The 144,179-nt window shown below is 40.1% G+C and overlaps 1 protein-coding gene across 1 annotated transcript; it reads left to right on the top strand.

The window, feature by feature from the left end:
* The first annotated feature begins 30,961 nt into the window (after positions 1-30,961).
* On the top strand, positions 30,962-81,958 carry STMN2 (stathmin 2). The gene is made up of 5 exons (XM_057737204.1): positions 30,962-31,349; positions 58,111-58,206; positions 61,904-62,076; positions 72,675-72,866; positions 80,596-81,958. The coding sequence occupies exons 1-5, from the start codon at positions 31,331-31,333 to the stop codon at positions 80,653-80,655; spliced, it is 540 nt and encodes a 179-aa protein (XP_057593187.1). The 5' UTR covers positions 30,962-31,330; the 3' UTR covers positions 80,656-81,958.
* The last annotated feature ends 62,221 nt before the right edge of the window (positions 81,959-144,179 follow it).

Raw genomic sequence — 144,179 nt, 5'->3', positions numbered from 1 at the left:
TTCTTTCCACCTTGTGTGAATTTCTAGGAATTCCCCAAAAGAAGGCAGATCTTCTGCTAACTCAGATGATGTCTTTGTGTGAGTTAAAGACACCCTTCCTGCCAGTATGTACAGAATCACAAATAAAGCACAGCTCTGTGGGTCGCAAGCAGGCTGGATTTCATGCCCTGCTCTTTCAGTCAGTGCCCTCATCCATACATAATAATTGTATGCAGTGGCCTTGGAGGAGGGACTGTAGAGGAATTTGAGTAGCGGGTATCATGGTGCTAGGTCTCTCATGTATAATCTGCCCCATGTCCTGGCCATGGACCCCCCTGAGACTTTAATGCAGCTCCTTCTAAGGCTTTCCACAGTCACCCATGTGATGGCATTGGTCTGCCATGAGCCTGAGCTGATGCTTGGGCAGATTTCAAAGCTGGCAGATCTGAGCAGAGAGAAAGATGGCAAAGGAGATGCAGAAAGTGAACTGAAAATTAAATGATAGAAGATGGTAATAATGATGTCAAGAAGAAATACATATGTAAACAGAAAAAAATCCAAGTTCAAGGATAATGGGACTTTGAAAAAGAAAGGAGTCTTGCATTAGAAAGACCCAAAATAGAATAAAGAAAGTTAGTTTATGTATCAACAGAGTGAGAGATTCACATGAAGTAGACTACCAAAGGTTCAGAGAAGAAAAAAGAGAAAGAGAGAGAGAGAGATCTGGGGAAAAAAGTCCTTTTTCTGAAGATTATTTTGCTTTTTTTATAAAGTAGAAATTTTCTTCAGACTTTCATAGCTCTAAACAGTATGGTTTTATATCAAAACCAAGTTAGATATAATGTATTTCAATACTCATTAACTAAAATGACTTTATGTCTAACTCTGCACATGGTATTAAGCACTATATATTTTTCCAAAATAATAAACTCCTTATCAAGTGCCTACCATATGCTAGGCCATGACTTTTATAAACATTGCCTCAATTAATCCTTCCAGCCCTGAAAAATAATAATTAATATGCAGATTTTAGATATAAGGAAATTAAGTTGTCCGGATACAAGATCAAGCTCCACGGGGCTCCATTCCATGGCAGTCTTTGTTAATCATGCTTCCCAGGAGCTGTACAACCTGGTCTTGTGAAGTAACTTGCCCAAGTTCACCTCTCTAACTAGAAGAGGAAGCCCTGGTCCTCCCACTCTTTGTACTGCACTAAAAAGTAAATTTTCAGGAATTTCCCTAGTGGCGCAGTGGTTTAGAATCTGCCTGCCAACGCAAGGGACAGGGGTTCGAGCTCTGGTCCGGGAAGATCCCACATGCTGTGCAGCAACTAAGTCCATGCACCACAACTACTAAGCCTGTGCTCTAGAGCCCACGAGCTACAACTACTCAGCCCATGTGCCACATCTACTGAAGCCGACTCGCGTAGAGGCCATGCTCTGCAATGAGAAGCCACCGCAATAAGAAGCCCCCACACCACAATAAAGAGTATCCCCCCACTCGCCACAGCTAGAGGTAGCGTGCGCACAGCAATAGAGACCCAATTTAAAAAAGTAAAATTGCTTCATTGCTTCAAAATTTTAGGAAATTTTACAATTGTGACTTGAGCAGTAGTTTATGGAGTTGCATAGTTCTTGCATATTTATTGAGCCCTCCCTATGTACCTAGCACAATATTTGGTGTTCTGAGTGATATTTTCATTTAACCGTCACAGCTTTCGAATGTAGACACTAGCATTACCCTCCCTTAACACACAAGGGTACTGAGGTGGCAGGGTAACAATCCTGCCCACGATATTCAGGCAGGAATTGATGGATTCAAGATCAAACCCAGGTATCCCTGACGCATTGTGCAAAGGTAATCTGGGGCTTTATGGGGGACACCTCACACTCCTCAGGTTGATTTCCCTACAATGGTTCATCTGAAGCTAACTTCACATTTATCTCTTTCCATATAAACTGTCATGCTACTTTACAATGATTTATCACCATCCCTCAGATTTTATAGTCACCTCCATACAAACCTGTGGTTGATTAATTAACTAAAATTGGAAGACATTTTGATGATGAAAAGCACTAAGTATTCCTATGAATAATAATTAGTGTAGAACTCCAACTAAATCACGTATGCCAGTATTGGGAATCAATCAGAGAGGGAGCGTGAGACCTCAGACGTCCAGAATTAGATAATAAGACGGATTAGTCAGGGCAACACAGTGACTAGAGCAGATATTAGCAGCAAAAAACCAAACAACTTATTAGACACCTCGTTTGTGCCAGGCACCATTCGGGACCCTAGAGACACAGTACTGAACAAGACAGACACAATCTCTGCCCTCATGGGTCTTACAGTCCAGAATATGGCAGACTTCAGAGGCGGCCCCTCTGAAGTGCGGTGGAGCAAGGACCACGAGAAAGCAAGTACATGGCCAAGGTGGCTGTGATTCAGGCCCTGCCCTCCAGTCCCTGGGAGGGTTGAGATGGCCTGAGGCGAGGCTGCAGTATTAGAAGAGAACCAGGATAAATGGGGCGATGACTAGGATTTGGCTACTGAAACAAGGCATGATCCGCCCAAGGAAGTAGGTAAGAGCTTGGTTACTGGAGATCAATCAGAGCCTGCCCATCAGGAACGTGAAAGTTGGTCCTCAGGCCAAGAATTTTATAACACCCCCTCCCCATCGCCCCAGTGCCAGAACCTACTGGAAACAGACATGACCCCAGAGGCTAAGGTACACGTGAGCCTCTGTTTTATGGAGCAGCCACTGCTGCTCTGGGAATGGCAGCGCTGTAAAAGGAGGATGCCACGTGCCAGGTCAGCCGCCTCCCTTTCCCAGGCCGAGTTTTCTCTCTCAGATGGCTCATGGCTCACAACATCTATGTAGCTGTAATGAGAGATCACATCACCAACTAGTTCCCAAACCAGAAGCTGCCCAAATGACAGGCTCACATAGAGCTTTCCTCCCTCCCTACCAGAGATTTTTTTTTTTTTTTCCTGAGCATAAATTAGAAAAATATCTCACAAGCTTTCTTGACCAGTAATTCCACTCGGGAGCATTTACAGCCTTCTTTCCCAGAAGCTGGACTCCCATCTTGAAACTAAGCAGGATCCTGTGGGGCTCTGGGTACAAAAGTCTTTCTGTCCTCCTTCCGTCATCCTCCTCCCCTCTACCCCCTTCTCCCCCACCTTCAAACCGTTGCTAATTAGGGATGGGAGGGGATGCAGAGACAGAGAGAACCAGCCAAGAAACAATAGTGCAGCCTTAGGGAAGGATCCTGGTTCCCCGTCAAGGGATACACACAACAATATTTTGAGCTGTTTTGCAGATACTGAAATCCCCACCAGGTGGGAGAAGTTAATGAGTAGTGACCTGCCCCCAAGCATGTAGACCCCAGACCAGGTGGAACCAGAAGCTTGATGATGCTGACGCCCACTTACCTCCCCACCAACCAATCAGAAGAAGGTCCATGAGCTGATCACGCCCTCTCTGAACCATTACTATAAAATGCCTCACGACTCCCCCCAGGTCAGGACACACAGTTTGAGGGCATTAGCCAGCTGTAGTTCCCTTTGCCTGGCAAAGCAATAGAGCTATTCTTTTCTACTTCACCCAACACTCTGTCTCCAAGATTTAATTCAGTGGTGGGGTACAGAGGCCGGATTTGGTTTCGGTCTTTGCTCTAAGTGATGAACTTGCTTAAAAATGTGAAGCAGTCATGGCCAAACAGACCTTACCATTTCTATGTGTGGAGTGTTGGAAGACCACCAGGGTTCTTCCCAAGAGAAGGCGTCCACTTGCAGCAAGGAGGCCTCCCTCAGCACTGCCCAGCCATATGGTGAATACCAGGCCCCAGCAGCCAGAGGGCCACACCAGGCAGGTGCTCAGTGGGTCCCAGTCTGGAGTCCTGACCCCTCCCCACGGAGACTCTAGAACCAGCCCCCAGCTCCCTTCCCCTTCAGACCCAGGAGTCCAGCCTCCTGCCACCACCTCTCGCCCCACCTTCCTTCAAGATCTAGAAGTCCAGATCCCCTGTCCCCTGCACCCTCAGAACTAGGTGTCTGAGCCCTCAGTACCTCCCCACCTTGAAGCAGAACAGACCTCTCTGCTCCCCCTTCCCTGGGACCAGACTGCCCGCCCCAGGCTCCTCCTCCTGCAGGAGCCAGGACTGAGGGGAGAGGGGGTGGGAGTGGAGGAGGCGGCAGCAGGACCCTGCCCTGAACCAGGAGCTCAGGCCCACTGCCCGCTTTTCTTCCAGACCTGACTTTCCACCCCAGTCTCCTCTTCCCTCACAGCCAAATGTCCTGGACCGAAGCTTTCCACCCCCAGTCTCCTTCCTTGGAAGGCAGGACTCCAGGTCCCTCAGCCTCTGTCAGGATTCATGGCCTCCAAGCACACAGCTCCATCTTCATTCAGAGAAGCAGGAATTCCAGCCGGCAGCTCCAGCTCCGCGAATCCAGATTTCTGTCCCCCCACCCCACCCCGCCACTGTCGGTGCTACCTCCACAACTGCACAGTCCAGGCATCCAGGCTAGCTGCAACAAGCTCCCCAGAAGCGGGAGCCGTGTCCACCGCGGCGGCGGGGGCATGGGGGAAAGGCAGTGTTAGAATCCCCTGCGTCGGGTGCCCAGGGCACCCCAACCCCGCCTGGCTAGCACCAGGAGCAGGACCAGCAGCAACAGCAGCGAGGCTACGATGCGGTGATCATCAGGCCCTTGATCCTCGATGCCTGCGCCCCTTCGCCTCTATTTGATTCTCTTGGAGTCTTGCGTGGAGGAGGGGCAGAGACTGCAAGTGGGAGGGGAGGGCGCCTGTGGGATGCTCACTGTATAATTCCCCAACCCAAAGTCCCCAGCCCTAACATTGCTGTGCTTGGCTCCTCCTGGCCTTTGAGTGTGTGTGTAGTTGCGGGGGGAGGGGTCCATTGTGCACCTGCCTCAGCCTGTCCTATTTGGAAGACTTAATGCACTAGCATTTTCATGTCAGCACACCTGGTCAACAGGTGCACCCTCCTGAACCCCTAGGACCTTTGGGTCCTTCTTACCTGGTCTGTAGTTGAGCATTCCTGAATGCCCTGGTCACCTCTGGGCCCATGGCCACTGCATGCTGTACTTCTGACTCCTAAATACATCCTGACTCCCAAATACAGTTCTTAAAACACAGGAGAGGAGAGGAGAGGAGAGGAGAGGAGAGGAGAGGAGAGGAGAGGAGAGGAGAGGAGAGGAGAGGAGAGGAAAGGAAAGGAAAGGAAAGGAAAGGAAAGGAAAGGAAAGGAAAGGAAAGGAAAGGAAAGGAAAGGAAAGAAGAGAAAAGAGAAGAGAAGCAGTCCTGACAAAGGTGCACACCCAGATGTGTGCTGTCTTGCTTTGCATGGGGCCTCCCCTAAGACCTCAGTTCTCTGACTTGAATTCTTATCAGGGAGTCAATTTCTTCAGAGGCTCCATTTCATTCTCTTCCAATTCTGTGATTAGTCTTTCCTACTGCAGAGGAAACAGCCTTTCTTTGCTTTGGCCTCACTCTCATTAGTTTTCCAGGTATAACAAGGGAGTCATTTTCCTTCACTGATGCTATGTATATGCCTATAGGCTATAACCCCTGATAGTGAAAGGCATAGATTGCATTTATTTGATCCAACCAGTTAGAACTGTTATCTTTTGCAGAGAGATGCAATATTTTTCCTAAGGATAGGATTTTAAAACAGGATGTTTCAGCTGTCATTTACCCCATTATTTAGTTAGTTAGTTAGTTAGTTAGTTAGTTAGTTAGTTAGTTAGTTATTGGCTGTGTTGGATCTTTATTGCAGTGCATGGGCTTCTCATTGCAGAACGCGGGCTCTAGGCATGCGGGCTTTAGTAGATGCAGCACATGGGCTCAGTAGTAGTTGTGGCTTGAAGGCTTTGTTGCTCCATGGTATGTGAGATCTTCCCAGACCAGGGATCCAACCCGTGTCCCCTGCATTGGCAGGTGAATTCTTAACCGCTGTGCTACTAGGGAAGTCCCTACTGCATTTTCTTTAAAGACCTTTCTTCTCAAGAGAGTAAGTACAAGCTCTAAACTCATTTGCATCTAAGCCTGGACCTATACATTGCCAAAGTGGTCAAATATTTTACAATAAGTATTTGTAAATATTCCCATCTAAGATATATATTAAAAGTCTAAGCAACTCTTCTGTGAGCATATGGTAAATATTCAAGAGTCAAATAATCTACATAACTCAGCCAGTAACTTACAAAATTTTTTCCTATTTCAAATTATGTCATGCTTGAAACAGAGCAGTTATGGTGCCCATTTAGCAGTGACATCTCATGTTAGACACATGGAGTGTCTACAATCAGAGTGAGTATAGCTCAGATCTCCTGATCCTGAGTGCGATATTCCTCGCCCAAGTGTCCCGTGCTCAAAACCTGTTATCTGTTTTATTTTTCAATATGTTTCTATCCTCTGAGGAAACTATGTTATATTCTGAATTTTTAAAAAAACCTTTTCTATGGAAGTTTTACTCAAAAAAGAAAAGCTGACTTTCAAGTGACAGCTGAGTTGTCACTTTTTATAACATACTTACAGGAAAGGCACAATTTATAGTCTGTCTTAGTCTGTTCAGGATGCTATAACAGAACACCACAGACTGGGTGGCTTATAAACAACAGAAATTTGTGTCTCACAGTTCTGGAGGCTGGGAAGTCCCAGATCAAGGCACCAACATGATCACATTCTGATGAAGTTTCTCGTCCTAGTTCTTACACAGCGCCTTCTCACTGCAGCCTCACTAGGTGGAAGGAGAGCGGGATCTCTATGAAGCCTTTTATAAGAGCACTGATTCCAGGACTTCCCTGGTGGTTCAGTGGTTAAGAATCTGCCTGCCAATGCAGGGGACATGGCTTCAATCCCTGGTCCGGGAAGATCCCACATGCCAAAGAGCAATTAAGCCCTTGCACCACAACCACTGAACCTATGAGCCACAACTACTGAAGCTCGAGCCCCTAGAGCCCACAATCCGCAACAAGAGAAGCCACCACAATGAGAAGTCCGCGTACCGCAGCAAAGAGTAGTCCCCGCTCTCCACTACTAGAGAAAGCCCGCACGTAGCAATGAAGACCCAAGCAGCCAATAGAAATAAATTTATTTAAAAAAAAAAGAGCCCTGATTCCATTCATAAGAGCTCTGCCTCGTGACTTAATCACCTCCCAAAGGCCCCATCTCACAGTATAATGGCCTTTGGGGGCTAGGATTTAACATACGAGTTGGGTGGGGGAGACACATTCCGACCACAGCGTAGTGCTTTGCCGTTTTTTTGCCAGGCTTTTTAATGCCTCTCATATGTGGACCTCCATGTTACCATAAAAGAATTTCAGAGACGTCCAGATTTAGAGACATAGGTAAAATGCAGATTGGTACAAGAAGTTACTTATATTAAAAGGAAGAGCGTGGCAGTGAGGTAAACTGCTGCTATTCTTAGCGTGGCTGCGAAAATGGAGGCTATCTCTGGGTAAAACTGGTCCTGAAAACATGGAATCCTTTACAAGAATGTTCAGTTGGTTACCTCTTTTCTAAGTTGGAAATTTGATACATTTGGTCTTTCGCCTCACCTAGTCTTCCTGAAGTCCTTCAAATTGGGGAGACTCAGCACCAAGGGCTCCTTCTTTTGAATTCTTCGCCAGAAGAATACAAATCTCTCAGGCAGAGCTGGTGAAGCATCGGACAGTGTGTGTACAGAGGCCGTGGAATATCATGGGAGAAACAGCAACCCACTTTACTTCTTTCTATATTACATTGTGAAGGATAGAGAAGGGAACTTATCTGTTAAATGATCATAGTAACAAAATATCTACCAAGTAATTATGAAGAGCAGGTGCTACTGGTCTATGATTTTTACTCTAAATTATCACACTGAATCCTCACCCCTTGAGATAGGTACTATTATCCCAATTCTGTAGATGACTAAACTAGACACAAAGTGGTTAGGAAGGTAGCTCAAAGTCACAGTTAGTATGTGACATTGCCTGGATTTGAACCAAGTCAGTATAGCACCAGAGGCCAGATTCCTAACCACTAGACCATCCTGCTCCTCAATGTATAAGGCAACACACACAGACACCCACACATACTGTGACGTCCACACGCCAGTCACTGCAGTAAGGATTTTATGTGTTAGCTCACTGTGTCGCCATAATAGGTGAAGCATAATTTCATGATTTCCTTGTTCTGTGTCTGCATCTAAATTTCCTAATTTCAGAAATACATGTTTGCTAGTAGATGAGATGGATTATATAAACAGGGTAAATAATCAGGAATTTTTAAAGAGCTAAAAGTGAAATTGCCCAAGGAATAAAAACAGTTGAGTATATACACCTCACAATGAAGGAAATTTCATATATCCAAAGTCACTAGTTGAGAGTAATTCAAGACACTGGAAAGATGAAGCTATGCAGGCAGTTTCTAACAGGAGATTAAGGAATAAATAGACAATACTGCAAAAGGCTTTGTCATAAACGTCAGAGAAAATAAATTTATAAATAATTTCATTTCTGTGCTCTAAAGTGTGAATATTTGGAAGAAGATTGCTGAATTTCTATTAAAAATCTGAGATAAACTCAGATGATGAGTGATCATAAACAGAAGCTTCAACTCTGCAATTCTGAACAGCAATCATAAAAATATATATTATTCTCCCTTTCTCTCTCTCTCTCTCTCTCACACATACACACACATTTTCTACTCTGTGCACAAGTGAGTCAGTCCGCTAAGAGAGAGAGAAATGAAGGAGCCGAGAAAGAGCAGAGATACCACGTGGACCCAAGGAAGGCAGACAGAGATCGAGGCTACAAGTGGATCTGTATAACTTTCCACTTCCAGTCCAGCTCTCTATGTGGTCTGACTTCACTTCCTCTCGTTGGGTCACTGTATCTTTTTAATGTATTTCCATTTTTGCTTAAATTAATTTGAGTGGGTTTTGGTAAGTGGCAATCAAATGATCACTGATTACAACAGAATATATTACGAAATAAAGAAAACTTGAGAGAAACCCCTTGACCCACGTTCTAATTCATGTACTTCAGGAGAAACCAGGAAAGTAACTTTAGATGCAAGTTGATCTTATGAAGCTCTACGCAAGAATGATTCTACTTCAAGAGCCACTGAATGTGCTTTAGTAGTTTGAGATTTACGCCTGTGCACTTCCTTATGGCTTTTTGGAATATTTTTCTGTAAGCAGTGCTATTGTAAGGCTGGAAGCTGTATCTTGGTGGAGCGTAAGGACCAAAGAGCTTCCTTTGTTAATAAGACTCTTTGCGAAGAAGCAACTTCAGGATTGGCCCAAAGAGAGGATTCTAAGAAAGACTGCAATACCTGGATATTGTTGATGCAAGAGTAATCAGCATTAATGTAAATTTTAGAGAACTCAGATCTTCTGGGAAACACTTCTGGACTAGGAAAGACATAAAATACCTTTCACTTCTTCCAGAGCTGCTAATGTTTTTTGGTCTCAATAATTACTGATAATGCAAAAAGAAGTGTGAGCCTACCTCCAAGCACTTCCGTGCGGGTATTCTGTTTGTCTGTGTGGACTATTTTTTGCCTCACAAACCATGATTGGCTTATAAGGAGCTCTTCTCAAGAAATATGAATCAATCAAAAGTGGATTAAAAGCTACATTTTCCTCAGTTTTATGCTAAGTGCAACTGTGTGACTTCCAAACCCCGTCAGTGTAGTGTAGCTGAGTCTCCTGTCTCTTTTGAAGATTGCTCCTTGTGAAAGGTTTGGGATGCAAAGTTTGAATGCACATGCTTGCCATGGCTGCAAAATGACTGGTTTCTTTTATGAATCTACAATAAAAATTATATTTTCCCATCACACACACACACACACACACACACACACACATTCTGATACACACAATTCTTCCATGCTGAAAGCCATCTTAGCCAGGCTGCAGAACTTTTTCTTTCTACCTCACCATCAATGAAGACTTCCCTTCCTCCATGCCTTCCACACACTAACCTGTTCTCACATCCCCACCACATCCCCATACACCTCTTCCAGATCCTCTTCCTAGAGCCTCCACTCCTGCTTCCGGGTTCCCTTCTCAACCTTTTCTCCTAAAGCAATGATTCCAGGCCTGCTGGAGACCTCTTCCCAAACTGAAAAATAAATTAGTAACCTGATGAAGGGTCTCCATTCATACCTTTGTGTATTCAGGAAAGGAGGGAGGAGAGATAAATTACTGACATCCCAAGTTAGATTTCTGAATGTATCCTCCAGTGGAAGCAATAATAGAAATAACAATTACATCTTTAATGGGATTAGAAGTATTCTTTGGTTTCTTTCACTCATTTATCTGACAAAATATTTTTTTATTGTCTGCTGTATTCCAGGCACCATTCATGAGTCTGGAGATGTAACCACAAAAAAAAAAAAGATAAAGTTATGGACCTTTCTATGGATTGGTCTTAATACACAATCACGACAAATAACATCAATGCCACAGGAAATTGTGTATAGCACCAAGTTCCTGGTAACCAGCTTACAGCATGCAACAACCCATCAGTCAGTTAAGGAATTTCTATACATGCCAATAACTGTGCATATATAAATATTAATTTCTCTGTTAAACACTTAATACCCCATTTACTCATTCATACACACATAGCTAAATAAGTATCGATGGTTAGAATTCACATAGCATACCATGGAAACTGGTGCCAAGACCTCAAAGCCCTCGTCATGATCTCTTCTCATTGTTCTCCAAGATATGACATCAAATTTCTAACATATATTTTAAATCTAAAATAAAGTTCTAAATCCAAAATATTTTTTTAGGTTTCTATACAGGTAAAGTATAGTTACTAAGGACATGTGTTCTGGAATCAGATAGATCTGGTTATAAATCTTAGTAGTTTTGTTACTTCGCACAAATTATTAAACTCTCCTAGCCCTCAAAGTCCACATCTGTAAAACGAGGATAATAGTATCTATCATACAGGATTGAAGTAAGGATTAGATCAAATTAAGGAATGTATAGATTAAGCCCATCATGCCTAGTACAAGGTAAGTACGCAAAAGAGTCTATGTATTACTAGGATGTGGTTATACTTCATCTATTTGACGAGCTCAGCATCAAAAAGACTTAGTTGTCTTGGAAGCCCTTGAGAAAAAGTAGGCTTCTGTGTCCTCTTCTGATGAGAATACATTGGAAGGTGATAGTACCCAAATCCTATTTTGTGGCTAGGTGGTCAATTTCATTTTTCTTTCCACCTCCAATTCTCATGATCTATGTCCCATGGTATGTGTTCAAATATTCCCCTCTACTGTACTTTAAGGAAACAAATACAGTAATTCCATGAATATAAATACAACCTCAACCTGGGAGGTCAATCAAACTGCAAAGGAGCAGCTGAAAGCGATTTTTTAAAAATTAAATCTCTAAATCCATATGACCAAATCCAAGGGGCAGATGTAGATCCAAATGATGTATGAATTGCCAGATAACCACACCCCATAAATAATTTCCTTGCAGGACTTGGAAATGACATTGATTGAGAAATGACATGCTATTTCTCACATAAGGCTATTAGTTAAGACACCTCTTTAACATTCCTTTCTTCTCCTCTCTCCCCAGGGCTGCATTTCAATCTACAGTGCTAGTCTGGAATTGACATTTGTTCTGAAGGAGAAATTCATTTACCTGCAGCCCTTCCTGAACAGTTTCTTGAGTGAGGAAACAGGCACATATGCCTTTGACCCAGGAATCCATCCTTCAGTTACTTTCCTCAGCATCTGACAGATGCAGGAAAGTTTTTCCAATCACTCAAACACCAAGCAGGAAGGAATAAAATTGATCTTTAATTGACCTTCTTAGTGGAAAATTAGAACTACCCTTTCCCAATAATGAAAGTCCTTCTTAAACCTTTAAAAAGGGAGGGGGCAGTCAATTAAAAGCTATACACCTCCTGCAGAAAGCAGTCCAGGTGACCACATGGTTACAAAGTATTCCATCTAATCCAGTGTTGCCAGGCCCTGGGGATGACCATTCACCAAAGGGAAGAAACCTCTCCCTAAGTGGGAACACACTCAGATACAGAGAGAATTCAAAGGTGCTGTTTTCATAAAGTACCCTGGCCTTAAATATGAAATGCAGAGTTCCTTCTTCACCAGAACCCAAAGAATTTATCAGCCCTGTGTTCCACCTTTCATACCAGTAATTTTCTCTCCTTATTTGCATATTGTTCTTAATCTACTCAGCTTCATTTGTCAGTCTTCTAGGGCTCCTTTGAAAATAAGACTTAGAACAAACAAGACCAATAATAATCAGGGAGTAGACATAAAATAAATACAATTGTTTTGCCTTCATAGTTTCTTTACATCTTGTTTTTGAAGAATCCACATCCACGTATAAATCTTTGCAAATGTTTTATACTGAAAAATACACTGAAATAGTCTTTTTGCATATCCATCTCTCTCATTAACCTATAAGCTCCCTAATTACCAATTTCTTGCCTTATACATCTTTGTAGTAATGTGTAGGAGGATGTCTTGGACATTTTCCTTCTATTTTTTAATCTATTTGTGCTTAAATAAGACCTGGCATAAAATATCTGTAGCCAAATTCAAGGATGAGTTTGAGTTGACATTATTTGAAATGAAGGCAGATTGTTAAATAGAACAGCTGGCTCTGATACTAGAAATATTTGCATAAACTTTTGACCTTTAATAGTATATTATTTTATATGACAAAGGTGACATTGTAAATTAGTGAGGAAAAGATAGACATTTTTTAATAGAATAAAAGGTAACCATTTAGAAAAAGATAAAATTAGATTTGCATTTCACACTGACACCAAATAGATCAGAGATCTAAAATATAAAAATTAAATTTTTAAAATTATATCATGGAGAAATAAAATAAGGGTGAATTTCTTTATAACCGGGGAGTTGGAAAAATATTAAATTTAAAATTCAGAAGCAATAAAAGAAATAATGTTTGACCACACTAAAATAAAAGACTTGTATTGCAAACATACCATAAACAAACACAAAGAATAAACTAAGAAAGGATACACAACTTATATCACAGACAAAGTGATGACAGTTTCACAGTACAAAGATATCCTAAAAATTGAGGCAAAACAATGACAACCAGATAGAAACATGGGCAAAAGATGTGAACAAACAGTACACAGAAGAAGAATGAAACATATGAGAAGATGATCAACTTAACTCTTACATTAAAATTGTATTAAGTTATCACTTCTCACCAATAATATTGGCAAAAATTCAAAAATCTAACAATATACCATTTTATTGTGATGTAGCGACCCCATGACAGTGGGAATATAGAAAGAGATAATGCTGATAAAAGAGGATTTGGCCGTAACTAGAATTACTTATGCCTTTTCTTTTTGACTCAGCAATTCCACTTTTAAGTATCTGTCAAGAAATGGCAAAATTATGAATTATTTTATATAAAGTTATTTAATTATTTTATATTACAAGGTTATTAATTGCAGAATATTTTTAATACCAAAACCTAAAAGCAACTCAAATGTTCATCAGCAGGGATTGATTAAATAAATTATTGTAAATTAAATATCACATAGTGTTGAAAAGGACTGAAAAATCATACACTGATACAAAATGATCTCCAGGATATATTATTAAGTGGAAAATTAAAATGCAGAATAGCATAGATCATTGTTATGTTTTATATAAGAAAAGAATTTGCATTTATTTGGCAAAGTGCGTTTGGAGCAAGAATTTTTTGTACTAAACTTGTACTGATTACAACTTGGGGTTTTTTTAATATTTATTTATTTGATTGTGCTGAGTCTTAGTTGCAGCAGGCAGGCGCCTTAGTTGTGGCATGCAAACTCATAGTTGTGGTATACATGTGGGATCTAGTTCCCTGTGCAGGAATCGAACCTGGGCCCCCTGCATTGGGGGCATGGACCCTTAACCACTGTGCCATCAGGGAAGTCCCAGTCACAACTTGTTTTTAAAAATAGGTAGCTATAAAAAAAGAGAGAGAGAAGAGGATGGAAGAGATTGGAATTGAAAGCAAGACCCCTAAAACACGAAAAGTGAAAACATAAACCTAATTGTATATCAAGTTAGAGACTTAAGCAAACACAAAAAAAAAATTGTTTTTTGGCATAGCTTTTCAACTTTATGTATTTGGTGAAATATGATATATTTTATGGACAAATAGAGTTGAAAAGAAATCTTAATAGTAGTCTACTTACTGGTAATAATATTGGTAATTTTTGTTTTGAAATTAGATATATGCAAATATGTAATTAAATTTAAAATATTACGTACTAAAATACTTCATGTAAGAGAAAAATAATAGAAGTATAAAATCAAAAAGCTTGTTGAATATTCTAATGTTAAATCTAAATTAGGAAAATCATTTTAAACTCCTGATACTTTTTTCCCTTTGGAAAATACAAATTTCCTAGCTCTGAAGTACTAAAGAAGCCTAGAAGCAATGATACCAAATAGCACTGAGCACAGCTAGCACCTAGATTATGTTTCTAAATGCCATTTCCTATAAAAATGTCTCAGGGGCTTCAGAAGAATAGCTGAAGAATCTGGAAATATACAAGACGAACATTTTGTTGTATCAAGAAGCAAGGAAATTGTGTCAAAGGGTCATTTCCCAAAGTCAAGGAGCCAACATGAAGGGGTGGCTACTGGCCAAATTCGAGATGATTTGAACGTCAAATGTAATAATGAACATAACTGTTTAAAACATATTGAATATCAATATATTTTAAATGAGTAAATAATAATTAAAAAGTGAAAAAACTGAAACCTAGTTAATATATAACATTCTTTAAATCCTTGCTTCAAAAACTTTCAATTAAAATGGTAAAATGAAGTGCCCACCTCACCTTCATTCTACTAACTATATTTCAGGGATTCAAATCATTCCCCTTGATGAGAGAAAGTTCTTCTTTACAGAATAATGTGGATGACATTACAGAATTGTAATATAGAAAGCATAGAACTCTTAAAATCACATCTTATAACCCCAAATGAAATAATTGGTTCAAACATCATCAATACATGAAATCATTAGATGACAGGGACCTTTGCAAGGAGGGATCAGGCTGTCATCCCCCAAAACACACTGATTATTCTGAGCACCACAAAAATTCAGACAATCTATGCACCCTAATGTGTTATGACATAGGCACACAGCACTAGCCACAAGGAATTCTTACAGGAAACTTTGAGGGAATTGTAACGAAGCGAAGGGGGCATTCTTGGCTTAACTAAGATGAAGACACCAAAAGCAGATGTTCCATTTTTCGTTTCTTGAGGAAGCTCCATATTGTTTTCCAACTCGCATTGACTGTACCAATTTACATTCCCACCAAGAGTGTGTGAGGGTTCCCTTTTCTCCACATCCACATCCTCACCAACATTTGTTATGTGTGGTCTTTTTGATGATAGCCATTCTGACAGGTGTGAGGTACCTCTCCTTGTGGTTTTAAATTGCATTTCTCTGATGATTAACAATGTTGAGCATCTTTTCATGTGCCTGTTGGCCATCTGTATGTCTTCTTTGGGAGAGTGTCTCTTCAGGTCTTCTGCCCATTTTTTAATTGGGTTGTTTGTTTTTTTGATATTGAGTGGTAAAAAGTAAATAAATGTCAGTAATATCAGGCTAGCAAATAGTTTTTCTTTTAAGTAGGACTTTAGTTTTTTTAATATTGGACATATAAATACAGAAAAATTTCAAAAGGATAAGTTTGGATAGTATTCCTAAGAAAAGTAAATCCTGCTAAGGTTCTGATATATGACAGTTCTCAATTACCTATTTCCCAGTTTTCTCTGTAACTGTGAATGACTAGAAGTTAGTTCATTGTTGTTTTTTGTTTTTTTCCCCAAAATTGAAGCTAATATAGACTATATGGTACTTGTACAGAGATACTGTTATGTCAGTGGTGGGTGTGTTTTATGTGTTTATCAAGGGAATGGATGCGATTTTATTGGAATGACAGATTCAGTGAGGATATCAATTGTCCTGGACATGCTGACAAAGCTAATAATTTTTAAATTTTAAACACCTAAGTAATTGTGTGTGTATTTGTGTGTGCTTAAATGCATATATATATGAAGTTATTTTAATTAGCAAAGAAAAGAACCTTATAAATCAGAGCTCAGAAAAAGGTTGCTCTTTGGGTGTAATTTTGGGAGTTTTGTTATGCTCTTAAATCATTTTTTAAATTTTTATTTCTATTTTCAATTGTGGTAAAAGACAGAATTTAAATCATTTTTAATAAAAGCTCTTTTCTGAAAATATGGTTACTGATCTCGGTTAGTACTTGCTATTATGTTTATTTTAAATATTTTGTCTTTCCTAAACCAAGTAATAATTTCCAAACTTTAGGCATCTATGATTCGTGCTAATATACTGAGATAATAAGCAGTTTCCTCTGACAAATCTCTCTGATACTGTATTTCCCAAGTATCGCCCCTAATTCAAACTGATAAATCTCTTAAGAAATCTTTTTTTCACTCAAACAATCCTTGCTGCTCCTCAAATAGGCCATCAGGTTTACTGCTTCCCTTACAACAAATGGATACTGGATATAACTGAAATATATTCTTCATATATTAATTATCTCAAACGTCATGAATGCTAACTCAAATAAATGAACCAGAGACTCTCTCTCGGGATCTAGAATCAGAAAAGTCCTTTTCCTTTCTTAAGCACACATTACAACAACTCCTGAGTTCAGGCACCCCAACTATGTAAACCCTTCTCTTTTTGTTGGTAAAAGAAACAGATGTGCTTTATGGTGCTTGAATCCCAAACTTGGCCCTTGTCATAAGCCCGTTGCTTTCCTTGGCTTGTTTCTTGATCCTGTAGCTATGACTCATCCATCATGTTTACTTGTGGGCATGGCAGTGGCTTTACTAGTTAAAGTCTCAACAGAGAGTGCTCTGGCCTGGCCTTCTCCACTATAAATTTCTAATAGATTGCAAAGCCTCATTACTCCAAATTAACACCCAGCACATCGCAACCAGTTTTATTACCACCTGCAAAATTCTACCTTGTCTGATTCTCATATAATAGTTAGACGCTGCTCGAGTCTAAATCCAGCTCCCTTACTTTTCCTTCCTGGTAAAGATGAATTTCATGACTACTTAACCATTGTCCAATACTTTATTATACACTTGAAAGTTGCTAAGAGAATACATCTTAAATGTTCTCACCACCATAGAACCAAACTAAAATGACGAACACTTATGTCAGAGACACAATGGAGACGGTCAACACAGGCACATAAAAGAATCTTAACCTAACTTTACAGGAACTTACAGCTCTTCTCAGAAACCATCAGAGGACACCAACTAATCCCCAAACACCAAATCTGTTCACACCATCTCGGAACTTCTTTTTTCCCAGCAACGTTGATCCAAATAGGGAAGAAAACCACTAGGGAACAAATCAGCTGAAAAAGCCAAATGACTTCCACATTTACCTCACAAAAACCCTGCATCTGTGAGCAACTTGGAACTCATTGGTACCATAGCCTTGAGTTTCCTGGCTTGCAGGTTGAAAGCCTTGCAATGAACTCATCTTTCTGTAACCAAAAGTGGGGTCTCGCTGTTTGCCACTCAAAAGGCAACAAAGAGGCTAGGTTGCTGGAAAATTTGCTATATTTTGGATGCTGGCAATGGAGGGGGTGGACTTCTGCACAAAGGCTGACTCCGCCCCCCCATGACAATCAGTGGGCAAGAGCTTTTATAGATGGAGGGAGGGGGCTACATGCAAAAACAGCACAGCCAGATGTGACAGTCATCTTGAAGTTGGTCATGTGGTGGTCTGATCAGCGTCATCTTGGTTGTTTTAAGTACAGTTAATCTTCAGTTCCAGGGTCAGTTAGTTTCCATTTCCTTCAGGCCAATTCTTGGAATTGTGGCAGCTTATGTCATGGCTACAGTCTGGTCATCAAGTAGTTAACTTCTTCCACCTGGTGGGGATTCAGTATCTACAAGACAGCTCACAGGATATGGCTCAGAATATTATCTATAGCCCTTGAGAAGACACTAAAGGTGCTTGACTTTGCTTAACGGCTAAGCTATTATTATTCAGTCTTGTTGGACTGTTTTCCTTTGTTTCTGCATTTTCTCACTTCTCTGATTAAACTTATTCTTCAGCTGAAGTTTTTCCACAGACAAAAGAAGCCGGAGGACATGGGGGCAGGGGGAGGGTGGTGGCAAGGACCTTATGCAGAGTTTGGTTTTTGACACCACAGAAAAGAAATGGTAATTAAATTATATGATGTGATGGAGGTGTTCCCCAACACTATGGTGGCAGCCATTTTTGTAATATATAAGTGTATCAAATCAACATATTGTATGCTTTAAGCTTGTACAATGTTATATGTCAATTATATCTCAACAAAGCTGGGGGAAAATAAGAAATCAAAATTAGCAGTTGTCCATAATGCCCCATCCTGACTCAATTAATGTTGTCTTAGAAGCCCCAACATATTATTTGTTGATGACACATATCTTTAAAAAAATCAATATGTATTTTGTGCTGGGCATTCTCTTTACAGAACCTGTTTACTTAACATTTTATGTTAGCATCTTTGCTGGTAATAGATATGACTTAGAAGTTGTGCATGACTGCAGCTTTGTTGAGTTCCCCAGAAGCAACATCTAAGACTGAGATTGGTTTGTGTAGAGCATTTATTAGGGTGTATGCTTGGGTTCAACACCTTTGAAAGGGAAGGAGAGGAAGCAGGATTGGACAGAGGGTAATGTTGTGCTGTGATACAATCTCAACCAAGGCCTCGTGTGACCCTATGGAGACTCTAAAGCTGGGATGGCCTTTCAGAATTGTCCTTCAGTACAGCAAGAAGGTCGGGCATTTCACTCTCAGTCAGTCAGTCACTGGATGTAGATTGCCCCTGAGGAGAGAGCATAAACTTGGGCAAAACAGCTGGAGAGAAAAATTTCCAAGAAAAGCTGACAGCTGGGAGACCAAGTCCATCAGTCCTGTAGGCGTCATGTCAGTTTCCACTATAGGCATGGTATGAAAACAAAGAGGTTTCTAACTTCCTGAGATGCCCCACCATGAAGAAGAATCAAATAACTTTTTAGAGGCAGTCCAATGTACAAAGGAAATCCTAGGTGCGATCAAAGCCTGCACTGCTGAAGCTGAAGGGGGTTACTCCATCCGGAAACCACTATGCCCGAAAGTACCCTTTATCAATTTTGTTACTCTTAATGTTAAAAGAAAGTTTCCCCTATGGTTTTGTGAATCCACACTTAAATAAGAAGTACTTATTCAATTATAACAATGTGTCCCTATCGGAAAGAAAAGACATCTCAGCATTGTCTCAACACAGCAAGGAATCTGGACATTCCCAAGACATTTACTCACTGGCACCCAAGTGAATGTCCAGCACTTCAGTGCACGTGCTACATAAATCACCCATGGTGACAAAGGCAAACTGGTCCAAAGTGTTCAAAAATATTAGCAGGGAAATTTCCCCTGAAAGACTTAATAGGTGATAAGCATAATTTGAGCATTTACAAATGAATTTCATTTAGTTGCCCAAATCACAAAGCTTTCAGTAAGTTTTAGCAATAATTTTAAAGTTTTCTGGTTAGACTGAAGTTTTCCTTACTGAAAGTCTAACATTTTAACTTTTGACAGAGAGGAAGTTGGTATTTTCTTCTTCACTTCACAGGTGAAATGCTCAAGAAGCTGTAAGAGTTTTCCTTTAAAGCAAAACAGTGATTTACCTATAAGCCTCAATGCTCTAGAGAGGTAAAATGAATTAATGATATTTTTAATTTTTTACATTTTTATTTTTTTAAAATCCAAATTTATATTAAAGTCACAAGAACAGTTAAATTAATTCCTGTATATGCTTTACCTACCTTCACTAATTGTTAACATTTCACACATTTGCTTTACATCTCTCCCTTCTTTCTCTCTCTATATATTATATATTTATATAAATAATGAAATAATTATTATTACTAATGCTGAACCACTTGAAAGTTAGTTGCAGATAACATGACCCTTTATTCCTAAATATTTCTATCTCCTAAGAATAGCCACATTCTCTTACATAACCACAATAGTCACCGAATTCAGAAAACCCAACATATTCATATAATATGACAATATAGTATATCAATTACCTCCTAATGTCCTTTCTATAATTTTTTTCTTGATCCAGAATTCAATCCAAGATCACCCATTGCAGTTAGCTGTAATGTCTCTTTAGTTTATCTAGAGCAGTTTCTCACCTGTCTTTGCTTTGATGACATTGATATAAGAACACAGGCTAGTTGTTTTATACACTCTCCATCAACATGGAATTTTTGATGTTTTGTCATAACCAGTTTTTTCATGTTTGTCAGGAGTACCAAGTAGCCAATATTGTGTCCTTAGTGCACCACATCAAGACGCACATGACATTATTTTATCATTGTACTAGTGATGTACTACTTCAATCACTTAGTTCAGATGGTTTCCACAAGGTTTCTCCAGGTAAAATTATCAACATACCCTTTGTAATTAGTAAGTAATCTGTGGGGCAATACTCTGAGTTTAATTATCTGGTCCCCATCAAACTTTCACCTAGTGGTGTTAACATTTATTAATGATTCTTACTGAAGTCAATTATCACTATGGTAGTTGCGGAATGGTGATTTTTTTCTCAACTCTGTCTTTCCTTCTACATTTATTATATAACATTCTATGATTAAGAAGAGCTTTGTACTCAATAGGTTCTCATATATTACTGCTATATTTGTGTTGATGATAAGACTGTCCCATCAAGAGCCCTTCAAACTGGCTCCTGTGTCATTTTTACAATATCCATTCTCTTTTTAGAACTCCCTTACTTTTTGATACATTGAAGTGCTTCAGACTCATCTTGAATTTTTTCTGTCCCAGACCTGGAGTCAACCATATCTCTAAGCTCTTCAGAAGTCTTTACATGGTTTGTTTAAGTCTACCTAAAGTGTGTGTTCTCTACAATTATATCAATAAACTTATTTCCTGTCAATACGTACCCTTAGGGAATCTTTCTTCCTATGTATCTAGATCACATTCCCATGCTGACTACATGAAAATGTGAGCTGTGCTTTGACGAGCTCATCCTGCCCTAGTTCCTTCTAGTGGAGAATGATATTTCAAAACCAAAATTGGGGTGCTAGCTGTGTTCAGGGTAGAATTTCAGGTAGCAATTCCAGGGTAGAATTGCTTCCAAGCTCATTCAGTGGATAGCACCAAGAAATATAGACTTTTACTATAAATATAGTATTTTGTAAATCATGAATTAGGAAATGTATATATATTTTAATACTATGAATTCTTATATCCCTAATTCCAATCTAACACCCCAATTCCTTGTGTATATCTCCCTTCTCCCACAGAGACAAGCCTACTCCCAACAATAAGATTATTTTCACTCAGTTGTTCAATACTACTGCGTATACAAAATGGTTCCAGAATTTTCACACTCCTACTATACTGACCAGAAAGAACAAGTGTTCAAAGTTCAAGGTCTGAGGGTTTTTTTTGGTTTTATCTTTTTTTTTTTTTTTTTGGCAGTTTTGTTGCTTTTAAATTGAGAGTATGTAATTGAAGCACTATATTTTAAAGTTACGAACTAATAGTATTTAAAATCAGAACAGTTAACATGTTCAGAAGAGTTCAATCCTCCTTATGCTAAAGTTCTACAGTAGTCTTAATTATGATATAATCTGTATCACAAAAATCCCATAAACTCTCATTTTTGCTAACCAACATTACCCTTATTACATTCTGATCTTGTCAGCTGTTTTTGACACCTAATATCCTATGCAGAGTCATACCAAATAGATGCAGACTGCATTTCCTAAAGAGATACCAGTGAACACACGTCTAGTAGAATTTTATTGTTACACAATGAGTAGGCTGAGTTCTATAGGGAAAGACATCAAGGAAAATGAGTCTTAGAACTATATTGAAAAGGACCTTCCCAAGTGTTTCTAACCACTAATGCTGCTCTTAACTCTGGAACACACAATCCACAGATTCATACTTCCCAGTGCAAGTGTACTAAGGGTCTTGTACAATCTGAATACCCATTTTCATTGAAGATCTAATCATGGGCTCCCTAAAAGGCCTCCAGAAGCAGGAAACTTGCAGAAATGAACAGACAATTGCCACAGCTCCCAACACGACCAATTATGGAATTTCTTACTTGGCCCAGACCCTTCTAAAAAGTGTTAATCCAAACACCTCTAACACACATGCCTCAGTGGAACGCTAGGCCTCCCACAATTACTACTATTAGTTATACATCCAGACCTCAAAGTCACCCTTGGGATGTAAAGGGACAGGTGACTAATAATGCAAGTTGTAATTCAACTATTTTGTCATAAACTGATTCAGAACCATTCCATGACTTGTTTAAATCTAGTGAGAGTGTTTGTTCTTTGCAATTAGACCAATTACAATCAGGCAGCAACTGATGGGAACTGATTATCTTCATGTTCTCTTGATATACACCCAAGGGATTACTTTTCCTATATAATTAGATGGACACCCTACACTAATGACATCAAAAATGACTTTGACAAAATCACACTGCCATACAAATAAATCCCTCTTCTTCTCATATTTTTGAGAGGGCGCTTCACATGACAACTTATCAGAAATGATTCAAGACAGCAGAAATCACGAGGATTTCTTCCTCAGACTGAAATACATGATCCGTGAAAGTGGAATCATTAATTTGGGTGGAAGAGGGGACACAGGCAAATAGTTTTTAAGGTTGACCTAACTTATCCATGGGACTTACACTCCTGGTTGGTTCTAGGCCAATTAAAAACTAGGTACAAATAGTGGGATTCCAAATATTTCTTTTGACATTTACGATTCATCTTGCCTTTTCTACTGAATGACATTCAGGTGCTTAAAAATTACTACAGTGCCACTATGCCAAGCTGACACTCAGCCAATGCTACTGCATCCGAAAGACTGAAGCCATTATGGCTCATTCGGGTGACTTTGACCAAAAGAAGGACAAAGTTATTCTAACAGAGAAATGGCGCGGTCTCACCTTAATGAAGGAGGAGAGTTCGGCAGAAGTCAAGCCAAGAGTTCAGCCATAGCCATACCCAGAAATAGGACACATCACTTTCATTCACAGGATTTCTTGGAAAATTCATAAATAACTAAAGTTGCCTTCCCTGATAACTGCCAGTCCCTGATGAATGCCACCTTGCTTCAAGGAAAATGTCCCCCCTGATAAATTTTAGCTAGTCACCTTGCCAATGGACCAAAAATGATATTTCACTGTTCCTCAGATGCTGTGGTTTTTGCTTTTATAAAACATTCCTTGCCTTGCTTCTATGATTGCTCTCCATCTCAGGTGAGTGAATATCAGCTATGCATTTAATTAATCTGAGTACATCTGAGTTATTCTTTGACAAGATGATCCTGAATCTAATCAATACTGAAAGTTGACTTCCATTTACAGGAAACTCAGGAAAACGTTAAGGGACCACATGGAAGCAAATAGGCACATCCAGAATGTAAAACAGTTCATAGGACAATTGACTCAGTTTCTGCAATAACTCAATGGCAATAATTTCTTAAATGAAGGGAGGTCTCCTCCAGATTAAAAGAGATTTGAGAAACAAAACTGAATAGAATGCATGCACCATATTTAAGTACCATTTCAAAAAAAAATAAACTGTAAAAAGGCATTTTCAAAATAATCATGAAAATGTGATTATGGGCCAGGTATTAGATAATACCAATGAATTATTAAAATTGTTAAGTGTAAGAGAATTGATTTATGTAAGAAAATCTCCATATGTTTTAGAGATATCTACTTAAGTATGTAAGAGCAAATTTAAATAATGTCTATTTCCTCAAAGATTTCAACAAAGGTGGAAAAAATAAAGAAAAATAAAAGAACAGAAGCGAGGAAATCTTGATAATTTTTAACTTGGTTGATATGAGTTCACTATTTGCTCTCTCTTCTTTGTGTCCATTTGAAATTGTTCATCACAAAAATATTCTTAATTTTGATAATATAAGATGTGTGCACAAGTTTTTGAAATCCTCTTCCAAAAAAGGACATTTCCTGCATATTCTAAATAAACCCAAATAGCAAATCTGTGGGAATTTTTTTCTGCCACAATAGGCACCATTTGCTACCTAACCTGTACATTTCTCCCTTGCTGCCGACCTGAATCGCTGAAAAGTTAGGTGTAATTACTTACCCTATGATTGAGGAAGCAATTGAAAAAAAAAAAAAAAGGAAGAGTCCATCAAGATGTGAAAAGATGAGAAAAAATAGACTGAGATTCTACTGTTTATGGTGGAGCTCAAGGCTAATGTTACTGTCAAATTGAATTTTTGATGAAGTCACTTTTTAAAAAATTCTACCTACATCTATTAATTCAATTCCACCTGATAATAAAACAGGATGGGGTAGGGGAAGTTCAGAGGGTCAGAGAATGAGTTAATAAATGATTAGTGGAAAAGTGTCTTTAGAGATGGGATGAACTGGGAGATTCAGATTGCCATATATACATTACTAATAGGAAAAAAAAAAGTTGTACACTTTAAATATATGCAGTTTATTGTATGCAATTATATCTCAATAAAAGTTCCTTAAAAAAAAGAGTAACCCCAAAGCAAAAACTATAAAAAGTAAATGAATCAATCTACACAAACATCTAAAACCTCTTTACATGAACAATAAAATGAAAAGGAAAATACAGAATGGAAACAATATTTTCAGTACACAAGACTGTTAATGGTCTTGATATAGAGAGAGCATTTAAAAAACAATAAACAATGGAATATAAGTGGGCTAAAAATGTGAATATAAATGCTACATAAATTAGGGGGAAGTCACCAGTAACTAAAGAAAAATGTCACACTTTCCTATCAAAAAGAGGTCTGTTAGATATCTATGTCCCATGTTGGTGGACATGTGAGAAGACAGAGAAATACTATCCTGAAGTCTAGGAAGAAGTGGAAATTTATCTGAACTGTAAATTGGCAATACACACAGGCAATAGAAGCTCCAAAAATAGGTAGGCCCTCTTATTCATGAGTTTTACTTCTAGAAATTTGACACTCCTCTTCTCCAAATGTAAACTATGTCCAAAACAATATTTTAAAAAATTCATTACAAAACAGTGTTTCAATGTAGAAAATGTTTGAATAGGAAAAACTTAGCCATCTAAAAATATGAACATGATTAAATAAACTATAGTACATCCACACAATTAAAAAAAAAGAAAGAAAAGTATCTTTGGAAGGCAGTACAATAAACTGCTTTTGCTTTTCTCTTTCCTAATTCCCCCCTTCCTCCTTCCAGATGTAATTTAAATAAAACAAAGTTCTTAGGCAATTAATGCTAACTGTATGTATAGTGCAATGCTTATGGTGGGGCTTCTGTTTAAAAAATAAAATAGAATAGGGCCTGTGGAATAAATGGAGTGAGTCATACTTCTCCTAGATTTCTCTTCCAGGCACTTCAATATTGTGTCCATTGTGTTCTCACTCAAGTGTTGTAAGCTAAAATGCTGAGTGGAACCCCAAGAGGAATTGACTTCCCAGCTTCAGTGGTGTCCAACTAATGTTTTCCTTGGACTCAAGTTGTAAATCAACTCACGGCAAGAAGGAAAACATTACAGTAGTTGCTGTCAAGATAGCAAATAGTTTTTCAACATTACCAATTTATTGTAAAGATTCAACTACTTAAATGTATATTAAGTTCTTCTTATGATTAGAGCAAGTTCATTTCCAGAAAAGTTCAATTATAAAATCATCAATAGGACTTACTAATTTCAATAAATCACTTTGCTTCTGGGTAAATTATTCTAATTACTAATATGTCCAAGTCCCATTTGGACATAAAGAAAACCCTAGGTACAGAAAAGGAGATAATAATTAAGCATTCTTCATTTTTAATAACTAACCTAGAGGAAAATAATAAGATATGTTCATTCACCACTGCAGAATTAACTATAACTCCCTGAACAATGTAGATTTCATTGTTAATAAAGACACTAACTCCCTCCTTGGAACGCCTTCCCTTTTAAATAAACCATATTGGATGGTACTATTAAAGGACATCACTAAAAACAATAAATGCTGGCAAGGATGTGGAGAAAAGGGAACCCTCCTACACTGTTGGCGGGAATATAAATTCGTACAGCCACTATGGAGAACAGCATGGAGGTTCCTTAAAAGAACTAAAAATAAAGCTACCATATGATTCAGCAATCCCACTCCTGGGCATACATCCAGAGAAATACATGGTTCAAAAGGATACATGCACCCCAATGTTCACTGCAGTGCTGCTTAGGATAGCCAAGACATGGAAGCAACTGAAGTGCCCATTGACAAGTGGATAAAGATGCGATACATATATACAATGGAAATTTACTCAGCCATTAAAAAGAATGAAATAATGCCATTTACAGCAACACAGATGGACCTGGAGATTATCATACTAAGTGAGGTACGTCAGACAGAGAAAGAAAGAAATCATATGATATCACTTATATGTGGAATCTTAAAAATAAATGACACAAATGAACTTATTTGCAAAACAGAAACAAACACAGACTCAGAGAATGAACTTATGACTATCAGGGAGGAAGTCTGGGGGGAGGGATAGATTGGGAGTTTGGGATTGACATATACACGCTGCTATATTTCAAACAGATAACCAACAAGGACCTACTGTACAGCACAGGGAACTCTGCTCAGTATTCTGTAATAACCTAAATGGGAAAAGACCTTGAAAAAGAATAGATACATGTATATGTATAACAGAATCATTTTGCTGTACACCTGAAACTAACACAACATTGTAAGTCAACTACACTCCAATATAAAATAAAAATAAACACATGAATAAAACAAAAACAAAAACAGAAATAAATACATAATAAAGGACATCCAGTCCTTTTATTTTTCATTAATCTATAAGGGTTTAAATATGGCAAAATGATCAATATGTCAGTCAATTAACTCTTTTCATGTGTTACTATTTTATGTGCATCTCTAGATATTTTCAGCTTTTACTGCATTTCCAATCACCTAAAAAAATTCTGTGGCTTTTTTTTCGTAAATTTCTTTTGTAATCAAGTGAGATCAGATCAAAACAATTAATTCAATTTTAACAATATTTTTCATATCTCACTAATTTTTAACAATTACTTTACAATTCTTTCCCAGAAACTTGATTATTATTAGCAGAAAATCATATGACTGAATTAAATGACATCAGCTAATCCTCCAAAGCAACTGTTCCTCTCCAGTTTGGAAAGAAATCAACACCTCAGGCCTCCTTGCAGAGATAATACACAATACACCAAAACCCACAGTAATTAAAATCTCTGTTAGCACGCCTTTGATTTCCACAACTTCCTCTTACTGCTGTTAAAGGTTTTTAAAATTACGAAAGATCTTCTACTGACATGAACTTTATCCTCTTGCATCCTTTTGGGAATAGGGCAGAATATAAATAAGGAAACAGTAGTAAACGGCTTAGTACCTGCTCTTGAGATGAGGTAAGCAAAGAAAGCTGGTTGGAAGCATCACTACGGCTTCACTGGCTTCAATCATCTTGCTTTATTCTCAACCATGTTGAAAATTGTTGTTGTTGTTGTTATTCTTATTTCATAAATATTTATTGACTATCTACCATGTGAATCATGAAGTCAAGCACTAAAAGGGATATAGAGATATGCACTACCCAGTCCCTACATTTAAAAAGTTTAAATGTATTGAAAACCATAAATATAGTAGCTATAATTTATTAAACATTCCTGGTGATTTAGGCAGTTTACACATGGTAACACTTCGGTCTCCTCTAAATCCTGTAATATAGGAATTGTTGTTCTTATTTACATGGTACAGATCTAGTACCCAGTCTTTAATTTTAGTATCCACCCATCCCCATCAAAACCATTTGCTTCAAGGAAAGTTGATTCTCATCTTCAGACCTCTGGGACCCACTCAATCTCTATAGCTAGATGAGCTGAAAAATCTCCTTTTATTATCAAAGCCAGTTTGCATTTTTTTTTATTCTTTGCAACCAAAAGCACTCTGATACACAGGATAATAGTCATCCTCCAAAATTAATAACATTTTCTTAAAGGTTATAGTTTCCTTTATTTTATAATTTTTTAGACACTAAGGAGAAGCTTAGCTGATTTCATATTATAAAGGCCTGAAATTTCATTAAATAAATACTTGCTGGATAAATGAATTAGCTAAACAAATGAGTGAATAATGATTAAGCTATTGAATATGAGATAATTTCTCCATCCCTATTTTGCCCCTACCCTCTCATCTAAGATGCATGATTGACATTGTTATGTTAAAAGAAAATACAAAACAGTAAGTGATATAAATCAGCTCTTTGAATGTATTTAGTTTTTCTTATCCAGTTGACGATAGCCTACAATCTTTATATTCTATAGTAAGTCATGCTAACCTACCATGTCCCCTGCTTGATGTTATTTGAAAAATCATACATGACTGAGGTTAAGTAGCTAGCACCTAGAAAGTCAGAAATAGAAAAGAGTTACACATCTGACACTTGCCCCTGTGTATATTGCCCTCCATCTCACATTCTTATCCATGAGTATGTAATATTCACTAGAGAATGAGAGATTAGACCATAAAATGTGTGTTCTGTTGTTTTACTCAGTGATCGAAAGTGCAACAGATGTGTTTAACTGCCAGTGGTGGCTGTCAAAGACATTAATGCCATGACTTAGAGAACTTTTTCGCCAAGGAAGCTAAAGAATGGGTAGAGATGGCACATAGCCTGAGGGAAAAGGGTGTAGTGCGGAGAAGAGGAATACTTTAAAGATACGAATCATACAGACATACTGAAATCCCTCATCTCATGACTGGTAACTACTCCACTGAGAAGGAATTAGCTCTCACATTTAAAGTGGGAAACGACTACAGAAAGGGAGAAAAAGGTCATTTATTTCCAGACCCTGCCAGCTTCCATATTGCTGCCTTGCTGTGTCATGGTTGCAGACCTGTACAACGACAGGAAAAATAAGTTCTAATCTTCCTGTTCAAGAAATGATTTTATTGATCTCCATTTTATCTTTTATTTTTCCTATGATTCAGCAGGTCAGAACTGCTCCTTGTAGCCTTCTATCACTCAGCAAGATGTCCATGGAGTTAAAATGTCTTACAAGTTAACAGGAGGTGAAGAAATTTATTTCAGCACCAAGGAGAGTACCCTGTTATTTTCACATGGTTTTATGAATTCAAAACTGCATGTTATTCAGGAGGCTAGAAAGAAATTTTGAAAGCTGGTTTGACAGAAAGCTGCTAAAGACTTATTTCATTCATGAGAAAAATTCTAATCATTTCTATAAAATTATAAACTTGCCAGAGTTTTGTACATGTTCATTATTTCAACAATGTACCATTCTTTTAGCTTTAAAATGCAATGAAACTAGAGATTGTCTATTTTTCAAAAGTCAAAACCACAGATGCTGGATGGACTGATATCAAAGGAAGTTTTAGTGGTCACAGAAGAGTTAAATTAACAGTGATTGAAAGTTCCATGATACAACTAGAAATTATAATACTAAGTGAAGTAAGTCAGAAAGACAAAGACAAATACCATATGATATCATTTATATGTGGAATCTAAATATGACACAAATGAACCTATCTATGAAACAGAAACAAAATCAGGAACTAAAGAATAGACTGGTGGTTACCAAGGGGGAGGGGCATGAGAGAGGGTAAGAGTGGGAGTTGGAGATTAGCAGATGAAAACTGGTATATAGAGAACAGATAAACAACAAGGCGCTACTGTATAGCACAGGGAACTATACTCAATATCCTGTGATAAACCATAATGGAAAAGAATATGAAAAAGAATATATATATATATGTATAACTGAGTCACTCTGCTGTACAGCAGTAATTAACATATTGTAATTGAACTATACTTCAATAAAAAATAAATTCTTTAAAAAAAAAAAAAGCTCCTTGAGAACAGGACCTAAAATTTTTCTCACTACTGTATCCTCAGAGCTTGGCACATGGTAAATGCTCAATGAATATTCATGTGAGTCAAGCGAGAAAGAATGAATTAATGAATGGCATTCACTAAGTGAGTAGGAAGAAACTAAAGAATATATTTTTTGTAATGAAAAGTCACTTTCTGCAACTGATCTCTGAGATCCTCACATTGCTCAGCTTGAAACATGGACACATCTTTCTTTGCCCTGTATCAGTGGTGACTCTGGATCTCAGAGAAAAATCATGTCCCAGATCACGCCTCTCAGCTCCACTAAGCTTTCAGTGTAAAGGGGCTGTCCTTAGAGGCCTGGAAAGGTCACTGAAGTTTCAATCCACGTAATCCTGTATCTCCAGGGTAGCATGGCATCCACCCACCTGTGGTTCCTCCAATGCTCAAGCCAACCAGTCAACCTGGTTCTGCCCTGTCACCAGTCGGACAGGACCCAGGCACAGGAGGCTAACTCTTATCCTCTTCCACAAGGTCCCCAGGGCAACCATAACTACTTGTCCTTATTCCCAAGCAACCCATTCAGCCCCTTCCTTCTGTGCCAAAAGTAGAAAACACCTGGCCCTGCTCTACTGAGAGATCCTCAAGCATCAAGAGACATCTGAGTTCAGCTGTGCTAGGAGACAAAGGACAATAGTGCAGTTCTGCTCTGAGTTGCCACCACAGCCAGACATGGGGTCACCCTGAGAAACTAGACTCTTCCAAAGACGTGGCCAAAGGTGAAAGAGAAAACATGAATGCGTAAAAACAGTGTTTAAACAAATACTTCTAACAGTCAGCCTGGCTTGAAGCCTTCTCAGGCCTCTAAATCCCTTTCCTTGTTTTATGTCTATCTGTGCAATGAAACACGTGCAAATCAAGTCAAGCCTCCTGACTCCCAGGTAGGTACAGCCCAGTTCTTCGCTCCTAGAAGGATTCTGGGCTAAGGCTCCACTCTACTTGGACTGTACTATCAGGCCCCCAAAACGGGGGGAGATGCCAGGGAAGGACTGATTTCCATTTCAAACTGCATTCTGGTACTCTGTACTCCAGCACCATTGGCCGATCAATATTTAATGCTTGGAGATTCTGACTCTGCGGAAGTCATGTCAGGGGACCTCGGGAGCCAATCTGCTTGAGCTTCTGAGTGATAATTATTCATGGGCTCCTGCCTCTTGCTCTTTCTCTCGCACAGTCCCACTCTGCAGACTCAGTGCCTTATTCAGTCTTCTCTCTCGCTCTCTCGGCTGCTGTAGCTGGACCCGCCGCCTTCGCCACCGCTCAGCATCTGCACATCCCTACAATGGCTAAAACAGCAATGGGTAAGGCATCGCGCCTCGTTCTTCTTCGGCTCCACCTGGAGCCCACCTTCTCTCGTACAGCTTGGAAGGCATTCGGAGATATTTTAGAGAGAAAATGACATTATTGATAACATAGGAATCAGGAAGGATGGAGGCAGCTCTGGGGTTTGAGGGAGGGCAGAGAGGGAATCCTTGGAAATCTAAAGTAAGGATTTTTTTTTAAAGGTGGAAGCAGGTAAGTTCCCGTCCCAGGGGTAGCGAATTTATTCTGTTTCCATATTTAAAATTAGGGCTCAGTCGTGGGGGGAGGGGGCTACCCTAACTGTATGCCCTAAATGGGGTTAAGGGACATTTTGGAAAGTGCTTTGTAACATCCTTTATTTCTTCCCTAGTTAAAAAAAGAAAAAGAAAGAAAAGAAAAGAAAAAAGAAAAAAAGAAAGGAATAAAAAAAAATAGGGAAAAGGAAAGGGGGTGGGAGAAAGGAAAAAGAAAAATGCAAAGTCAAAGCGGTCCCATCTAGGCTGTTTGAAAGATGGGTGGAGACGAGGGAGGCGGGTGAAGAACCCGGCAAATTTTATGGCATTGTCTGGTCGGAAAAACCGCTAGTCCTGGGGCGCGGTGCGGGGAGGTGAGGGCGCGGGGCGGGGTTGGGGGGAGGAGGGAGACTTACACTCCTTTGTTTTAGGGAAAGGGAGGGGAAGGAAAGAGGAAGTCGGGAGGGCACGGAGGGCGCGGAGGGCGCGGGTGGGCAGCTGCAGGGGCGGGGAAGCGCGCGGTTGGGGAGGGGTGGAGGGGCCGCGGTTTCGCAGGCTCTGGGGTGGGGTTTCTTTGTGTGAGGACGAGCCGTCCCGCGGGGGGGGGGGGGAGGGGGGCGACGGGGGCGAGGCACCTGCAGCGCTGGGCACACAATGCGGACGGCCCCACCCTGTGCGGAGCGGCGCCGGCGCCCTCACCCCTCCCCCCAACCAAGTGCAGCATCTTCAGCGGAAAGGGGCGCCCGGGTGCGCAGCGCAGCGCGAAGCCCAGGAGCCCAGCCCTTTGGGAGACAGCGGCGCCACGCCCCGCGCCTCGCGCTCCCGACTCCCAGCCTCGGCTTCCGAGTGAGACCTGACCATTGCCCCCGCCTTCCCCACCCTGGCCTCATTGTTCTGTTTTACGGAGAGAAGAGGGGAAAAGTGGGTTGACGTTTTTCTTTTCAAAACCACATTACATCGGGTAATTAGACATAAACGCGATAAAGCTTTCTTTGAACTCCTTTGATCGTTTGCGGAAAAGCTTCTGGAACCTAGATATGAGTATGCATAATAATACAGATACAAAAGAGGTCAAGGTCTTCAATTGAGACAAGTGCAATATCTGTTCAGTAAGTCGGACAGGGCCAAATATCGGCAATTTTCACAGGCTCAGCCTGTATCCGAGAGACAGTCGAGACACAGAGACCAAACGAGGTTCCGGAACCAGGGCCTCCATACCCAGTGGGTCTTGCGCCCCCAGTGCCCCTCGGTTGGGGGCTCGCTGGCCCCGGGAGAGACAGGCAGGGAGGGGCCCGAGGTCGGGTGGCGGCTGGGAGCACCCCTCCCCCGGGACTCGGTGCGGGATGAGAAGAGGGAAAGAGGCGAGAAGGGGAAAAGAGGCGTGAAGGGGGAAAGAGGCGAAAAGGGCTGGCTCTGGACAGCTCCGCCCTGCCCCACCCTCCCAGGAGGAGCCGGGAAGACCTCGGGCTCAGATACTTGGCGAGGAAAGGGGACCGGGGAGGGGCCCTTGAACGGTCTGCAGCCCTAGAGCCCATTTCTCCAGCCCCGCAGTCCGGAACGGTCCGGGCGCCCCTCGATGTGCGCAGACACCGGGCGTTGCTCCGAGTGCCAGCGCCGAGCCCCTCCAGCCAAGGACCCGGCTCTGCAGAAGGGCTGGCTGGAGCCCCGCCCGGCCACACAAAGGCGCGGCCCCACCCCAGCAGGCCGCGGGACCGCAGAGGTGACCCCTTCCCAGGAATGCGGGGAGGGTTTCTCTTCGCCTCTTCCCACAGCCTGCGGAGCTGGGGCTGTTTCCCTCCGCCGAAGCCCACGGCCCACGCCCTGTCCTCCATGCTTTCTTGGGTGGAGACCCCTTGGGTGGTCTCCTTAGGAGAGACCCTCGCTCTCTTGGAGCGAGGGGCTAGGCCCCACCCTTCCCAGCTGGGGCCCAGCCCCGACAGCCGCTGGCCGGATGGGGGCGCACGTGGCGAACCGGCGAGTGGAGCGCAGCCAGCCCTGCAGAGCCCCGCGCCGCGCCCTGCGCTCCCCCACCCCAGAGCTGGGCGCTCGCCCCCGCGGGTGCAGCCGGGGAGACGGGTTTCTGCGCAGTGTCCTGACCTACCCCGGCCTCCCAAGATTCGCGGTTCGCCCGCAGGGCCGGAAAGGTTCTGAGAATGGGGGATGGGGACGATCTCGCTCTATGCTCTGCACCCCCACCGAGAGGTTTTTGCTGCAGAAGGGCGTTTGCAAGCTCATCATCATCCGTGTTATTGTTATTATTTCAAATGATTGTTATTGTTTCATGACTCAGTGGCCATATTTGTTCAAACGGTTTCAACGATCGCATTTGAATGAGGATTAACCCTCGTTGCGCTCACTTTTCTTTTCTTCCTCTTATTCCCGACCGCCCTCCCCTAAAAGAATGCATTTTCCCTTTCATTTTACGTTATAAAACAAATATATGTTCGGTTCCTGTAGGGATTTTGTATGTTCCTGTGGGTCAGATATAAGCAGATGCTTGCTTAGGGCAGGGTTTGTGTACCAGAGATTGCTGGAAAATTCTCCGCAAAGGACTGTTTGTGGCTGCAATGGGTGAAAATATACGTATATAATAGAAATATGATGATCGTCTTGTAGTCCATAGACCATATCGATAATATATAAATATAGGTTATGCACAAAGTTTTAACTGTTTCTTTTTATTTCTAAACTCTCCTCCCAATTGCTGATGCTTGATACCGACTGGATTCTGCACACAAACATGGGTGGTGAAATGGTAGCCACCATCCCATTAATAAAAATCCCACCCCAAATATGACAAATGCAAAGGCCCTTTCTGCCATGAGTAAGCAAATCATAAAAGGAAATACAACCTCTGCATTATTCAGATAATGGATTTTGAAATCATTCCAGCTGCAAAGCGTAACCAATTAATCACCAGGGCGGGTGTTTTTTCCTGATTCATTAAACAATTATTGTATTCAGCATGATTGTACGAGGTGCATAGAATATTCCCTGTTTTCTTCTCTAATGAAGTGGGCATCTTCTAAATGGGTATATAAATAACTAGGAGTGTAAAGAGGAGGATTTGGTCAAAATTTCAGGATAAAATTGAAAGAGAAATAGCAGTAGCTTATCACTTAATGTCATATCCATAGTTCATACCAGGCAAGTAAGCTAAGTACACATTCCTGACCCAGTGTAGCCCAAGGCAGGTCGCTGGTTTAATGATATAAATTAATACACCTGCCTATGCATGGTAAAATTCTCTGAAAGAAAATAAATTTTTCAATGATGAATATCAATAATTAAGATTGGATGGTTTGTCATATTAAAATCTGCAACTTTAAAATTACAGTTATTTAAAATTAGCCATGGTTTTGTGATGTGACTTACAGATTTGTACTAAATTTTTCTAAGGGGGAAGGGACTGTTTTTTTATTGTCAGAGCAATTGTTCCTTCATCATTAACATTTTTAGCCGGATCGTATTTGTTGCAAGTATTAAAAATACTTTTACTTACCTGCATTTTTTTAATTATTAATGGATAGATTGTGGAATAAGCATTTAATCATTTGGCACAATATGTCTTCCATCAAATAACTTGTTCTCAGTAGTGAAATGCTGCAAGAGGCTACATTTTCCTCACATTCAAGAAATGTCCTCTCAGAGTGTCATAAAACTGCTTCACACAGTAAAATAGTTTTCCTCCCTGTAATTTAGGATCAAAATAGTTACTCAATTCTGTGAATATCTAGTAGCAGCTATCAAGCGAATTTTAAAGTTAAATCTGTACAATTAAAAATGAAATGGAAGATAAATCAATTACATAATTAATTGAGGGTTTTGTCATTGATAAATCTATTTCTGATCTATCAGTAACTGGTGTTTTTTATTCCAACGGACGATATACCCACCCCACCCCACCCCAGTAGCTCATTGCTCACCTAGGCTGGATGATGCTAGCCTCAGAGCCGGTGGCTACCTGCTTTGGGTGTGGCCACCCCAAGCTATTGAGATCTAACTCCAGCTCACACGTTTCCTCTGTGGTCTTAGAAAAACACACACTATTCTGTTGTCACAGAATCTGTGACCTTATATAAGAAATGCAAGAAATTTTCCAGACAAGGGAAAAAAAAAAAAACAGAATTAGCCAATGACCCAGATGTTTCCAGAATCAAGTCTCCTACGCTTGCTTTCCTGGTTCTCCGAATTGGAAAAGCTTGGAGTTTGCATTAACTTTTCACTCCACTAGAGGGCAATCGAGTTCTCCAAAGAAGTGGATTGATTTAAACGCTGTTCCAAATAACGTGCTATTTAAGAACTACTTTAATCTGGAGCATTCAATTGCTTATTCGATAAGTTAATTCCGTGCTTAACCTTGTGAATGGGAAGGGTTTGTACACTTTTGCAAGGAGACGAGATGAAATGAGCCATCTTCATAATCTGGAAGTAGGTGTAGACCGTAGTTAATCTCTGATGATTTTATTTCTAGTATCATTACATTGTTATTGTAACAGCATTTATGTTACCTGAGGGTTTCTAGTGGATAAATGGTAGACAGTGGTCAGTAGTAATATCAAGACTATATAGGAACAGAATGTTTCAATGTTTAAGACTAAATTAAACAAAAACATTGTTTAGTTATTCATTTATTTAAAATTGCTCAGTGTTGAGGACACACCTAAATGTCACTCACCACTTTCAGGGAGCTTGCAAGTTAGTAGATAAAGCAGGTGAATACCATGTGATACTGAGAGCCGGCCCCCAAAACTGGCTGTTACTTTTTCCCACTTCCTAAGCCTTTGTTTTCCATTTAAAGGATGCCTTTTAAACCAAATCCAGTGTGATTTCAGCTTGAATATTTAAATCTAATGTTATGTCAGCTTTCAATAATTATTGAGTACCCCTTTGTAGTAGTTTTATTAGTTTAGTAGAAAACTGATGTTAATTTTAAAGAAATGAGAAGAAATAGGTAAGCATAAACTAATTTTTAGGATTCTCAAAAATTGGATTTTTTAATGTTTGCATTGGTAGGGAATTCTTTTTCTCTTATATTTCATGTAACTATAATCCAACCGTAAAATATTTAGTAGGTTCATATTATTGTGCTCCCGAGACTTTAATGTGTATGTGAATTACCCCCGATTTTCATTAAAATGCAAATTCTAATACAGTAGGTCTGCTTGAAGCCAGATATTCTGCATTCCTAACAAGCTTCCAGAAGATGCTGATTCTAACCACTAAACACATCAGTTTAAGAAATATAAAATTGTGATATACACGTACCTCCCACGATAAGCTCTGGCATTATGTCTGAACATTTTCAAGTCTATGGCAATCTTTACAAAATATTTCACCTCCAGACTTAAAGACTTAGGGATTTTATTCCGCTGGGACTTATGTGTTCTGTGCCATCATTTTCTTTTTAATTAGTTTTTTTAATATATTCATATTGCAGGACTCAGCGAAAGACCTTCAAGAGAAATGTGGAAATAAGAATTTGGCTCTTTTTTGGGGGGACGGGGGGTGGAGTATGTAAGAAAAAAATGAATGTGGCTTGCAGCACAGTTGAGAAGGATGACAAATCAATATTTCTAGTTTACTGTCATTTACAAAAGAATGTGCAGAACAGAAAGTTCAATTCAGAACCTTTCAGTTGTGGAATATAGTGCAAAAGCCTGTAAACCCCATTTACCATATGGCTAATTTATGCAAATACTCCACATACTAAAGAAATTAACACAGAGGATTGAGTAGCACTAAAATTGTCTCTCAACATACTCCATACTTATTACTTGCCAAATTATCTAACAGAGCATGTCTTCCTGGATACCATATGAGCAAGTTATTCATCATTTATTGAGTATGGCTCTATATTTGAAAACAGATTGTGTGTTTTCTGCTTACTTAAGTCAATAAAAGACCTCAGTTATTCAATACTAACTTCCTAAGCAAGTCACCCTAGAGGTAAAAAATGGGTTTGCAAGGAATATCATCAAAGATATCCTATGTCAGTCCTCCCATGCAGTGGGTGGCTGACCGTGCAAACATGACCACATCTCTGGAAATGCTATTCTGCAAAAATGATACAATGCATGAAATATCTCCAATTAGAAATTTACCATTTCCCAGATGGGGCACTGAAAACAAGGCCCCAAATAAAACTGGCCAGAGAGGCGGTAGGATATATTGTTTTTCCCCATGAAGTTGGATTAAGCCTCAAAGTTATCCATTCCTGTGTTCCTGCTGCTTTTAACTGTTCATTCCAGGGTCTCTCAAAAGCTAGGAAACTTTTAATTTTTGCAATTCCTGGTGCATTTAAAAAGGAAGAAGACGTGTTAAGACAGCATTATACAAGTAATGCATGTTTTAAATGTTTAATCCTAGCAGTCTGTCATAGCTGTATGTATACTTCATTTGGAGATTAAAAAAAATCTAAACTAGTGGACTCTAAAGATTGAGCCAAAAAATTTCCTGACTGATCCTTCAATCAACAATTTTCCTGTGACGTTGCTTATTTTCAAGAATCATTTCTCTGGCATAGAAGTAAATTTCAGATTGTCTATAAGAAGTTACTTTAACTTGTTGATTTCATCCTTACATAGCACATATAACATGCTAGGCACTAAGCACTCTACACATGTTAGCTGTGTTCATCATCCAATATTCCTAAAAAGTGGGTACTGTTACAGATGAGGAAACTGAGGCACCGAGAAGAGGAATGACTTGCCCAAGGTCACACAGTTACTCAGATTCAAAATTTGAACCCAGGCCTTGTGAGTCCAGAATCTTCGCCTTTAACCAGTACCCTTATATATCAGAGGTGTTCTTCTCATGGGATTTGAACCAGTGATACTGCCATTTTGTTTAACTGGCCTGATGGTCTTATCCTTTCTGAGCACAGACCCACCATGAAGATGAAGTACCTTCAAATTAATGATTAGTTTTAAAAGCTAACCTGGGGCTTATTAAAATAATTGCCATGATTTAGGCTTTTGGGGAAAGAGAGCTATGAGACCTTGGGGGCTGTAACGTATCGAACCACCTGGCTCTCTGACGGCTCAACTAACAGCACAGCAGAGACTTCTCAGGTGGATACAGTGATTTTTTTTTCTGGGCAAAAAAAAAAAAATTCTTGGTCTAATCGGTATCATCCTGGTTAACACATTTCAAAATGGATTCTTAGCTGTTTCCGTAGACCCTAGATGTTTAATTTTAGTATTTTGTTTTCTGAAATAAATCTAGAGCTAAAAGAGATAACAGCCATGGCATCCACATTTAATATAATCATTAGGTATTACTTTACTACTTTCTCCATCTTATTACCTCAAAAGCAAGCAGGCAGGCAAGAGACATCTGTAGGAAGGCTCTGAATCCCTTGTGAAACATTTTTAATTATCTTTTAATAAAGGAATCAGGTACTGTCATTTGTCAAGGAGACATTCGTAGTAGTAAAACCTGTGTTTGTATAACCCATTTTTATTAGTCATGATTAGAGATAACACTTTGTGTACATTTGTTCTCACAAAACACTTTGATGTGAATGTAAAGGTTAATTAATACATTTCAGCAATCATTTTGCTAGTCATCTGGAAATATAGCTTCTATAGGAATTGTACTTAAGAAGCCACACATTATACTATAAAAGCTTAACAAAAGTTTAAGTTTTTTTTTTATTTGTAGTTTTGTTGACCTCTAGATTAAAATATTTAATGTTTTGAAAAATTATAAGATCCTAAAAATTTGTTTTTGTGACCAAAAAGAGATCATTACAGTTCTTGCACAGTCCATGAAATACAATATTATCAGGAATTGATTTTTTTAATTATAAAGCAGTGCCTGTAAGAGTGCTTATTTAGCAGTTATTCTTCTGGAATAATTGTACTCAGAGTGTCCGAGTCTGTACATCATCCATTAGCAGAGGTACTTAGTATAACAATAGATCATCAGTAATATGCATCTGTCAATCATTTAGTTGTATGTGTTTATATCACGATGAAAAGAAATGGATGAAATTCATCTAAACTTAGCTCCACAAATACTTGTACAAGAAAGCATTTTAAAGTTTAAATTTTCATTCCACTCCCTCTTTTGGACAATTTTTTTTTCTATTAATGGCAGCCATAAAATTTAATTTCCATTCAACAAAACGGCTTACAGTAAACTTACTAACAGTCTTTCAGTTTGGGCTTCCTAGTAAATAGAAACCTAAGTCACAGGGATAAAGCTCAATCTATAAAATACTGACTGTTGCAAAACTGAGACCAGAAAATTGCATCAAGATGTCACTTGTTACCACTTCCAGATACTGATGGGGTGGGGCACCAACCACCTCAGGCAACTGAAAGGAGGCTAGAGTCTCTGCAGCCTGCCTTGGAACCCGGCTTCAGCACATAATTGTCTTTCCTACTGTGTGGTTCTTTTTTGTTCCCAGCGCACTAATATCTATTGTTGTTATTTAAGTCTTACTGCTTTATCTGAGTAGTGCCAATTAGCACCCTTCTCATACTCATTCTTCAAATACACGAAAAATTACCAGAGTCGATTCTAGTCTTTTGGTGCACAGATTACATGATCTAAGACGCTTATCGTTTCAAAAATCTTTTCATTCTACTTCTGACCTACTTTTTCCTTTTAGAATAAAAAAATGGATCAGATAAACATAGGAAATTGAAAATGTTCAGAAGAAATATTAGATAGCATGATCTATGAGTGTGGGACCTTGTAGTTCTCAGAAAATATTCACCTGCTCCATCCTTTTTATTTTACTTTCAGATAGTCCCTATGAGATGGCCATAGTATACATTACTTTGTTTAAAAATGCTCAGAAACTTTACTTAGTCAAGTTCACATATGATAAGTTTTACAGCTAGGGCCAGAACACAGGTCTAATAAAGATATATATATATATATATATGTATACATATAATATATGTATATATATAATTTTGCTGATATGTGGAATCTGCAAAACAAAAGAACAAACAAAATAAAATAGAAACAGACTCATAGATGCAAAGAACAAACTGGTGGTTGCCAAAGGGGAGGGGTTGGGGGGGGTTGGGCAAAACAGGTGAGGGAAATTAAGAGGTACACACTTTCAATTATAAAATAAATAAGTCACAGGGATGTAATGTATGGCATAGGTAATATAGTCAGTAATATTGTAATAACTTTGTATGATGACAGATGGTAACTAGACTTATTGTGAGAGTCATTTTATAATGTATAAAAGTATGGAATCAATATGTTGTGCACCTGACACTAATATAATATTGAAGTCAGTTATACTTCAGTAAAAAGATATATCTAATATATATTATATATCTCCATATTATTTGTATTAGATATGATATAGATATATATCTAATATGCATTACATCTATATTAGATATGTTATGGTAATATATAATAAAAATAAAAATAATAAAGTTTAGCACTTTCTTCTGTCTAGTAATGAAATATGCACAAGTGAGGAAAGGCACACACTAAGAGGGTTTGCCTTCAGTGTAAAGATATTAATAGTTACTGGCATTAATTAAAGTAAAATAGATTCAAGCACCAACTTTGTTCTGAAGCCTATGCTAGGTATTGTGAAAATATGACTAATTATGGTCCTCACCCTTGGAGAATTTAGTCTTTTGAAGAAAACAGGACCCTGTACATGCAAAAAAAAAAATAATGGATAACCGGTAATAGTAGCTTATAACTATAAATAGAAGTGTCCACCATTTTAACAATTTTACTATACTACCCTACAATATTACGAGACAGTATACAATGATATACTAAGACCATCAGTTGGGAAGTACAGAGATCCACCCAAAGGCTGTAAGCTCTAGCAGATAAGATGTGCATATGGGGATTAGATGGACATAGTTTTAAATCTTGCTGCACCTATTCACTATCTGATAATCCTTGAGTGAATTATCATTTCTGTACTACAATTTTCTCAGTTAGATCTCACAGTATATCTCAGGTATAACTCAGTTGTATCTCAAAGGAAAATAATACTACCTAAGTTACACGGTTGTTGTCAGACAGAAAAAGACAAATACTGTATGATATCACTTATATGTGGAATCAGAAATGCAAATGAACACACATGCAAAACAGAAACAGACAGACATAGAAGCCAAACTCATGGTGACTAAAGGAGAGAGGGAAGAAGGGAGGGAAAAATGAGGGGTTATGGGATTAACAGACACAAACTACTATGTATAAAATAGATAAGGGACAAGGATGTCCTATATAGCACAAGGAATTACAGCCATCATCTTAGTAACCTATAAGGGAGTATAATATGCCAGAATACTGAATCACTGTGCTGTACACCTGAAACAATTATAATATTGTAAGTCAGCTATCCTTCAGTTTCAAAAAAATCATGTGGTTGTTGAGAGGATTAAGTAAGCAACTCAGTGTTAAGCACTTTGTAATCCAAAATAGTAATCCCCTCCCCTTCCCTGACACCCTCTGTGAATGGTGAAAACACGAAATAAAAATATTAACTTAAACAACTGAATTCTTATGCTTTGTAAATTTCTACATGTAATAACAAATCTACTAGCATTACTTGGAATTAAGGAAATGATCATTACTCAATAGTTCTTTGTGATAGAGGGAGAACTTGGTATTTATGACACAGCTGCCAATATAGTGTATCTCCAAGACAAATCCATTCTGGGTAATACCTGGATCAATGGTACATTTCTTTTGCATTTATTACTCATCTCATGTTTCCCTGTTATATTTCATTCTCATCCTCTTTGAAATATATACATAACTTCAATAAAACTAACCCTTCCTGCCTACCTAGCTCATCAACATAAAATATCACATTCAGAAGAAATAAAAACTGATTCCAGAAGCATTAAAATGTAAAAGTCCTCACTGAGGTTTCTTGGAGAGCAGGAAAGGGGAAGTGATGTCACAGGGGAAGTTATGTCACATACTATGCACGCACACACACACACACACACACACATGGGGAAGTTATGTCACATACTACACACACACATATACACACAGCACAGAGTCTCTTGTTCTTAAAATCTTATTAACCTATCAGTTTCACCCAAATCTCACATCACTTGATTGTTTCATAATCTCTCACTCCTGTTTCTCCTCCCTGCCTGGAACTCTCCTACTTCCATTTTCAACACCCATCTTTCAGCTAGGTCTTTTCTTTCAGACATAATTTCAGGTATTTCTTATCTGGATCAATTTAGCCTTCCTGCTCTCCACCCGTTAGTAAATAAGCACAACAAAAATCCTAGAGCCAAACAGTACAAACAATATTCTATAGAAGACTGTGGTGGGAAAAAGGATACAGATACTTAGAGTTTAGGGTTATTCTCCCAGTCATCCATGAAATAATACCTTTTCAATCGGTAGTATTCCAGGTACCGATCAGTAAACTGCTGTAAAATGTTAGTGGGATGTCATTATTAAAATAATAAAGATATCCTGAGAAGGCAAATTAGCATTCATCTGACATCTGACTTTGCAAAGGCTTAAGGGAATGTAATTGACTACTGATATAAAATAGCATGATAACTATTCTGTTTTGCTTCCAAAATATCAATTCATATAAACATACGGTACATAAAGTTAGAATTATATTTATGACATAATTGCAGGCATATTAATAGAAATATGTTTACATTTACAAATATAGTATAGTCCTTTTTCAAATTGATACTGTTGGTAATAACAATCTACGTATAAAAATACTCGATATTGTTCGTATTTATAGGCCATAAAATGCAGATAAGATATACTCCTACTTTCTCATAAACATGAAATAATGACAAAGGAGGAGCTTTATATGAAAGCAGCAATACAATTTAAATCTTCACGAGGTCATAATATATTGCACTGAGTAGAAGAGCTCAGCTTTAAAGAAAATGTAGACATTCTCTCACTTTAAAAAAATCGAACAAGAAAAAAAAAAAAAATCGAACAAGGTTCCGAAATGCCTAACCAAAACACAAAGGTAGAGAGAAAAGAACTGCATCTCTTCTATCAACCAAAAGCTTGGTTAAAAAAAAGCTTAGTAATGGAACAAATGAAAGAAAATGAAATTTGGTATCTAGGATGAGGATGTTTTTCTAAGTTCAGCATTAACATTGAAGAAATATTGAATTAAGCCTCTTTGAAAGAACTGGATTCCATTTGCTGAAATTTTTCTTAAAATGAATTTTTTTTTAAGCATACACAGTAGCAGTCTGTATTGGTTATGAGTTGCAGGAAGCTGTATTCCAACTTATGCAAGAGAGGAACTGCAGAAAAATGTAACTTGGGAGAGAACGATGAACTTTATGACCTGCTTGCATAGCTGAAAAGAAGAAAGGCTTCCCCACTTTTGCAAAGGGGCAATGCTGCTCCTGCCAACGAACAGCCAACAGTCCATCACTTTTGATGAATGTTAGAAGTGAATGGTGAATACATAGGGTGAGGACAGTCATTAAGAAGTCAAATAGGATGTCTCAGAATTGCTTCTGGAAAAGGGTTTGCTCTCCTTGAAGCAAAGAGTAGCAGGCTTTGCAAGTCAGCCTGGAATCGAGTTGTCCTTGATCTTTCTTCCTGTGAACTCTGCAGGTTCACTGTCTAACGATGAGCTTGGAGATTAGCCCCATACCAACTTGTAGCACCTTTTTGTGGTCATGACCTGCCCCGTCATTTATTGCCCGCCCCCATGCATGAACCAGGCACGTGTCACGTGCCCATTAGCCCTTTTTCCCATTTCATTTTTATGGCAACTCTTAGGCAGGCTTCGCTATCCCCACTTGACAAGGAAGGAAAGGTGAAGCCAAGGGAAGTTAAGTGATTTTCTCCAAGTCACACATATTGTTCAGGGCAGAGGGAGGTTTCATGTCTCACCCCCTCTCCTGTTCACTCCAGCTGCCTCACCTGGAACAGTTGTAACTTGTGTTTTGCTGCACACATCTCTTTGTCTTATATGCAACCATACTGAGGGCTTCTTTTAGGCAAGAACCACGCTTTAGGTACATTGTTTTCCCTATAGCACCCTAATGGCTGACAGTAATATTACTGTTGTCCAATGTGTATGGATTATTTAGTGTGCCAAGTGCAGTGACTGAGCCAGGCATCTCAAGAAGACTATTATCATCCCCATTTTCACAGGTGAGAAAGGAAGGGAGGAAGGGAAAGTCACACGCAGCCAGTAGGTGCTAGGGCCAGGATCTGAAACAAATCAGTCTGACCCCGGAGCCTTCTTAGTCAACCGCTGTATGTACAGTCTCCCTTGGACATAGTAGGGGCTCCGATTGTGTTCAGTAATTTGATGAGATGAGGATGAAGAGAAGCTGCAGAATTACAAGAAGCAAGATGCCACAGCATTTCACTATAGCCACGGCCTGTAAAACTTCAAAAGTCACTCAAAGAATCAAGAACAAATTAAAGAAGATTAATCTTTGCTACCAATATCTTCTCTTAGTTAACACTTCAGTTTTGCAATACATTATTTAATTCAATCTTTACAATAAGATCCTATCCCCATTTTGTGGATAAACTCATGTTTAGAAGGTTCTGTAAGTTGTTAAGTTTGGCTAGATCCTGACCTAGAGCATAAGTCTTCAGGTATTACTCATATTTTCCCCATTGCTCCAAGGTAATATCTACCATTTTGAAACTATCACTATAGCTATAGCTATGGGATAAAGGCTAAGTGAGAGAAGCAGGCCACTTTAAAGCACAGAGAAATACCACTCTGTAGTATGAAAGGAAGCTAGTAAAGTTAGTGGAGAGAATCACTGAACGGGCTCCAGCATCTGGACTGCTAACCCCACTCTTAACCTAGTCTAAATGGGAAGCCAGCTGAGTCACTGACACATCCGGGGGTTATCATTTGCAGCTGCTGACAGCTCCTCCCTGCTCAGCCACCAAAAGATAAACATTTGTAGAACACCAGCTGCCACACATAACGCTATGTGCAGACATTAAATGAGACACCTTCCTGCGCCCTCAGAAAACTTGAATATAGTTGGGAAAAAATGATCGGCAGCAGACACAGCAGTAGAGGAATAAGGGCTAAGCTTTGTGAAACAAGCCAGGAATATGACTGTGTCTTTGAAAGGAGAAGAGACTCGAAGCCCCTTGCAATGGAAGCCATTAAAATTGAGTCACTTCATTTTTAGGGAGATGCAAATTCAGCCTTATGGAATTTCATGAGTCACAACCATTGGAGACATTTCTGAATTGTCACCACATCCTTGTACACAGATCCTCTGTCCTGCTCTACTCATGATTACTGGGCCAACTTTTTGAAATTGTGAACAATATCCCAAATCACAGGTGCACTTTTTTATGAGTGTATTTAGACCGAATAAATCTAGAGAAAATGGAACATAAAGGAAAGCCCATATTGTACCTTTAAGTGTTATGTATTACCAAGTTGTGATTATTAAAATAAAATCATCAATTTATTATGCCAAATTCCGATTCACATTTATCTATGCAGATCAAACACTTGATACATTTTGCCTTCAGTTTTTTATTGGGAATGTTTATGACCAAGTCATGCAGTACTTGCCGCCATAAAGGAAATAAGATGCACAGGTTATTCTGATCTCACTCAACCAGTTATAACAATATGTAATCTTTCTCATATCTTAGGAATAAGTATCATGAATTCAAAAAGAGCTCCAGATGGCATCCAAAAAGCTTATATCTTATGCATCACCTATTCTGCCTAATCGTGAAAAATATACATATTTAAAGCCAAAAATAGATCTTCCATGTAGCATCGGGGAAAGTTGTTTGCTCACATAGTTTGACAACTTGAAATTCAAACCATGAGTTGCTTTATGAATCACATTACATATAATATTTTATGTCTATCATATAATATTTTTTGTGAAATACCAAGATTTAGAAAGAGGAAACAATTTACAAAGCAGAAATATGAAGAGTAAGTTTTCCTTCTCTTTAAAAATGTAATGCCTTAAAATAATTTGTTAGAGCGCTGGGATAGGGAGGGTGGGAGGGAGTCATGGGAGGGAGAAGATATGGAGATATATGTATAAATACAGCTGATTCACTTTGTTGTACAGCAGAGACTGGCACAACAGTGTGAAGCAATTATATTCCAATAAAGAGCTTTAAAAAGAAAAGAAAAAAAGAAAGTAGATAAAGAAAGCCCTTAGTGTAGAAAGCACAAAAGAATAACTCTGCATGTTATGAGAAAGTTAATTCATTTAAAAACAACATTTGCTAAATTTGTAGAATTATAGAATTCCAGAACTTGGGAATACCTATCAACTATCAATGAAAAAAAAAAAAAAGGTCCGGAAAAATTAAGTGACTTGCTCAAGGTCTTAACAGAAAACTCTGAAGTTCTGAGAAGACCTCAAAGGTCATGTAATCCAATCACCATTTAATACTTATTTTCCTACCTGAAACATGGGGTTAATTAAGACTTGAGCTACTATCCAAGAGCATAGTTTCATTTGTAAGAATCACAACACATTCCATAATTTTGTAAAGTAAAAGCGAAATGCCATTCTTCCTGAAAATTTTGTAAATGGAGGAATTCTACAAGTTATACGTCATACACATGTATTACCTTGGTCAGCAGGAGCAACAAGTACCACCATTCTGGATGCTTTCCAAAAACTTTGTATCTATACCTGAGGCACTGGTCTTCACATGCAGAGGAATTTGCCTCCCAAGAGGGATGAAAGTGTGTGACCCGCCCCCCCCCCCAAAAGGTTGTTCCAAGTGCTCTGGAAGAGGAGATCAGTGATTCTTAAGTTTTAGGAAAGGAAAAACACTGCCACAATGCCAATAAATTGCTTTATATCACCCAACATCAAAAATGTACAACCAGATTTAGAAGCAGAAGAAAGAGTCAAATGTTGAAGAAATGTTTTTTTAAAAGACTTCCATCATTTCCTTTCATTACACCCTTTTCCCATTTCTGTTTTCCTCTCTGTCTGTGCCACCAACACCTCACCACCCACCATCCTCTTTAAAAAAGTTAAGGTTATTAAGTTTGATTTTTTCATCTATAAAATGAGAATATCATTAGATTATTTCAATTATTTCTGCTCTTCCTTCCAGTTCTATGATGCTAAGGCGAGTGATTCCAGTTGCATTAGACAAAATGCAGACTTGTTAATAAACATATTTATATTGATGACCTTAAAGTAACTCTTTTTGAGAAACTGTTCATCATTCCTGGTCAACCAGATTTCACTAAAGTAGAAAACAAAATGCATAACCAAAACAAACTAATGACCTTCATAATATATTTCCTCAAAGTATGAACAAACCCTCCTGATCGCTCAGGTATTTTTATTTGTATCTTATAGGTTAAGTGTATTATGAAACCCACCTGTAAGAGAACATACAGTTACTTTTTAAATCTTTCTGGGTTTTTTGTGATGTGTATTGCTTATTTCAAATAAATCCAAACCCAAATTTCAATCCCTTTATCCTTTCTGTAGCCATTTACTTTATTAGAAAAAAGGCAAAGTGATAGTTTGGCATGCAAACAACAATAATTTAACAAAACTACATTTATCATAACACAAGCATACAAAACTTTTGTGTCACTGAAAATTACCATTTCTTAGAAGAGTTTTTATTTCCAGAAGAAACAAAAAGCATGTGAAAGAAAGAAAACCTTTCTCGGACCAAGTTGTCTTTTATATTTTAATGTTGTTTGTGACATTGATGACAAAACTGACTGTGGAATTCAGAAGCTCCCGGTGTCTCACTTATTTGCTTTTTATATTGCTTTTCATTCCTTGCAGAAAATTACACTAATTCGAGTTCTAGTATATAATGGGATGAATCCTATTTCAGAAAGAGTCTTTTTTACATGGCAAAGCTTGAGGAAGTAGCATTCGATTTCCGAAACAGAAAAAGCAATTTTCATGGCATATCTAGATTAACCTGAGGATTTCTTCCACACTCCTTGGCCACCTCAAGGATGGAGGCTGAAGATAATTACACAGTGGAAGCTATGATATTAAGAGGTTTTACACCCATCTCCAAGGCTCCCAGAGATATTCAAGAATAGTATCACTCAATCATTTTTTAATATCAGTGACAGCTCTAAACCTTGACAATATTTATATTTACTATTTTTAAGATATATGATCTGTTTGTTCTATTCTCTTTGACACAAAGTGACTGTAGGACATATTACTTAAGTGTGACTAACAAGTTCACAAGACTTGTTTTCATTCAGGAGAAAAAATTTACCTGACTGCTAAGTTTTTTTCACTATACCAGTGAGCTAAGCATTTAATACACAGTTTTAAATGCTTAATGGAGGACTAAAATAGAATTCTAATAAACATGATTTTAAAATCTAACTTTTAGAGCACTATTTAGTAAATGTTATATACTGTTGCATTTTACAAAGTTTCGTTGAGTAAGACTCTAGAATTCTCCTGAGGTTTTGGGAAGCAAGCAAAATGCTGGCTCCTACATGAGGTTTTTATGGCCTTTTCCTGAAATATTGTCTATTAATCGTTTATACACCATTCATTTCCTAAGAAAAAATTTAGAAAGACTGCTGTAAGTACCATTTGTAAATTAAGCAGATAAGGATTCTATTCAACGGAAACAATAAATATTATTTGGCAATAACAGCAATTTAAATACTTCCTCTATTTGCAGTTGGTGCTAGTAACTATTACCAGTAGTAAAGATTTTGTAAGACACGCTCACAACTAAACAACGCAGAACTCTTCAAATGCGTAGGCGCTTCACACCATTCCAAGGGGCTAGAGGTTTATGTGCAAACTCTTCCAGAACTATGCTTTCGACTTTCAGCAAATTTTCAGATTGGTAGGGGAATTAAGTCAAGATATAACTGATAGGGGTAGCCACCCAAATTACTGCAGAGTCCCCGCTTAATCTGACTATGTTTCCTCTCAGTGTTCTGTATTAATGAGCATAGTCCATTATCTGAATACAGGCAAACCCATCTTGTAATGATAGAGAGAATTCCCCTCAAGTACATTATTTGTATCCTCAGCATCCAAACCACTGTTCTAAACCATGGGGAGATTCCACTGACCCATTGAGTGAGATAAAGGCACGTGAGTCTTATATGACAGGTTTTTTATTTTGTGCTTGTAATAAAAGTCTTGTATTTTTCATTTCTGAAAGTTCCTGCTTTCCTTGAGAACAAAATAGGGAATTCACCATATATTCAGTTTTATACTTCCTTATGCAATACAAAAACATGAATCACAGTCAGGCAATTCTAAAATCCACGTGAAGGAGAAGCCAGGGCTTATTTTCTAGAGAAAGGCTACATGCTACCACAAAGTGAAAAAGGAAACCAACATCCTCATCATTGATGACCAAAACATTTTTGATCCTAGAATTTATACCACGGATGCAACAGTCAGTCTGCATAGGAAGTATGTTTTGCTGAATTAAGAATGGATGCAAAGTAATTTTCTGCTCTTCAGCCGAACACTTAAAAAGTAATGGGAAGAAATTTAAATCACTTGAGTGCCACATTCAGTCACTGTGGACACACAATTCAGAGAACATCATGGCAGCCCTCAAATGGCAGTTGCCTCCAGCTCAGGAGACCACGGGGAAGGGAAGAAAAGAGTCATTCCTCTCCGAGAACTCCACTCAGCCAGAAGAAAGGGCTCTCCGTTCTTTCACCCTGGCTTTTGTCTCATTTAAGTCCTGACCAATTTAGCTATCATCCTAGGCTGTGACTACTACTGGAGACTTAAAAAAAATACATCCCTCAGTACCCAGAATTAGGCTTGGTGATAAAATCTTGAATTGCAGACAGAATAAAGTGCTTCCATTACTCCTGTAAATCACAGTCTCCACGAAGGGCTACAAGAATTTCTTTCATCAGGGGGAAAGATAAAAGAGCAAGACCCTGAATGATACAGCAGAATTCTTATTCAACTCAACAGGTACTCGACCTGGAATGAAGAGTAAGGTGAGGTCCCAAGTTGATACACTTTACTGCTTTTATTACAATTTTGATCACAAGGACTGATTCGTGTCTCCCAATTTCTTTTCCTTATCACAATCATTTTGCCAAGAATCAATGGAACTGAAATTTAAGAGCCTCATATGTTTCTATAAAATCCAATGATGGGTTGTACAGCTTTGACCTTCTTAAATGTCCCTTTATTTGATTTGATATCTATTCCTACAGAAAAAGTATGCTGCTTTGGCTGATCAAAATATTAATCTTTCAAAACCTCCCTGGTTACTATTGCTTAGGAGATCATAACTCTTGTGGGGAGATGTGAGTGGAAAAAATACAAACCGAATCCATATTTATGCTAAGCCAATTAGCATTACATCATCATGGCAGAAATATCCAGACCATTACCTCATATCAATGATCTTCTGGGATGCTAAAATAGATCTTGAAAAATCTGAGATTTCTTTTTTCATGTAAATGTTGAATTCTTAATTACATATTCATCAAGCAAAGTTTTTTAGGGTCCAAATTGAAGTCAATATTGTATGCACATGTTTTAAATAAAATCATTTTAGTCTATTTCATCTTTCAAGAAATAAATCACAGTGACGGAACTCTTGAGAATATTTCTAAACAGGATGATAGATTTGACTTTTAGAAAATAATCTGACCTCAGGCTGTAGGACCCCAAAGCAATCAGACTACCAAACACCACACACATGCACACACACACACACACACACACACACACACACACACACAAACAATAACACAATATGGTCAAAATCAAGTTAAAATGAGCAGCGGGAGCTTAATTTATGACATGGATAAAGAAGGCATCAAAAAAAGAGTTTATGAGTAATTGATTCCCATCTATTTACAGACCTAGATAATAGGAGGAACAAAGAGGAGAAGACAGAGTTAGGAGATCAGTGGTAGAGTGTGGGTTCAGTGTTTAATGATTGTGGGTGTGAGTTTTGCACCTGTTTAGAATCCATTAGCAGAATGCCCTGATTCTCCCATTATCTGTCATTTAAACTCTGGCACCAGCAAAGAGGACTACCAAGAATGTCCACAACCCTTACCTCCAATTTGCCAGATCCTAAACATGCCCCTACCTGGAAATGACAGGATTTTTTCCCCAAAGAAAAAGGTGCTTTTAAGTCACTGTTTATATAAATTGGAAAGCTTCAAATAAAAAAAATGTTGTTAATGAAATCTCTTAGACACCAATGCAAATCTATTTGCTATAAAATCCTAAAAATACAATCTCCAGATTTTCACACACACATGCATACACACAGGAAAAAGCAAAAAAAAAAAAGGAAAATTTAGTTGAATGCCTGCCAAAATATATCATCCTTAAAATATCCAAATAACATGTGAAAGTATTTTTTCCTAAATACCTATATAATTACAACTTTCTCTTTTCACCTCGTTAGCTGGAATATGAGTATGTAAGGATATATTTACTCCTATAATAAAAATCTATGCACTCAGAGTTCCTTTTGAGAAACTGTTTCTGAGTTTTCTAGCCATCTCTGCACCAAGTAAAATCCACAAGTTAAAAAAAAAAAGTTACATTTTCTTTCCATAAACCTCTACACTTACCTATAACCATGTAGTCAATAAAGTTAAAGAACAAATGCCAAAGAAGAAAATGGGAAAGAAAAGTCTTGAACTCATGACTCTAAAAATAAGTAATAATACACACTATTTTCTTGTTAGAAACAATATGTAGACAGTGAAGGTGTGTATAATACATCTGAGCAAATTCTTGGGGAAGTGAATAACATTAGGAGCAAAGCATTTAGAGTCAGACAGACCTAGATTCAAACTGAACTGCACACTTTATCATCTACTGCACTTGGCAAGCTACACCACTTCTCTGAGTCTTTTAATTTCATCTGTAAATCTGGACTAATTATAGTACCCCTTATATTGTTGAGATGATTAAATGAGAAAATACACGCAACCAGCTAGCACCATGCCTGGTACATTGTTTGTGCTCAGCAAACAGCAGCTCTTGCCATTATTCACAGTTCATTGTAGCCATTTGGAAGAATGGAAGAACTATCAGTGTTCATACACCATTAGGTTAAGTGGATATTGCTATAAAATCATTATACATCCTTGGGGTTGAATTTTAAATGAACTTACTAGAGAAATACACTTACTTGCAAATATTAATAGTTAATAGCAGGACTTCCTAGGTGGTGCAGTGGTTAAGAATGCCTGCCAATGCAGGGAACCCGGGTTCAACCCCTGCTCCAGGAAGATTATACATGCCGCGGAGCAACTAAGCCCACGCACCACAACTATTGAGGCCATGTGCTGCAAGTACTGAAGCCCGTGTGCCTAGAGCCTGTGCTCTGCAACAAGAGAAGCCACGGCAATGAGGAGCCCGTGCACCACAATGAAGAGGAGCCCCCGCTCGTCACAACTAGAGAAAGCCTGTGTGCAGCAGCAAAGACCCAACACAGCCAATAAATAAATTAAAAAATAAATCTATTTTTTAAAAAAATAGTTAATAGCAAATACAGCCAACAATAGAAAACATTGTATGGAATTATCTGTCTCCTCCCACATCCTTACAAACATGCATACTCTGCTTGGTGTTGGGTGTAGTGAAAAGATTAATATATGTTGAAAAGATTAATATATGCTGAAAAGATTAATATATGCTGATTTCCAAAAACCAGTGAAGAAAATGCTTGTCAATTCAAAGTATGAAATTTCAATAGTGAAATCTTAACATGTTTCTAATAGCATTCACATTTCCTTGGGATTTGTTTTATTGTTAATAAAAAAGTTTATCCAAATTATATATATTTCAGTACCTCAACCCATGGTCTATGTTCTGCAAGTCCAGCTCATCCTACTCGGCTCAGTTTTATTGACACTTTCTCTGGAAAGATTCCCTTGGCTACCTATCCATGAGGGCTTTCTCACTGTCTTCCATCTGCCCTTGACTCCAAATTTAGTTATTCTTTTCTATCAGTTCATCTTTCATAAAGTCCCTTGCATCTTTCCTTTCCTTTTCCTTGGTACTGCCATTTCCCAAAGCCACACCGCATTATCTGCTGAACCTTATTCAATTGTTTCTTAAGTGTGTCTCCTAGCGACAGGTCTTTCCTGCATAAAATGGTCAAACAGGTCTAAGAAGAGCTTTCATCATGTAACTCCACTTTCAAAATGTTCAGTGGCTCCCTACTGCTACGATGATTTGTAATAGCCAAACTTTTTGACCATGAAAGGGGATGTTATTAATGTCATTAAGGGGCTTAAACCACAACCATGCAGGCAAACCAGGACTTAATGTGAACCAGCCCACTGACAACTCTGTGCATTTCAAACTTTCTCACCTAACTGTTCCTAAGGGTGGAATCGAAACTAAACTCTCAAATTTCTTTTACGTTTACACATTTAAAATTCTTGAAATTCTAACATTCTTGTATATATCCGTGTTTGTTTTAATGTAAACATAATGTTTTAAGTCACAACCTTTTTACATGAACAAAATTTCAAAACATTTTACCCAAAATCTTGGAGCAAAATTGACCTCAAAGAAGACTGACTTACTATCCGGATACAACTTCTTAAATCCCTTTGTAGCATAGTCTATGAGAATGCTGTCTCCGGAAATACAGAGAAGGCCATTCACAAAGACCAGGAAGTGAATGATGCTTCCTGGAGTGAGTTGAGTCACCCATCCTTATGTCAACTCGCTGCTCCACCCATAAAAGTTTTCCATATGGTCTCTTTAGAAGTCCATTTCCACGTCAACAATAATAAATATACCTTCTCTCTTCTTTGCTTTCCTTAACCCTACTCAGTTTTATGATCCCAGTCCATTTGCTCTGGTTGCCATGTAAAATACAAGATACCCTGTTAAATTTGAATTTCAGAAAAGCAAGGAATGGCTTGCAGTATGTCCCATGCAATATTTGGATTAAAACTTAATTAGGTATTGGTATTTTTATTTGCTAAACCTGGCAACTCTAACTGTAAAGCCATTCCGGATCACCCTCCCTAAAGCTCAAGGGCTTTGAGGTTCTTCTGAATTTCTAGTACAAATCATCTGTGCCTCTGTTTGACACTCACCCTATTTTGCATGTGTTTCTATTGCTTTTTACATGCATATGCTTCATTTCCCTGACTTGAAAGCTCCTTAAGAATGAGGACACATGTATTATATTTCTTTGTAATTTCATAATGCCCCACAGAAACTCTTGACCATGGGGGGGTTATCATAAATATTGATACTTGTTAATTGAGAGATTGATTTAAAATCAGTGAGCAAAATAGCCAACGCTTTCTGTTCCATTCAGAACTATGCTGTGAACTATTTCGTAAATGAGTAAGATGCAATATTTGCCTTCAAACAGTTTACTTTAGTAAACAAACATTACACATTGAAAACCAGTAGTGAATGACCCTAAACAGTATATAATCAAGTGTAACAGTATATAATCAAGATTATGTAGGATACCCTACTAAGGACAATAGGAGATGAATTTGGGAAGCACCCCTAAGAGAGGGAAACACTGAAGAGGAGGGATCTGAATTGGGATTCAGATCTTGGGAAGGATGTAAATGAGAAGAGAGGATTAGGAAGGACAATGCCATCTGGGGAAAGTGCGGGCAATTGCAGCAAGTGGAGAGGAGACCCATCTTCACCGTATGCCTTTGCTGCATGGAAACAATCAGAATTTGCTTGGGCTGTGTTTGTAACTGGTTTTAAGGGGTTCCCTAGGGTTCAGAGAAACTATATGAGCAAAAATCTATGCATTGGCTACTACTGGAAAGAATTGTGCCATGGAGAGTCATAGGTCCTGATGTTTAAAAAAAATAATCAAAGTAAGATGCCATTAAAGAAATCACCCACAGGATCAGCTGGGGTTTGTCTCCAGACCACCTAAGAGAGGAAAGAACATTTTTCTCAGTCACAGTTATATATTACACATGGGCTCTAAGTGTGTTGGTTCCTGACAACATTCACACCCTTATCAAGCCTAATTAGAGCAGTGACCTTACTGAAAATTAGTGAACTTCATTTCCAAGAAACTGAGGACAGATGCTGAGGAATGTTTTCTTCAGTAGAAATTCATTTTCTTTTGCAGCTTTAATCTGTTACCTCTCTATAAGATGAAAAATCTTCTTTATTGAAGTATAGTTGATTTACAATATTATATTAGTTACAGGTATACAGAAAAGTGATTCTATTGTATAATTCAGATTATTTTCCATTATAGATTATTACAAATATTGAATATTATTCTCTGTGCTGTACAGTAAATCCTTGTTGCTTATCTATATATGCATAGTGGTTTTTACCTGTTAATCCCAGACTCGTAATTTATCCCTGCTCCCCTCTCTTTCCCCTTTGGGAACCATAAGTTCATTTTCTATGCCTGTGAGTCTGTTTCTGTTTTGTATACAGATTCATTTTTTAGATACCACACACAAGTGATATCATATAACATTTGTCTTTCTCTGTCTGACTTACTTCACTTAGTATGATATTCTCTAGGTCTATCCAGGTTGCTGCAAATGGCAATATTTCTTTCTTCTTATGGCTGAGTAACTTTCCTTTATATATATATATGTATATATGCCACATCTTCTTAAACCAGTCACTAGTTGATGGGAACTTGGGTTGTTTCCATGTCTTAGCTATTGTAAATAGTGCTGCTATGAACATTGGGGTGCATGTATCTTTCCAAATTAGAGTTTTCATCTTTTCTGGGTATATGCCCAGAAGTGCAATTGCTGGCTCATATGGTAGCTCTATTTTTAGTTTTTTTAAGGAAGCTCCATAGTGTTTTCCATAGCGGCTGCACCAACTTACATCCCCACCAACAGTGTAGAAGGGTTTCCTTTTCTATGAGACAGAATATCTTTTATTTTGCTTTTGGATTGTCCTTCCCTGATAAAGTTGGTGTCTTTAACATGTGCTTATAATATGTGCTTAATTTTGCAAAATATTTTGGATACCATTTGGCATCCTCTTACCAAAATAAGGTACAAACCTACAAAGCCTTGCTGTTTCGGTTTTAATCAGTTCATGGAATTAAATACATTGAACTACAAAATGTTTTTATGTGACAGATATTGTGATTCACTCTGAACATCTAAATAAGCTAAATAGGGAGGGGGATTCTTCTAAGAGATGCTCTGGATGTGTTAGGTTGAACCATATGCGATAGGACAATATTTGATCTTTGTGTATGGTTCAACAGTATGCAAGCATGTCCAGCTCTCTTGACACATTGAACCTCATCCTGAAAGTAGAGCTAGAAGAAAGCCTGTTGGCAACCTTGAGACAAATTGATGTACTACACTTTATCCAGAGACCCCAACTTTGTCACTGGCCATATATGACTTCAGCCTCTGTGAGCCATTTCATTTGCAAAATTTGATGGTATGATGAGTGGACAGTTGACTAAATGATCTCCTTAAAATCGTTCAAATCTAAATTTCTGTAGCTCTAAAGCATGCAAATATTGAACCTGTTTCTTACTGGTTAACCAAAGATGCACCTGGCAATAACGCCCAAACAATCTTCTGTGGATTCTCACCTTCCCAAGGTAACCCTCTCCCATGGGTTACATAATGCTCAGAAGACCCTGCCAAGTACCTGTTCCCTGTGAGGTTCAATATGTTAGGACATCACCATCTGTTTATACTTTCTCACAAGTTACTGCACAATATCTCTATTATTTTCTTCTGTTTTCCTTAATTTATTAATTTTACTAATTAAATAACCAAGAAAGGTGAGAGGATACCACCTCCTTATCCCCATATGGTCATCAGTTATCCCAGTGATGACCAACGGTGATAAGAGGCCCTCTACGGTTGCCTGGACAGGAGACCTCTTGAAGGAGAAAGGGGAAAATGAAATGGGGGGAGGAGGTTGAGGGGAGTGAAAGGGGAGGGAGGTCTGAACTCCCGCAGCTGCTTGGCACTCAAACTGAGTGTGCAGAGAGGAAGAGAGATCCTTATCAGATCTCAGGTCCAGGTTTTGGTATGTGCGGAAAGAGGGAGATTAAAAATAAGGGCACTTGGGAATGAAGAGAAATATGCAACACTGGTCCCTGGAGGATGTATTATATTTGCTTAATAACTGTCCTGATGAGTTCTCTGCCTCTCCCCAAATGAATATGTGGCCATTCAAGGTCAACTGGCAAAGGACACCTTCTGAAGCTGACTTATATGCAACAGACCTGAGTGCACCTGTACTAGAATGGGCCTTTCTCTTTGCCCGTTTTGTCTGTTTCTGCCTCCTCTGTATCTTTCATCTCTCCCGCCTACCCTGCTGGATCTCAATTCATTCTACCTTCCTTTTTCTCTCTAGCTCCCTTTCTCTCACTTCTTATCTAACCAGCAACAATTTGTGTTTTATGTCCCTGGTCATAAGGAATATGCACCCCGGAGTCCATTTCCATCTTTTGTTCGTTTACATTTTGTGAAAGAGAGCAGTGTGCCTGGCAACAGTCACTCTGCAGGAGGCTATAATTTATCATTCAGGTTAAAAGAAACATTCAGAGGAAATTCAGAGAATGAAAGATACTAATCTTGAGCCTTTTATTTCAGCCTACAAGGAAAAAATGAAGGAGCTGTCCATGCTGTCACTGATCTGCTCTTGCTTCTACCCAGAACCTCGCAACATCAACATCTATACTTATGATGGTGAGTTGTCTACAACAGAAACGCCCCTGCTGGCCGGATCAGTTGGCAAAGCTTGGACATACTTGTTTCTGTCTCACAGCTCCTGATATAATGAAATCAATATTTTGTAGATCTTACTATTGACTTGCCGGGACCAGCTAATGGGTCTTATTGATTGCCATTTGCTCAAAACAGTATGAGTTTGATGCTAATAACAGCACCTTAATGTCTCTTCAGAAACATGGCTGAGTTGTTCTTAGATATTGCATTCAGCATATCAACATCCACAATGTGTCCAAGGCTTTTCTTTGCAAATAATGTAATACGCTAAGCTGTAATTAGAGGAGATCACAATTTGGAAGAAAACCTTTCATAGTTAGAAAACTCAGGAGAGAAGATCAACCACCATCACAGTGTTTGCTTTAGTGCAGTCTTTATAAAATCCCCATATTTTGTATATGTGTGTCAACAACCTAATTAAGTTCCAATAATAAAACCAACTTAGGACTGAAGCCCCAGATAAAGAGGATTTTGAAAGAAAATCCTGAAAAATTGGCATAGCTATGCACCTTATTTTGCAGTAAAACCCTTTTGGTTTGATTTATCCTGACTCATACTACTTAGTTTGAGTAGCTTCCTGGTTCTGCCACTATCTGCATGACCTTGGGCAGGTAACTTAGATTCTTTGAGCCTGATTAATCTCTAGTATCTTCCTCTCAGTGTTGCTGTGGGGTTTAAATGGTTTCATGCAAGTTTGTGGGTTTAAATGATTTCATGTTTAGCACAGAGCCTGGCCTCCTGTAAACATTCAAAAGGGTAGCTGTCATGATCCACGATACCATCTTCACTTAACTCAGTCCATTTAATCAAGGTGTTTGGTGCAGTTATATATGTAGTAGATAAAGCTGGGGCATATCTTGCTACCTGCTTGGCTCACAACAATTTTTCTTTTCCATGTGTATAAGGTACATTAAAGGTAAGGTGAAGGGATCTATGGCAGTTAACCCCTTCTAAATCTTCCAGGACTCAAAGGCATTTTTTTCTTTCCAACTGATTCTATCATGGCACAAGCATCATAAATAGGAATTAACTATTTCACAAGGAAATATGATTCATGCAAAAATGATTTCTATTTCCAACCAAAACTATTTCAGTCAGCAAAGACACTGGACCGATCCTTAATTTGCTAAATGCGGCTGTGACTAATTATCCAGCTCCATTCCGTCTGAGACTGCAATATCTCACCGTGTGTTGTTACTGAGACTCCAGTGATGAATACGGCTCAGGCCTCTTCTTCAAGGCACTCGTGGCCTTGTAGAAGAGAATTACAGCATGTGAATAATCAGTAAGTGGAGCGCAGTGTATTATGTGCTGAGACAGCATTTACCTGTAGGACACAGAAGGCAGTGATGGTTTCTCTTCTGTAAAGGATTAGAGGCGGGGAAACGAAAATCAGAAGTTACATATAAGCTGAGTCTTAGAAGTCAGATAGACAATTCAACATAGCTCATGAACTGCTTCCTAAAACAATTGGTAGAGAATTTCAAATTCCCAAAGTCTTTAACCTTGTATTGTGTTTTTATATTAAATAACAGTGTGAAATGTTTATTGTAGACAAATATTATAACAAGAATTGATAGTTATTATTACTATTTACATTTATAAACACAGTGCTATGGCTTGTGCTTTACATTTAGCATCCTTTATATCTTTTTTTTTGGAACATCTTTATAATTTAATTTTCTTAACAGCTGTATTGAGGTAACTTACAAAACTCTGCACGTATTTGATGTACATAATTTGATTAATTTGGACAAATGTCCTTCATCTTTTAGTCGTCACAACAGTCTTATGAGAAAGGTGCCTTTTATCTCCATCTTTTACCTGAGGAAATGAAAGCCCAAAGAAATGAATTAACCTTTCCAGTATCACATCCTAGCAAGAAGGGCTTACTATTTGAACTGCAGATAGGCAGTTCTGATTTCGGAGTCTAACTCCATATCAGAAAAGGGATTTTTATTTGCCCCTGTTGTATTGAAATCCTTCTCCATAAGTTTACATAATTTTTATAGAATTGTACTTAAGATATAAGTACACATTTGTATGCCTTCAGGAAGATTTTAACTATTTTTACGTTTGTGAAAAAACCCACATCATTTTTAATATACTTATTGAATTGACCTTGTCTATACGATCTATTAGCATTCACGGATCTAAATAAAGTCAGTTCCTGTTCACCTGGGGTCTCACCTGACCACAACCTCAAAGTGTACTAACCAGGGTGCTAAAAGAACATTAATGGAAGCTAATAGTCACGTCAAGAGAAGTAATATTTCTTCTCTGCTCTGCTCTAGTCAGGACTAGCCTGGAGACCCGGCCAGCTTGGCTGCCACAATTTTCAAGAGACATTAATAAATTAGTGAGCCCTGTGAGGTTAGGGAGTGATGCAATAGTAAAGATCTAGAAACAGTGTCGCTTTAGGGCACGGAGGATGCTTTAGACTGGGGGAACATCTGAAGTGGAAAATCAAAACTATTTTAAAATACTTGAAACTGGTGATGCACAACAGAGACTGGCCTGACTTTGGGTGGTTTCAGAGGACCAAACAAGGACCAGGGAGCCGAAATGACAGGGGTGCAGCCTGGGGTTCAAAATTAAAAAACACGCATCTAAAAGCGAGAGCTGCCCAATGAGCTTTTTAGAATCTGTATGTTCTACTAAGCTGTACGTTGTGTAATTACACAAATGTCCTAGCAGATGCCAGCTGTCACTCTGTCTTATATTATAAATTATATTCTCTTACATGATCAATCATACTGGGCGTTTATTTTCAGGTTTTTGTCCATTTGCATATTAGGCAGCTATTGAATTTAAATATTTTTAAAGGCACAGAGTGTATACATTAGATAAGCAGATGTTGCCCCCTCCCTCCCCCACCACAGTGCCTCTTCCCCCAGCTCCTGTCTACAGCTGAGAGAGGATGAAGGACATTCTAAGTAGCAACAAAGTAGAAGCAAAGATGTTATCACGGGACCCAGTCTTATTGTCTTGACTAGACTGTAAGCATCTTGAAGACAGGGATCCCCATCACAGTGTCCCCAGAGTGGACATTACACTGCTAGATGACTCAGATCAGCAGACACGCTGAAGGGCAAAACAGGAAACGGCAGGACGCCTGGCACACGAGCCTTGACTGGGCGAAATATTTCCAAACATTCAGGGAGCTACGTTGGTTCTAACACAGCTCCTGTGATTTCCAACCACAGGATTGGATGTGAGAACCGGAGGACTTTGCTATTTTCCTCATTATTTAGTCTGAAAATGCCTCCAGCCATGGTAATTTCCAAAAAAACATAAATAAATCTAAATTTGTGCTACTTCATTTTCATATGAGACTCATCTTCATTCAAAGGGAAAACAAAGTTTACTTTAAAATCAATGCAGGCTATTTTTTTCTTGGCCTGCCTACCACGATTCAGCTCCCTAAGGACATTGTCGAATTTCCCAACAAATATTTATCCAATTAAAATATATCCATAATTATACTAAAGAAAGAGGTCTTATATGTTCAAACAACGTAGAGCAAATGATCACATGGAGCATTTAACTGGTCTTTGCCAGAATAACAAGGCTACTTTTAATTGCCAGAATTCAAATTATTTTAGTAACTCAATGCTTGTGTTCATATGCTTAACCTTCTTAAATATTCATCTCTCAGATATGGAAGTGAAGCAAATCAACAAACGTGCCTCTGGCCAGGCTTTTGAGCTGATCTTAAAGCCACCATCTCCTATCTCAGAGGCCCCACGAACTTTAGCTTCTCCCAAGAAGAAAGACCTGTCCCTGGAGGAGATCCAGAAAAAACTGGAGGCTGCAGAGGAAAGAAGAAAGGTAACTTTTCCTATAGGTCTTTAAATTCTGCTCTCTTTTCTCCTTACCCTCTCTCTCTCCTCTTCTCTCTCCCTTCTCCGCCTCTCCTCCCTCTTGCGTGTGCGCACACACTTCTAACTGAAGTTCAGGGGACAATGATGTCTGAACCTGTACCATTCCAACACATGTAGGTCTTCTAGACATAGATCCAGGCTAGTTCAAGTAAAAACTGCTGCTTTGAGGCTAGTTGAAACCAAAGATCTCAGACACTGAAAGCATTTCAATGCCCTGGTGCCCTTCCCCCATCTTGGATCCCTTTTGATAAAAGCCTCCCTGCCTTAACGTACCCTCACTGTCAAGAAAACACAGCCTTAGGTAATGTAACTCCAGGGGGTGTGGTGGGAAGAGGTGCTGGAGTGGTAAGCCCTCCCTCTCAGAGTCTGCGTCCTGCCCCCAGCGTAGTACATGGTTTTCCTCTGAACTGGAAAGCACCAGATACTCCCTCTGAGATATTTCCTGCCCTGAAATGCTGTTCACCCCAGGGTAAGGGCCAGAAGCTTGCCCCTGTCCCCAGGCCTCACTCCCTGTCCTTGAAGTTGGTTTGTCCAAGATCAGAACCTTCTCTGGACTCTGTGAGTATCTTCCTCTACCCATTTCTAAGACTTGATGGCATTTCTTTTCTTTGTTCCATTGGTTCTTGTTTGTATTAGAGAGCTTTTTCTTACAGAGCCAAATCTTTAATTTTCCACAATCAGCTGAATAAGAAAAGCCAAGGGTATTAAAAATAGAGGGCATTCAGAAATCCCAAGGACTCTAAACATAGAGACAGAAGTTATGTCTCAATGTGTGTGTCCCAGAGATGTGGTTAGGGGGGTCCATCCCATCAAGATGCTCTTGATGAACCCAAATGAAATTACTGCAGCTAATTCATTCCTGTGTTGTATTTTCCACTGACTTTATCGTGATATATTTTTAGAATGAAGTAGTCACTAAGAATATGCTCCATGCATAGTCTTATGATTTGAGTGGAAACTCTGCATTTATAATAATTTTAAAATTTTATTTAGATGTTTATAAAAAGTCAGCCAATACATTAAACACTTCTATGTTGGATACTTACAAAGAAAATGAAGGTAGTCCTTCTCCTAAAGACTGAATTCTCTAACAGGGAGTGGAGAACAAACCCAAATGTGTGTGTGTGTGTGTGTGTCTGTGTGTGTGTGTGTCTGTGTTTATATATACCTACACACACACACACACTCTCACACACACACTCACACATATGTACATACATATCTACGTAGCATCAAATAGCAAGGCTCAAAGATCTCTAACCCTAGATTCAATTTTCTGAACCCATAAGTACTTTTTGTTTTAACCTTTGTGGTTTGAAAATCTTCTATCTTTGTGTAGCTTACTGATCACAATTTCAATTTTTACTCAAGTGAAGTTCTCTTTACATTCAATGAGTATTTCTTTACATATTATTTATTATATCTGACCCTTTACTGTTATAAATTTGGATTTCAAAAGGAGGAAACTAAGCTACCAACCCAAGGATACGTATAGGCAGTTGCTTTAGAAATAGTCATCAGTTTTTTGTTGTCATTTATAGCTTTCTTCTCATAGTAGAACTGAATTAACGTGTTCAGTTATAGGCCTTTGAGACTGTCGCCAACAGATGTGAATAACTAACTACAATAGTAGAGAGCATGTTATAGTCAAGGTAGTTTAAGTTCTCACCAAAGCATTGGCATCCTACAGGTAACAGGTATAGGTATGGTCATAGGTTGACATATAGAGATGCTATGACTTGATTAGAGTACAAAGTCAGTAACGGAGCTGAAGTTGAAGGTTAGAGATGAAAATTCAACATCATAGTTCAGGATGTTGCTGGTGTATTTAATTTGAAGGAAATTAGTAAAAGAAAAAGAACACAGAGATGATCAAAATTAGCTAGATGGTCTCATAAAATTCCCTGAGTCAACTAATTACTGATTCTGGTAAAATTCAAGGACCCTGACAACAATCAGTTATCAACAATTATACATTTAAACAATTGAATTCAACTAGAAATTGGCCACATGTCTAAAAGACATTTATAAATGTGAGCATCCAGCGTTGTGACACCCAGGAAAAAATGTCCTTTGGAGCCCTTGAAAATCAGTATTTCTTCACACTTCTGCTCTTATTAAAATTTTCCAAGGCAAAAAAATCATTAGATAGATTACGTCCTCGTAGTAGGGTTTTAATGAGAAGAAAATACAACTAATTAACAGAAAGTGCCAACCTAAAAAATCATTAATTGATTTTTTTCTATTGGGTTGCACTGACTTAATTAGCACTCATTTGAAGAACTGTTAATTCTCTTGTAAACAGCCTTGAGCAAGTGCTTATATCTCAGCAGCTATCAAGTGAGGAAATGCATATAACCAAAACCCGGCTCAACTAGCTGAAGCAAAAAGAAGATATGGGACTAAAAGGTCTCAGAATGGTTACAGTTTCAAAGACAGCTTGATCCAGGAGATCGATATTTCTTTTCATATTTATCATTTCTCTCTGCAACTAATTGGTTTCAATACCAAGGAATTTTAGTTTCAGTCAGTCCCGAATTATTTTTCTCACAAATTAGCAACACCAGCAGAAAGAGAGCTTCTCTTAATTTCTCCCTAATAGTTCTATCAAAAGTCCTGAAAATGAGTCTCAATGACTTATACCATGTCACATGCCCAACCCAATCAGATGATACTACATAAAGCAGGACAAAGAGAATTGGTAGTTCTGGGGTGAAAAGTGCTGTTCACATGGGGTAATCAGAAAAGGCCTCTTGAATATGAGAACTTTTGAAAAGAAGCATGAAGGTAGTGAGGGAAAACATTCAAAAAAAAGGCAAGAAGGTAAGGAGTGAGCCATGGGACTCTTTTCTGGAGAAAGGGGGGTGGGTAGAATTTGACGTAAAGAGAATAAGAAGTGCAAAGACCCTGAAGTATAAGTATGCTACGGCTGTTGGAGAAGTAACACAGAGGACAGTGTGGCAGAAGCAGAAGGGCAAGGAAAGAGCCGTAGGAATTGAGCATTTTTAAGGACTCTGACTTCAAATGAAAAAGGAGATCATTGGGAAAATAAAACCATTTCACTACTTGTGGATCACAGCATCTTTTCAGAGAAATACCTGCTTTCAAAAGCTGGGTGACTAGAAAAATAAGTAGTGTTAGAGAAGATATGAAAGTGTTCTAGATGTAGAGGATGTTTCCAGAACTAAGGATACCAAGAGGTGAGGGTGCAAAAGTGTGTTTTCAGGGTGGTGGGTAGACCAGTAGTTTGGGTTAGTGGCCTTGGGTAGGGAGTTGGAGAGCAGTGAGGTGAGATTGTGGAGGGCCTTGAATGCCAGGTTAGGTGCTCAAACTCCATTTTATCTAAGAAATGAGGAGTCACTAAAGGCTTTCAAAAACACACAGATGTACAACCTAGCCCTAAGGGACTAGCAACATTCATCGTGCCCTGCTTCCATTTCCTTTCCTACAAACGAAAAGCTTTTAAAGATTCCACCTACCAAACATACTACATTTAAATAAGTGTTAATCAATTTCTTTTGTCATGGTTATAATCAAAGCAATCTCTAACTGCCAATTAACACTTTTGATTATCATAAAGCAAGCATTTATTCACTAAATTGACATAATTCTAACTCAAAGTAAATATAGAGATAGACACAGAGGTGAAATATGATTTCTGATAGGGATTTTAAAACAAAAAGGTTATGAGTCCCCCTCCCGCTCCATCAGTACTCTTGAAAGGCTTGCTTCTGGGGCCCGAGTTTAGGGACCACGTCTTGGAAGCAGTGACCTAGGCTCTGCTGCTGGAGCCTTCTGGATTTATAGCTGGGGGGCTGCCACTGACTCCTCTCCATGTGGGCTCAAATTCACTTTGTGTTTGGTGTTTTGGAAGTTTCCCCAATCCCTCACTCCATCTATTGATACTATTGCAGCACTGACCATCGGGTCACTACATTAAATGTTCCTCCCTCAGGCTCCTTTGAACCAGAATTAATGCTCCATTCATTGATTAGCTGGTAGAAGCTTATTATGAAAGGAATAAGTCCTTCTCCTGATTTTTTCCTCATTCTTTGATTATCTCTGAGAATCAGTATACACCTCCAAGAGACCACGTTACCTCTTGAGGTCAGCTTGAAGCTCATTATTTGAAATTAAAGTTTCCGTACAGCAGCTTACCCATATGGATGAATTGATATGAACACTTCAGTCATCCATCCATCCATCCATTCATCCATCCATTTATTCATTCAACAAATATTTAGTGAGAGGCAGCAGAGCTAAGCTAACCATACATCCCAGTTGGCCCAGGACAATTCCAGCTTATTCCTGCTGTTTGGGTATCATTATTATCTAATCTCAAAAGTATCCCAGTTTGGACAATAAATAATGTGATTATGGTAAGACAAGCACAGTGTTTAAGAGCATCTTTAAAAGTTAAGAACACATGGTTAAGAGAATGCCTGTGATCAAAGTCTGGTTTCACCACTTAATAGCTGTGTGACTTTGGGCAAGTCACTAATCTCACTATGTCTTATTTCACCCATCTGTAAAAATGAGGCTAACAATAGAAAATACATCCTGGAGTTATTGTGAGAATTAGAAGAGTTATTCCACATAAAGATGTATCACAAGCCCTGTGAAAGTGTCAGCTCTTACTGTGTAAAAACACAATAGTTCCCAACCTCACAGAGATGATCTAGCAAACTCATGATTTTATAAAGAAAGCTTCTCTTTAACACAGATACTAAGATGTTACCACACAATATATTTCATAAATATTTTAAACATTTTAAAATATTAGTTATCAAATTATAAAGACAGTTTGATAGGTGACAGATATGTAAATAATTCAGCCCAACTAAAAGTGGCTTGAAAAAATTAGTATCATGAAAAAAAACGATGAAAACTTAAGGAATTGAATGACATTGATAAAATCTCATGCTACAATAGATTAAATTACAAAGAATGCTACTCAAACCACTCTAGTAAGTTATACCTGGCATACTGACCATATTGGCACAATCAACTCCAAAGATATTGAACCTCTTAAAGAAAGTTGTGTTGCTTATTTTTAATAATATGGCCTTGAAGTGGATCATTTGTCACCAAACCTGATAGACTTACCTTTACCGTTTGTTGGCATCTCACATTGTAAATGGCAACTAAAGTTGAATCCAGGAAAAGAGGGCGTGGTTTGAATAGCAGTGGATTATGAGCTGAAGTGTTGGCTTATTCACAATTCAACATTCAGGAAGTGTTCTGCTCCTTAGAGAACAGACACATGGTCCCCAGACTCTTCCTGTGTGTGAAGAGCCACCCCCATGATTCATTTCCTAGGAGTTAACCACAGTAAATGCACTACAGACTCTGGCAGAAGGACTTATTCTACAGGTCCTTGGATTTTAATCATTTTAAATTTCTTATTATCCTTCTGATTCTTCAACACAGTGAATATTAAGCCCTTTTGTTTTACACAGTTATATTCAATCATCATATTTTAAAAAGCCTTTATTTGTGACTTTAGCTGGATTAATAATTGTTTCTCCATTGTTAACATTAAAGCCAATAATGAGAGACACATCATCTAACCTAGTACCATAACAGCACTTAGGTACTAGGAGATCTAGTGTCTAATAAATGGTTCTAGAAGGCAAGTAATGTATCCAAATGATGAAAAGGGACAAGGAAATAAAGAGGTAGAAATGTGTTTACTTCAGAACATGCAGAAATAGAAACTAGCACTCTCTAACGTATAGTCTTAAATCTCCCCTGTGTACAGAACGTAAAAGGAGTTTTATTATACCACTTAACTCAAATTTATCTTCCATTTCATTTATACAGTAATTGAACGCTTATACTCAGTAATAGAAGAAATGGTAATGAACCTCTTTGGAAAATTATATACTTAAAGTGTTCCTAAATGTACAATAACTCTTCTCACCGTCTCATTATTTTTCTCTTCACATATCTCTCTTGTAATTATTTCAGTGAGACTGAGTTCAATGTGAGGAAGTTTATACCTAGAATAGGTGTTCACCATTAATGTGGCTTTCCTATTACAATAGCAAGACGGAGATGGTCCCTTCATCTCCCAGAACGTCATATTGAATGTCTTAGTTCTATAAATACTTTGCCTTGACATTTGCTATACCAGCTGATCATTACCATGCCCTCATTTTCTTTCCATATTTCAGTGACCTTCAACATTAGATACATGCTACTCAGAAATGTTCCTCCATGGTCAGATCCTTTTCCCGTAAACAATTTATTTTTAACAACTTTTAGCAAATCCCACCTCTCCAGCCTCCCTATCTATCAATCAAGATTCCTTTCTGCTAATCTGCCCAAGCAAGGAATAAAGTAGGAATGCTTATTCGGCCACGTAGCAAAACCTTTACTTCTACTGAAATGAAGGAAAATGCTTCCACTTTTGTATATCACATCCTCACTTTTCTGTTTTAAGGCAGTTTTCTGGACTAAATACTTATTTGCTTTTTGATAGAAATATTAGAATCAGAACCAGTGAGGCTGTGACTGGGAGATTAAAGCTATATTCATAGAGTCAATCTCTCCCTAGGAACAAAGTTAGAAAAGGTTATAGGCGGTGCTATCTGGATGCCAGGTAAGAAAAAAGAATTTTGACTTTCTGCAGCAGTGGAGTTCCAGAGACCCCAGGAACTGAGGTCAAAGCCCTCAGGGTTGTTAGCTCCACAGAAGAATTTAAGAGTTCAGTGTTTGTGAGGAAGAATCAAAACAGGGAGGCAGAAATATTTTCTCAGTGAGGAATTCTTTCCATAATCAACTTCTCATCCTGTATTTTTTTTGATGGACTTGAGCTTTAAATATTTGAAACATATGTAATTATCAGGTGCTATAATGCATGAGTTGAGGCAGTAGTGGCTGTAACACTCCCTCCGGTGTGTAAGGAAAGGCTCCACAGAAGTGAGTGGCCCTGGCCCCGGCTCCGAATGATGGTCAGGCCGCATTTGGCATGTCTCCATCACTGAGCAGCGGCCTCACATGAGAACACTCTGTACTGCCTTCTGTTTCTGTTTCACCCATTAATTGTGCTAAAGAAATGCACTTGACACCTAGGCTGGGTAATCTCATTTAGCCCCAATGGCTGCGAAAGTACTAACGCCATTAATTGAGGCATTTCAAGCTGAGCCAAACTCCACTCAATGCAAGAGGCCTCCCTCCATGACTGATCACGGGCCCTACGGGAGTGTGTGTTCACACAGACCAAATGTGTCCCAACGAGGCACCAAGGCAAGAGATTTGAAAAGGAGTGTGTTGCTCTCTTACCCTTTTAATGCCAAGGCCTTCCCTTCTCAATCCTATTCCCCTGCTGTTTCCTGACTGGTTGTGGCTCTCTCACAAAAGAAAATTAAGAGCGCAAACATAAACATCAAGTTACGACACAGCTCCACCAAGGGCCAAAGTTAATTTGAGCATCTGAAAATTAACAATAACACAGCTGCCTTTTGATAACTCTCCATGGTAACTCTGCGAGAAATGGCCACAGAAAAATCCGGGTCGATCCTATCTAGGGTAGCGCTGGAAGCACTGATCTGTGGGAGGAGATGGAGGGGAAAGACTTGCTAACACACTGAGCAATAAGTTCATGTATCTACTGCCTTCAGCAGCCTTGGCTGATGGACCATGTCATATAGAGGAACACAGCCTAAAAGCACTGCTATAGAGGATTTTGAAAAGTTAAGTTTTGTTTTGCTTTATTTTCACTGGTTTGGTTTGGTTTGGTTTCCTGAAGCTGCCCCATGGCTTTCTGCCCATTCCAAGAGAAACCTAGGGCCCCAATCTTATCCCTAATTCTTGGACACATCGCACCCTTGTTTTGTGATAACCCTCTAGAAAGTTTTCTGGACTGGAGGTTACTGAAATTGAGCTGAACTTTCTGAAATGAAAGATCAAAGCCATTTCCTCCTACTTCTTTGCGGTGCTTCCTTAACTGATAAAATTCCTATCAGTACAGCTTCATTTAGAGGACGTGTGCTGGTGCAGAGGAGGGAGTTAGGGAAGGGCTGACTGTCACCCACCATGGGGACACCTGAATCCACTCACCATCAGTAACTAAAGGAATTTGAACCAATAGCCTGCACACGGGAGATAACCAAGTTTCTACATTTGAGTTTAGTTGTAACAGGAGGTTCAATGCCATCCTCTCCTGTCGCAGGTGTTTTGAGTTTTCCTTTCAATAATAATGGCCACCATTTGCTCAGCACTAACTTACTAATTATTAGACACTGTGCCAAATAGCTTGCAAACATTATTTCATTGGATGCTGGCAAATAAGTCCTATGAGATAGGTACTATATTTATGCATATGCCAAAAAAAATAATTTCATGAAGACTTTTCTCAGAGAGAAACTTTAAACACACACACACACACACACACACACACACCCTTAGTCAGTCCCTCTTTCCCTGTGTCACAATTCAGTAGTCCTGGTAGCAGTAGGTAAGCAAAATCAATGTAGGATGCTTTACCAATAGCCCCACCTAGAGGCAGGAGAATGACTAAGCTAGAAAATATTTTTTCATGTTTCTTGCAGAAAGGCTACATTTGATCTTGAACTTACTTTGTGTTAACATTTTATCATTTTTCATAATAGTTTTTTTGCAAACTATAACAAAGCAAGAATGAAAGGGATCCACTAAAGATGTCAATGAAACCACTATGGGGTTAAAACAAAAAGTGAGGCTGGTTCCCAGAACTGTCTGTTTAATTTCCAATGATTCACTAGACATTTTCCTGATAAACTTCAAAAAAACACATCAACAGAGACTCTTAAGGCTGTCCGATTTTACTATTCCTACAGAATTTTATCTAAAGAAAAGTTTCTTTCCCTGTCAGACTTCATATTGTTTATATACCATGATCTCTCCAGTAAGGCCCCACGACAACTCCAATCAGCTGAAAGGTCTTCCTATTTTTTTTTATAAATGTATTTATTTATTTATTGGCTGCATTGGGTCTTCGCTACTACATGCGGGCCCTCTCCAACTGAGGAGAGTGGGAGTCCACTCTTCACTGTGGGCCACGGGCCTCTTACCATGGTGGCCTCTCTTGTTGCAGAGCATGGGCTCCAGTAGTTGCAACACGCGGGCTCAGTAGTTGTGGCTTGCAGACTCTAGAGAGCAGGCTCAGTAGTTATGGTGCAAGGGCCTAGTTGCTCCACAGCATGTGGGATCCTCCCAGACCAGGGATCAAACCCATATCCCCTGCATTGGCAGGTGGATTCTTAACCACTCCGCCACCAGGGAAGTCCCAGAAATATCTTCCTATTAATGTTTTTAATGGTAATCTATATTTAGCCCATGGGATATTTGTTTGATCTACCATTGTTTAGATATTCACATTTACAATTACTCCTGTGAAGTCTCACCCCAGAGGACCAGCTCATCCTGAGGAATTACCCAGGATGGATGGATACATAATAATTTAGTCCTAAACCTGGATGGTTGAGTATTGGTAAGACTTCTCTTAGCTGCATAATTGTGGAGGAGAAGATGAATGTGGAAAGATGTTAGTATATCCAGGGTCACCAGTATAGGTAGGACTTAAACACAGGCCTAACACCAAAGCCCATGCCAGTGTATTTTCTGAAAAGTAGACTGTGGACTGCCTGCATTATGATCACTAGGGATGCTTATCAAACATACAACTTCCTGGGTCTCACCAAAGAACCACAGAGTCAGAATCTCAAGGTGGATACAGGCCTCGGCATGTTTGTTTATCAAGCAACCCTGTGACTGTTAACATACAGAACCATACGGCCTCCCGATGCCACAGGAGAATTACAGTGCACGAAATGTGGGGGACTTGCAGGAGCGGGGTACACGGGGCTCTGATGTTTCTGCTGTAATCACTGAATAATCACAGGATTTCAAAGATGACCCAGGTGGCCTTGGCATATTCAAGACGGGGCCAGAAAAGGATTTTCTGTTGTCTGTGGCCACATGGCCATGAAGTCTGCACTGTTCCCAAGTGTCCAAAGAGAATTTGGTGCATGAAAAAAAAAGGGCAGAGGTGGGCATGAAATAAAATGAGAAAGTGAATTTAACAGTTTGATTGGGGAAAGTTGAAAGGTTCATTGCAGGGCCCAGCCTACAGCTGATCAAAAACAATGAGGCAGGAAAAGGATGGGAATGTACCCCAGTCCTCACCTGTTTTCCTATTTTCCTTACGCTTCCATGGATGTTGCCATCTGGTGATTAATTACAGCATTTCCCTGTTGCATAAATGCTTAGCAGCAACTTAGTAAAACAAAAACAGAAACTCTTCCAGGAGGGTTAAATGCTTCTTCTTCTAAAACAGTCTGTCTAATAAACTCACAGCTGAAAATTCAGCTCACTACGTTTCCCCACTCACCACATTCTATAGAAAATTCTAAGGCAAGAAGATGAGCAGGGACCTGACAGGAGAGCTCAAGGCTAGAAGTACTATTCATTTGAAAAGAATGCTCTCTTGAATCAGTGGACCACTGTTCCACCAGGTTTGTGTCTGGGTGTTTCTAAGATGGATGTGTTCTTCTTCCCCAGTCTCAGGAGGCTCAGGTGCTGAAACAATTGGCAGAGAAGCGGGAACATGAGCGAGAGGTCCTCCAGAAGGCTTTGGAGGAGAACAATAACTTCAGCAAAATGGCGGAGGAGAAGCTGATCCTGAAGATGGAACAAATTAAGGAAAACCGTGAGGCTAATCTAGCTGCTATTATTGAACGTCTGCAGGAAAAGGTAACCATAACAGAGTCCCGAGCAGATGCACACATCTATATGCAGCACGGCCAGGTGAACTCTCAAATGCCCGGGCACCAGAGATTTCATCAAACTCTGCTGCAGGGTCTCCCGGGGTAGCACGGCCTTAGTGGGTGCTGCGACATGGTTGAGGAGTGGGAGTACGACTTAAAGCTGGAATTCTGTCAGGTTTTTCAGTGGTGAGTAGATTGAGGGAGGTGGATTCCTGCTTTTCAAATGTATAAAAGACTTCTGTTATAAATCTTGGGAATCCTTTTACTGGAAAAATATTAAATTGGAACTATTAAATATTTCAAACAGTAATAAATGATAATATATAGTAAAATGATATATTTAATATTTAGTCTAATAATTAGTATATAATATTAAATATGCAAAGGATTTGTCAAAATATATTTGGACATATTTCCATACATTTGGAAAAATGTATTTATCAGAAAAGGATAGAATATTTATGAACAGCGGAAAATCCATTCTCTCCATGTAGGAAAATCTACATGGAAAGCTAGTAGGGGAAGTTCATTTCCTCAAGTTCTAACATCCTGATGCCTTTCTTCTCACCAACCTGAACATATAGACATTCCCATCAGTCAGGATGAGCAATGCCAGAAATCCTCTGGAAACTGTTCTCTCAGAACCACTGTATCTTTTACTCAGGATAATTGTGAATCAATCTTCATCTCTCATCGTAGGCCCTAAAAAAATAAAATCAAATGGTGTTGCTAGGAATGTTAGTCTTATTATAGGACTGGCAATCAGACCTTTAATATCCAGGGCAAGATTTATATCAATCCAAGGCAATCCAGGAGCATAACTTTTTTTTTTTAAGTTACACATACTTAAACACACAGCATATCCTTCTTGATTTCAGTTGTAAAACAGTTCATACAATTTGCATATTTAACTAGTCTTTCCAGAAGTGTTCGATTTTAATGGACAATTTATTTTTCTCTGTGTATTTATCTTCACCCACCCGCCCCGGCCAGCTCCTTTTTTTCTCTCTTCCCACTCTCGCCCAGAATCAGTCTCCTCCCTCCCTCCCTTCCTCCCTCCATACATACATGTATACACACATGTGTGTCTACTTACATATGTATATACATACATGCATGCGTGCATACAGTTTGTCCTGGAAATAATCAACGCGTGGAATGCTTAATATTCCTGGCATCGAGCTTCAGAATCTCCAGGGGTGAGACCCAGGCATCCATATTTTCTTTAACTCTCCAGATGATTCCAGCACACAGCCAGGTTGGAGAACTGGCAGTTTGCAGCCTGTTCTGATGTAAATCTCGGCTGAGAGCATTCTATCCTGTGCTGAATGATGCAGCCCACGTCATTTTTAGGGCCACATTTCCCCTGGTATTCCATAGCTAAAGAGATACTTTTCAAATCTAATAGAATCTTTGACCAGTGACAGCCATGATCTGTTATCGTCTCAGTAAAGTAGAGATACTCCTTAGAGAATACGCACTTTACTTCCATTTGATGTGTTTGAACTACATTGTAGATTTTTGGTTTACATATGGTATATGTGTTTGCATGTTCCAAAATGACTTTGCTGCTTCCTAAAATAAGACAAAGGAAGTTTCTTATTATGCCCAACATCTAGCCTTTTGTCTGAATGAAATTACTGCAATGAAGTTAAAAATTAAAGAGGGGATCGATAATAATAATAACCCTGAAAGTACATGAACCTGCCCATATAACAAAAGTTCTTCTGGAATCTCCCACATCAAAGGACGATTATTACTTAAATGACATCTATTGGTGAGAGAGTCATGAGGCGACCACACTAAGTGCCCACCGCTTTGACAGCCCTCACTGGCCCTACCAATTAGCCAAGAGATGTGATGTATTTCCACGTGTGCTTCTGCAGCAATCTGCCTACCATGCAGCTCTCAGTCCCCCTCCTCCTCGATGAATCAAATTGAACGTTTGAGCAGAGCATGTCCCTCAGCAGTGGCTACGAGGGTATCCTGGGTATCATTCACTGATGAATTCCCACCAGCCTCTCAGAGGCGTCCCAGCCATGTCAGCTCAAAGCCTTTAGCTAAAGCTGAAAGCCTAGCACAAAAGCAATCCTGGTTGCACTTTAGAACCTACTGAAGAGCTCTTTAAAATGAGAGCTTCTGATATAACTGTCTGGGGCAGAACCCAGAGATCAGCATTATTTTTAAAGCTTACCCATAGGCACTGTTATTTAGCCAGAGTTGAGAACCACTGAGCTAAAGTCTTCTTACAAAGTTTTGTTAGGTTGTCGTAAATGATGTTGAACTCTTTTGTATTTTTTGTTCCCTGAAAGTGTTCTTTCTTCCTTCAAAGAATAATGTGACACTCTTTTTTTTTTAACATATATTGCTATTCATTTATTGAATAAATGAGCACCTAAGAAAATATAAAAACACTAACATGTGAGTAATGTGTGGGCAGGTACTATGTCTATATCGTTCACCACTGAACACACAGTGCCTAGAATGGTGAAGAACTCAGCAAATATTTTTCAATACAGACATACATACATGTACACGTAATTCAGCTCAAGATCCCTCTTCTCTATCTGTTCTTTCCCCAGGGTTCCTCATGCCTCCCACGATATATACTATCTCTCCTACATGAGAACATACCCTATGATTATTAAGTTATTAATCATTAGGTTAACAATTATTAACGATAATAAATGTGGCTGTGATGATGGCGATATAGTTACTGAACACGTATCAGCTTTGTGCTCCGTACAATTTTGATTGTTACACTCTTTTTAAATTTCCATTTCTGTTTCCTTACCACTTCATCTCAACCTTCCAACTTACCATGCAGAAAAGAATCCAGTGAGGAGGGTGTGGCCAAAACGATGCCTGTGCCACGAAGACCTGCATTAGGCTGATCTGATTTTGTCACTCAAATGGAGTGACACAAATAGTCATGTTCAGGGCCCAAAGTTGTAGTCCATGGATTATGACTGACACCGTGGTGCAATTAAAAATGTTCTTATTCTTGGAATTTCTATGTGTAAAAAACAGAAAGAGCGAGAGAGAGAGAAAGAGAGAGAGAGAGGAAACAACTGTTCTTGCCACACAGAAAGGATAAGAGATACATTCTCCCTCTCCCAAGTGTCCTTCTTTCCCTAACACACCAGACCGTATCCCACAGGAAATTCACCACCTGACCTGTTAAGAACGCTGAGTAGTAGCAGCTCTCTTCTCAAACCAAACTAGGAACTGCAGTGAATAGTTAATTTTGAAAAATCAGTGAAAGCAGGTATAATTATTTTAACACTACGTGTATTCACTAAACATATAATTTTAACATCAAACATTTAAATGTACTTTCAATTACAACCTTTTGATGCAGGCCAGCACCCGTTTGAGAAAAGGATCGGTAAATTGGGATTCCATGTCCTTTTTTCCCCCTTGCATTATCCACACCTATAGCACGTTAGCTATGATTTACAGTTTCCTTTTCTTTAATTGAGTGAAGGTTAAAGATATATGCAAAATAATCTAGATATAGAATTTTTCTAACTTTTCCCTGGCTTTTATAGTTGATCCACCCAATATCTAATAATACTTCACTTTCTCAAGTATTTCCAAAACTTTCTGTCTAGCCTCACACTTTTCCTTTTAGTAATATTTAGTTGAACTACGTGGTTATATTTCAAATGCAGCTAGCTGAACAGATTTGAAAATATCACTGATTACATTCAAGCATATAATTTGACCAGTGAGAGGACAAGTATGTGAAAAGGCCAGAGAAGAGCCAGCTAACCTCAACATTTAGGAGACAGGATAAGGTAGATGGAGGGAATGGGGAATGTTAATTAACCTAAAAGGTCATTTAAGGGGGCTTTTACTGAACCTTGTTGAATTCTCCTCTTAATCCAAATTGTAGCGCATCTTCTTGCTTTTATAACTTCACTGTATTATTCACTAGCCAATGCCAGAACTGCCCAGCTCACAATATTGTAACAAGTACCATCAGAATTTTAGGTGGTGTTCAGAAGCAAGAAGCAAAAAACCAGACTTCCTTGACAACTACTCTACCTTATTCAACCACAAAGTACAGAAATGAGACACTGTTTCAATGTAATTGATACTTTCACCTCTAACAATGGAGAAAAGTTCAAGTGAAAACATTACAGTTATTATTTTAGTGACAATGTCACAGAATATGATGTAGCATAAAAGGATAAAAAATGTTTTTTCTTAAGGGAGTAACATTCTGTGATTCTTTTTCTAAGAGATGATTTTGGTGACATGTAACTCTTTAGATAGATATTTCAACCATTATCAGTTTCCACCTACTGTAAACTTTCATTCCTCTCATCTTTTTGTGTGTGTGATTCTGATTCACCAGTACCATTTGCGTAACTATTTCCTATGAAATATGTCTGATAAATGAATAATGAAAGGAAAAAGAGGATTAAAACTAGCCTTCACTGATTTCTCAGGGTAGGCTAGGCATTTGACACATACATACTATAGAATTTAATCCAAACTACAACCCTGGAAGGAAATACTATTATCCCCATTTCACATTTAAGAAACGTGATCCTTAGAGAGGTTGAGCTATTTGGCCAAGATCACAAAGCTAAGCAGATCGCAGAGTCTCAGTTTGAACCCATGCCTTTTTAACCCCAAACTTTTACACTAAGCTAAAGCTGTAACTTTGTCCATCATCGAACACTGCACAGTGAGCAGGCTTGGCAGAGCATTGGAAGATTACAGTGCTCCCATGACGAGTATCACTTTGTGTATGAAAATGTGCTTTCCTGCACTCCCAACTCACTCCTGGCCCCACTTTTATATTGCAAGCCCATAGTTATTAGTAAAAAGAAGGATTCTAATGATGTTGAATATTATCTTGCTTTTAAATACTCATGTAATAGGATTTCATGAATTGGAATTGATACCCTAGGTCATCTAGTTCAAGTCGCTTGTTTAGATTTGATACCTAGTGAAGTGAAAGGGATATTAAAAGATAAAGGGAAAAAAAAAAAACTTCACATTTCTTGGCTTCCAGTACAGAAATATCTCCAATCACATTTCCTCTGAGAATCAGAATTTTTCCTAAAACCATCTCTTATACATTTTTGCATTTCAAAGGAGTAGTTGCATACAATGCTAAAACACTATTATATGGATGCGAGGAAGGGGGTAAATTGCAGAAAACATCATAAATTTAGATGTGCTTCAGCTTTGTCCAGCCCAATGTGTCTGACGGTGCCTGACAAGTATTAGAAGCTCAATAATGAAAGCAATAGTATCAAAGTATAGACTTGATCTCTTGATGATCTTTCTCAGAGTATCATAACTGCCTCAGTCACCTCTGACTCAAGACCTTCTGACAATTGCCAACATTTTGCTGATAAAAAAATAGACTGTTGAAAATTACATGCCCCCCGACTTTGCTTCTCCCATATTTTTATATAAAGTCACACTACAGTTTTGAGTATCTATTTGATGATTTGAACATAAAGTTTTCAAATAATAGATTTACTAAAATACCTGAAAATAAACAATATTTTTCCTAGAAGATCAGCATTTACTTAAATTTCCTTTTTTTTTTTCATGTTATCTCAAGCTCACAGAGTATATTTGTTCTTTCCTATGGCAAAATGCATTTCTTTACAACTAATTTTGAGTTGAATAAGAAGTGTGCGCCAAAGTAGCCTAATAATATAAATTGTAATCTTTCCTGTTATAAACTTGAGTTTATATGAATCTTTAGACTCAAGACTCTTTTTTTTTTCCTAGCATAGTGATGGTCTGGGTTTTTTCTCAATTTTTGTCAGAGCTCAGCTCTTACTAATTAGTTTCTTTCTGCATGAGAAAAAGATTTTACGGCCTTCTTTTCCTCATCATAGCAGAACAAAAAGAAGGAAGAGTCAGCTGCATCCATGGTAGTCCCTCCATGACATTTCCAAACAGGACATGATTTCTCTATACATCCTCCTTTCCCTTTCTCTTCATGGCTTTTGAATACAGACAAAAAGCTCATTTAAACCAATTAAATAAAATTGCTTTTAAATTCTTTCTCTAGAATCAACTTCCTGTTCACTCTAATTCTGCGTCTTTGAAGGAAGTGTAGGGCTGTATATGCCTTTTTCTCCCAGAGACTGCATTTGAAAAGACACATTTTCCATACAAATATAAAATTTTCTCCTCACATTCAAACTGAGGCTGCATAGCAGTGGCTTCCTGGGTTTGAGTCTCAGCTTTACTTCTTATTAGTTATATGATCATGGGCAGGTGATTTAGCCTTTCTGCACCTCAGTTTCTTCAGCTATAAAATGGGAACCATAATAGAGCCTCCATCACAGGATTGTTTCAAGGATAAAGGGAATTGATGCAGGTAACATCTGTACTTATCAGAACTGGTACATGTTAAGTGTCTAATAAATGCTTAGTATTGTACGGAACCTATAAGCAGAAACTCCTTGAGATTAATAGAGCTTAATGATAAGCTTTACTTTATAGCTGGTCAAGATCATTGGCTCTGAACTAAAGGAATCTATAGAACCACAAGAAATTTCTGGAACTACAGGAGAAAAAATAGCAATATAAAAAATATTCTAAATAGAAAATAAATAATTAGCATTTTTCAATTTCTATTTTAATTTAACTAACACTTAATTTAGCCCCTGTGATAGGCAAGACCATGTACTTATAATCATCCAACTAAGAACTGTGTACTAAAAATACCATTCTGCCTTTCCTATCAGTTCCCTCTTTGGAAAGTTTAGTTTGCAGATTTAGTGCCTCAGTTCCTGATGTAAATCAACATCCATGGATCATGTACTATGTGCAAAACACCTTGCCCTGCAAGTGGAACAAAAGTGAGAAAATACAGCCCTGGCCCTCAGCGAGCTTCTGAGTAAGCATCTGCCTAAGAAAGCAGATGGACGAGAACAGAAATGCTCAAAGTACAGGCTAGAACAAAATGGCTGCCCCATAAAAGGGAAGATTTATGCAGGTTTTCACATGGAAAGTGAGATCGTTTTCAGTTTCATGAAAATCTTCACGGAGAAAGAGACAACCGCTAGAGGGATTAAAGAGTTTGTTTAGTCTCCAGCCCATGGAAATGGAAGACTAGGAATGTCAACCATCAAAAATCACGTGAAAAGATAATTCCGTGAAAGCAAGAAATCAAGTAGGTGTAGGAGAAGGGTGGAGGGTAAGACTGGAGAGGTCATTTGGACTCAGTTTTGAAAGACCTTGGCTAAGGAGTTAAGAATTTAGGAAACATGCAAAAAGTCTTCTGCCTGCATCTCATACTTCCAAAGTGTCAACTGACAATTATAAATCCCTTAAAATATTAGGGAAAAGGAAAAACACCATTAAAAATGCAGTATGATTTTGTTGCCATTCTGTTGATTTATACAGTAGTCCTAATAGTCAAAATTCTCTTAATCAAAAAAATACATATATATTCTCTTAATCATATGATCTTTTGGTCATCATTTGAATCAAATACAGTGATTTTTTTTTTTTAGACGCTATTAGTCTTATGTGATCTTCTGTAATGTGACCCTTGTTGGGTTCCATGTTTTCCTTTCTTGTGAAACGAGAACATGTGCTAAAGGTAGACACTGAAGGAGATTACTTCCTGTAAAGCGCTCAGTATGCAAATTAGTGGGCGGGCCCTCCCGGTTCTCTGAGGACCAGGCGAGGCTCCTGATGTGTCTTCTCGCTCTGGTGTTTTGCAGGAGAGGCATGCCGCGGAGGTGCGCAGGAACAAGGAACTGCAGGTCGAGCTGTCTGGCTGAAGCGACGGAGGGTATGGCACGCCCCACCATTAGTAAATCCCCCTGCCTATATTATAATGGATCATGCGATATCAGTATGGGAAATGTATGACATGGTTTAACAAGAACTCATTATAAAAAACAAAAAACAGAATCAAAAATAAAAAAAAAATCAATGCGGTCTCTTTGCAGAATGTTTTGCTTGATGTTTAAAAAATACCTTGGATCTTATTTTGTAAATACTTACATTTTTGTTAAAAAATACAAGTATTGCATTATGCAAGTTATTTCATAATCTTACATGTCCTGTAACAGGCTTTTGATGTTGTGTCTTTCCACTCAAATGAATTTGCTAGGTCTGTTCTTTTTGAAGCTCCCCATGTCTGACTCCATCCCCTGCCCTTTTCACTCCAACAGAAAAATGAGGTCAGTAGACAGTCTTTGGTGCTAGAAACCCACCATTGCCTAATGACCTAGACAGCTTGGTAATCTCTGAACTTGACTGAGACCATACCTAGATCACAGGTATTACAACTCCACACGAACCACCACATTTGTTTGCTCATAATCTGCTAACTGCCTAGAAACTCAAAACCAGGCTAAGGAAAACCACTACTCGTAGCATTTATTTCTGCTTCTACTGGATTATGTGCTACAAATGTGCTTCGGCTGTAGAGAGGGATGGATGAAAAAGACAGATCTGAGATCAATCTGGGTGGAAGCAAAAAAGCTGAACCTTTTAAAGTGCTGAACACAGATCCCAACCCAAGGGGTTCAAGCAGCCGTGAAATCGCTCTTCATGAAGTGGGCTTAATTCTCTAGTTTAAGTTCTTTTGATGGAATGAATTAATGTGTCAGGTGGCTTATTTGTGGATGCCATGATTGATGATGTTCATTTTAAGCTCTTACCTATATAGTACAAGTACATGATGCTACTGAATATTTTTCCACTTGGAAACTGTGAGCTGGTTGTTACATTCAAACACACATGCAAACAAAATCAAAAACACTGCGGACTTTCACTTAAGCTGGTCTTTCTTCCCCAGTGTGAGGCAATCCTGCCTACTTAAGAAAAAAAAAAAAAAATTAGTCCATCTGTGAGGGCTGATGCAGACAAGGGGGCTAGGCAGGGCGTTTGTGCCAACTAAGAGAATCACCAGATACCCACCATAAGTACCTATCGCAGTTTTGAAGTTGTTTCTCCCCCAACTCCCAACTCCTGAAGGTTGCTGCCTGCATATTTACTCTTCATTAGTGCTATTTTCCTGTATGTCATTGTGAGCAAGCTGTGATTAATAAAGAATTGGAGTTCTGTGAACTAATACAGGTTTGGTCTGTTCTCTTGCCCCTCCGTGTGTCTGACCCTGGAGTTCAGATTTTAAAAGGGCGGCCATTGGGTTAGACAATCTCAGAAGCAAAGAGACCATAATTAGGGTTGGAAGGAAACCAGGGCCCTGCTGATTCACTTCCCTTCTGGAGCAGCAGGAAGCATCGCTTTTCTCTGTCCCTCTGACAGGCCAGCGCAGCAGGAGAGGTCTTCAATCTGTTTCCCTTAAAAACATTCAAGACTGAAGGAGATACCACAGGTTCAGACCGACAGTTAGGCGGAAGAGAGCCCCTCTCAAAGCTCTTGGAAGCCCCCTGGCACCACCTCACATTATGCCACGTGGCCACAGGACACGTTCCCCACACTGTTAAAATGTGATTTTCCTGTCATATGGCTGAATTTTGCACTGCCAGTAAACACACTGCACACACGGACACAGCAGGGGCCTATCAGTGACCCAGATGGATCCTGCAGGACCAAAAGAACCACATCCAGTTTCAGCAGAAAATCATAAATAATTGAAACCACGCAGGCTTATGAATAAGCAAACTGGGCTATTGTCCATAGGAGTGCTAACAAGCCAAGTTTAGGGTGGAGGACACCTGGTCCCTATCTTGAATATCCTTTTATCTGCGGGAACCTAACACTGCAACCATTGATACACACCCTTAAAAAAGTGAATTCCATGATCTTCCTTCGAGAAGTCAGTCAGAGCTTCTGATTTAGCATAAAATAAGCTTCACTTTCACCCTGATGTTTATATCACTTAGTTCAGAAAACATTACTTGAAGGGCTTCCTTTGGGCCAGAGCCTGTGATTAATTAGGCCCTGGAAATATGAAAGCAAATGACCACGGGATGCTTTCCGTCTCATAGCTTGTTTTAGCCCAGAACAGGTCAGTTCTCGCAGCATTTTGAGGGGAAACACATCATTTCTCTGAAGTTTCTGAATTGTAGAAATAGTCAACAAACTCCTGATACTGCTTTGAGGGTCCCTAAATTGGAACAGCTGACCAGTCCAACTGCCTAATCTCAAAGGTAAAGAAACTAAGGCCCAGACAGGGATAAGTGATTTTGTTCCAGGTCCCAGTATCCACTTCTCAGAATTAGTCTCCTTACTAGTAAGTAACTCATCAGCAGACCATCCCCAAATCTCACCACAGCGGTGCAGATGGGTTATTTTTATGGACTTCCCTAGACCAGTGGTCCTCATTTTAGTATGCTTCAGGGTCGTATCTGGAGAGCTTGTTAAAAACAGGTTGCTGAGCCCCAATCCCAGAGTTTCTGATTGCTGGGGTCTGTGTGGAAGCCTGGGAATGTGCATTCTGTCATGTTCCCAGGGGACCCTCATGCTGCTTGTCTGCACACCCACTTGAGAAGCCCCGTGATAGACAATGAAATGGCCCCAGGTGTGGAGACTTGGTGGCAGCCACACTGATGGCACCTGTTTCAATCAACGCATGTTCCACTGGGGGTGGGGCATGAAATGAAACACATCCAATTTCACTCAAAAAAGTGGGAGTGGAACACAAAGGAATCCAAGAAGAAAAAGAAAAGTGAACAACTGCACTTACAGGATAATAAAACGATAGAAAGAAAGCACCTAGGGGATGGGGTAGGGCTAAGAGAAAGGTGAGGTCAGGGAACCAACCGTCTTGCCTCTCTTGTACAACGTATGGTATCGGCAGGGCTTAAAACACCTGAAGATGTTCCTGACCCTTTAGGAGGTGAATTAAGAGCTCTTTGCAGGGATGATGCCATCTTGTGAAGGATGCACACTTTGTTCACCTGGTTACACTTATAGACTTTTTTTTTACGGTCTTGATTTCCTCAGGACTATGTTTAAATTGTGTATATGACTTTGCAATGCTCTTTAAAGAAAACTCACATAATCCCACTGATTTGAAGATTCACCCTCCTGTCATCTCTTCTACATTCAAAAATGCTGTTCTCTTCTCTGGATCCAGCACCGGCCTTTACAACACTTCAGAGGAGAAAACAAAGGTAAGAATGTACAGATAGCCATACTCCACCCCTGCCACTGAGGGAGGGTATGAGAAGGGAGACACATGGCACCCTTGACTTGAGCAACCAAATAATCAATCACCTCTTGCATCCCCAGGTCTGGACAAGAAAATGGTCCTTGATTTCCAAGCAGGCAATTTGCTGAAAACTTTTAAGGCAAACACAGGGCCTAAAGCAAAATTAGCATCCCCAAGCTACCCCAGAGTATCTCAGATCATCTCAGATTCCTCACTGTCTCTACTGCCCACCTCCAAATGATCATCAAGTAGTGTCGATTTGACTTCCAAGTTGCCCCGCATTCTTTGCTTTTCCACTTCCATAACCGCTACCCTAATTTGGATGCTATTAGACTCTTAGAACAGCCAGATAATGAGTCTCTTTTGCTCTAATCTGTAGCCTTCTCTACTCTGATCAAGTCTCTGCCATATTCTACTACTGGCTCCCCTTTATCAGCAGAATAAAATCTGCACTTCTTTATATGGCATTAAAGTGTCCCCACCACACTTCTCTTTTCTCAAGAACATCACTCGCCTTAGACACCAAACTATTCACCTTGACATGCCAACGACATGAAATTTCTGGGCTTCATGCATAAGCTGTACCCTCTGTCTAGAGTCATCTTCACCTGCAACATCAGTCAGACGAGGCTAGCTTGGTCTGTGATAACCGTCCCCCCAAAATCTCAGTGAAATAAGACCACAAAGATTTATTTCCTTCTGCTGCTGTACATGTCTCACATGGGTCACCGTGGACACTGCTCTGTTTCATTCCTCACTCTGGAGCCAAAGGCCTATGGGCTGCCTCTCTCTAGAGCATTGCTGGCCACCGTAGAAAAGAGAAAGTACAAAAATGGGAAATCACACACTGAGTCTCTTAAAGCTTCCACCCAGAAGTAGCACAAGTTACATTTCATTGGTCAAAGTAAGTGATACATCCACATTTAATTCCAAAGGAGCAGGTAAAAGTGGCATCCCATCACAAGCTCAGAAGGAGGAAAGCCAGAAATATCTGGTAGGCAGCACCAATGACTAACACCCCACTGGTCACCAAATAGCAGGTTGACTCTCCTTCCCACAGGTAAGGTACACTCACACTGTTCCTAAGATATAAAATCCCCAAGTCCCATTTGGCCATGACATCAAGCTCAATGTCCAGGATCTCTGGGTTCTGCACAGGGCTCTCTCCAATAGATGTGGACGTGAGTCCTCTTGACCAGAGACAAATAAATTTAAGAGACAAGTTATCCTCCCTAACACATTCAATATACAATGGTGAAATGGGAACAGATAGTCATAGCAGACAAGCTTGTTCTAAAGGGGAACAATAGGGAATGCATGGCTTTCACTGATGACAGAAATTCTGGTGTCCCATTGGCCTGTCATTATGAGGGCCCTCTATCCTTGGGATAGGGAACATTCCTTGCTTCTGTCTCTATTCTGCTTCCAGAGAAGGGCTCCGCAGTCCATGGCTCTTGGCTGTGTCGCCTAAGCAGATCTTCCTATTCCTTTATTCTCCTTGGGACACTGGAGAATATGCCCTCCATGGAATCTGAGCAGCTCTTAGCCAGCTTGCTGTCCACCAAACTTGTAGATCCAAGGGTCACTATGTTTTTACTGATCATACCCCCACATACTGGTCCAGATCCTGGCAAGAAACAGATGGCAGGCTTTAAAGGGATAAATGAAGTATATATAACAAAGATTCTTTTAGGAGGATGTGGACAGATTAAAAGAAACCAACAAAGGATGGTGAAGGACCTAGGGAGAGAGAAGCCATTTCCACCATGGCCTATAGATCCAAGAGAAAGGTGTAGCTGTAGAAGAAGGCTGTCTGATCAGGGGCTATGATCTTAAAGAGAGGAAATCAGCCTTTAACAAATGCAGCCCGGCAAGAAGGGATCCATGGAATAGATATCTCAACATCTTTCTGCTCTCATTCTTCAATCTGTAGCCAAGGACCCGCAGTGGCCAAATCCAATGAGAAAACAGAGGGGAAGGAAGCCAGGGTGATGCAGTGTGTAGAAGTCAGCCTCTGGAGCTGAGCAGGATACAGAAAGATAGAAAGAGAATCTGGAGGGGCAAACAGAAATATAGCAACCTGCAGTACAGACCACAGACAGAATTAAAGAACAGTGCTAATGGCAACTAGGATACCTTCCATCTGCTTGTCATTAGTGCTGTTCACTAAATATTTGCTGTTTCTTTCCTTTGGGGATTGATTGCCCTTCCCTGACGCTTCTAGTTAGTCCTGGCTGTGTGACTTGCTTTGCTCAGTGCAGTGTGTGCACAAGTAATGTGTGTCCCTTCCAGGTGCAAACCTTAAGAGGAAATTCACAATTCCCCATGCCCGGTTTCCCCCTGCTCTGAAGACCCGAAAGAAGATAAAGTGGAGCACAGCCCCCACCTGTGAGAGATGTGTATCGGGAATGGGAGAAGCTCTTTTTGCTTTATGCCCTTGAACTTTGAGGTTGTTATGCACTAATAAATATTAATGAATTGAAGTTCTTTTCACCATCACACATCGCATCTCTTAGCCAGCCACAATCATCCCCCAGCCAGCCACAATCATCCCCAGTCTGAAATTGAATGTTTCAACAGCTTTCAAGTGGCTTACATATTTTCAATTCACTGGAGTCCTAAATGCCAAAGAAACCATTTAACGCTGTGATATTGGGAAGGAGACCTGACCTAACCAACTGAACTATTTATCTCAAATACTGAAGGGCAAATTGAATTTCTTTGTTGATTTACTTTGAGCTATAGTCATCTGCATTGTTTTAAAAGACAAGAGAGCAAAAAGTTTAAAACTTTATATGAATTCTAGCATACAAAAAGCTTCACGTGCATATTTGTGCCAACTACCTCTGAAACTTATAATTTCCTAACACACATATTCCCATGACTGAGGCATCAGCAGACCCTTTTGTGTGTGAAAAGGAGTAAGTTTTACTAACCTGCCATGAGCTTGGAATATTGTGAAAGATTCCATTTCAATCAATGCGGACTTCAAGTTTTTTCAAAACTGCTTGTGAGGGCTTCCTGGTGGCTTAGTGGTTAAGAATCTTCCTGCCAATGCAGGGGACACGGATTCGATCCCTGGGCCAGGAAGATCCTATATGCCGCGGAGCAACTAAGCTCATGCACTACAGCTACTGAGCCTGTGTTCTAAAGCCCACAAGCCACAACTGCTGAGCCCACCTGCCACAACTACTGAAGCACATGTGCCTAGAGCCCGTGCTCCACAACAAGAGAAGCCACCACAATGAGAAACCTGTCCACCACAACGAAGAGTAGCCCCCGCTCACCACAGCTAGAGAAAGCCCCTGCACAGCAACGAAGCCCCAACACAGCCAAAAATAAAATAATAAATAAATAAATAAATAAATAATAAAATAAAAATTTAGAAAAAAAACTGCTTGTGATAAATGTCACCTCATATTTATCATATTTAATACCAGTTAAATAAATACAGCAATTCAGTGCTGTAGGCTACATGACAGACACAGAGGTAGACTACATGTTATATGCAATAGCACACACATTCATTGAAATCATCCACTCTCCCTCCTTTCTGAGTCACATTCAACTCTTCTCTCTCCCTCACCTCCAGCAGGGAGCCATCTTGCATGGAGGGGCAAGGATGTGATGGATATTCCAGAGGCCAAACCTTAATCCAACAGGGCCTCTCTACTAACTCTCAGGTTACCATTAAGCACTCCAGTCTCTGAAGAAAAAAAAAATGCTATCTTCTATCCTACTCCAATCCTATTTTCATATTTTTTTCTACCCATCTTAGTCAAGCTTCTAGAACCTATTTCTCTTCCTTCACCTCCCATACACCCTTCAACCTACCACCATATGGCTTCTGCTCTCACCTCTCCAATAAAATTACGTTCACCACTACCAATGGCCCCTTTGCTACTAAACGAGATAGAAACTCCCAGTCTGGCTAAATACTCCTCAGGATCAATCAGCTCCAGGCCCTTCCTTCCCTACAGAGCCTTCCTTCCTTGAACCCTTCACGCCCCAATAGGCTGGTGAGCCACCTCGCCTATGTGCTCCCAAAGTACCCTGTGCAAAGTAGTGTCGTGGTCAAGGGCATAGGCTCCGGAGATTAAGGTTCTGAGCTCTCTGACCCTGAGCAAGTTGGTGATCTTCTTTAAATATCCTCACCAGTAAGCTGGGGATGATATAATAGACAACATCTATAGCTGATTGAATCACTGCCTCAGCTCTTCACTCTCTCCATGTGACTTCGGGACCTCTCACTGGAGGAGGCCGACTGCATTTCCCCACCCACTGATGTTGGGCTTGACTATGCATCACACGTTGGCCAGTGGGATAACAATAGGTTTGCCATGAGTCAAGGCTCTGAGCAGAAGTTGCCAGCTTACACTCCTATGATCTGTCATAGAAACATGTCCTAGAAGAGCTGCGGTAACAAGGAGAATGTGGAGACACTGAACCCAATCAAAAGCCTGGAGCCAAGCCCAGCGGACCACCAGTCTGAAACAGAAAAAAAAATATATATATATGCAAGAAAAGTAAATATTTATGGTCAAGAGCCACCAAGATTTTAAATGGTTTGTAACATAGCATTATTATGAGATGATTAACGTAGTGTCTGAGAGGACGGCTGACAAGATTAAAAATGAGCTAATGTAAAGGATCTTTACACAACACCTGGTGTGTAGTAAATAGTCCATAATTATTTATCCACATATGTCACACTGTATTATAATTTCTGTTTGTTTAGCTGTTTCTCTCATTTAACCATAAGCTCCTCCAAGGCAGAGAGTCTGTCTGATAGAATTTAGCGAGGGTTCAATACACACACACACACTTTTGGTGAGTTAATGAACAAAATGAATTGATAAATTCAAATGAGAAAATACTTAGCACAGTGCTTGGTGTATTGAACACTTAATATGAGTCCCCAACTTCTTTCCTTCCTCTATGGTCTAATAGTGTCTTTTGGTTTCAAATTATTTGAGCTTGAAATTAGGCTTTAAGTATACAAAACCATTTTAGATGATCAGAAAAATAAACCTCTACAAAAAAGGGAAAACTTTTTAACATCTAACCATACGGGAAAAAAAACACAAAATAAAATCACTTGGAGGCAATTCCTTGATTAGAAATTTAATGGTAGCACTTTCAGCAACGCAGTATGAAACCAACACGGGTCCCAGCACATCACACCACGTGGGCTGCGGATTCTGCCCGCGAGTCATGCCATTAGAGCAGCAGCTAGTTCAGGGCTCTGAAGCCTGAAGCTCCCATTTGTTCCTGAGGAAATGGAGTCTAACTGAACTGAACTCTCTTCCAAAATGGGGAAGTACAGCACTGACACAGTTCTCAGGGTTTGCAAAGAAAAGAAATATCCCTGGCATTGATATGCTGAACACTGTACATGCATTGTCTCCTTTAAGCCTTAAATTCCCCATGTAAACAATGTCTTTCCCAGTGGAAATTCCCAATGGGAACAATGTCTTTCCCGCTCTCCCATGAGGATTCTGCTTCCTCTGCAGGCTTCTCAGGGAGTGTGTCCTTGTTTTCCACATTCAGATCATTCTAACTCCTGCCTGGAATACCCACTCTTGCATCTCCTGTCACCAGACTATTCAATCACTTGTCTTCACTGTTGGGGTTCAGTGCAAAACCCCAGGTCGCGTTCTGTCATTTCTCTATGATTTTTAGTTCTTGGATTACTGTTACTCTCTTCAACTCTGTTTCTGTGTTAGTGATAACATCCACATCGATGAAGCTCCCACATTCTACTCTGAGTTCTTTGACCTCCCCTCCTCTAGTGATCTTGATTCTCAACTTTTCCTCAGTCTCTCCGTCTCCTGGTTATTCCCTAGACCTTATCAATAATTGTATTACTATCAGCTATTATCAATAACCACAGTCCCTCCATTATCTCCATCCCATCATCCCACTCTTTGATCACCACCTCCTTTTTCCAGCTGAATCCCTTTGTGCCTTGACTCCTATTCTTCAATCACGCTGAGACTCCACCCAGTTCCTTGATAGAACCCCTTCATGTTCCTGACCTTCCTCAGTCATCCCTTCCCTCCTTACCAGCTTATTTTCCATGGGCAATCATTGTAATCTCTCTCTCTTACACATCCCTATAGCTCCCTCCCTTAATGTGTTTTTCTCAGTTGGCCGAACCCACATCCTTGCTAAATTAACTCTCCGCCTAGTCCATGCTGTACCCCTGCAGATGAACACAGCTGTTGAAATCACACAGCTCTTTTCACTGGTCTTTCTTTAAATTCATGAACTTGAACTCCAAGTGAGCCCTTAATTTTTCCTGGAAACCACACTTTGTCTAATTTTATTCTTACACTCTCTTAAACCTCCTCAAATTTCTAATACGACCTCCTCCCTCCTCATACTCAGCGTATGACTCTCCTTCACTGAGAAAATGAAGTCATTAGAAGATAACTCCCGTAAATTCCCAGCAACACCTCTATCCACCTACCACACTTATGTCTGCCTTCCTGCCTATTGCTACAGATAAGCTATCAAAGGCAGCCTTTCCATCTGTGGGCTAGATCCCATCTCCACCCACCAGCTCAGATAGGTTGCTCCAGGAATTCTCTCCTCTCCCTCTTACTTCACCATTTTTTTCTTTCTACAGTGTCAGCATAAAAACATGGTATTATTTCTCCCCCTTTAAAAAAAATTTCTATTCATTTTTCCCATCAGCGACTGAATGTTTCTCTGCTCCCTTTTGCAGCAAAACTCCGAAAGTGCTGTCTCTCCTCACTATCCTTTCTCTCCTCCTCTTTTCTCACGGACCCTTTCCAATAAGGCTTTTATGCACATTCTATTATATCTACTCTATTCCTGTCAAATTACCAATGGTCTCCAGGTGCCAGATCCAATGGTAAATACTGAACCCTCATCTTATTTGGCCTATTACTTGACATAACTGATGACTCTCTCTTCCAAGATATCTTCCGTCACTTGGCTTTAACTTCCGCAACATTTTTTGGCTTTCCTCTCATCTCAATGTTGCTGCTGCTTCTTCTCCTTTGCTGGACTCTCTTCTCCTACCCAACCTCTAAGTGTTGGACGTCCCAGGAATCAGTCTCTGGACTAATCTACTTTCACTCTTACTCTCTTAGTTGTCTATACCCGTCTCAAAGTTTAAACATCAGCTATATGCTTACAGCTCCCAAAATTTTTAGATCTATATTTGTCACCTGAATTCCAGTTTCATTTAGGCAACTGACATTCAACATCTCCATTTGTATATAGTGTATACATTTCCATCTGTATATTTGTAGAATAAGCTCTTCAAATTAACATGCCCAAAATAAAACTCCCAATATTCGCCCCAAATTCTGCTTCCCATTCTCTTACATTTTCATCCTTTTAATTGCTCAGCCAAAAACTTTGTAGTCATCTTTGATTCCCTTCTTTCTCTCACATTCCATAGGCAAATATCAGAAAATTTTGTTGACTCTACTCTGAGAATCAATAGATAGATGATAGACAGATAGATAGATGATGATAGATAGATAGATAGATAGATAGATAGATAGATAGATAGATGATAGATAGATGATAGATAAATAGACAGACACTTCATCACCTTCATTTAATCTACATTTATAGTTTGTTGGGATTACTGAGGTAGCCTCCTAATGATAGAAACATAGTGTGCTGGACAATAACATGGACTTTGGAGCCAAAGTATGTGGGTTCAAATCCCAGCTTGGTTACTTATCAGTTAGGTGTCAGTAAACAAATAGCTTAACCCCTCTGCCTCTGTTTCTTCAGATATAATGGAGAATGATAATAGTACCAACCTCACAAAGTGACAGTGAAAATTAAATGAATTAGCAACTTTAAGCATTAAAAAAAGGCCTAACCTCTAGGAGGTAGAACATACTGTTTTAAAGTATCAGTTACTTTGGTTATTTTTATCTAGAAAGAACTGAAATGCAAACTTTTCCATCATGAACTTTATATTAAACTCATCACAAAGAACTATTTCGAGGCATTTTATAATTACACCCAGACACTTTGACTTTCATGCAAGTTTTATTACAGATTTAGTTTTCAAACACCACTCTGCCTGCAATGAGGGCTTATAATTACATATATAAATATCTAGGATAGACTTCCCCGGTGGCGCAGTGGTTAAGAATCCACCCGCCGATGCAGGGGACACAGGTTCCATCCCTGGTCCAGGAAGCTCCCACATGCCGCAGAGCAACTAAGCCCGTGCGCCACAACTACTAGAGCCCGCACCCTAGAGCCCGTGCTCCAAAACAAGAGAAGCCACCGCCATGAGAAGGCTGTGCACCTCAACAAAGAGTAGCCCTCATTCACCACAACTAGAGAAAGCCCGCGGACAGCAACAGACACCCAAAATCAGCCAACAAATAAATGTATTTAAAAAAATATCTAGGATGATTTTTGGAACAGAGTAGGGTATTAAATAAATATATTTCCACTCACAGTTATTGTAGTCACAAAGCCCAAACATATTAGTAAAATATACTCATTCTGCTGAAGGAACAGAACATTTAACACAACAATAGGTATCACTTGCAAATTTAAGCAGTTGTCAACAACTTTCTGTATGTAATTTATTTGTTTACTCATTAACGAGCACTTGTGTAACCACACTATTTTGCCTGTATGTCTTTTATTATCTGCTGGGAGATGGACAGTTAATTGCCAAATAATATACTATAAAGAAATAGGAGCAACAGAGTAAGTCAAAGTTTCCCCTAGAGATTAACATTTTGAGTAGTATCTCTCTTGGAAACTTTTAGTGTTCATACATTCAATATGAAATTGAAGAAAGACATCATTTCTAGTCCAGAGCTATAAACCAAGCCTAGTTATATATTATCACAAAAGAGGTGGGAAAATCTATTAAACATTAACAATTGTAGAATGTCCATTATAGAATTTCTATTACAGAATCACATGCAACCTTCTTATTAAACTAGTTTGTATTCTCTTGACTAGGTTTTCGTTTTTGTAAAATGAATCTTACAGCAAATGCAAGAGAAGAGCAAGAAAAATGTGCAAAAATAGGACAAAAATTTTACCCACCTCTAGTCTGTTCTACATACTACAGCCAAGGTGGGAGTTCATAAAATTGATATCTGATTGGGTCGCTTCTCCACTTAAGATATTTTGGTGACTTTTCATTGCCCTGAAGTTATGCTAAATTCCTTAGTGTAATTTAGAAACTTGTGATCTCACTGCTTTCATCTCTTATCATCATAGCCCTATAATCTATGTAACAACCTTATTTTCTTTAGTTTCTGGAAAATACCATGATTCTCTCTTCCCAACAATTAACAGAGTGCCTGGTTTATAGCAGAAGCCCAGAAAACATTTGTGGAGTGAAAGAAAAAGAAAGAAAGAAAGGAAGAAAGAAAGAAAGAAAGAAAGAAAGAAAGAAAGAAGGAAGGAAGGAAGGAAGGAAGGAAGGAAGGAAGGAAGGAAGGAAGGAAGGAAGGAAGGAAGAAAGAAAGAAAGGGAAAATGAATGATACAAAGGGAACATTTCCACTTCCTTAATGATTTGATTCATTTTCTCCTTTCACTGTTCAGCCCACAAACATGGCCCATGACAACATTTTGAAGATACGGAGAGGGACTTCCCCAGTAATGCAGTGATTAAGAATCCACCTGCCAACGCAGGGGACACAGGTTTGATCCCTGATCCAGGAAGATCCCACATGCCGCAGAGCAACTAAGCCCATGCACCACAACTACTGAGCCTGTGACCTGTAACTACTGAAGCCCACGCCTAGAGCCCCTGCTCCACAAGCGAAGCCACTACAATGAGAAGCCCTTGCACCGCAACGAAGAGTAGTCCCCACTCGCCACAACTAGAGAAAGCCCGTGCAATGAAGACCCAACACAGCCAAAAATAAATTAAGAAATAAATGAATAAATCTTTAAAAAAATAAAAATAAATAAAAATAAGAGTATGGAGAGCAAAAACAAAAACAAAAACTAAGAATCAAAAGTAATCTCAAGGGATAAACAAATTGATTTCTCAGTCATTGAGTAGGTCTGTACATAATGTATCAGAACAGAAAAAAACAATAACTTTTTAATTGTTGTGTTGTAAACCAGGGTAATAATTTTGAATATGCATATTTTGAAAATTAATTTTTTAATTAAACTTCTAAAAGCAAAGAGTGATTTCCTCTTATTTGAGCAACACTATAAATGATTTAAGGGACTATTTTTTCAGAAAGACATAATTGAGAAGTCACCAGTTAGATCAAAATGAAGGGTCAGATATACTCATTTCTTATTGTTTTTGCTCCAAATCTGTGAAGTGGCATAAAAGATATTTATGATAGAGTAATTCCACTGCAATAATGGAAAATAGAAGTACTGTAAATAGGCCAGAAGTTTTAAGCAAACTTTGAAAAACGGAGACCAGTTGGACTCAGATCTGTAGTGAAATCTAGCTGACAGAAGGCATGTATTTCAGAGGTAGGTGCATTTGGGGTGAATTCTAAGTCCAGAATCAAGAAGTAACAGGTGTGGGGCAATCAGGCATCAGAGTGTCTAACTGAGAGCATATATCTTGAGTATGTAGGCCACCTGATTCCTTTCCGCTTACCAGGTTTTAGTGAGTGTTAGGCAGCACTATCTTTGTATTCAAACTAAAGCAATGAGTGTGAGCCCTAAGAACATAGAGGCAAAAAAAAAAAAAAAGGAGTAAATGAAAGTGGAAACATAACATACCAAAACTTATTAGATGAAGTAAAAGTATTTCTAAGAGGGAAGTTTACAGAACTGAAACCTTTATCTAGACTTACCAAGAAAAAAAGAGACAGGATTCAAATAAATAAAATTATAAATGAAAGAGAAAACATTACAGCTGATACCCAATAAATACAAAGGATCATAAGAGACTACTATGAACAATTTATATGCTAACATATTGGACAACCTAGAAAAATTGGATAAATTTTGGGAAACATACAACCTACCAAGTCTGAATGGTGAAGAAAAAGATAATCTGAGCAGATCAATAACAAGTAAGGATTGACTCAATAATCAAAAACTCCCAACAAAGAAAAGCCCAGGACCTGATGGCTTCACTGGTGAATTCTATCAAACATCTAAAGACGAGTTAATGAAAATTCTACTCAAGCTCTTCCCCAAAAACACTGAAGGGGGGGGGAACACACTTGAACTCATTTTACTACCTAAAATGATTTACAGGTTCAATGCAATTCTTATCAATATGCCAATGACTTTTCTAGAAATAGAACCAGTAGTCCTAAAATTTGTATGGAACCATAAAAGACCCTGATTATCCAAAGTAATCTTGAAAAAAAAGAAAAAAGCTGGAGGCATTATGCTTCATGATTTCAAATTATATTGTAAACCTATAGTAATCAAAACAGTATGCTCTTGGCATAAAAACAAATCAGTGGAACAGAGTAAACAGTCCAGAAGCAAACCCATGTATATATAGTCAATTAATTTATGGAAAAGGAGTCAATAATATGAAATGAGGAAAGCATAGTCTCTTCAACAAAAGGTATTGGGAAAACTGGACAACCACACGCAAAAGACTGAAACTGGACCCCTAACTTACACCATACACAAAAATCAACTCAAAATAGATTAAAGACTTGAACATAAACCTACTAGAAAAAAATATCAAAAGTAAGCTCCTTGACGTCAATCTTGACAATGATTTTTCTGGATTTGACACCAAAAGAAAGAACAAAAAAAAGATGAATTGAGGGCTTCAACATTCATCTCAGAGCTCTTCTAGATTACATGAGTGAGAAGAGGAGCAGTTCATGCAGGAAATAAAGAAATAACAGAAGAAAATTTCCTAGCGCTGCAGAGCAACATGAGTCAGCAGATAGAAATAACCGAGTGCTAAATAGAGTAAATGCAAAAAGACTTCACCCACACCAATGCTGAAATTTGGAAACATCCAATCCTTTAATTTGCCAACAGAATTAAAAATAATTTACCTAAAGAAGAGTGGAAATCAGATTACTTCTCTCTGTTGGCAATTCTGAATGCTCAAAGATAAAGGAGAAATATCCATCAAATGATCAACTAAATGCAAAGGCAAAATAAAGATATTTTCATACACATAAGAACTCATAAAAGGTACTGCTCCATGTCTAAGAAAATTACTCAAGGATATACTCTGTCAGTATAAGGAACCAATAGGATTTATAGTTCTTCTAATTATTGTTGATGAATATTTTTATATTGTCTAACATTATTCAACATCATTCTCATCCCTCTGTACTCTCCCCAAGGACTACAAGACTGGGAACTACACTTCCTGTCATCTTTGCCAGCAGAGTCCCTGGTACCCTATAGATCCTGCCAATGATATGTGCTTGCATTAGATTTACAAGGTGGAAGGGAAGTAGGAGTCTTTCTTTTCCCCCTGGAATTGGCAGTGGATGTGTGGGCTTAAGCAAATATGATCTTTTGTAGTAGTCACGTTTCTCTGACAATGCTTTACTTCAGGACAACTGTGACCATGGCCACTGGCCTTTCCTGCTGTCTCCAGGCTCCCGGGTGGCAACAAGCCCTTCCTGATTTTCTGGACCACACAGCTAAAGTGCCTCTGACTTTCACTCTTACAGCACTTACAAAGTTCTGGAAAATACCAAATTCCCTTAAATCTCTTTTGGTTCAACATAATTAAAATAGTTTCTGATTGAACTGTTACCAATCATGGTCTTTTCAAAAGTGATAACAATTTGGAATTTTTCAGATAATGTTATCCAAAAAAAGTATTATTTATAAAGAGAAACTCTGCAGTTCAAATCAAGCTTCTTTTCAAGCCTCTTATCAGACTCCTTCCCCACGATCTTTCACTAAAGAATTCAGTAAATTTAAGAATACAGGAAACCTTAATAAAAACAGATGATGCCTGGGCTTCCTAGGTGGCGCAGTGGTTGAGAATCCGCCTGCCAATGCAGGGGACACGGGTTCAATCCAGGAGGATCCCACATGCCGCAGAGCAACTGGGCCTGTGCACCACAACTACTGAGCCTGTGCTTTGGAGTCCATGAGCCACAACTATTGAGCCCATGTGCTGCGACTACTGAGGCCCACGCGCCTAGAGCCCGTGCTCTGCAATGGGAGGAGCCACGGCAGTGAAGAGCCTGCGCACCACAACGAAGAGTAGCCCCCACTCACCACAACTAAAAAGAAAGCCCACGCACAGCAGAAAAGACCCAACACAGCCAATAAAATAAATAAATAAATAAATTTATAAAAAAAAAACAGATGATGCCTTAAAATTTTACAAAATCCAGAACATTAGTAAATTGTTGTGCTTGATTCTTCAATTTTCAGATCCTCCAGAAACTGCAATAAATTCTAAAAAGGCCTTGCCCTGAAGTGGAATTCACTCTCAAGTAATACATTTATTAAAAGACCCGTGAATTTCGGCTAGTTTCCACAAAGAGAAAAACATGTAAGGAAATCTCCTCCAAAATGGATTTCGTTCTGTCTCTCAGTTTAAGGTAAAATCCCATGCTATAAAATAAACCAAAAAGTAATTTTCATGGCGGCACACCCAGAACAAAGCCTCTAAACTTTAGTAGAGGTCAATTTCTAGAAGTGAAACTCAGATTTCAGGAGGTTTTCCTCATTCATTTCACAGTTGAACTTGAAATGAAATGTAGGTTAAATCTAAGCAAATCAATGGTCTCGGTCTTTAAATGGCATATGCAACAAAGGCACTACAGAATGAGCAGTACAACACTAAACCGAAAGCAAAGGTAGAACTTGATTAATTCAACTGGCCCAATATCTAGCACATGATAAACGTGGAATAAAAATTTGCACAATCTGTAGATTTTCATTGCAACAGATTCAGCTCACTATCTCTCTGGTAATGAGCCCTGCAGTTCACTAATTCATTCAGCAAACATTCATTGAGGATCTAGCATGGAGTTTACACAATCTGAGAAAATTGTCACATGCATTCTCCATCTTTTGCTCTTTGTTCTACACACAGACCTGTGCCCATTCTCTTCACTTATTTTCTACTTGCTTCAACCATCCTCATGATTGTCCTTCTCTTACTCCTGTTCTTACTGATTCATGTTTGCGTTCAACATTTAGAGAGTGACTCCTGCACACCAAGCCCTGCATATATAAATGAATAGAACCTGATCCTCAGCTGTGAGACCATTCAGATGGTGATCTGCCTAAAAAAAAGCAAATGTAGTGGGACTTCCCTGGCGGTGCAGTGGTTAAGAATTCACCTGCCAATGCAGGGGACACGGGTTCAATCCCTGGCCCAGGAAGATCCCACATGCCTCGGAGCAACTAAGCCCGGGTGCCACAACTACTGAGCCTGCACCCTAGAGCCCGAGTGCCACAACTACCAAGCCCACATGCCACAACTACTAAAGCCGTGCACCTAGAGCCTGTGCTCCTCAACAAGAGAAGCCACCGCAATGAGAAGCCCACGCACCACAATGAAGAGTAGCCCCCACTCACCACAACTAGAGAGAAAGCCTGTGCACAGTAACGAAGACCCAACACAGCCAAAGATAAAAAAAGATATATATATATATTTTTTTTTTAAATGTAGCTGTCTCACACTCTTATAATGACTGACAGTTGTCCCCTGGATAATCTTAAGCATGGTGCCTCCGACATGACTGAACTGATCATCACGGCTCACACGTGCCTTGCTCTTTCTCAGCCTGGTGCCTTTGCTCACGTGGATCTCTCTGCTTGCTTAGCTGCCTCCTTCTGCAGTCCGCACATTCACTGTTCCTTTAGGAAGCTATCTTGAACACATCTCCATCCCTTCCCACATCTGCCTGTTGGCTGGCTCTCGGCTCTGCTTCTGCAACTCCCTATGTTTGCTTTTATCAACAATTATCACATTGCAATTGAAATGATTTCTTCCAGTTTTACCCATTGACTCCACAAACACCATTGATGGGCTGTTAAGTGCCAAATACTTGGTTAGGTGCTAAGTACACAATACTGAGTAAAGCAGATGTGATTCTTGCTTCCATGGATCTTACATGGTTGTGAAGGGAGACTGACAAAAAATAAGTATAAACATGCATATACATACATCCATACAACTTGGGGAAATGGCCATGAAAATAGTGAGATTTATACTCTGTGATTAAAGGGATACATAAGATAAAGTTGCCCAAAGAGTCTTATCTGAGGTGTTAGCAAATGCCTGGCACATAGTAGGTGCTCAATAAATGTTTCCTTAACCTTCAAAACTGTGTTTAGCAAGCCTACATTGGAATTATAAAAGTTATAAACTTTCATATATTAAAAAAATTAGAGACTTTCCTGGTGGCACAGTGGTTAAGAATCTACCTGCCAATGCAGGGAACACGGGTTCGATCCCTGGGCCAGGAAGATCCCACATGCCACCGAGCAACTAAGCCCATGCACCACAACTACTGAGCTTAAGCTCTAGAACCCAAGAGCCACAACTACTGAGTCCTCGTGCCTCAAATACTGAAGTCTGCGTGCCTGGAACCCAAGCACTGCAACAAGAGAAGCCACCTCAATGAGAAGCCCGCACACCACAATGAAGAGTAGCCCCTGCCCCCCACTTTCTGCAGCTAGTGAAAGCCCGCTTGCAGCAACAAAGACCCAACGCAACCAACAAATTAATTAATTTTTAAAAATTATAACATGGCAGTTATGATGGTGTCGATAACATGGTGGAATAGGGAGAACAGTAGGAAAAGAAGTTGTATGTGCGTAAGAGGGCTGGAGAGAGAGAGAGGGAGAGAGAGAACCTCAAAACCCCTTCTGGAGGAAATGTGAGATCATTTTGGACCACCAGGGGGCAGTGTCTGACCAGATGTGATAACAACTCTTCTGACGCGGGCAGTCATTTTGTACTGAAGCTGCTCCTGTCTGCCCCATCTGTTAAAAAATAGAGGGACTGGATGTAAAATGCTATTCATTCCTTTTACATTCCTAATAAAATACATAATCCTCAAGGATGACAAATATTGTAATTGGATCCAAATGTATTAAAACGGAAGAAAAAAAGAGGCGTTTCATATTCATAATTCTATAATTACCCTTATCTAATGGAACAAATCTCTACTTCCTAATCATTTATAATTTTCATCACTCAGCTATAGGTCACAGCAGGTATTAATATCAGGTGAGAAGGAATTTTCCGGTTTCTATTCAGCACTGATGCTGTTCAAGCACTCCCAACGAGTGCTTCCTTCGTATTGAATAGTCTGGTCTAGCCTCATCACAGCTCATCGAAATAGATGAGAGGCAATTATCACTTCTGCTTGGCAGAGAAGGAAATGCAGAGGAGCGCTCTGCCGGTTGGGGCAGAATTGAAAACGGCCACCCAAGTTTGACAGGCTGCCCAGAATTCACTCAACTCACTGCTGGCTAGAACGAACAGGCCTTGGAGCACTGCCATTTCCTGACGAAAGTCAATGACCAGGTGCTTTCAAGGGTGTGTTATTTGAGACATCTAGAGATGTTATTCCTGTCAGAGCACATCAGAACACTCGTAAAGAGCTTAGAGCCCCTGCTGGGCCCAACCAAGGCTGTCCCCAGAGGCCTCAGCAATTTCTTCACTAGGAACGTTCATGGGAGAGCCCAAAGACTGATCCAGGAAATAAAAAGTCACAAGAGTTGGAAAGAAATAATCCGGGCTTTGCTACCTGGTTATTCAATTAACGGGCCTTCGTTAAACAGCACTGCATGAATCACTGTGGGGTTAGCAATGTATAAAATCTTGTCCTTACCCTAAAGGAACTTAAATCTAATTATGACAGCATGGCATATATGCATAAAAACATTTGTTAATAATACTACAAAACAGATCCTACTTCTGTGTGGCAGAGTTCAACAGACATTGTCAATACATGTTTGTTGATCGCCTACTAAGTTCCAAACACAAATGAGGTGCAAGAGTGTGTATAAAAGGCACTGTGCCTGTCCTTGCAGACGTTTCACGCTAATTAGAAAGAGTATGATTTGTTCTGTTTATTAACTTATTCAGTGAATATTAATGGACCACCTATAACATATGAAGCATTATGGTGAAACAAGAGGGATATGAGTAACCCACAGTCCCCCCCACAAGGAACTCAGGCTGGTGGGGGAGGCAGAGGTGTAAACAGATTGTTTACTTTTAGGACAGTGTATGTGTGTGTGTAGGAATAAATATATTTTTTACTACTTTGAAGATTGATCTATTTGTAGACAGATTGATATCTACAGGTACCTATACTTATTTATCTATAGATAGATAATGATAGAGAGATGATAGATAGAAGATAGATGATAGATAGATAGATAGATAGATAGATAGATAGATAGATTAGATAGATAGATAGATAGATAGATAGATAGATAGATAGATAGATAGATAATACTTAAGATGAGCATGGAAACTAGAAGAAACATCACGAAAAAAGGTGGCATTTAAGGAGAGTCTTGAAGGTGTTTTCCAAGTAGCCTCACTAGGGAAGAGTCTTCCAGATAGAAGGAACTGAGTGTACAAAAGCACAGAGTCAGCAAATGGCACAGTGGCTCATTAACAGGCTGAAATCAGAGTTAAAATCTGAGCAACGATGGGAGATGAGAATGGTAGAGGGGCAGAAACCAGGTGGCAAAAGGGAAGGAGTTTTCAGCTTTATACAATAGAAATCCTTTAAAATATCAAAAGAGGAGGGCAATTTCATTTGTGTATTAGAAAGATTCCTATCTTAATTGCTGCATGGAAGATGGTTTGGAGAAGAACAAGATTAGAGGCAAGGAAATAATTAGGAGTCCATCTCAGTAGTTGAGACAAAAGCTAATGAGAGGGATGGAGTAAAGAATTACATAAGATGTAGAACCAAGACATAGTAGTCAATTGCTATTGAGGATAAAATATAACAAGTCAACGGTGAAGTGTTTCTATTGGACGTTCTTAATTTCTACTGGGTCATGACTGGGTGTCCTCAAGTCACACACCCTGGCTGGCAGCAAAAAGAAAAAAACTATAAGAAAATGCTTGGGAGAAGTGGAGGATAAAGAACTCAGGTCTAAATATGCTGAGTTCAAAGTACACATGAACCATCTGGTGGAGATGACCCATAAATAGTTGAAAGCTAAGGTGGCCATAGAATACTTCCTGGAAAAACTTTGGATTAATTTAGATCTAACAGAATAGGTAGAGTTTGTGGAGGAGAGGTAGAGAAGAGGGAAAGAGTTGGGAATGAAGGATATTCCAGGTAAAGAAATATTCTTAATGAAAACAAAGAGGCAGGACAAGGACAGTATATGAGACCACCCTGAACAAAGCAAATGGGAAGAAAAAAGATGATGTTCCTCGCACGGAATGAATCCAGGGTCATGGTGATAGTGGGCTCCGAGAAATAGTATCCTGGTGATAAGATGCAATACATGGTTTAGGGACTAGAAAATCTGGATCGGAGTGGCAAATGGAAGGTTAGTAAATTTTTCAAGGCATGAAGAGTGTAAGATAATGCCATTACCCTTAAGAAAATAAAATCCAGAACCTCCAAAATTTAGTACCCAACATAGAGTTTCCTGGTGAAAAGAAAGGTTGATATAATATTTATATTACACATGACTTTATTCTCCCAGTGAGATTTCCTGTCCAGAACCCCCATGCCCACAACGTTCACCCTGAACTGTGTCTTCACTCTCCCAGGTACAAGAGCATTTCCTGATAAACTACGCCAAACATTGTGTCCAGATGGGAGGAAGTGCCCACCGGTAAAAATGAGAGTATTTCCTTACAAGGTTAGACCAGGGAGGGGGAACTGGGCATACAGAGGAAAAGACTGGCCTTAACAAAACGAGAATAAGTGCTTTGCTATAAGAGTTGAAAGTGAACTCAACGTTTCAAGTCCAGGTGACAGAGAACTAATTGTATTGAGATATGCAGGGAAGTTGATGTGAAGAACTGGTTTGAGGGAGTTAAAACAAAGAATTTGTTTTTACCCAAGCTGTCTGGGAGGTGAGAGAGAAAGATCCAAGTGTGATGTCTAAAGGGCAACTGAACACCTAAGGCTAGAGATATAAACAAGGATGGCATCAGTATAAAGGTGAAAAACGACAAAGAATTGATAGATGTTCCCATTTTGAGGGAGGAAAAGAAAAGACCAAATGGGCAGAATTCATAGCTATGGGCTAAATGAAGAAAAAGAAGAGGAAAGAAGGAGATAAGCAGAAAAGGAATCATTTGGGAAGAAGGGAAAAACCAGAGCTACTGCAGCACCACAGAACCGCAGAAGGTAAGAGAAAGGTTTCTGAAAACAGTGAATTACTTAAAAATTCTCATGTGGCAAAAGACGCCGTACATAAGAGGCAAACAATAGACTACAGGAAAACATCTGAACTACATATGGCAGATGAGTTAATATTAATATGAAAAGAATCTTCCCTAGAAAAAGGATGGATAGTAATTTCACAGAAATGGAACTGAAAATGGACAGTTTATACATGAAAACATATTCACATTCATCAATAACCAAGGAAATGCCAATGAAAACCCATCAGAAGTGTTGATGGTATCTGTTCTGGTCAGAAATCCACGGTGAAGTCAGGCTTTTTCATTTATTGCAGGTGGAGATGTGAACTGATATGATCTTTTTGATACTCATCTGACAGCATTAAGTTTTCAAATACACTTACCCTTTTACTCAATGACACCTCTTTTGAAAATCTATCACATAGCAGTGAAAGCAGTGATATATTTAAAGATCCTTCTATTTGATTGTTTTTTGCATCATTTTTTGGTAGTTGGGAGGGGACTTGAAAAATTGAGTCCAAGTAAATCAGAAAATAATTGAATAAATTATGGCATATTCATATCATGAAATAATATCTATCCATAAGAAAGAATATATCCATTTAAATGAATATGCTATATTTTAAAACAAAATGCAAGTGCAAAGCAATATTTATTGTAGGACTCCCTTTCTGTATAAAGTAGAGGAGATAAACCCCTATTTATGCATGTCAGTTAACAGCATTTGCATTAGCACAGAGATGGGAGGGGACGCACTCACATCAAATTGTTAATTTCGGTTACTGGAGTGGAAGGAAGGGAAATTAACTTTTTCTTTATATACTTCTGGGCATAGTTTGATCTGTTGCAACATATGTATATCTTAAGGTTCTTCTTTTGTAAAATACAAATAAATAATCCTAACTATGGGACTTACCTGGTGGCACAGTGTTTAAGAATCCACCTGCCATTGCAGGGGATGCAGGTTCGATCCCTGGACTGGGAAGATCCCACATGCCACAGAGAAGCTAAGCCCGTGTGCCACAACTACTGAGCCCACGTGCCACAACTACTGAAGCCCGCCCACCTAAAGCCCATGCTCCACAACAAGAGAAGCCACCGCAACGAGAAGCCTGAGCACCGCAACGAAGAGTAGCCCCCACTTGCCAGAACTAGAGAAAGCCTGCACACAACAATGAAGACCCAGTGCAGCCAAAAAATAAATGAATAATAATAATATTTTTAAAAAAATTTTAACCATGAAGACATGAAAAGTAGCAGAAACCACATTATTCTAGAAGATTGAACATGGAGACAAAAACCACTGTACGAGTTCTTTGGGAAACACCTCAGGAGAGTGAGGGTCAGTGGGTGACACAGAAGAATCAAAAGAATCTTGATTCCGAGAAATGCCAAAGGAAGTGAGTGGTAAATAAATAGATTCCTACAGAACGTTCATGCTCTCAAGGGGGCGAATATTTAATGTGTATATTTCTGTTCATATAAAGTTTTCCATTTAACAATAAACACACACAATAATTTTTTCTTTTTTTTAATGAAAGCACTTTCTGGTACATTATCCCATTCGGCCCCCACAGAAACCCTGTCCTGTCATCAATATTGCATCCCCATTTGACACATAAAAAGCTGAATCTCAGATACTAAAATGACTTTCCCAAGACCACACAGCTATTAAGAGGCCCCACCAGGAGGGCAATCAGATCTCCTGGATCAAACCCCTGTATTTTGTTTAGCAAAAGCCCCAAAATGCAAAGATTCTTCGTGGACTCCAAGGGAAGTAGGCTGGCTAAGGAGAGCTCACTCCCATTTTTGGTTCTGGGTTTTTTTGTTTGTTTTTTGATGGCTTTGTTGTTGTTTTGTTTTGTTTTTTGCCACACCGTGCAGCATGCGGGGTTTTAGTTCCTGACCAGGGATGAACCCACCCCCCTGCAGTGGAAGTGCGGAGTCTTAACCACTGGACCACCAGGGAAGTCCCCTCACTCCCATTTTTGGATGGAAAATCAGTGAGGAGAACCCCACGCCGAATTAAAATCAGTCTTGCTGTATGTACCCAAGCAGGAGGCTGGAACCAAGAAGGCAGGCCACTGGAGGCATCTATGCCTATCACAAGCTTTCTGCGACCTTGGGAAAGTAACTTCACCCCTGTGTCTCAGTTTCCCTCCCTCTAAATGGGAAACCTTCCTCTGAAGACAAGGCGTGCCAAGATCAATGGGGCTGTGTCTACAATTGCTTTGAACTTGAGGGTAGAAAATACTCCACGCGCTGCCCTTACCTACTGCCTTAGAAGTGGTTCCCTGAGAACACGCTCAGGAAGGAGATTGATGGCATGGTCCTCCCACCCTCGCTTGCCTCGAGGTGAGAGTAAGCCTGCTAAGAGTGTCTAAGAGACTAAGTATAAATGGAAACCACACCTGTTGAAAGCTGCGGCGCTGCCAGGAGCTGTGAGGAAAAACTGATATCTTTAGTAGTCACTGTTTGTGTGAAAGAATGTGACAAACCTCAGGCGAGGCCAAAGGGGACCCACCCTGACTAAAGAAAACCACAAGTGTGTGTGTATGTGTAAAACTCAGCCACGCAGACGGGACCTGCAGATACCAGCTCCATCTGGAAAAACTGAGCTCATTGCTCACGGCTTCAAGAAAACACATTCTAACAGCTTCAAAACAGCGTCTCTGTGGTTATTGATGAGCTAGGAATGAGTCAACAGTCGTATATGCACGCGCAGGTGGTGGCCACGATGGGTTTGTGTGTGTGTTCTCTTCCCCCAGCGAGATGGTAGTTTCCAGAAGCCAAAGAGCCGTCTTGTGATAGTCTGTCTGGTGTCTGCGCTTCCTCCTGCCCTGCGCACCCTTCACACGGTGTCCGTGAAGGGCTCTGCGTACAGAGCTTACGCGTTGCCGCAGCTCACACGCCAGGTATTCGCTGTTGGAAGATTTCTGGAGGATTCTACAGGTAAAAGCCAATAAGCAACCGTCACTGCATTCTAAAACATGGGATTACGACTGAAATAATACCCAAGCTAGTCGTGCACATTTAGATTGTTACAGCATAAGCTATAACTATCTTGGTGTCCTTTTATCCCTTTTCTAAAATTATAGCAGAATAAACAGATTACCTAACACTCTATGCGTGTGTGTGTGTGTGTGTGTTCTCAAAAACAATTCAGGAGTTGCTTATACACCTAAAAATCAACTCTCTCATCACTTATTGCACAAAAATCATGTACTATAGTTTCATTATTGTGCTACATAATATCTAATGTGGGGGACCTCAAGTTTGGGGGGGTTTGTTTGTTGTTTGTTTGTTTGTTTGTTTGTTTTTAAGGCATAGATCCTTCCTTCCACAAAGTCACAGTAGAGTGAGGGAGACAGCCAGTTCAGACTAATATCCTCCATTTCTACAAAGTTGAGTGAATGTCACTCTGTGTGAGACGCTAGGCTGGATTCTGCAGGGCACCAGAGTGTCGAAGGCAGAGCCTCTGCTGTCAGGGATAGGCTTATAGTCCCCTTGAGTGGCTATATTGAGTTTTAAATGCCTGATACACCACATCTTTCCAGGTTCTATTTCTTGCCTATTAAATGAGGAAGCCAAGGCAGTAGATGGCAGAACTATGAAATGAATAAACGTAAAAGGCAATTTTTCCTAATGCCTCTACCCACAATCCTTGGTAGCCTCATAATATAGCAATGTGGCTTAACCAGAGCACCCAGGGCATCGTAAAATGTAATGGGTAATTTGTGCAGATCCTCTACTTTTCAATGAAGAAATAATTTTCCTTGGATTTTTTACATTAGGAAATATTGGCAAGAGAGGAAAAAAGAAAGAAGGAAGGGAGGGAAGGAGAAAGGAAGAAAGGAAGATGAAAGAAAAAAGAAAAGAAACAGAAAGAAATCTTTCCATTGTTTTGAAATTTTAATAAATTCTTTTAAAAAAATTCTATTGACTCCCAGCAGAAATGAAGTCACTGGATCATCCCTCTGATTTGGGGTGGAATCAATGGTTCAGTTTCGAGAATCACAAGCTCATTTCTCACCTTAGAGGAGTCCCCAGGCATCAGACTCATTGTTATCGCTCTCAGCCTCTTGAATTCTTTTTTATATTACTCAAATATAAATTAAATATTGACAAAGAAATTGCAGACACAAAAAACTGAATAAAAATTTTAGCCTAGAACATAAATGAACCAAATTTTAGGGTTTTTTATTCATTTTATATATTTTTTTTCCAGATCTTTATTGGAATATAATTTCTTTACACTGTTGTGCTAGTTTTTGCTGTACAACAAAGTGAATCAGGTGTATTTATACATATATCCCCATATCCCCTCCCTCTTCAGCCTCCGTCCCACCTTCCCTATCCCACCCCTCTAGGTCATCACCAATCACCGAGTTGATCTCCCTGTGTTATTTAGTTGCTTTCCACTAGCCGTTTATTTTACATTTGGTAGTGTATATATGTCAGTGCTACTCTCTCACTTTGTCTCAGCTACCCCTTTCCCCGCCCATGTCCTCAAATCTTTTCTCTACATCTGCATCTTTATTCTTCCCCTGTCACTGAGTTCATCAGTACCATTTTTTTTTAATTCCATATATATACATTAGCATACAGTATTTGTTTTTCTCTTTCTGACTTACTTCACTCTGTATGACAGTCTCTAGGTCCATCCTCCTCATTACAAATAACTCAATTTCATTCCTTTTTATGGCTGAGTAATATTCCATTATATATATGTGCCACATCTTCTTTATCCATTCATCTGTTGATGGACATTTAGGTTGCTTCCATGTCTTGACTACTGTAAATAGTGCTGCAATGAGCATAGGAATGCATGTATCTTTTTGAATTATGGCTTTCTCAGGATATATGCCCAGTCGTGGGATTGCTGGGTCATATGATAGTTCTATTTTTAGTTTTTTAAGGAACCTCCATACTGTTCTCCATAGTGGCTGTATCAATTTACATTCCCACCAACGGTGCAGGAGACACTGATGAAAGAAATCAAAGATGACACAAACAGATGGAGAGATATACCATGTTCTTGGATTGGAAGAATCAACATTGTGAAAATGACTACACTACCCAAACAATCTACAGATTCAATGCAATCCCTATCAAATTACCAATGGCATTTTTCACAGAACAAGAACAAAAAATTATACAATTTATATGGAAACACAAAAGACCACAAGTAGCCAAAACAATCTTCAGAAGGAAAAACACAGCTGGAGGAATCAGGCTCCCTGACTTCAGACTATACTACAAAACTACAGTAACCAAGACAGTATGGTACTGGCACAAAAACAGAAATACAGATAAATGCAACAAGATAGAAAGCCCAGAGATAAACCCATGTACATATGGTCACCATTTCTTCGATGAAGGGGGCAAGAATATACAATGGAAAAAAGACAGCCTCTTCAATAAGTGGTGCTTGGAAAACTGGACAGCTACAAGTAAAAGAATGAAAATAGAACACTCCCTAACACCATACACAAAAATAAACTCAAAATGGATCAAAGACCTAAATGTAAGTCCAGATACTATAAAACTCTGAGGAAAACATAGGCAGAACAATCTATGACATAAATGACAGCAAGATCCTTTTTGACCCACCTCCTAGAGGAAAGGAAATAAAAACAAAAATAAACAAGTGGGACCTAATGAAACTTACAAGTTTTTTTTTTTAATTTATTTATTATTTTTTAGGGGGTACACCAAGTTCAATCTTCTGTTTTTATACACATATCCCCATATTCCCTCCCTCCCTTGACCCCCCCCACCCTCCCTTGAGTCCCCCCCACCCTCCCCGTCCCAGTCCTCTAAGGCATCTTCCATCCTCGAATTGAACTCCCTTTGTTATACAACAACTTCCCACTGACTATCTATTTTACAGTTGATAGTATATATATGTCTGCGCTACTCTCTCACTTCATCTCAGCTTCCCCTTCATCCCCCCCCCCCAAACCTCGAGTTCTCCAGTCCATTCTCTGCCTCTGAGTCCTTGTTCTTGTTTTGTCACTGAGTTCATCAGTACCATTTTTCGATTCCGTATATGTGAGTTAGCATACAATATTTGTCCTTCTCTTTCTGACTTACTTTACTCTGTATGACAGACTCTAGGTCTATCCACCTCATGACATATAGCTCCATCTCATCCCTTTTTATAGCTGAGTAATATTCCATTGTATATATATGCCACATCTTCTTTATCCATTCATTTGTTGATGGGCATTTCAGTTGCTTCCATGTCCTGGCTATTGTAAATAGTGCTGCAATAAACATTATGGTACATGTTTCTTTGGGGATTATGATTTTCTCTGGGTATATGCCCAGTAGTGGGATTACTGGATCATATGGTAGTTCTATTTGTAGTTTTTAAAGAAACCTCCAAACTGTTTTCCATAGCGGCTATACCAACTTACATTCCCACCAACAGTGCAGGAGAGTTCCCTTTTCTCCACACCCTCTCCAACATTTGTTGTTTCCAGATTTTGTGATGATGGCCATTCTGATTGGTGTGAGGTGATACCTCATTGTGGCTTTGACTTGCATTTCTCTGATGATTAGTGATGTGGAGCATCTTTTCATGTGTTTGTTGGCCATCTGTATGTCTTCTTTGGAGAAATGTCTATTTAAGTCCTCCACCCATTTGTGGATTGGGTTATTTGCTTTTTTGGTATTAAGCTGCATGAGCGGCTTGTATATTTTGGAGGTTAATCCTTTGTCCGTTGTTTCGTAGGCAACTATTTTTTCCCATTCTGAGGGTTGTCTTCTTGTCTTGTTTATGGTTTCTTTCACTGTGCAAAAGCTTTTAAGTCTCATGAGGTCCCATTTGTTTATTCTTGATTTTATTTCCATGATTCTAGGAGGTGGGTCAAAAAGGATGTTGCTTTGATGGATGTCATAGAGTGTTCTGCCTATGTTTTCCTCTAGGAGTTTTATAGTGTCTGGCCTTACATGTAGGTCTTTAATCCATTTTGAGTTTATTCTTGTGTATGGTGTTAGGAAGTGTTCTAATTTCATTCTTTTACATGTTGCTGTCCAATTTTCCCAGCACCACTTATTGAAGAGGCTGTCTTTTTTCCATTGTATATTCGTGCCTCCTTTGTCAAAGATAAGGTGCCCATATGTGTTTGGGCTTACTTCTGAGTTCTCTATTCTATTCCATTGGTCTTCCTTTCTATTTTTGTGCCAGTACCATACTGTCTTGATCACAATGGCCTTGTACTATAGTTTGAAGTAAGGAAGCCTGATTCCACCAACTCCATTTTTCCTTCTCAAGATTGCTTTGGCTGTTCGGGGTCTTTTGCATTTCCATACAAATCGTAAGATTTCTTGCTCTAGTTCTGTGAAAAATGCCATTGGTAATTTGATCGGGATTGCATTGAATCTGTAAATTGCTTTGGGTAGTACAGTCATTTTCACGATGTTGATTCTTCCAATCCAGGAACATGGTATGTCCCTCCGTCTATTTGTGTCGTCTTTGATTTCTTTCATCAATGTCTTAAAGTTTTCTGCATACAGATCTTTTGCCTCCTTAGGCAGGTTTATTCCTAGGTATTTGATTCTTTTGGTTGCAATGGTGAATGGGAGAGTTTCCTTAATTTCTCTTTCTGCTCTTCCGTTGTTAGTGTATAGGAATGCAAGAGATTTCTCTGCATTAATTTTGTATCCTGCTACTTTACTAAACTCATCAATGAGTGCTAGCAGTTTTCTGGTAGAGTCTTTAGGGTTTTCTATATATAATATCATGTCCTCTGCAAAGAGTGACAATTTGACTTCTTCTTTTCCAATTTGGATTCCTTTTATTTCTTTTTCTTCTCTGATTGCTGTGGCTAACACTTCCAAAACTATGTTGAATAATAGTGGTGAGAGTGGACACCCTTGTCTTGTTCCTGTTCTTAGAGGGAATTCTTCCAGTTTTTCCCCATTGAGAACGATGTTGGCTGTTGGTTTTTCATATATGGCTTTTATTATGTTGAGGTAATTTCCTTCTATGCCCATTTTCTGGAGACATTTTATCATAAATGGATGTTGAACTTTGTCAAAAGCTTTTTCTGCATCTAGTGAGATGATCATATGGTTTTTATCCTTCAATTTGTTGATATGATGTATCACATTGATTGATTTGCGTATATTGAAGAATCCTTGCATCCCAGGGATAAACCCCACTTGATCATGGTGTATGATTTTTTTAATGTGCTGTTGGATTCTGTTAGCTAGTATTCTGTTGAGGATTTTTGCATCTATTTTCATCAGTGATATTGGTCTGTAGTTTTCTTTTTTTGTGACATCTTTGCCTGGTTTTGGTATCAGGGTGATGATGGTGGCCTCATAGAATGAGTTTGGGAGTGTTCCACCTTCTGCAATATTTTGGAAGAGTTTGAGAAGGATAGGTGTTAGCTCTTTTCTAAATGTTTGATAGAATTTGCCCATGAATCTATCTGGTCCTGGGCTTTTGTGTGTTGGGAGATTTTTAATCACTGCCTCAATTTCCGTACCTGTGATTGGTCTGTTAATAGTTTCTATTTCTTCCTGGTTCAGTCTTGGAAGATTGTATTTTTCTAAGAATGTATCCATTTCTTCCAGGTTATGCAATTGATTGGCATATAGTTGCTTGTAGTAGTCTCTCATGATGTTTTGTATTTCTGAGGTGTCCGTTGTTACTTCTCCTTTTTCATTTCTAATTCTGTTGATTTGCATCTTCTCCCTTTTTTTCTTGATGAGTCTGGCTAATTTTGTTAATCTTCTCAAAGAACCAGCTTTTAGTTTTATTTATTTTTCTTATGGTTTCTTTCCTTTCTTTTTCATTTATTTCTGCTCTGATCTTTATGATTTCTTTCCTTCTGCTCACTTTGGGGTTTCTTTGTTCTTCTTTTTCTAATTGTTTTAGGTGTAAGGTTAGGTTGTTTATTCGATCATTTTCTTGTTTCTTAAGGTAGGACTATATTGCTATAAACTTCCCTCTTAGAACTGCTTTTGCTGCATCCCATAGGTTTTGGGTTGTTGTGTTTTCGTTGTCATTTGTTTCTAGATATTTTTTGATTTCCTCTTTGATTTCTTTAGTGATTTCTTGGTTGTTTAAGAGTGAACTGTTTAGCCTCCATGTGTTTGTATTTTTTGCAGTTTTTTTCCTGTAATTGATATCGTCTCATGGCGCTGTGGTCTGAGAAGATGCTTGATATGATTTCAATTTTCTTGAATTTGCTGAGGTTTGATTTGTGACCCAAGATGTGATCTATCCTGGAAAATGTTCTGTGTGCACTTAAGAAGAAAGTGTATTCTGTCATTTTTGGATGGAATATCCTATAAATACCAATTAAGTCGAGATGGTCTAATGTGTCATTTAAAGCTTGTGTGTCTTTATTTTCTGTTTGGATGATCTGTCCATTGATGTAAGTGGGGTGTTCAAGTCTCCCACTATTATTGTGTTATTGTCGATGTCCCCTTTTATAGCTGTTAGCATTTGCCTTATGTATTGAGGTGCTCCTATGTTGGGGGCATAGATATTTACCATTATGATATGTTCTTCTTGAATGGATCCCTTGATCATTAGGTAGTGTCCTTCCTTGTCTCTTGTAATAGTCTTTACTTTCAAGTATAATTTGTCTGATATGAGTATTGCTACTCCAGCTTTCTTTTGACTTCCATTTGCATGGAATAGCTTTTTCCATCCCTTTACTTTCAGTCTACATGTATCCCTTGGTCTGAAGTGGGTTTCTTGTAGGCAGCATATAGAAGGGTCTTGTTTTTGGATCCACTCAGCCAGTCTGTGTCTTTTGGTTGGAGCATTTAATCCATTTACATTTAAGGTGATTATTGACATGTGTGTTCCAATTACCATTTTCTTAATTGCTTTGAGTTTGTATTTGTAGGTGTTTTCCTTTTCTTGTGTTTCCTACTTAGAGAAGTTCCTTTAGCACTTGTTGTAGGGCTGGTTTGGTGGTGCTGAATTCTCTTAACTTTTGCTTGTCTGGAAAGCTTTTGATTTCTCCCTCAAATCTGAATGAGATTCTTGCTGGGTAGAATATTCCTGGCTGTAGGTTTCTCTCTTTGAGGACTTTCAGTATATCCTGCCATTCCCTTCTGGCCTGCAGAGTTTCTGTAGAAAGGTCAGCTGTTATCCTTATGGGTTTTCCTTTATATGTTATTTGTTGCTTTTCTCTTGCTGCTCTTAATATTTTTTCTTTGTGTTTAATTGTCGTTAATTTGATTAATATGTGTCTTGGTGTATTTCTCCTTGGGTTTATTCTGTATGGGACTCTCTGTGCTTCTTGGACTTGGTGAATTATTTCCTTTCCCATGTTGGGGAAGTTTTCCACTAGAACCTCTTCAAGTATTTTCTCAGACTCTTTCTTTTTTTCTTCTTCTTCTGGGATGCCTATAATTCGAATGTTGGTACGTTTAAGGTTATCACTGAGGTCTCTGAGGCTGTCTTCTAGTCTTTTTATTTTTTTTTCTTTTTCCTGCTCTGTGGCGTTTATTTCTCCCATTCTATCTTCCAACTCACTTATTCGTTCTTCTGCCTCAGTCATTCTGCTGGTTATAGCATCTAGAGTATTTTTAATTTCAGTTATTTTGTTATCCATTGCTATTTGTTTTTCTGAGTTCTTATGAACTGTTTCTTGTACTTCCTCTATTTTGTTATCGAGATTTTGTATCATTTTTACTATCATTACTCTGAACTCTTTTTCAGGCATTTTTTCCTATTTCCTCCTCATTTATTTGGTCTTGTGGGTTTTTTTCCTGCTCCTTTGCCTGCATGGTGTTTCTTTGTTTCCTCATGGTTGTCCAAACTTTTGGGGTTGCTTGTCCTGGCGATACAGGTGTTTACAGAAGACTGTCCAAGCCTCAGATAATATTTCTGTGTCCTTAGAGTCTCAGCTGTAAGTGTCCTTCTACTCGCCTTGGGTTTTTTTTGCATTTTTCTGTGGCCAGCAGAGCTTCCTTTATTGTTCATCTGTAAGTGTCGGTGTGTGGGGAGGGAGAGGATACAATAGTGGCTCCTTTCCCTGGGAGTGAGTGAGCAGTGGTGCACTGTTGTTTCAGTCGGGCTTGGAGGTGCCTGTTGCAGAGGAATGCCGGTGCTGGCTCATGCAAACAGAAAGTCTCAGAGTTGGGCCTCTCTCAGGTTTTTTTTTTCTTTTTTTTTTCTCTCTGCAGCCTCCCTGCTGCTGGCATTCCAAGGGGTTTTAATCTAGCCCTGCCCGAGTGCCTGAGGGTGCTTGTTATCCCTGAGCGCCTTAGGTGGCCCGCAGGGCTGTCTCTCCAGTGCCTGTTGCAGAGGCACCAAAAGAGAGAGAGAGGCTAAGCACGCGGCTCCTCCCCCCCACCTGTGAGCCCGCAGCATCCAGTCGCCATCATGGCCGGGCAGCTCTCAGGGGCAGGCACTCCTCACCGCAGACCCCTTCCCTCCTGTCCTCTCAGTCCGTCACCTTACTGGCAACAATGTTTCTCACCCTGAACCTGCTCCCCAGTTCCCACACTCCCAGACCCTCTGTTCAGCTGTGAATCGCCGTCTAGGTCCGGGAACACTGAGCTGCGGTGTGGACCCTCTGTATGTTTCTCACTCCCTCCCGTCTGCCACAGCTCCGCCGCTTCACCCTCTCTGAGCTGTCATAGATGCCTTCCTACTGGTTATGTCTGGCTCCTTGTGGTCCTTTCTGGTGTCCAAGGTCGTCTGCTGGTGTTCAGTTCGTTCTCTATGGGAATTATTGCATCTTTTGTTGCATTCCCAATGCATCTGTGGAGAGGGATGCATTCCATGTCCCTCTACTTCGCCCCCATCTTTTTCTCACCAACTGAAAAGTTTTTGCACAGCAAAAGAAACCATAAACAAGACAAGAAGACAACCCTCAGAATGGGAGAAAATATTTGCAAACAAAGCAACTAACAAAGGATTAATGTCCAAAATATACAAGTAGTTCATGCAGCTCAATATCAAAAAAACAAAAAACCCCATACAAAAACGGGCAGAAGACCTAAATAGACATTTCTCCAAAGAAGACATACAGATGGCCAACAAACACATGAAAATATGCTCAACATCACTAATCATTGGAGAAATTCAAACCGAAACCACAATGAGGTATCACCTCACACCAGTCAGAATGGCCATCATCAAAAAATCTACAAACAATAAATGCTGGAGAGGCTGTGGGGAAAATCAGCTTCTGAATTCTTGCCACAGAAGCTGCTTTCCACCCCTAACCATTGCCTCTTGGTTACCTGTATCAGAGAATCAGTGTCAGGTTTCAACTTCGAGACCTGGTTTAATTTAGAGGCTGTAGGAGACATTAATCCCGTTTAAAACTTACCCACTTAACAACTAAAAATAGGATAAGAAACTAGATTCTTATCTGGGGGGACGTAGGGAGACAAGTTGGTAAAAAGGTACAGATTTTCATCTCTAAGATGAGTAAGGTCTGAGGATCTCATGTAAAAAATCCTGACTACAGGAAAGAAAGAGAGGGAAGGAAGAAAGGAAGGGAGGGAAGGAGTTGAGGGAGAAAATCAAAGAATCTAGATTCCTGGTTGAATGGGGGCCATGGGGACTCTAGTGCCAGAGACAAAACAGAGGCTGGGGGAAATGGGGAACTTTCCTGGCACGTTGCGTTTAGACTTTAAAAAGTCATAGCTGGGCCTAAAGAACAATCTGGAAATGAGCACAGCAAGCTCTTCAAACGGCTTCTGCTAAAATGCAACTGTTGCAGGGCCAGTCCTGGCTCAGGAAGCAGATGGGCCATCAGTCAGCACTCAGTTCTGCCCCTAGAAGCCCTGAAACTGTGTGCGCGTGTGCACGCATGCACACACACACACACATACACACACACCACCCTGGTTTAGACAGGCTTAGTTTTCCTAGAATGGAAATGTCCAAGTCATCTTAAGCCCGCTGATAAAGGAAGGAAAAAGCAGAAGGACACAGGCATAGGACTGAGATACTGAGGAAAACCCCACAGACTTCAAGAAGACCTGATTTTATTCCCAATGTTCAAGTCCTTAGAGTGCTCTTGAAATGTACAAGAACTCCAGAGGAAAAACTCCAGGAATGGAAGCACTTTTATTGCCAAAATTGAATTCCTTAGCTCTTCTGACTCTTCTTACAGAAATCTCTCCTTCAGAGCAGCAAGCTTTGCAGTTGGCACCTGAGCACAGGAAGACATCAAAGCCTTGACAAATAGCCCAAGGTAACACCTTAGTCTCTCCACTATCAGAGAGTCAGAGTCCTAGAAGTTAATCAAGGCTTTTATTTTTTTTAATTTCTTTCGCGACATTGTTCACAGATGTTCAAGAGGTCCAAATGGCCGAAGGGAAGAGATCCCAATATGTGCTTGGTGGCCAGTAAGTTGTTTCCAGAATAATTTCAGTAGTCAATTGTCTTGGTACTGGATTCCTTATTTCATATCACTGGCAGCAGGCAACTCTCTGTTTCCACTTCCATCCCCTCTGTGTTACTCACTTCCTTTTGATATCAAATCTATCCCTTTAGTCATTTAGGAATCTCTTTGTTCAAACACTTTCATTTTACAGAAATTTTAGTTCAAAGACCTCTGAACATGTGGAAGAGATACCACCTTATGTTAATTTCTCTGTGTCTTTAGGAGAGAATATCACGAGTTCTAAGCATGAGAAGGAATATCAGTCCTTATTTGGTCAGTTAATTAGCACATGCTGGGACACTGGAGAGAAACTGTTCAAGGATGAGAGCAGGATTTAAATTCTTAGCCCATGTTCTACTTCCTAGGTATTAAGTGACTTCCTCTACGCCTGATCACGTGTGCCCTCTTTTCTTCCATCACTGAAATCGCCCTTCAGAGTCTCCTCCACAAACTAATATCTCATGGACAGCAGTGACTTAGACATTCTCTGAGGAATTTCAGACACTGGCCCAGAGTAACCCAGAGCTTTCCTGAGGAAAGGAACTGGGATTCAAGCACCATCCTTGCCTTGCTATTAATCAAACCAGATGACACAAATTCTACAGGTCTTGCCCTCATCCTTATAATCATCTTGGAAATTTTCCCAGACTGTTTGCGCAGAAATATTCCATCACAGAGTTTAGTACAGTAGCTTTGTTTAAAATATGTTGTTTCCAGGCAGGAGGAGGATCAGGCATGTGGGGATGTAGGGTGATGAAAGAGCTGCTAGTAGTGAGTGGGTGTATAAGAGACTCTCTGTTACTTGCTTTCTCCCCTTTATCACCATTACTAAGGTAATTTTGGCAGATTTTCTGTAACATTCTGTCTCTTTCCAGTAACCCATAGCCACAAAAATCATAAAGATGGGAGAGATGGCAATAGTGCACTTGTCTAATATTCTCCCACTCCTCTTCTCAGCACTATAATCTAATTCTTTCCAAGTAAGAAGCATAGAAGACAAGGAGAGATAGAGGAAGACATGGAAACACTTAAATAAAATGTCCAGAGTTGGAGATATTCTAATGTATAACTTCTAAGGTTTAGAAAGATCATAGAATATCATCTGAAAGAAATCTCTCTTGTACCTATGTTTCTTTTCCCATTTTTCTGGCAGAGGGCTGGGAGGGGGGCATATCCTATGTGTGATGCTACTGAAGTATAACTCAACACCTTCAGATGCTGCCCATTCCATCCACGCTAATATAGTCTAGCATCTCATCTCAAAAGGGCACAGCCCTGAGGACCAATCTGGACCATCCTACAGCAGTTATGATGCCATCTTCAGCAAGCAGCCTAAGCTCCTTTTCTGAAGCACATCTCTTCTCCATGTTCTAAGTCAGGTACGAATGACCTTGGTTTGGTCTTAAATTATTGCAGTGTTTTCCTGAGTCAACAGCCCTGACTTCTTTCTTGATCCTTCTCAACTTAGCTATGCACAATGCTCTCTTTATATAAATCAATACCTAGTTCCTTAAAGTATCAGTAGTCACTCGTGGGCTTTTTATAAGAACTAAATTAATATAATGTCACTAAAGTATCGCCCAGTACATAGAAAGATCTCAATCAATATTGACTATTATGAACCATAATTATTCACATGCAGTTCTCTTTTTATTCCACTCACATGAGCCTCTTTTGAAGATGAGGCACATAGATGTAAAAACTGGACCTGGCATTCTAAATGCACTTGCACCTAAAAGATGCTGAGAAGGAGGACTGGCCCTTTCTACTCCATGAGGCATTGCATCCAAAAGGCCCTGCTCTTTCCTACTGGGAGATCAAGTTACACACATGGGTCTCACTGGCTTCTTATTGTCACCATGACTACTTTGACAGTTGTGTCCTTCTCAGTTGTGCCTAGAGCTTAATATACACTTTGAATTATTTTCCTTGAAAATAAACAAAACCATCTTCGCATAGGTTTTTTAATTGGTTCAAGACCTTCACTGGTATTTGCTATGCCTTCAATATAACATTACCTCCAAGTGGTGAGGTAACAGTTATATTTCTTTTTTAGGTTCTAAACGTGTTCATTGGGGTAAATACACATGAAGGCGTATGTAGAAATGTTTAATTCAATCACATCAATCAGTCAGTGGCGGTTGATTGATTGCACGCTGAGTGCACAGCCCTGTTGTGGGAAAACATGACTGATGATACTTAACAAATATTGATTGATTCCTGCCATGGGAGAGTTACTGGAGTAAGTGTTCTTATGTGGAAAAAGTGTGATTTTATAGGAAAAGATGGTTTTTAATTGAAAATAAGTATGCATAATATGTGTAAGATGCATAATAACAGATACTTGCTACAAAGAATTATCTGAGGCATTTCTCTATCAATTGCCAGCAATGGCATATATCCCCATCCTGAGCTCACAGCAGATATCGGTAATTAATCATGACTCTGCCAAGACAAAGCCCTAGAATCTTCCTCAGCACAGCTCCTTAGGTGATCTATATCAATCTATCAGAACTCAACTAGTCATTCATGTATTCAACAAATATTTATTGAGCACCTACTAGGTGCCAGGCAATGTAATAGGTGCTAGGCTATCACAGTGAACAAGATAGGATATGGTCCCTGCCCTCCTGCAAGGTTAGTGTGGTGAGGCTGGCATTTAATACGAAAGATATTTCCACCCGTGACTTAGATTATCCACATGCTGTTACATCTTCTCCCTTAAAAAGATACAAGACGAGTGAGAGGAAACAGATGCAACTACGCTTTCTGTCTGTTGATTCGAGGTCCCCAGGACTTGAACTTCTGGGTAAAGAGACTGGTGAAAGACTTCTAGATTACGCACTAGAAATAGGGTGTATTAGTCAAGATTTTTTTGGCTACAGGTTAACAGAATATCCCATATAAACTCATTTTAAATGGTAGAGTTTATTGCCTCACTGTGTCAGAGACTGAATTGTCCCCCAATATCCCATAGCCCTATAACCCCTGTGATTACTTGAGCATGTAGCCACCCAGAATAAAAACTACTTTTCCAGCCTCCCTCACACTAACTCTTAGCCAGCAAGATATAAGCCAAAGTGTATTTGGCAGCTTCTAAGAATCTTCCCAAAGAGACAGGTGGTACATACACTTCGCCTTCTCCTTCCTTATGCCTTCCTCTTCCAGCCTCCTAGAAATGGATGCCATAATTTTAGACCCTAAGGATAAGATCCATATCCTAGTGATAATGGAGTGATAATCTCGAAGAATCCTGAGCCACTGAGGACTTCATAGAATGGTGGTTGGCACACCAGCCCTGACATGCTTTCCTACACTTTTCTATGAAAGAGAATTAAGCATCCATCCTTTTTAAGCCATTGTTACTTTAGGGCTGCATGACTCACAGTAAAACTGGACCTGAATGATATACTCCTATAATAGGAAGTCCTGCAGTAGGGTGGGCTTCAGGAATAGTGTGATCTAGTGGTTCTAGCTCTATTCCTGTGTGATACCCCTGGCCTCTGCTCTCCTCCATGATGGAGACTCATCTCAAGCTGGTAATGATGTAGGTGTAGTGGACCTCACATCTGTATATGACAAAAATCTAAAGAGAGAGAGGGAAAAGTAGCTTCCAGAAGTTTTCCCAAAAGAGAGAAAAAGAACATACCAAGAAGTCCCCAACAAACCTCTTCTCTTGTATTTGGGTCTGAATTGAATTCTGAGACAATCACTGGCAAGTGGACATGCTCTTATACTCTTAGACCAAATAGAACACCCCTAGAACTGGGGATGTGCCAAGCTTCCTCTAGGCTGGGTGCGTGAGCTGGTGGGAGTGAGCTGAACAAAACTGAAACTGTGTTAGGAAGAAGGAAAAGTCACGTTCTGGCTACTTATGAGCATAGAAAACCACCCAAACCCTATGCCTGAAAACAATCTTGATAACTATCTTACTCAGCATACAAGTCTGCAATTTGGGCAGGACTCGGCGGGGACAACTTATCTCTGCACCAAGTGGCATCATCTGGGGGAGGGGGCTGCTTGAAAATCACTAAGGGGCTCCTCACCATCTCTCTCTGTCTCCATGTAGTCATGACATGGTCTCCCCGGCACGACAGTTTCCAAGTCACTGGCTTTCTTCAGAGCAGCTCAGGGCTCTGAAGACACCTATCCCAAGACAGGGAGAGTCGGGGAGATGCTATATAGCCTTTTCTAAGTTAGCCTCACCTTTGTCTCATTCTATTTGTATAAGAAGTCACAAGCCCCACCCCACCCCCACCCCCAGGTTCAAGGAGAAGGAACATAAATTCCACATCTTGCTGGTTCCTGGAACAACTTAGGTGGGGAGGGTTGAGGCCAGAGGTGGCCTGCCCCTGCCCAGAGGCCCTGATCACATAAGGGTTGAGAAGATCAATATCCAATCACATCTACAATCTGGTTTAGATTTTAGATGTTGGCCTTAGCATGATTGGTTCTACAGCAGTGGGTCTCAGCCTCAGCTACACACTTGGATCCACTAGAGAACTTTTATAAAATTGCAGAGGACAAGGTCTCCCCTGAGACTCCATTTAATTGATCTTGGGTGCCATCTGTACAAGGGAATTTTTTTATCCTCCCCAAGTGATTCAAAATCATTGTTGTACCTCCCAAACTCCCCAGCATTGACTCTTAGAGAACAAAGTCTTAAAGGCTTAGGAGCTCAGAGTTCATCTTCACCAGTGGAGTCCCTACCTTGCAGTAGTGTTTAATAATTTTTCCACAGGTAAATCAGGAAGAACTCTGTTTTGGGAGGAAAAAAGCAGGCCCTTATATCTGTAGTGTGCTAACCCACCAACTGTAGAAGTAACTGATGACTTTTTTTATTTCCAATCTAGATATGAGATTCCCAGGGGAAAACTCTTTATGGTCTGGCATTCCTCATGGGAAGAGACATCTTTGTTATTACACATTGAGGAATTTGAGCCTAAAAAACCCAGAGTGGGAGTTTGTGTGTCAGATTTACTTTTCTACAAATTGATCTCTGCCTGTGACAAAATAGCAAAAATATATTCACCTTGGACATATGATTTCCACTGAGTCCACAATATACTTTCTGATTGTTAATGGAGGAGTTGGCAGAAATTAAGTAATTTTAATAGCAAAAGAACATGGGAACATTCCTACTATGGATTAGACTCTAGTTCATCAGTACAATCACATCATGAGTTAAGAAATGCTTTCTAAGGCCACGTCAGTCACCATAAATTTTCCACAGTTACTTCAGGGATGTACAAATCAGCACTGAGGGAATCAGAAACAATGTCTCAGAGCCGTGGGTTAGAGCTTCTACCTGGGTGACTTGGAGACTTTTAGAAACAGGGTATGTAAAAGCACCAGCCTAAATCTCAGCTGAGGAATGAGACAGGAACCAGGAAGTACATCCAGGAAACAGTAACCACCATGATCCTTGAGTCTGGCTGGACCTATTTCCTAAGTGGATGTTGTCACTTCTTGATTCACCTGGGCCAGGTATCAGCCACGCCAGACATTTTCTAAAGCAGCTTTTTTTTATTAATTAATTAATTTATTTATTTATTTATTTTATTGGCTGTGTTGGGTCTTTTTTTCTGTGCGCAGGCTTTCTTTTTAGTTGTGGTGAGTGGGGGCTATTCTTTGTTGTGGTGCACGGGCTCCTCATTGCCGTGGCTTCTCTTGTTGCGGAGCATGGGCTCTAGGCACGTGGGCTTCAGTAGTTGCAGCACATGGGCTCAATAGTTGTGGCACACGGGCTTAGTTGCTCCACGGCATGTGGGATCTTCCTGGAGCAGGGATCGAACCCGTGTCCCCTGCATTGGCAGGTGGATTCCCAACCACTGCGCCACCTAGGAAGCCCATGCCAGCCATTTTCTACTTCAGACTATCAGCTCTGCAGTCCTGGGGCAACAAGTGCATGGAGAACCAGACTCAAGCATCATCCAGTGGGTGCCTAGCTCTTGCAGACTTTGATTCCAACCATCTGACCCCACAGTTTCGCCTTCCCCATCACAGGTAGGAGTTGGACTCCATGAACACTTCTACTTGGAAACGCCTTTCTCTTCCAGGCAACCAACCGCCTCTTCCTCGAGCTTGGGATTACCCTTGTCTAAAAAGTGCTGCTCCTCATGGAGATTGCTACAGCTATCCTCTGCTATAACCCTCCGTCCTGGTTCACACCTCTGGATGTGCCCCAGAGTAGATATTACTCATCCCTCACCTGAGCTCCAAGTCTTGCCATTTGTTTTTGCTTTTGTTTTTGTTTTTGCTCATGTTTTTGTTTTTTGCTTTGTTGTCATGATTGCGTTCCCAGCTCTCCTTTGTTTCAAATCATTTTGTGCCTTCATCTCATGAACTACAAAAACTTGGGAGATTTTCACTCTTTGCATCGTCCATGCCCAGGGCAGGGACTGCCTTCAAGCCCACTTGTCCCAGCGAGGAGGCTGTGAACACCGTTGCAACAGCCAGACTCCCAGACTCACTGATGCAGAGCCAGCACTCGGTGAACAGAAGGGATGTGGAGCTAGGCCAGGTCAATAGATTTAAAATGAAAGGCTTCCATGGCGGCGGGGGTGGGGGGAGCCGGGATAGACTAACCACTGAATCACACCCCCTCCTGGATGTACATCCTGCACAGAATCGCAAGGCCCACTTCATTATTCAAACCCACCATAAACACTTGACTGCAGTCACACCTGCCAGCCTCGCACCTGCCTCCTGGTCCCCAGCATTGCTGCAGAACATTCCGTTCAAACCTCATGCAATGGCTAGATTATACATGAGGCCTGGCAGAGTGGGTGATTTTCCCACAACTAGTTCATGAGTCCGTTATTATTTGTTTTATATACAATTAGATTAACAAAAGGCCATATTCTCAACATTGTAAATCAATTATACGCCAATAAAATTTAAAAAACAAAAACAAAAACAAAAGACCTGACAACTAAATGAATGCTCTGATTCTAAGCTGGATCCTTTTGTTATAAAGCTCATTATTAGGACAATTGGTGAAATTTAAATGGGGTCTGAGGATTAAATGTTAGTGATGCTTTGGTGGTAACTTCTTGATTTCAGTAGTTGTATGATAGTTGTGTAGGAAAAGGTCCTTGTTTGTAAGGAATACACATGATAGTATTCTGGGGTAATGGGATGTCAGGTTGGGAACTTGTCCTAAATGATTCAGGAAAACAAAACGTTTCTTGTACTGTTACCTCCAAAAAACAAACAAAAAACAAGTTCAAAAAGCCATCAATTTTGGCTCTGATATTATGCCAGTCTAAAGGCCACACGCCACAGGGTAAGGGATATGGCCTTCTCTGTCCCAAGACCAGGAATCAAATTCTTAAGCTGTGAGCTTATCACTGACCCCCTCTGAACCTCCATTCTCTACTCTGTAAAATGGTGGAGTTGAATAAAATCCTCCATTTAGGAGGAAGTTAATGGCAAGGTGGGTGTTGGGCTGTGGAGAAAACAGCAGGGGCTTTATAGTCAGGTGACCCTGCATTCAAAAGCTGGAACTCCCCTGACTCCAGGCTGGCAGTCTGTCTCTAACCGCTACAATGTGCCTTAGCCCATCTCCAATGTTGCACACAGGCATCTCTTAAAATATTCCCCATAGCCCTGGCTTAACCAGCCCCTTGGCAGGTAAGAGGCAGATTGGTGAGTCGAGGACCTCCCACAGGGATGCAGCCTCGCAGCTGCACCTCTCAGAACAGCACCACGCGAGTAGAAGACAACTTCAGAGCAAGTGCAGGTGTGTGGGCCTCCGACCACAACCTATAAGCACAGATAGCTCGTGGCCTCTCCTCCCCACATTCCAGGGAGCTCGGTCATGTGTGACTCAGATCCCCCCACTCCTCAGAAGTCTCCGCCTTTCCCAAATGAACCTCAGCCAGCTGGGCGCTGCTGGCATTGTAGTCAGAGCCAAGTATATCTCTGCTTTTATCACCGGAAGTTTAAAAGGGATCACGTCATCGGAGGTGGTGATGTGAGCTGCGGGCTGTTGTCAGAGATACCAGCTCTGAAGGGACACCCTAGGGAGGCTCGGGGGGAAAGGGGGCCTTCAGTGTTCGTAAATAACAGTTATTAATGGTACAGTTCAGAGCTTGGATTGCAAGCTGTTGACAAAGCATTTGAAATCAAAATCTCTGAGCTGAGATTCCCCCTTCTCCCTTCACTAGATGCTTTGGGCAAGTCACTGAAATTCTTTCCGCTCCAGTCTCCTCATCCAAACCATTGAGTTTTATCATCATTTAAGTTTTGTCACAGTTAAAATGACAGCAACTGCAGCATTATGGTTCCCATATTAAGCTAACCTAAGGGTGAACATGGTGTAGAGCAAAGCATAGGAGCTTTTGAGCCCCAAGATAAGCATAAGGCTCTTCACCGTTCTGAGCTTCTGTTTCCTCCTCTATAAAATGGGCAATGGCGAGTCTAGGGGTGTCTAGTAGGGCAGTCCTGGGCTCAGAGCTGGCCCTTGCACTTGGCGATGTGGCCTTGGGCAAATCACTCCTACTCACTGAGTTCTCTTCACTGTTGAGTGGAATTAATATTACCTATTTTTGCATGTGGTTGCAATTTCTAAATGGAATAATGAATGCATGTAAAGAATCTTCTAGAGCCATGTCTAGCATATGAGGCACTTAGTAAAAAGAAAAAAATGGAAACTCTTGTTATCATTAGATGTCCATATGCCTTAATTGTGTGACGATTATACATATATGTTATTATTAATTTATCTTTTTTTTTCCCACGGTATCTAAGGATACATACAGTCGTGCCTAAATTATTACCTTAGAAAAGTAAATAAATTTAGCCATGGTCGGAACACAATAACTCAAGTAAACATATTTGGATGGTCAGGAGGTTGAGCTAGGAGTCAGGCTGCTTGAGCTACATCCCAGCCGTGTGACCTCAGACAAGTCACTTAACCTCCTGTGCTTCAGTTTTGTCATCTCTAAAATGGGGCGATAATTGCAGCTGTCTCATATGGCCATTGTGAGAATTAAATAGCCTTAATAAATTGAAGTGTGAGAAGTCTTTAGAAAGTGTCTAACTCAGTTGTAAATATTCAGTAGTTGTTAACTATTTTATTGCTGTGTGCCAGTGGCTATGCTAACAGCTTGGTAAATCGCAAATCACTATGCCCTGTGTAATTTTTCCACTGAATGACTCATAATCTAAGGAGGAAACAGGCCCTATGTAAGCAGCCTTTGGGTTTCCCCAATGGTGCATTGTGCAACTTTGAAAAAGCTGTCTTTCTTGACACTTTCTTGTCACCTGCCAGAAATGTTTCAAAATAAATATGCAGTAATTATTCATGTAAGCGGTGCCTCAGGTTTGCACAGTTTACAGCCTTCGCAATCATACATGGGGACCCTATACAGCTGGATATAAAAATTGTGTGTGTGTTTGTGTCTGTTCATATATACGTACGAATGCACAAACACACATTTCATTAGTCACAAAATAAAGGACCAGGTGAAAGAAGATAGGCTGGAGCACGTGAAGGAAGATTTTGTGGAGAAAGTGACATTCAAATTGGGCCTTGAGCAATGAACAGAAATTTGCCATGTGGAATCAAGGGCTAGAAGGGGAGAGGGAAAAAGGAAATCTAAGCAGAGGAAACAAAATAAGAAAAGTTCAGAAGCATAAGCATGCTTATAGACTAGAGAGAGGAGTCCAGTACGTGAACAGAAAAGGGTGAGACATTGCACCTGGTATGGGAAGGTGGGAAAGTGCTTAGAAATGTGTAATTAGGTAATTATTGCTTAAAATGTAGGCGCCTCTCCAACAGAATCACCTGACGTGTGTGGTGAAATGCAGATTCCTGGGCCTCACCCCCAAATTCCTGAAGCAGCTTCTATGGAGGTAAATTCTGGGAATCTGTGTTTTTAATAAGCACCTCAGACAATCTTTATGTTCCATAAAGGTTTGAGAACCACTGCTGCAGGTAGCAGGAAGCCATCCCCAATTCTGAAATGGAGGAAGACCCCAGAATAGATTAGTTTCAGCTGGCACTTCCCTCCCAGTAGATGGAAGGGAAATTTTACATGCCAGGAGGTGACCCGGTGGGCTCAGGGGGTATTTCTCTGCACTACGGAAACAGTGTGTAGACCCTGGGAACCCAAGAGTCAGAAGAAATGGGCCAACTCCAGGAGGTAGGAAAGTAAAAGGAAGCTGGAAACAACATACCTGTTCATCAAAGACAAAAGGGCTGAGTCCGTTTTTTTGGTACACCACACCAAAAACATACACAGCAGGTAAAAAGAACAGTCGATATATAAAAGGAAATATTGTGGGTTGAAAACTGCAAGTGATTGAACAAAACCCATAGTCTGATCTTCCTTTTGGCAAAGCAAACACACATACGCACACACAAAGCAATGTCCCATAACCCCACACGTGTACATACATGTACGTAAATATGTAGCCAGTGTTCTTGGACGGCTCCTCAAAGAACTGATAGTAACACTGATCTCTGGGAACAGGTCAGGCTTGGAAAGAGTGGTCAAGGGAAACTCAGACTCATCATGTCGTTTTATTTTGATAAGAAGAATGTGTTCAATGTATTACCATGTAACTAATTTTGAGAAGAGATTACAGATTGAAACAGAGCTGACTTTGAAGACAAAATTGTCTGTCTTCCCAATTTTGCTCCCAAGGCAATATCAACCAAGCACCCCCGTGTGTGTCTCCACCCAACCAGACCTGAGATGGAGACCATGCAGGACTAAGTCCAGGCCTCTGTCTCCCAGTAAATCAGGGAGGACTGAAGCTACTAATCTGAATAACACATGACATAGAGGATTCTTAATAGTACCGTCTCATTGGACACAAGACTGTCCCTGTAACTGGCAGGAAATTGTCTTCATTTACTAAGGGTCAGTTGTTGCTGAGCAACCTGGCGGGAAGGATTTCATTGCATCAAAAGCTTTCTGGCTTTGTAAAAAAGTGTGTGACTACTCCACCAAGGTAATAAAGAATGAAAAGCCCAAGTGTGCATTTTTTTCCCTTATATGTTTAATGTTCCCTCTCTAATATCATGGAACTGGGAGGCTATCCTGCTAGGAATTGTTCATGGAGTAGGTCTTCCCTTGGGATTTGCACAGAGCAATAAAGCAGCAAAAATAGCAAGGTAACACTTAATTTTTCGTGCACAATCGTCATTAATTCATGTGCTACTCCTTACAAATGCCTGGCGTCAACCCAGGAAAACCTGTTGAAGTCACACATAAGAAACTGCCGAGAAGCCGAACCTTATTGTTAAATGGAATTAAGTGTTTTATGTGTCACTTTTTGAAAAATAAACTGCATGACACATTTACCAGACCAGAAACTGCAGAAATACTTAAGTTTTGGCTCTTCCGCCATTGAGACTAGTATACATCTTGATTCTATCGCAGTAGGTTTTCCACTGAGGGATTACAGAATGCAGCATTTAAGGTAACGCTGGGTTATTATAAAACGGGTCAGCTAATGCTCTCCGGCCAGTTTTGCTGTGATACCCAAGGCACAGTGCTTATGTCCCATAAGCTCCCAGAGGTGACTCCGTGTGTCACTCATGCTCTTAGAATCACCAGCATTGCACCTCTGCACGTTACTTACAACATAACAGGACAAAATAACCCTTTAAACAAAAAGATATCTTGTGTTTTCCATTTTAAGTGCCCTCAGTCCGTAGTTGTTATGGGTTTCATACATAAATATCAAGCTGCCCAATACCCATGAAATACAATACAATGCATTTAAACAGGCAAACACATTTTACCAGATGGTACACTACTCATCAAAAAAGGAACAATGGAAATTGAATTATCCAGGGTTTGGGTTCAGATGCAGAAGAGTTGAGTTCTTTAAAAGCAAGATCCACTTAGGTGAAGAGGTTGTGGACTTACACTCAATAAAAGTTTTGAACCAACAGTGTAATATTATATGAAAAAATTCCAGGTCAGTTTAGGCCAATGGGTCCAAAAATGTTTGCAAATAGGGCTCTCGAGAGGTAAAGTGGGTTTCTCCATGCAAGAGTCCATGGAATTTGTGGTCTTCCTTGCAAAAGGCAATTCTTTAGTAGGTTAGCTATAAGGACAGAGAGTGTGGTTAGAGAGATAGGAGATGGAGAGATGTCCTTTAAAGCCCTTCCCCTAGGGAATATGTTGATTAAAAAGAAGGATTTTATGGTCTAATGAGACAAAAAGAGAGAAGTTAACAGTTGAGTGCTAAGGTAAGTGCAGGCACTTCTCACTATAATAGGGTCCTCAGAGGAGAGAACCCTAAATCCATCTTTGAGCATCTGGGGAAATATCTCAGAGGAAATGCCGTCTAAGTAGACAACTGAAGAACAATCCATCAGTTAGTAACATCCATCAGCTGCACGTAACAGAGAAATTGAGCTTCCAGTGATTTTAATACATAGTAAGAAGACTAGAGATAAGCAGCCCCTTATAGTTCTACCTCATTCCATGCTTTTCACTAAATGACCCCACGTGATCGCAGCCTGAAAAGCCAGATCTTAGAACCAGGAGCCTATTAAGCAGCCTGGTGTAGAACTCTGGCCAGAGAGGCACGCCTACAGGATTGGAGCTGGCCAACCCAATGAGTCCCACCCTATTAGGGATTTTTAATGTAACCTATACAAAGGGAATCAGCAGACCATAAACAGGTGAGAAAAAGCAGTGATGTAAAAATTTTGATTGGTATAGAACAACCGGTTCATGTGTTCTTAAATGGGTCACGGTTCCATTGGATGTATTACAACGAGTGATGAACGAGTTTTATTTTTGTGTCAATGTTTATAAAGTTCTTGAAACTAAATCCTTGACAACCATTAGATGAAATGATGAGGATGAAAAGTATCAGATGCCTATTTTTTTATAATTATTTATCTATTTTTAAGTTTATTTATTTATTTATAATTGGCTGTGCGCGGGCTTTCTCTAGTTGCGGTGAGTTGGGGCCACTCTTCTTTGCGGTCCTCCTCTTGCTGCAGAGCATGGGCTCTTGGGGTGTGGGCTTCAGTAGTTGCTACACACAAGCTCAGTAGTTGTGGCTCACAAGCTCTAGAGTACAAGCTCAGTAGTTGTGGCGCAAGGGGTTAGTTTCTCCATGGCATAAGGGATCTTCCCGGACCAGGGGTTGAACCCGTGTCCCCTGCATTGGCAGGCGAATTCTTAACCACTGGGCCACCAGGGAATTCCCTAGATGCCTATTTTTAAATGTTCAAAATTCAGTTAGGGGATATGGAAGTAAAATCTTAGAGACTGGTGCTCAAGTTGAAAAACTATGACTCAAGAAACATAAAGGAATCTGTCATAATGTAGGGAAGCTGATAAGCAGAACACCCATTAACAGCAGGCTAACAATAGAAACCAAAGCAACCTGTGTTCACTGCAAGAAGGTCACATGTAGCCAAGTTTCAAGAGGTGGAGGAGGACAGAAAGGCGTCAGGGCTTTCCAATGCATAACAATCTCAGTTACTGCAGGATTTCCAGGTATGCATCAGCTGGCATCCTTCATCCCATATTTTTCCATGAACGATTGTCCTCACTGAGGGTTTCCAAGACTTTAGTTACTATCACCTTAAGAAGTTTTTCCCTGCGTGCTGCCAGCAGGACAATTATTTACTTGTTGCCCCCTAGATTAACTCATTTTTAAATTTTAGATTTACACTAAGGAATTATACCCCTAAAATAGCAGAGATGATGTGTTAATTCTACTTTTGTAATACATAATAAAATAATAAAACGTTAAAAATAAAAAGGTTCTTATTGTGTCAATTAAACACATTCTGTGCACCTACTGGTGAGACTAGCAGGAGGCATCATTCTGACTTAAACTGCCAGCGAGCTAAGCCTTTGATTTTCCAAAAACTGGTGGACGTAGACTGTCTTATTAGGAAGGAGTTGGGGTTATTTCATCAACCTGAAGGATTTAAGTCTGTCTCCAAGTTCAGAGAATGTGTTTGGTTAAAGGAAATGCCCGACAGTGACCAGGATGGTCATTTTTTTCTCTCTCAACAAAGAGATAAAAGTGTATTGTTCACTAGCTTTGTGTGATGCGTTTCAATTGCTACCGTGCCTGGGCAAACGATCTGTTGTAAAACAGTTGGGTCTCTTGTAACTAAAGTCAGCTAAACCTCAGTGACACCAGAATAAAGAATGGGAAAGGCTCCCAAACATTTCTTTAGCAATATTTAAGATTGGGTCAATCAGTTAAAAAAGAAAAATAATTTGCATGTAGCCAAAAGTCTGGCAGTAGTTTTAGGCTTTTACAACTTGAAAAGGAGGATGGATGTGTGTGCATGTAGCGGGTAAGAGAGAGAGTGAAAGAGGGAGAAGGAAGGCAGTAAAGACATCGGAAATAGGAGATAGGCTAGATTTTATGACTATGAAAAATTATTAGCAATTATTGAGTCTAAATAATTATTTATTTACATAAGTATTTCCTTCCCATTTGCTATTACATCCCTTAATATCTTGCCAAAAAAACATTTTAGATGGCTTACTATATATATGTAGATCACACATACATGATACAAATAAGTAAGTAAATACATCTTGGAAATGGGGAAATAAAGATGGAGAAAAGACAGAATTTAATTCAACACACTTCATACATCTCATCAGATTCTGTACATTCACTAAAATAGGCTATGAATCTGTCTTCAGCAAGCTAGCAGCTGATACAGAAGAAGAAATCTGATCCAGGAAGCCTTATCAATGCCATGGAGGGCCCTGCCGTCAGAGAAACCTACATTTGAATCCCAGCTCCAACCAGCTTTGTGGCCTTGAGTCCAAGTTATTGAAACTTCTAATCCTGTTTCCTCCTCCAGAAAATGGGAGTGATGAGCTACACAAGTCGGGTTGTCTAGTAGAACACCTGGCATTCAGCAAATATTTAAGTAATCAATTAAACAGCTCATACAATCCATAGAATAAAAAATAAAACCAGTTGCTGGGGACCAGCTAGCAAATGGCTAACCCTGTACTATCAGCAGAACGTGAATGAAACTCAAGTAAAGAGAGGATGAAGATCCCACCCAATTTTTTTTAGCAACACTTGAGTTTTGAATCAATCATGGTGAAAAGTAAAATCACTTACACACGGCCAGAAGTTTGGCAGTGGTTTCAGGCTTCAACAGAAGACATCTGGGTTTGTGGCATGTGTGTGTTTGTGTGTGTGCATGTGTTTGCATCATGTTATTGTTTTAACTTAGTAATCCCTTGACTAAAAGTAATTCATCCCTCCACAGATTTGCACAGGTGGCTTCAACATCGACCTTCCTTTCTCTATTTTCTTCAGAAATAAACTGAACTTCCTTGCTCTGTTTTCCTCTCCCTATATCACTGGAGACTGTGACAAGCTTTCTCTGTCTGAGAAGGCAGGAAAGCCCATTGAACCAGATTAACATTGTTTTAAAGGATCCCCCAGTGCCAAGAGATAGGCTCACTAACGAGATGGCAGACATCCCAGCCCCATCTTCCGGGTGGGCGTGGGAGTGGTTAGATGTCACACACACCCAGCCTTCTTAAGCTCTCCACATCTTTCAGCTCCAAATCTTCTGGGATTCCAGTCCGCAGGCTCCTGTGTCTCATTCTACTTCTGAAACCCCCAATGGCTGAGCCGTGATGATTTTTCCATGCCTCACCCTGGGGTGTGTCAGCACACACAGCCAAAGTATTTGAAATCTTTTGGATTCATTAAAATAGATTTGCAGCCGGGGTCTGCTAATTCTGCTCTCCAGTATCCACTACTCCGGCTCCCCACACCCCACTGTCCCCAAAATTCACAGCCCCAATAGATCTCATTAATAAAGACATGCGTAGCTGTCTCTGGTGGCCTGGAAACAATGAGGTCCTGTTTAATTCCCTCTTGTGCCTGGTTTCATCTTCAGTGGAACCGTCGCCTTGATATCTCCCACATTAGCATCCCTCTGAGGCCGTAAAAATTGTGACTGGAGGCCAAAATCATGCTTTCCCACAGGGGTTGAAATTGCCATATTTCTCAGAAACCTGTATATTTTTATCCAGAACTGATTTGAAACGCTCCAAAAAAGTTTTTAAAAGTATGATCAGAGAAGTAAAAGTCAGAACAACAAAATATCCTTTACTTGGTAACTTAGTACTTCTTGGGAAAGAGATACTGGATGGGAAAAATCAAAATCCCTGGGCCTCGGAAGACAGCTGCATGAAAGGAATACATTTTATTATCAGAGACATTAGAAGACGGTGGGTGCGGGGAGGGTTGGAGGGGAATGAATTGGGAGATTGGGATTGCCATATATGCATTACTAATAAGAAAAAAATTCCAAATTGTACACTCTAAATATATGCAGTTTATTGTATGTTAACTGTATCTCAATAAAAGTTCTTAAAAAAAAAAAAGAAGACGACAGTGGGTGAAAGGCTTCTAGCCGACCTTCTAACAAAGAAGCACGGCACATCAGTCGACCACAAGATTTGAAGGCCTGCCGAGCACTGTTTGCGATCGGACAAGGAATACAGCATCAGGCTTAAGAGCTTGAGTTTTGGAATCAGGTAGATTTGGGGATCATTTTGTGGATTCTTATTGTGGGTGGTTCACCTGGCTCTCCCACGTACTAACGGCATGACTGGGGTAAATAATATCTTAAATCTCGGTCCCTTCCTCTGTAAAATGGAGCTAATTACATCTCTCCTATGGGCCTGCAGTGAATTTAAATGACAACTTACTATTGTGTGTAGAATAGGGTAGGGCAACAAACATTTATAAGTGCGCCCATACATAGCACTTATATGGATGAATAAGTGCCGTATAAGGAGGCACTTACAAAAGGATGGGTGGTTGAAAAGGAAATGGTCACTGCCCTCAAAGAGCACACAATCTACTGAAGAAGAAAAGGGCAAACATCTGATTACGATATAACGCAATACCTGCCCTCACTGAGGTCGGACGGACCGCTCCGGGGGCAGAGAACGGGGACACGGTCCTGGTGGAGCCAGGACCAGACGGTGGCAGTGTGATCCCAGGGCTTCTGCTTTTCATCATCACATGAGCATCAGCCTAGCTCCCAATCTTGTAACGTGGGATGATTCCAAGGTCAGTTGGCCACTTTCTGTGACCTTGTTGGGCCCACTGAAATCAGCCCCATCGATGCCCTTTTCAAAATCTAGAAGACTATCAGAAGATAGATTCTCCCTCAAAGGACTTTGGCCACTTCATTTATTTTCTTGAGGACTTTGAGTCCACCCCACATCACACAGTCGTTCAGCTGTGCGTAAAGCCTTCCATCAGAATCTTCCGGTAAGGATGGAAATGTCAAAATCAATTTCCTGGAGAAGAAACAAAAATGGCTTTTTTTCCTAAAATGGTCTCAACAGCAAAATTTATGAGAGTAGAAACACATCCTGAGGGATCGGGTGGAAGGCTCATTGAAAGAGTCATTTTCATCTGGACCAAGGAAAATCCTGGAGAAGAAACTCCACTGGTCCCCAAGGACAGGCTATACGTTGAAATGCGTCCCTGTTTCTAACAGCTACAGTGATTGGGTTTTTGTGGGGGTTTTTGTTTGTTTTTTCTTTGGCTTTGGCTTTTGGGGGGTTTTTTTTGGTTTTTGAGTTGTTTTGCAAAGTGCTGGTTGTATCTCAAGGGCAGCGGGTTGGCAAAGCATTTTACCCAGAAAAACTAAACAAGCTGGAGTCACGGACAGAGGCTCGCATTTCACACTGCAGACAGCTCAGCGAAAGGTGAGGTGTGTCCAGGTGCCAAGGATATTTGGAGAGGCTTAACAGAGCCCTGTTAAGCTGTCTGGAGCTTCCGTATACAAGGACTGCTAAAATCTTACCGGAATATATCTGAAAGCATGGCCCACTGTACCTCAGATCACCACCCGGACTCATTACAGAATGGTCAAAAAGTAAACTGGTTCCTCTGCTACAGCAGGAGACCAGGTTCTGTAGTAAAACTTAGAAACGGTTCTCCCCATGCTGTCCCTGCCCCCACTAAATAAGTGTTGAGGAGAATTTAAAGACTGTCAGCCCGAAGGATGCCAAGTCTCTATCCTGCCCCTGCCCCCTCCCCCATCCAGTCGGCCCAGAAGCACAGACAGCCCTCTTGAGATGAAGAGGCTGACTGTGTCACGGACACACTTCAGGTGAACCATCAGGTCTTTTAAACTGGAGTGATCACCACAGTGATCGGGACACCAGGGCCCACTGACGGCTGGAGCCCTGGCAGCCGGGTGGCCATGGGAGGCCAATCAGGGCTCGGGCTGAGGGACAGCACCAAGGACCAGCAAGGCGCATCCCAGTTAGAAGGGGTGATGGCATGGGGGCTCCAGAATCTCAGCTTAGAAAGGGCTCGGGGCAGCCATTTGGTTGGAAGAAGACTAGGAAAGCTGTAGGCACTTGACACAAGACTGAGAAAATATCGATTATGCATATCCAAAATGTCAGTGCTGCTGAGATTGGGGAGGCTAGCTAGAGCCTCCCAAATCACACCCTGCAAGCCACCCAAACACGGCAGAAGGGAGATGTTTCCTGGACCAGCATCCCTAAGGTCATGGCTCTAAGGTCTCAAGCAGAATGGCAGATTTAGAAACCAGGTCTCGCAGTGGGGAGGACAGGCTTAGGCCGCCAAAATCAGCTGCAAGATGTCCTGTCGAGCAGACAGGAGGCCGGAGACTGGGAGGGCTTGTGGAAACCCCTCCTTCTTCCCCGAACAATGCAGCAACCCAGCGGTCAGCGGAGGGTCACTCATCCTGGGTGAGTAGAACGGTGAGGATGTCTGGATGGGAGGGCCTGACCCCGTGGGGAGGCAGTGCTGGACTCTGCTTAATTGTTTCCTGCCTCCAGCCCACGTCGGTCTGGGAAGGAGGCAAGGCCGACCTGCAGGTGGGAGATCTGCTCAGCCAGCTGTGACTGAGCAGGAGGAGGCTGAGTCAGGGGAAACGCCTTGGAAGGTCAGGGTGGGGGCGGGGAGGACCTGCGGAAAGGAATCCTTGAATGTTCTAGGGAAGGAGACGGGTCTCACTCCATGTGGGGCAGGAATTTCCTTCCCTCTTTCTTTCTTTTCCTCCCTCTCTCTTCCCACACAGGCTAGAGGCAGGATGAGCTGTCTCAAGGAAGAAGAAATGAAAAACAGCTTTTCAATGACTGGAGGTCATGTCCTGTTTGAAACAACAAGAAAAGAGAGCAGAGCGTTACCTCTCCCACAGAGACCAGGCTGCCGTGATCTCTGGACAAAGGGATGGCGAGAGGACTTAAGGACCATCTTCACAGCCTTGGGCTGAGGCGTGAACCCACAAATCTCCCTTCCTCACTCCTTTAAAGAAACTGCTGACCACTTCCACGGCCACCCCCAACAGCTCATGCCCCTTTCGCTGCAGACATTTCTGGAAGGTCTTCCTCCCCTGAGAGTTGAACAGAGGCCACAATCCGAGAGGCTCTGTCTGGGGCTCTTTTATCCTCCACTCATGTTCCTGCACATTTGGCCTAGAGCATAAAGAGAAGACCCTCCACGCACAAAAAGACCACCAGGCACTGGGTAACGTTATCAGAGCTCCCCTTTTCAACTCAGTTGAAGTTTGGCTAATAACCTAAGAAATAATCATCTTTTTTTAGAGAAGGTCTTTCTTTCTTTTTATTTATTATTTATTTATTTATTTATTTATCTATTTTTAATTGGCTGTGTTGGGTCTTCATTGCTGCCCATGGGCTTTCTCTAGTTGCAGTGAGCGGGGGCTACTTTTCGTTGAGGTGCACAGGCTCCTCAGTGTGGTGGCTTCTCTTGCTGCAGAGCACAGGCTCTAGGCACACAGGCTTCAGTAGTTGCAGCACATGGGCTCAATAGTTGTGACTCGTGGGCTGTAGAGCGCAGGCTCAGTAGTTGTGGCTCACAGGCTTAGTTGCTCCGCGGCATGTGGGCTCTTCCGGGAGCAGGGATTGAACCCGTGTCCCCTGCATTGGCAGGTGGATTCTTAACCACTGTGCCACCAGGGAAGCCCAAAATAGTCATCCTTTTTAATTTTCAGATGAAAGGTAACCATCTTCAAGGGGTAAATCTTCGAAGCCTGCACTTCTTCCATCCAATCTTCAATCTGATGGCAAATATTTGTTAAACCCTCCATGGTTTCCATAGGGAGGCAGGAGGCCGTGGCAGCAGAGAACACTGCTGTCAGTGTTTTGATGCAGCACTAAGCCTACCCTAAGGAACTTAAAAGCAAAGAGATAAGGTAGACCATGGAGAGACAACATGTAAAATCCGTATCTGGAAAGATAGGCCCAGTCACCTTAAAGCGTCAGGACAGCTCCCTGAATATGTCAGACATTTGAAGCATTGGGTGGAAAAGCAGCGGAATTGGTCCAGCAGCCACAGGACCATGCCAAGGCCTGGCCAGCACATCCAGGGAGTCAGGGACCAGAGCTGTGTGTTGGCCCCTGTGGGCCAGAGGCGAGCAGAGCCCTATGGGGAGACTGGAGCACCAGGCTAACTTAGCTCAGGGCATGAAACAGGAAGGTGTGTAACTCACCAAGCAATCTCTGAGGAAAATCGGGAACCTCCTACAGGCCCACAGAGGCAGAGTACAGCAGCTGAGGGTCAAGAGCATCCTTTTCATCCCCTCAGCACTTCTGATTCTTGTGAATTGCCTTGATTACTTAATTTACAAGTAATCTTGGTTACTGTAAGTCTGCCCTTGAGAGACTGGGTCAAATGGAAATTTCAGTACGTATGGTAAATTCAATCAACTTTTACTGAGTGAACAAATGAATTAAATTAGGCTTCTGCTCCTGCAAGAGTGAAGGTTTGACTCTGAGCCAGTCCCTGGAGGCAACACCTCCCTGTGAGCAGCTTGGGGAGATACCCTGCCGGTCTTTCCCGAGCTACGAACCACCCATCACCAATGCTCCTTAGTCAATTGTGCAACGAACATGTTGCTAACACAGACAAAAACAAAACCAGCTCTTTGGCCAGGAGGGAAGACACTGATACATCAGAGAATAACATAAAGCCACAAATAACTGCTAAATCATGTGGTTCATAGGCAGGAAAGTAGGAATGGCTAAGAAGGGCCTTATGGACGAGATGGGCGTGAGTTGGCTCTGTAGGTTTACACGGTGCTCTGGATAGGGATGGAAATGTGTGTGACCGACAAAGAAGGTGGGAACGCTTGGAACAGAAAGTTTCAGTTTTGAAGTGCTGGGTGTGACGTCAGAGACTTTAGACTGATGTTGCAGTGTTGTAAGTGCCAGGCTGCTGCAGGTCTATGCAGCAGAAGCACATCTAAGAAGACTAAGCTGGTAAGAGTAGGGTCACAGAGGAGAGAGACTTGAAGTAAGGGAACAGCTAAAATATGAATGCAGGAACACACGGAAAAGGGCTATGAAGTCTTTTTTTAGGACTTTGCCCCTCCTTTCAACTGTCTAAATTTTTCCTTCTATGCTCTGTTGTGTCAGCTCAGCCCACTTGATTTTACTAACTTCTGCTGTACATACATTATCTCATTTAATTCTCCCAACAAATGCGAAGTACAGACTCTTTTCCCCAGTGTGTAGGTGAAGAACAAAGAAGCCACTTGCAGGTTCAGTAACTTGCCTAAGGTCATGAAGCTGACTAGCAAATAGTTGCTCAGAGTCAGGCAGAGCCCTGAATTCAAACACAGGTCTGCCTGAGCTGAAGGCCAATAATCCCGTGTGTGTGTGTGTGTGTGTGTGTGTGTGTGTGTGTGTGTGTAGTTTTCCAGCTATTTAGAGTGGCTAGAAAATACGATTTCTCAGCAGATGCTTTATAAGTCAAGTTCTAAAATATAGAACAAATAGGCACCTAGTTTTTTGGTATGCTTTTATAACCACCTCACATTTAGTCCAGGAGGAATTTGCTCTCGACAAGCATCAGTTAAGCATTCGGTAAGTGAAATTCTCACAGATATTCAGTTCTCAATAATATGAACAGGATCAGCTTTAATTAACACAGTACATCAAATAGGATTCGTGGCTTAAACCAGAAAAAGTTCATCATTTCCTTATAGTAGCAAAGTCCAAGAATAAGCAGTTCTACAGTGCTGATTGTAGTACCACAGGACCATCAAAAACCCACACTCCTATCTCACTGCACCAAAATTCTTAACACAGGAGCTTCCATCTTCAAGGTCACCTCAAAATCCATTATGGTGCTGAAGGTCTAACCATCAAGTCCATGACCCTGGTCGGCACTGAGGAAGTGAGGATGAGTGAGGGAAAAAACCCTGCCTCCATCTGTCCCTGTCATGTGGTGCACTTTCAAGAAACTCCACTGCAACTAATTGGCCATTCCAAGGAAGAATGCAGGCTGGAAATGTGTCTTGTTCTAGGCAGTAATGTGCTCAGCTAAAAAATCTGTCACTCAGGATGAAGGCAAGAATAGATACTGAGTAGGCAACTAACAGCCTATACCACTCAGATCACCTGAATCAGCAAGGAAGCCAAAAATTAATTGAAATTCAGACAGTATGCTCGAATTTCATTTGCATGTGAATCACGGAAATCTGAGGCTCTTACAGCATTTTTCTGCAGTCCAAGGAATGCAAAGATTTGAAAACATATTTAAGGATCTTTAGGAGGGTTTTTTTGGTTGTTTTTTTTTTTAATGACCTTTGGGTATTTTAATGAAAGAAGTTCGCTCCTCTCAAGTAAGCTTAATTTCCTGGGACCTGTCAAAATGTTCTCTTATTATATTTCTAATATAAGCTCTTAGAATAATGAGGGCAATATGTGAAGGGTGAGAAATACAGCTATAGGGATTGGGAAGGTTGATGCTGGGTCTGGAGAATATTAAACAGTGAAAAGATAACCCTTTTACACAAATGACCACCAACGTGAGAATCTTCCCCAAGAGCTCAGCTTGTCCACAGAACTAAATTGTGTCTTGGGAATTGCAGGGTGAAAATTGTCTATTTTTAAAGCCGACCCCAAAGAGGATTACCTTGCTTCCCTAGGACCACCAGAAGTGGCCTCTTATTGGTGGATTCTTCTGCACCTTTTGTTTTATTCCTAAACAAGCCAATATGTTTTAGGATTAACACAGCCTTGGAAAATTTTCAACAAGGTCAGAGTTCAGCCATCAGCCAAGCAATTCTGATTCTGAGAACTCATGTGAAACGGACCAGCTAACTCCGTGATTTTCCACATTTGGCCAATTTAGAATAAAGACATGAAAACAGTCTTTTAATCATGATTCCAAATCTTCGATTATGCCAGAAATAAAAATACACAGAATTTCCAAGACCTACTATTTCTGACACTTTAAAAATAACGAAAGACCATTTTCAACTTACACTAACTTGGGAAAACCATTATAAGACAGTGCTGAGTTGAGGTAAACAGCTCTAGTTCACCTTTAAATAAAATCGTGACCTATTTTTAGAGACCAGGGGTTTCAGTGTTTTACCATTCTGGAAGTAAACATCATCATGGCTCCTTCTATTTCAATGAGCACAGCTGTCTGGGTGGGGATGTAAACATCCCCCGGCCGTGTTGGGAATCCAAACACAACAATGTCAGGCTGCTGTGTGAGAAGCAGGAAACGAAGCTGCCTACAAACTGCACAAGAACTGATCTGTTCTCATCATTTAATCAAAATGAAATAGGACCTAAGATAGATAATAGGTTTGGGCCTCTTTTAGAAATTAGCCGTTTTGTCAATCCATGCCTCTCCCAGAAGTGCAAAAATCCTGATGGAACTCTCTTCATCTTATTTCTTATTTTCTTTCTTTTTTTTTTTTTTTCTTATTTCAAGCCGCCGGGTCATGGCAGAGAAGTCAATAGGCAAGTGTTACAATGATTTCTTCTAATTATTCAAGCTCTCTGAAGAACAGAGGAGGGAATTGCCTGGCAGTCCAGTGGTTAGGACTTGATGCTCTCACTGCCGAGGGACCAGGGTCAATCCCTTGTTGGGGAACTAAGATACTGCAAGCTGTGCAGTGAGGCCAAAAAATAAAAAAATATAAAAGAAAAGAAAATAAAATGGGAGATACCTTAACATGAATTGAGCCACTGTAGAGATAAGGCCTGGGGTAGTGGATGGGAATCTCTGAATTGCCTGCCACCCAGCTGGGTTCTCAAGGGCACAGACAAGATGTACTCAATTCAACTCTAAAGTGTGAATATTGATCAAGCATCTTTACCACACTGAGTCCCATTGTAGCCCCAGGGACTCAGGGATGATGCGGCCCTGAACTTCAGGGAGCTCACTCTCTAGTAAAGGGGGTTGGACATGCACAGAAAGGCCCTGTAACACTGCAGTATGATTACTGCTTAATATAAGGATGACTAGACTCCCTTAGGAGCAGAGGGAAGGTGATCTGGGAGAGATCGCCGGGGAGACAATATTTGATATTTAAATATATTTTGATAATTAAATATTTTTTACAAATCACTTTTTTTTTTTTTTTTTTTTTTTGCTGTTGTTTCTTTGGGTACAAAGGAAACCTTAACAAAATTTTTAAAAATAGGCTTTTACAGGCTATGCTCCGATCATAATCAAATGACATTAAAACAAATAATAAAAAGATACTCAGGGTGGAAATGATCTGTGTCTTGATTATGGCGATGTTTACCCCAGTGGACACATTTGTCAGAACTCACTGAGCTGGACATTTAAAATGCGTGCACTTTATTGGAAGGAATTCTTTCCCAAATAAATCCTGGATCAAAGCAGAAATCAAAACGAAAATGACATTTATAGGAAGCGATGAAAAGGAGAACTGTTCACCCCCCAGGCCTGAGGACATGGCTAAGTTGGACTTGGAAGAAAATTCATGTTCTTAAATGCTTGCATTATTCCAGAGAAAAGAGCAGCGGTAAAGGCACTTAGCTCTTTAAAATCCTAATGGAACTCTCTATTAATCGTATTTTTTATTTTCTGTATTTTATGATGTTTTGACTTCTTGGGGGCTTTCCTGGCCAGAGAGAGACTGCCCCTCCCAGGGCTAATTCCTAAGATAATAACTTCCCTGGGAACACACTTTTCATATGCAAACCAACCAATCCTGAGCCCATACCCTCAGCCGCCTCCTATACACACCAAGTCAGTATTTCCCCTGTGCTAAATCAACCCAGGGCCAGGTACCAGACAACTGAGGGTGGCCCCTGTGCCCAAACTGCCAGAATTATTCAAACTAGCCAATCCTAAAATGTCTCCCCCACTCTGCCTTGCCTTTCCCACAGAAAACACAATAAAGGCCCTGGCCTATGTGTTCCCCTCACTCCTTTCTGTCTCCTGACTGACTGCTGCTTCCCCACGTGGCCCTGTACGCTATGGCATGACCCCTCCTTTTGGGAAATGTAAGTAATAAAAATCTTCTTTCAGTGGCATTAGCTATGCTGTCATAAAGGCACCGCTACAAATTAAAATCCCATGGGTACCCATATTGATACAAACCCCCATTCACTAGTGCTTCAGGACATGATACTAAATGGAGAAGTGACAGTCTCAGTTATCTCTCTGTCCATCGTCCAGTCAGCTGGCCTAGTCTGTGTGCAGTTGGTGAAATATGACATCTGACAGGATAAAAATATTTTCTCAAGTGTGTAAGGGTGTCAGAAGAATCTCATCTCACAAGATTCCAACACAGTTGTTCCCTGGCTTTCTTCTTACTGAGAACAAAAAGGAGGTTCCTTTCATACAGCAAAACTCTCCTAACCAGGATGCAGGATGCAGACTCAGACCTTCTTAACCCCCTGCTTGGACCACTGTGGCCTCCCAGACTCATGGAGCAGTAACTAACAATGGCATGTCAGCTAAGTCTGACCCACAGAAGGATCTTATTTGGCCATCATAATAGGCCTTAAGCATACATTTAAAAATCATTTAAATGTTCACATTTAAGCAAACATTTAAAAATCAATAATTTCACTCAAAAATCTAGATTTCCAGCTTCTTTTAAAATTTGAAAACTTTTGTGGTGCTGGCCTGTTTTCCCACATGGCAACCACCAGCTGCAGCTGAGAAGAGGGCTCTGCTTAGCTGAAGTTTGTCCTCTTTGGCCCCCAGTGCTCTATTAGTTCAGGACAGTGAAAGCAAGTGTCAGTGGCCTTTTAATCTTGTGCTTGCTCAGTTGACTGTCTCATACCAGAAGTGTTTTTCTGTACCCCCAAGTGCATCAAGTAAGGGGCCCTGGAACCAGACGTGGCCTGGGTCCAAATCCTGGGCCTCCCGCTTTTGTCGTGAGTTTGATCTCGGGCAGTTTTGCTAATCAACTTGTGCCTCAAAAACTCATCTTTAAAAAGAAAGATAATAATACCTACCTGGTGGGGTGGTTGTGAGGATAAAAAATTTTAAAGCACTTAAAATGTCGAAGTGGCACAAAATAAGAGTACAAGATGTTAGCTTTTAAAATCCATGTCTTTATTCAAAATTGAGTCAGGGGAGGGGATGGACTGAGAAGGCCATGTATTTAAAAAAACTGAGAAAATGTTCCTTGGTAGAATGAATAAAACTCACTCCCAGATGTTGAGCAGGGAAACCACCAGCCAGCCTCATTCAGTCACTACCTGTTCTGCCTGTCTGGACTCTACAGGCCGTGTCATAAATAGAGCCCAGCTCCAGGCTCTCTTATCCCTGGGCCAATGTGTGAACTTTTTCCAGAGTATTCTTCCCAGAGCAAAAGTCTGTGCATTTCCCTCAGCCTTTAGAGGAGCCCCTCCATAGCCTGACAGCAGGGACCCTTATGATCAGTGCCTCGTTATTTCCTTTCTACGGGTTGCATTCCAGCCAAATGACCTACTGACCATCTCTCCAGAATAAATCACCAAACATCTCCCAGATGAACTACGGAACACCTCCCACACCTACTGTGCTCGAGGCCACCTCTGGACCTGGTCCCTGCTGTTGGCTGTCCCTGTCATGTTCCTCCTGCCCCGTGCACAGTTTGGTCAGATCTAATCCAACTTCTAGGTTTAACACAAAGGGCTACTTCCTCGTAAAAACGTCTTAATCTCTCTGCTTGAAAATAAGCTCACCCTCTAAACTCCCTGAGCATTTTCTCTTACAGCATTCTCATTGAATTGCGGTTAAATGTATGTCTCTTCTTTTTCCCACTAAACTGTAAAATTCTTTTCTTTATTATTAATTTTTATTGGAGTATGGTTGCTCCACAATGTTATGTTAGCCTCCACTACACAACAAAAGAAACCAGTCATACACATACAGATATTCCCTTCCTGTGGACTTCCCTCGCATTTAGGTCACCACCATGCATTAGGTAGAGTTCCCTGCGCTGTACAGTGTGTTCCCACCAACTGTCTATTGACACATACGCATTACTGGTACTATATACAAGCTATAAAATTCTTGAGAGCTTTCTTTTTTATTTCTCAAAGCACCAATCACAGAAAAAATGCATTTAACCTGAGATTCAGAGACTAGAAAACAACTTTTTTTTCCTTTTTAAAACATCTTCTAAGATATAGTCTGGGTTTCAGTCCAACACAGAATTTGGCTAACAGAGACTGCCTCTCTCAACGTCCTAGACAAGTAGTGCAAGGCGAGTCATGGGAAGTGGGGGTGGGGACGC

Source organism: Hippopotamus amphibius, chromosome 5 (genome assembly GCF_030028045.1).
Source record: "Hippopotamus amphibius kiboko isolate mHipAmp2 chromosome 5, mHipAmp2.hap2, whole genome shotgun sequence".
Classification (NCBI taxonomy): domain Eukaryota; kingdom Metazoa; phylum Chordata; class Mammalia; order Artiodactyla; family Hippopotamidae; genus Hippopotamus; species Hippopotamus amphibius.
Note: the sequence above shows the minus strand (reverse complement) of the source record. Positions and strands in the feature narration are given on the sequence as shown.

Excerpts from the sequence above, each read along its gene's own strand:
- STMN2 (XM_057737204.1), top strand. Across the intron at positions 62,077-72,674 it reads CTGCAGAGGAAAGAAGAAAG|TCTCAGGAGGCTCAGGTGCT; the intron begins GTAACTTTTCCT and ends CTTCTTCCCCAG. Across the intron at positions 72,867-80,595 it reads TTGAACGTCTGCAGGAAAAG|GAGAGGCATGCCGCGGAGGT; the intron begins GTAACCATAACA and ends GGTGTTTTGCAG.